The sequence below is a fragment of the Bos grunniens genome, chromosome 5 (genome assembly GCF_055505025.1).
Source record: "Bos grunniens cultivar Pamir isolate PY7600 chromosome 5, Bosgru_T2T1.0, whole genome shotgun sequence".
NCBI classification, from domain to species: domain Eukaryota; kingdom Metazoa; phylum Chordata; class Mammalia; order Artiodactyla; family Bovidae; genus Bos; species Bos grunniens.
This window is the reverse complement of record NC_141169.1, coordinates 100036002-100180180: the sequence shown is the minus strand read 5'-3', so window position 1 is coordinate 100180180 and position 144179 is coordinate 100036002. Positions and strand designations below refer to the sequence as shown.

At 37.4% G+C, this 144179-nt stretch overlaps 3 protein-coding genes across 5 annotated transcripts; 1 reads left to right on the top strand and 2 right to left on the bottom strand.

The window, feature by feature from the left end:
* Positions 1-31887: 31887 nt before the first annotated feature.
* LOC147372712 (NKG2-A/NKG2-B type II integral membrane protein-like) lies at positions 31888-39311 on the top strand. Of its 2 annotated transcripts, none has more exons than XM_086404123.1 (6): positions 31888-32107; positions 34560-34658; positions 35092-35145; positions 35673-35824; positions 38453-38553; positions 38866-39311. In XM_086404123.1, exons 2-6 carry the CDS (start codon positions 34622-34624, stop codon positions 38981-38983), a joined length of 462 nt encoding a protein of 153 aa, XP_086260249.1. In that variant the 5' UTR covers positions 31888-32107; positions 34560-34621; the 3' UTR covers positions 38984-39311. The 2 variants fall into 2 exon arrangements, with proteins under 2 accessions (XP_086260249.1, XP_086260247.1); XM_086404121.1 differs by lacking the exon at positions 31888-32107 and adding an exon at positions 33481-34166.
* An 11669-nt stretch (positions 39312-50980) lies between these two features.
* Positions 50981-72374, bottom strand: LOC147372711 (C-type lectin domain family 7 member A-like). The gene is made up of 7 exons (XM_086404108.1): positions 72151-72374; positions 69820-69919; positions 68840-68923; positions 64549-64656; positions 62709-62860; positions 60996-61102; positions 50981-51119 (listed from the first exon to the last, which is right to left on the bottom strand). The coding sequence occupies exons 2-7, from the start codon at positions 69908-69910 to the stop codon at positions 50999-51001; spliced, it is 663 nt and encodes a 220-aa protein (XP_086260234.1). The 5' UTR covers positions 69911-69919; positions 72151-72374; the 3' UTR covers positions 50981-50998.
* A 16089-nt stretch (positions 72375-88463) lies between these two features.
* Positions 88464-143891, bottom strand: LOC147372710 (C-type lectin domain family 7 member A-like). 2 transcript variants are annotated; one of them, XM_086404119.1, is made up of 9 exons: positions 143747-143891; positions 139822-139914; positions 111019-111111; positions 105976-106089; positions 98683-98778; positions 96872-97021; positions 95079-95218; positions 94119-94225; positions 88464-89177 (listed from the first exon to the last, which is right to left on the bottom strand). In XM_086404119.1, the coding sequence occupies exons 1-9, from the start codon at positions 143889-143891 to the stop codon at positions 89033-89035; spliced, it is 1083 nt and encodes a 360-aa protein (XP_086260245.1). In that variant the 3' UTR covers positions 88464-89032. The 2 variants fall into 2 exon arrangements, with proteins under 2 accessions (XP_086260245.1, XP_086260246.1); XM_086404120.1 differs by lacking the exons at positions 139822-139914; positions 143747-143891 and adding an exon at positions 112339-112573.
* Between the last annotated feature and the right edge of the window lie 288 nt (positions 143892-144179).

Genomic DNA, 144179 nt, shown 5'->3' with positions numbered 1-144179 from the left:
ATTTATTTCATAACTGAAATTATGTACCCTTTGAACATTTCTCCTCCTTCTCTGCTCCCCAGAACCTAGAACCTACTATTCTGCTCTCTGTTTCTATGAGTTCAGTTTTTTAGATTCCACAAATAAGTGACAGCATACAATACTTGTCTTTGTCTGACTTATTTCACTTAGTATAATGTCCTTAAAATTCATCTGTGTTGTTGCAAATGGCAGAATTTCCTTCTTTCTTGTGGCTGAATATTGCATTGAATGTATGTGCATGTGTGTGTGTGTATGTGTGTGTGTATCCCACAACTTTTTTATCCATTCATCTGTCAATGGACACCTAGGATGTTTCCATATCTTGGCTGTTGTGAATAATTCTGCAAAAATGCTATTTTCAGATTACTTATTGTTGGCATTTAGATCACAAGCTTTACCTTAAAAATCCAACTACCTTAGCATCCCTAAAGGCTTTTTCATGATGTAATTTGTGTCTTCCTTTATAGTCTTATCTCCCTAAAAAGCACAGGAATAAAACTCCTGAACATTAACTGACATCTTAAAATTTAATTTATGCCTTTTAATCTGCCCCATGTTATGTTTTCCTAGAGCTAATGATGTACTGATGTCCCTAAGAGCTCAGTTGGTAAAAAATCTGCCCACAATGCGGGAGACCCTGTTTTGATTCCTGGGTTGGGAAGGTCCCCTGGAGAAGGGATAGGCTACCCACTCCCATATTATTGGGCTTCCCTTGTGGCTCAGCTGGCAAAGAATCCGCCTGCAATGCAGGAGATCTGGGTTTGATCCCTGGGTTGAGAAGATCCCCTGGAGAAGGGAAAGGCTACCCACTCCTGTATTCTGGCCTGGAGAATTCCATGGACTGTATAGTCCATGGGATCGCAAATGGTTGGTCACAACTGAGCGACATTCAATTCACTTCACTTCACTTCACTTCAATAATGTACAGCAAAAGTTTTCCAGGGTGGATTACCAAGAGCCTCCATTGGACAATGGAACACAAGAAAATTCTGCGTCTAAAAACATGACTTTCAAAGAGAAACCACTTAATAGAGGTAGGTAGATATAAGACTGAGACCAACAAGTATCTTCTCTGCTTCTCTCAGTCAGTTGATAACCTGCTCAATTTGGATGTTATTTTAGACTCAGCCAACTGTGAAGTCCAACTTTCATTTTATTTAATTGGGCAGAGGGAAAAAAACTTATTCTTTCCCAGAGGTTAGATTCTTCTGTATATATGATATATTTTTTAATCATCATTTCTCAAAATAATATTTTTTCTACCAAAAAATTCTATATATATATAGCACATTATGTAATTATTATTATATGCTCTCATATGGGTATATAGATCAGGCACTAGGTTAATGTATCAATGCTGAGTTAAGATCAGGTCTGTACCTATAGATTTTATTCAGTCTAGAGAGTTCAAAGAAGTTGTCTTCCCCAGTGAAGTCCTCTCTTTAGAGGTTGTGAGGGAAGGCATCAATTTTCTAAGATTTATTTCCTATAGAATTTTAATAATACTATGCATATATTTGGAGGGATGTAAGTCATCTCCTTAAGGCCAGAAACTTCAGAAATGAAGTCCATCCATCTCATGAAATCAATGGTTTTACAAGGACTAGAAAGGATTCCTTAAAGCTAAGTTCCAGAGCATTCCTTTCAATACACACACTGAATGGTCTCTGGACATAAAACCTCTTGTTTTCAAGGAAAGGAATGTAAAAGTAAATAGTCATGTTGTGCACGGAAATGTTACTATTTTTCGGATGAATTGAAGAACTTTGAAGACAGTAAAAACATCTGCAAAGACATGGACTCCACACTTCTTAAGCTAGAAGATAAGGAAGAACTGGTAACGTATTTCTGTTTTCCATTTCACACTGTGTTAATTCGTCCATCTGTTATTGGCTAAATCTTTTTTTTTTGGCAGAACTTGCTCTTCCTTTCTACCTTGGGCTTTCTCTAGGTGCAGCGAGAGGGCTTCTCATTCAGGTTATTTCTCTTGCTGTGGAGCATTGGCTCTAAAGTGTGGTCTTAGTAGTAGTGGTGCACGGGTTCAGTTGTTCTGTGGCATGTGGAATCTTCCTGGACTGGGGAGCCAAGTTGTGCCCCCTGCATTGGCAGACAGACTCTTAACCACTTAACCAACATGGAAGTGTTTTTGGCTAAATTTTAATGCTTGATAACATTAAGTGTCCATAGTTTACAGTTGTAAATTGATTTAGATCCAGACAGTACTCATGTTAAAGTCAAAAATATAAGTAGAAATGAAATTAGAATTTTATTTAATTCATCTAATTAATCCACAAATAGAATTTTTCCAGTAGAGTAAATGTAAAGATGAACATGAACCAATTAGGAAAAAAAATGCTTAAAATATATCATTTTATTGGAGATAATGTATTTTCATACTGATAATTTCATGGAATGTAGCTTTCTCCTCTCTGAAAAGAAAATGTCATTTTACCTCCAACAAAATCAAGAAATACAACATTACCACTGAGTTTGAGGAGAAAAAAAAGAGCTCTATATGAATTTAAAATTGAAGATCAATTAATTCAAACTGACACTGAATTTTGCCTCATGCTACTTTCCAATAAAATTGAACTAAATATTTTATGATACTTATCATTATCTTTGATTTGAATAGAGAAATAATTTACTATTATTCTTTCAAGAAATTTATATACTTACATTCCAGGTTGAGGAGAATCTTTTAATATTATTCTCTCAAATATAAATAAACACTAGTTAATTACCCATATCCTTGGCTTTAACAACTCATAAATAGCTATAAAAATATGAACTTGAAAACTTTCAAGAAAAGAAAGCAAATCTGAACCCAAAAAGAAGACATTTGTAGAGTTTGAATTAACTTTTTAACTCCAAGGGGTTCCCTGGTGGTTCGGATGGTAAAGAATCTGCCTGCCGTACAGAAGATCTGGGTTTGATCCCTGGATCAAAAAGATCCCCTGAAGAAGGGAATGGCAACCTGCCCCAATATTCTTGACTGAGAATTCCATGGACAGAGGAATTAGTTTTAGAGTCATGAAGCCCTAACCCTTCATGCACGGTATCGTCGTCAAAAATAAGAGCATCTATGTGAACCATGAAATTGAATACCAAATTTTATGAATATATATGTAGTTCTTTTCTGGGTAGAGGAACTAAGTTTTTGCCATCTTCTCTATGGTAGAAGAAACAAGAAAATAAAAACTAAGGGTGAAAATTAAAGCAGAATAGGGAAACACAGAATTTATAGTAAGAACCCTTTATTTCACTCCCTTTCACACATTACTTTGCGTGTAATAAAACTGGTTATATTTTCTTTCCAACATATTTTAAGAGGATGACATTAGATAGTATATGTGCATCGTTGTTGTTCTTGTCATTTAGTTGCTCAGTCATGTCTGACCCTTTTGTGAACCCATGGACTGTAGCCTGCCAGTCTCCTCTATCCATGGGATTTCCCAGGCAAGAGTACTGGGATGGGTGGCCATTTCCTTCTCCAGGGAATCTTCTCGAACTAGGGATCAAACCCTCATCTCCTTCATTAGCAAGCAGGTTCTTTACCTTCTTTACCCCTGAGCCACCAAGGAAGCCCCAATGTATGTACATACATGTTGTAAAAATTAAGTTACAAGATGAACATCAGTTACATTTGTACTTGTCAAGTTATTTCCACATACCTGTATAAACATCTCATCTGTTAGAATAAGGACTACTTCTTCAAGATGCTCACTTCACAAAAAATAAGCACAGTAATTGTGAAACAAAAATTTAAATGACATTGGTAAATCCTCACATCTATAATACCTGGACCTCAAAATACAAACCAATTTTGCTCAGAATTTGTTCTTCAGCTACAAGAATCAGTTTTGAAAGTAATTAAGATACTTTAGTCTGAAGATTAAATAAGATAGGTACAGGACTTCCCTAGTGGTCCAACGGTTAAGACTTTGCCTTCCAACACACGAGGTATAGGTATGATCCCTGGTCAGGAAGCTAAGAGCCCACATGACTTTCGGCTAAAAACCCAAAGCATAAAACAAAAGCAATATTGCAACACAGTCAATAAAAGCTTTAAAAAGTGATCCACATTCAAAAAGTCTTAAAAAAAAAAGATAGGTAAGCTACGAGTGTGTTATTTTATGTCTCATTTACGCCACTATGATGCTGTAAAGAGCAATATTGCATAGGAACCTGGAATGTCAGGTCCATGAATCAAGGCAAATTGGAAGTGGTCAAACAAGAGATGGCAAGAGTGAATGTCGACATTCTAGGAATCAGCGAACTGAAATGGACTGGAATGGGTGAATTTTACCCAGATGACCATTATATCTGCTACTGAGGGCAGGAATCCCTCAGAAGAAATGGAGTAGCCATCATGGTCAACAAAAGAGTCTGAAATGCAGTACTTGGATGCAATCTCAAAAACGACAGAATGATCTCTGTTCATTTCCAAGGCAAACCATTCAATATCACAGTAATCCAAGTCTATGCCCCAACCAGTAATGCTGAAGAAGCTGAAGTTGAACACTTCTATGAAGACCTACAAGACCTTTTAGAACTAACACCCAAAAAAGATGTCCATTTCATTATAGGGGACTGGAATGCAAAAGTAGGAAGTCAAGAAACACCTGGAGTAACAGGCAAATTTGGCCTTGGAATACAGAATGAAGCAGGGCAAAGACTAATAGAGTTTTGCCAAGAGAACGCACTGGTCACAGCAAACACCCTCTTCCAACAACACAAGAGAAGACTCTATACATGGACATCACCAGATGGTCAACACCGAAATCAGATTGATTATATTCTTTGCAGCCAAAGATGGAGAAGCTCTATACAGTCAACAAAAACAAGACCAGGAGCTGACTGTGGCTCAGACCATGAACTCCTTATTGCCAAATTCAGACTGAAATTGAAGAAAGTAGGGAAAACCACTAGACCATTCAGGTATGACCTAAATCAAATCCCTTATGATTATACAGTGGAAGTGAGAAATAGATTTAAGGGCCTAGATCTGATAGATAGAGTGCCTGATGAACTATGGAATGAGGTTCGTGACATTGTACAGGAGACAGGGATCAAGACCATCCCCATGGAAAAGAAATGCAAAAAAACAAAATGGCTGTCTGGGGAGACCTTACAAATAGCTGTGAAAAGAAGAGAAGCAAAAAGCAAAGGAGAAAAGGAAAGATATAAGCATCTGAATGCAGAGTTCCAAAGAAAGCAAGAAAAGATAAGAAAGCCTTCCTCAGCGATCAAAGCAAAAAAAAATAGAGGAAAACAACAGAATGGGAAAGACTAGGGATCTCTTCAAGAAAATCAGAGATACCAAAGGAACATTTCATGCAAAGATGAGCTCGATAGAGGACAGAAATGGTATGGACCTAACAGAAGCAGAAGATATTAAGAAGAGGTGGCAAGAATACACAGAAGAACTGTACAAAAAAGATCTTCACAACCCAGATAATCACGATGGTGTGATCACTGACCTAGAGCAGACATCCTGGAATGTGAAGTCAAGTGGGCCTTAGAAAGCATCACTACGAACAAAGCTAGTGGAGGTGATGGACTTCCAGTTGAGCTATTCCAAATCCTGAAAGATGATGCTGTGAAAGTGCTGCACTCAATATGCCAGCAAATTTGGAAAACTCAGCAGTGGCCACAGGACTGGTAAAGGTCAGTTTTCATTCCAATCCCAAAGAAAGGCAATGCCAAAGAATTCTCAAACTACCGCACAACTGCACTCATCTCACACGCTAGTAAAGTAATGCTCAAAATTCTCCAAGCCAGGCTTCAGCAATATGTGAACCGTGAACTTCCTGATGTTCAAGCTGGTTTTAGAAAAGACAGAAGAACCAGAGATCTAATTGCCAACATCCTCTGGATCATGGAAAAAGCAAGAGAGTTCCAGAAAAACATCTATTTCTGCTTTATTGACTATGCCAAAGCCTTTGACTGTGTGGATCATAGTCAACTGTGGAAAATTCTGAAAGAGATGGGAATACCAGACCACCTGATCTGCCTCTTGAGAAATCTGTATGCAGGTCAGGAAGCAACAGTTAGAACTAGACATGAAACAACAGACTGGTTCCAAATAGGAAAAGGAGTACATCAAGGCTGTATATTGTCACCCTGCTTATTTAACTTCTATGCAGAGTACATCATGAGGAATGCTGGGCTGGAAGAAGCACAAGCCGGAATCAAGATTGCCGGGAGAAATATCAATAACCTCAGATATGCAGATGACACCTCCCTTATGGCAGAAAGTGAAGAGGAACTCAAAAGCCTCTTGATGAAAGTGAAATTGGAGAGTGAAAAAGTTGGCTTAAAGCTCAACATTCAGAAAATGAAGATCATTGAATGAAGACCATGGCATCTGGTCCCATCACTTCATGGGAAATAGATGGGGAAACAGTGGAAACAGTGTCAGACTTTATTTTTCTGGGCTCCAAAATCACTGCAGATGGTGACTGCAGCCATGAAATTAAAAGACGCTTACTCCTTGGAAGGAAAGTTATGACCAACCTAGATAGCATATTCAAAAGCAGAGACATTACTTTTCCAACAAAGGTTCATCTAGTCAAGGCTATGGTTTTTCCTGTGGTCATGTATGGATGTGAGAGTTGGACTGTGAAGAAGGCTGAGCACTGAAGAATTGATGCTTTTGAACTGTGGTGTTGGAGAAGACTCTTGAGAGTCCCTGGGACTGCAAAGAGACCCAACCAGCCCATTCTGAAGGAGATCAGCCCTGGGATTTCTTTGGAAGGAATGATGCTAAAGCTGAAACTCCAGTACTTTGGCCACCTCATGCGAAGAGTTGACTCATTGGAAAAGACTCTGATGCTGGGAGGGATTGGGGGCAAGAGGAGAAGGGTATGACAGAGGATGAGATGGCTGGATGGCATCACTGACTCGATGGACGTGAGTTTGGGTGAACTCCGGGAGTTGGTGATGGACAGGGAGGCCTGGCGTGCTGCGATTCATGGGGTCGCAAATAGTCGGACACAACTGAGCAACTGATCTGATCTGATCTGATTTAATAAATATAACTAAGATTCTGTTATCATTTGAACAGAATCAGGATGAAGTTGATCTTTATACATTTTGTTATTCAAAATAATAAAAATATTGAAAAATTATTATTTCATTTCAGAATTATAAAAAGACATTTTTCTCATAGAATATATCTTTTTTTATTCAAAGCCAACTTCATTCAAAGCCAACTATCCTATTTCTATTGGATTGGATTATCTCGTAAAGGAACCAGAAATCAATGAACATGGGAAGATAAATCAATGCTTTTCTCAAATTGTAAGTCTCTAGAATAGATAGTAATTAATAAGTTCCATATTCTAGCTTATGTTTCAAAAAATATATAGAAAAAGGCACACATTCAATATATAGACAAATATACATACATATATGGACATACACAGGTGGCTCAGTGGTAAAGAATCCACTGGTAATGCATGAGACACAGGTTTGAGCCTTGAGTCAGGAACATCTCCTGGAGAATGGCAACCCACTGCAACATTGTTGCCTGGGAAATCCCATGAACAGAGGAGGCTGGGAGGCTACAGTCCATGGGATTGTAAAGAATCGGACATGACTTAGTGACTGAGCACACACATGGGCATTGCATGTACTTACAGACACACACATACAAAGAATTTAAGTTCAGAAAATTGAGTATATATAGAAAGGGAGGATTTTCAACTTGATTGTTATAATCCTCATAAAGTACGCTTTAGGAAGGGATAGTTTCTTATAAGGAAAGAAAAAAAAAAAAAAAAAACCTTAACTTTAGACCAATATTTCTTATGTTTGCATTAGTGAATGTCTATTTTGCATTATTTATATGCTTTTATTTTAAGTGATTGGAATGAATCAAACGAAGGAAACTGTGCATATATTAAAGCAGCAAAGGTGTCTGCTTCTGGCTGTTCCAGATTCATGCACTTCATTTGTAAGAAGTAGATAGCTTGTCTTGCTACCTAGTGAAACATCAACCAAGGACACACACAACAACTTTTCCTTATAAAAACTCAGACCCTTGGAAGTCCAGTCTGTGTATCTCTCATTTCAGAATGCTTTTTTATGGGCTGCACCTATATTCTAGCTTGATGGAGATACATTGTGGACTCTCCACTTCTGCCTCTTTCAAATGTAGATCCCAGATCACACCAGTTTTGAGCACAGGTTGGTAGAATGAGAAACTATCTGTGCTTCTTAGGAACCTTAGGATGCAAAGTTCTGTGTAGTCAGTTTCTGCAACTCACATAGATTTAGTAAGTAATCTTGCAAACTCTTGTCACTGTCATGTACATTTTGGTAGAGTGAGAAAGTATCTATGCTTCTTAGGAACCTTAGGATGCAAAGTTCTGTGTAGTCAATTTCTGCAACTCACACAGATTTAGTAAGTAATCTTGCAAACTGTTGTCACTGTCATTTATATTTTACCTGGGATTTAATGCCAAGAATAAGTGAAGACATTATTCTGTGTCAATTGTATGTGCATTTGCTTGATTCCTTACATTTTAGCAGAAAGACAGGATGCTAACTGGAAAGAAAATAAATAGTATCTTGAATCAGATCTGTGTTTATGACCTACACCACAATTAACAGCTTGAGTGCTCTCTGGCAAGTCCAGACTTCTGGGCGTGTTTCCATATTGCAAAGTGACTGTACCATTTTGTATTCTATTATCAGTGTATGACAATTCCGTTTGCTTGTGTCCTGCCAACATTTAATACTGATGATCTTTAAAGCTATTTTTAATAAAGTTGTGGTGTAATAAAGTGTGTTTATATTTGTATATCTCTAATGAATAAATAATGTGCACCAACATTTCATATGATTTTATTAACCACAGATCGCCTATGGTAAAGTACTGATTAAAGTATCTTGCCTGTTTTTATTGGATTGCTCATTTTCTTATTATTGAACTTTGACAGCTCTTTCTTTATATATTTTGGATGTTAATATTTTATCAGACATGTGTTTTATAAATATATATAATACCAGTATACCTTGTATTCTCTTAACATTGCTTTTAGAAGTTTAGACGAGCAGAAGTTTGTAACTAGATCAAGTGCAATTAATGTTTTAAATTTACATTTTTATATTTAAGAAGTTTTTAATTAAGAAATCTTTAATTAATCTGAACTTGAAATTTTCTCTCCTATGTCTTCTTCTAGAAGCTCTAAGTTTATGCTGACTTTTATGTTCCATTTCAGGTTAATTTTTGTATATAGTGCAAAGTATGGATTTAATTCTTTTAAAAAAATTTTTGCAAAGAGAAGTCTAGATACTTTAGCACCACTTTTGTGAAAATTGTACTCTTCTGTTAACTTATCATGGCACTTTTGTCAAAAATCAATTGACCATTTATGCATGAATCTATTTCTAAACTTTCTACCCTGTTTCATTGATCTGAATATCTGCCTTCTTTCACCAATATCTTGGTTACTGTGAATTTATAGGAAGTCATGAAGCGATGTGAGTTCTCCTGCTTTTTTTTTTTCAAAATTTTTTTGACTTTTTTATGCAAAGAAAAAAGTTTACTTAGTGGCCAGTTTTTATTATAATTCCATTACCTGGTATGGTACATAAAATCTCAGCTATTTGAAAAAAAACATGGCTGATTCTAAGATAGGGGTAGGAAATATATAAAAAGAGCCTAGAGATTTTTGTAGTTCTAGAAAATGGAGAAGTACTTAAATGGTGGAGGTATGTCAACAGGATTGAGGAACTAGGTAAAGAAATTACCAATAGCCAAAGCTGGAACAATTTAAGCAGCAAAACCAAAATAAGAAATAGTATTGAATTATAACCCCCAAATTAAATATCCATGAGTACACAGTAGTTTAAAATAATTGAATACTTAAGTAAATGAGGGAGATGAAACAAATCTCCTGTGCAGAAAAATTCTAAATAAATAATGTAGATGCTATTGCCTAAAGGTGATGGGACTCCTTATTCCTTAAGTACTTACTGCACATAATGATTTCCTTCCAAAGAAATTATTATACAGTCAAATGGAAAGGGAAAATAAGAGTAACTTTAGAGTGGAAAATCTGACAAACACCACCTCAGTGAGCAAAGGTAACATCAACAGTGATAAGTCATGCTCACAGTTTGTTCTCTTGATGTGATGTAATAAAATTTGCACTCTGTGGTCCTCCCCCAAACTTACAACACCAATCCACACATGAGAAAAATGTCAGACATTTCCCAAAGAGGGATATTCTAAAATATATCTACCTGGTACTTTTCAAGACCATCAACATCATCAAAGAGAATACAGAAAGTCTGTAATAGCCAAGGGGAACCTAAGGAGACATGACATCGAAATGTCATATGGTAACCTGGATAGGATCCTGGAATACAAAAAGGACAAAGCTAAAAAAATTAAGGAAGGATAAACTATGGAATAAATTGAGGAATAAACTATGGATTTTAGTTACTAAAAATGTATAACTGTTGGTTTATTATAAAAAATGTGTAATACTAATATAAAATGCTTTAAAGAGGAAATGAGTACAGAGTATACAGAACTCTATACAATTTTCAAACTTTTTCCTGTAAGTGTATATCATTCTAAACAATAAAATGCATTTTGAAAAATTAAAATCAATGTGTAAATTTCTACAAAATAAAATCTTACTATGTTTCCAGTTTTTTAACTTTTTTTTAATTGGAGGAAAATTGCTTTACATTGTTGTGCTGATTTCCATCATACAACAATGTGAATCAGCCATAAGTATACATATATCCCCTCCCTCTAGAACCTTTCTCCCATGTTCTACGCTATCACACCCCTCTAGATTGTCACAGAGACCCAGGCAGTGTGTTTCTGATTTTGATTGACTTAAATTCATAGAGGAATTTAAAGAGATAAGAAATCATCATAACGTTTTGATTTCCAGTTTAGGAACATAGTTTATTTATCAATTTGTCTTTCTCAACTTTTCTCATTAGTATTTCATAATTTTCAGCATACAAATGGTGCACATGCTTTGGTACATTTATACTATCAACTTAACATTTTTGATACTATTGCAAATGGTACTTTTTGTTTATCACAAATTCTAATAATTTAATTTTAGTATATGGAAATATAACTGATTTTGATATGCTATTCTATCTGAAACCATGTTTAACTTAGTGGTTAGTTTTAGGAGGATTTTGGAAATACTTCGGAATTTTCTATGCAGACAATTATGTCATTTTGTAAATAAACAGTTTTGTTTTCTCTTTCGAAACTATGTGACTTTTTACAATAGAGAAATAAAGTCAATGGATGTAGAAAATAAATTTATGATTACCACCTAGACAGCAAATTAAAAAGCAGAGACATTACCTTGCTAAAAAATGTCTCTATAGTCAAAGCTATACTTTTTCAGTAGCCATATATGGATGTGAAATTAAAAGATGTTTACTTCTTGGAAGAAAAGTTATGACCAACCTAGACAGCATATTAAAAAGCAGAGACATTACTTTGCCAACAAAAGTCTGTCTAGTCAAGGCTATGGTTTTTACAGTAGTCATGTATGGATGTGAGAGTTGGACTATAAAGAAAGCTGAGCACCAAAGAATTGATGCTTTTGAACTTGGTGTTGGAGAAGGCTCTTGAGAGTCCCTTGGACTGCAAGGAGATCCAGCCAGTCCATCCTAAAGGAAATCAGTTTTGAATATTCACTGGAAGGACTGATGTTAAAACTAAAACTCCAATACTTTGGCCATCTGATGCAAAGGGCTGACTCATTTGAAAAGACCCTGATGCTGGGAAATATTGGAGGAGAGAGGAGAAGGGGACAACAGAGGATGAGATGGTTGGATGGCCTCACCGACTCAATGGGCATGAGTTTGAGTAAACTCCGGGAGTTAGTGATGGACAGGGAGGCCTGGTGTGCTGCAGTCCATGGGGTCGCAAAGAGCCAGACACGACTGAGCGACTGAACTGAACTGATATGGATGTGAGAGTTGGAATATAAAGAAGGCTGAGAATCGAAGAACTGATGCTTTTGAACTGCAATGTTGGAGAAGACTCTTGAGATTCCCTTGGACTGCAAGGGGATCAAACCAGTCACTCCTAAAGGAAATCAATCCTGAATATTCATTGGAAGAACTGATGCTGAAGCCGAAGCTCCAATACTTTGGTAACCTAATGCAAAGAACTGGCTCATTAGAAAAGACCCTGACGCTGGGAGAGATTGAAGACAGGAGGCAAAGGGATGACAGAGGATGAGATGGTTGGATGGCATCACTGACTTGATGGGTATGAGTTTGAGCAAGCTCCAGGAGAAGGTGAAGGACAGGGAGGCCTGGTGTTCTGCAGTCCACGGGGATGCAAAGAGTCAGACCTGACTGAGCAACTGAACAACAACAACAATGGAGGATAAGGGGGGAGCGATAAACTGGGATATTAGCATTGACATATACACATTGTGTATGTTAGTTGCTCATTTCGTGTCTGACTCTTTGTGACCCCATGGAATGTAGCCCGCCAGGCTTCTCTGTCCATAGGATTCTCCAGACAATAATACTGAGTGGATTGCCATTCCCTTCTCCTGAGAATCTTCCCAACCCAGGGATTGAACCCTGGTCTCCTGCATTGCAGGCAAGAAGAACTCTACTCAATACTCTGTAATGGCCTATAGAGGAAAATGAATCTAAAAACAGAGTAGATACAGGTTGCTCCTAAAACAAAACAAAACAAAACAAAACATGTCCTCCCAAATATATGTTCATGAAGTAAGAGCCTGTTTGCCTCTCAACATCTTTTCCTCACATAGTAGACTTTAAAGTACACAGTGAGTGAAGACTGTGGAGTCAAAGATACCCCTCTATTTTCCACATGTTTTACTATGAATGTATATTAATTTCTGATTTATGAAAATATTTTAAATGAATGAAAACAGAATTGATGTCAGTGAATCACATAGTCTCAATACACAAATATTTTTTAAAAGTTTTACATGAAGTTGTGGACAACTAATGCAAAATAAATTACTGAGGAAATTGAAAGCACTAGTAAAGCAAAAAAACAAACAAACAAACAAACATATTTTTCTTGAAAAATATTTTTACAACCTGTAAACATAGCCAGAACTTTGTTCCTCACAGGTTAGGATTGATTCATGGATTTTTAAAGTGTCTTAATATTTCAGTATTTAATTACTTTGTAATTTGAGAAATCTGGATTTGAACAATCATTATATAATGATATAATGGATAAATAAATACACTACCATGTAATTTTCAATAAATATTCTTTCTTATACAATGTCAAATTAATAGAGTAAATCTTTTAATACATAAAGTGTCTTCCATGCAAACTATATTTCATTTAGCTGTTTTCACCATCTAATATTTGTACTATATATACTAAAGGCTTCCCGGGTAGCTCAGAGGTTAAAGCATCTGCCTGCAATGCAGGAGACCTGGGTTTGATCCCTGGGTCAGGAACATCCCCTGGAGAAGGAATTGGCAACCCACTCCAGTATTCTTGCCTGGAGAATCCCACGGACGGAGGAGCCTGGTGGGCTACAGTCCACAGGGTTGCAAAGAATCGGACACATGAGTGACTTCACTTTCACTTTCATATATACTAAAAACAAGTTTATAAATACAAAACTGGGTTTATTTTAATAGAAAAAGAATTATACTACCAAACCACTTAAACTTTCAGATTGCATTGAATTTGAAGATGAGGGAATTTGAACATTATAGCTAACCAGGCAGCTAACAGCAATAGCTATGGAGAAATCACCCCCAACACACACAAAACTTAACATCAAAAAATGAATTAAATATTTCCCAAAACATCTGGAGACATAAAGATTATATTTGGCATAATGAAGATTTTTGACCCACTTTCATTTTGATTCATTCTTGTCTTCACCTGTAGAATAAAAGTTAACATTAGATATTAGTTAACATGAATCCCAAGGTAAATTATTTCCTGCAACAATCCCGAGGCCTCCCAAATTTTACGTAGCTTATCTATAGCAAGTTCTCCTGTATCCATCTTTGTTCAACAGTGTGACAGCAGAAGCATGGATTACATACCCACACTACCTGATAACACCTGGGTCTATGCCTTAAGATTGCACCAATTGGAGGACAAACTTGGTCAGAACACAGATAGGATGAGCTATCTCAGCTGGCCTTTCACCTCTGCTTTGAGACTAGGAGGTCCTTGTTTTTATGTACGACTGGCTTCAGAGACATGATCTCAGAAAAAGGTAGCCAATGATCAAATAGCATTCAATATTCCCACACAGAAATTTTCCACTGGTTTCAATATCTCATTTACTTCACACTCTGTCAGACAAGGATCATAGAGAACTAAAATGTCAAATTTTATCATCATTTCATAGCTCAAATTAAACATGAACTTTAGCAGCAATATAAACTTGAAAACTCAAGGCCTCTTTAGACTCTCATGAGGGTAGGAAATAATCAATAACTAAATCCAAAAACTCTAAGAATAAATTACTTGACATAATTTATAGATAAAAATAAAAACTATCAAACTATACAGAAATATGAACCTATATGTTTAAGAAGTATCCTATGGATATCCAACCTGATTGATACAATATAGTAAATGTATACAATATTGGATTGATTGATTTGAATAATGGTAGATTTCCATTTCTTTCTTGCGTTCTCTTTAAATTGTCTGAAGAAACAGACATTGGCTTTCAAAAAACTGACAGCTATAATTGAAAAGCTTAAAATTTTGAATGGGTTTAAAAGTTGCCCTTTAAAAGCATCAAAGTCAAAATGATCTGTTCCACTAGCCATAGCAACAATTAAAATAGCATTGTTTAAAAATCATTACATATGTAAATATAATGAGAATGTCTGCGCCCTATTTAACTCCAGAAGTAAGTGCTATTTAGGCAAAGGCACACCAAAAAAAAAGGATTGTATTTTGTTTTTTTTTTAATCTTTTTTCTCTTATGAAACACATAGATCTGTGCACCTGAAGGGCCACCCATGCTCTGATACTTTACCATTTTTTCTTAGAAATGCATAGTAGTAACAATTGAAATGACCTCTATATTAGTTACACCATTTGTAGTCTTTTCAAAAGCATTTTTCCAAGGTTTGGGATTCCTTCTATGAATAGAAGTGCAAAGTTGCTTTTCACCTTTTAAAATAATGGTAGCACATTTTTTAGATCCTCTAGTGTTTACGCCTATAGATCTGCCTTTAAATTATTATACATTTGCCCTAAGATCTAACTGTAAAATTTTAGGAACTAAGTTTCTTATATTAAAAAAAAAAAATGAGAAAAGCAATCCAAAAATTCTTCAGTCAATATGGCAATAGGGCTTTCTCCTAAAGGCAAAAGAGTAGCTTTGAGGCATGTCTATGAACTATAGGTATTATTAATAGGCCCACAGATATTAATCACTCTGCTTGGTTGTTCTACATCTCTGCCTACTATGTGAAATTTCCCAGTTCCAAATTGTGTTATTTAACAGAAACATATTAAATAGCATTTTCATATATAATAACCATATTATAATTTAATTATAAACATTATTGTACCATATGTTTAAGTAATATGGTGGCTCTGATCTTTTAAAAAGCTGTATAGTTTTATATTTTATCATTTTTAATATTAACAGATTAACTGATACACACTTATTTATAAACATTGTGGTAAATCTTCAGTGAAAAGCAATAATTAGAATTTTTATTTCTTACTTTATTTTTTAAAGTAAGTATCCACAGAGGCAATACAAACTAAAATTCAGCCCTAAGATGAAATACATAAAATAGAACAGAGAGGGGAATATTTCATGATGACATCAGTAAACAGAAAAAAAGTGGAATGACAGCAAGATTAAGCTAAACTAATATCAAATTTCTTGGCAAATAGATGGGGAAACAGTAGTTGACTTTATTTTTCTGGGCTCCAAAATCACTGCAGATGGTGATTGTAGCCATGAAATTAAAAAACGCTTATTCCTTGGAAGGAAAGTTATGACCAACCTAGACAGCATATTAAAAACCAGAGACATTACTTTGTCAACAAAGGTCCATCTAGTTAAGGCTATGGTTTTTCCAGTGGTCATCTATGGATGTGAGAGTTGGACTGTAAAGAAAGCTGAGCCGAAGAATTGATGCCTTTGAACTGTGGTGTTGGCGAAGACTCTTGAGAATCCCTTGGACTGCAAGGAGAGCAAACCAGTCCATCCTAAACGAGATTGGTCCTGGGTGTTCATTGGAAGGACTGATGCTGAAGCTGAAACTCCAAAACTTTGGCCACCTGATGCAAAGAGCTGACTCCTTGGAAAAGATCTTGATGCTGGGAAAGATTGAGGGCAGGAGGAGAAGGGGTCAACAGAGGATGACATGGTTGGATGGCATCACCAACTCAATGGACATGGGTTCAGGTGGACTCCGGGAGTTGGTGATGGACAGGGAAGCCTGGCGTGCTGCAGTTTATGGGGTCGCAAAGAGTCAGACACGGCTGGATGACTGAACTGAGTATCAAATTTATCATAAAGCAGGCAGAATACATACTATTATGGAATAATTTTCCAAAAGCCAAAGTCTCACTAAAACTATTCATTTTGTTTGAGGAAAGCTAAATCTCTCCTGTGTGTTCTTTGAATTTTTTTCTAATTGAAGTATGCTGCTACTGCTAAGTCACTTCAATCGTGTCCGACTCTGTGCGACCCCATAGACGGCAGCCCACTAGGCTCCTCTGTCCCTGGGATTCTCCAGGCAAGAATACTGGAGTGGGTTGCCATTTCCTTCTCCAATGCATGAAAGTGAAAAGTAAAAATGAAGTCTCTCAGTTGTCTCCAACTCTTAGCGACACCAAGGACTGCAGCCTACCAGGCTCCTCCGTCCATGGGATTTTCCAGTCAAGAGTACTGGAGTGGGGTGCCATTGCCTTCTCTGAATTGAAGTATAGTTAATTTATAATTTGTGTTAGATTCTGGTGTACAGAAAATGATTCAGATATATATATCACGATATATGATCCTTTATACATATTATTGCATTCAGTTTGCTAATATTTTGTGAGGACTTTTGCATTTATATTCATAAAGGATATTGACTGGTAATTTTCTTTTTTTGGTAGTATCTTTGTCTAATTTTGATATCAGGATAATGGTAGCCTCCTTGAATGTCTTTGAGAGTGTTCCCTTCTCTTTCAATCTTCAGTAGCTCAAGAAGGATTGATATAAGTTTTTCTTTGTATATTTGGTAAAATTCACCAGTGAAGCCATCCAGACCTGAACATTTGTTTACAGGCAGTTATTTGTTTAAAGTACAGATTCTGTTTCACTTCTAATGATCATTGTTCAAATTATCTCTTTCTTTTCTTCTCCTCACTTTTGGTAGGTTGTACTTTTCTAGAAAATTGTCCATTTCTTGTGTATTATCTAATTTGTTGACATAAGTGTTCATAGTATTTTCTTATTTTTTTTTTATTTCTTCAGTATATGTTATTATTTCACCTTTTTATTTTTTTTCTTTTGTTTATTTCGATTCTTTCTCTTTTATTCTTGGTGAGCCTGGCTAGAAGTATGTTAATTTTACTTACCTTTAAGAAAAATAGTTCTTTTCTTTATTGATATGTTCTACTGTTTTTGTATCTATTTTATTTCCTCTCTGATCTTTGTCATTTCCTTCCTCTTTGAGCTTTAGGTTTTGTTTGTTACTCTTTTTCTAATTCTTTTAGGTAGTAGGTTAGGTTATTTGAGATTTTCTTCTTTTTATTTTTTTATTGAAGGATAATTGCTTTACAGAATTTTGTTGGTTTATGTCAAACCTCAATATGAATCAGCCATAGGTATAAATATATCCTCTCCCTTTTGAACCTCCTTCCCATCTCCCTCCTCATCCCATCCCTCTAGGTTGATACAGAGCCCCTGTTTGAGTTTCCTGAGTCATACAGCAAATTCTAGTTGGCTATCTATTTTACATATGGTAATGTAAGTTTCCAAATTACTCTTTCCATACATCTCACCTCTCTTCCCCTCTCCCCATGTCCATAAGTTTATTCTCTAGATTTTCTTCTTTCCTGATGAATCCTGTATCACTATGAACTTCCCTTTCAGAACTGCTTCTGCTGTATCCCATCGATTTTGTAAGTGTCTTTTCATCATCATTTGACTCCAGATATTTTCTGAGAGCTTGTTTGAAGGTTCTAGCTGGGAAACGGAGCTACGCATATACCCTTGACTGAAGACTGGTCCTCCTCTATCAGATATGGTTGTCCTCTTTGACAGAGGATGCAGCTTCAGGAAGGATGCACATGGAATGTTGAGAGGGGAAAAGGACACCTGCCTAGCCAGCCAGATCAGCTTAATCAACCCCGGTGATCAGTGGGGTGACAGATGTCACAACCAGATCACCCTCATATCCTCCAGGTATTTTCAAACTTTCTTTCTCATGTCATTGTTTACCCGTTAGTTTTTAGTATCCATGTAATCTTTTTTTTTTTTTTTTACTTTTACTTTTTGTGGTTTATTTCTACTTATATACAGTTGTGGTCAGAAAAGATGTTTGAAATAATTTCTATCCATTACATTTCATGAGGCCTGTTTTTTGTCCTGGAATGCAATCTATCCTTGAGAATGTTTCACGTGCACTTAAAAAGAATGTATTCTGGGCTTTTCATATGTAACATCCTGTAGACTTCAATTAAGTTCAACTGTTCTATTGTGTCATTAAGAATCTCAGTTACCTTAATGATTTTATATCTGGGAAATCTGTCCAGTGATGTCAATGGGGTGTTAAAATCTCCTACTATTATTGTATTCCCTTTAATTTCTCCTTTTATATCTGTAGGTTATTTTATGTATTTAAGTGTTGTCATTTCCTATACCAGGGAATCTTCCAGACCCAGGAATCAAATATATGTCTTTTGTGTCTCTTTACCACGGTACAACCTAGAAGGCATTAATATATTGGGTTCATACATTTGCAAATGTAATACCTTCTTCTTGTATCTCTTTATCATTATACAGTGTCCTTCTTTATCTTTCATTATGAACTTTGTTTTAAAGTCTATTTTGTCTTATATGAGCATTGCTATATGTTCTTTCTTGTCATTTTCATTTGGATGCTCTATTTATCTCATGATTTAAGTCGTCTTTTCCTCCCCTTCCCATTATTTGGTTAGGTGATTATTTTTTTGTATTTGTTTTTATTATTTATTTATTTATTTATTTTAGTTGGAAGCTAATTACAATATTGTAGTGGTTTTTGCCATACATTGATATGAATCTGCCACGGGTTTACAGGTGTTCCCCTTCCTAAAACCCCCCTCCCACATCTCTCTCCTTCCCACCCCTCTGGGTCATCCCAGTGAAACAGCCCTGAGCACCCTGTCTCATGCATTGAACCTGGACTGGCTATCTGTTTCATATATGGTAATATACATGTTTCAGTGATATTCTTTCAGATCATCCCACCCTCACCTTTTCCCACAGAATCCAAAAGACTGTTCTATACATCTTTGTCTCTTTTGCTGTCTTGCATATAGGGTTATCGTTATCATCTTTCTAAATTCCATATATATGTGTTCGTATACTGTACTAGTGTTTTTCTTTCTGGCTTACTTCACTCTGTATAATAGGTTCCAGTTTCATCCATCTCATTAGAACTGATTCAAATGCATTCTTTTTAATGGCTGAGTAATATTCCTTTGTGGATATGTACCACAGCTTTCTTATCCATTCGTCTGCTGATAGACATCTAGGTTACTTCCATGGCCTGGCTATCATAAACAGTGCTTCAGTGGACATTGGGGTACATGTGTCTCTTTCAATTCTCATTTCCTCAGTGTGTATGCCCAACAGTGGGATTGCTAGGTCAAATGGCAGTTCTATTTCCAGTTTTTTAAGAAATCTCCACACTGTTCTCCATAATGGCTGAACTAGTTTGCATTCTCACCAACAGTGTAAGAGGGTTCCCTTTTCTCCACACCCTCTCCAGCATTTATTGCTTGTAGATTTTTGGATAACAGCCATTCTGACTGCTGTGAGATGGTACCTCATAGTGGTTTTGATTTGCATTTCTCTGATAATGAGTGATGTTGAGCATCTTTTCATGTGTTTGTTAGCCATCTGTATGTGTTCTTTGGAGAACTGTCTGTTTAGTTCTTTGGCCCATTTTTTGATTGGGTCATTTATTTTTCTGGAATTGAGCTTCAGGAGTTGCTTGTATATTTTTGAGATTAATTCTTTGTCAGTTGCTTCATTTGCTATTATTTTTCTCCCATTCTGAAGGCTGTCTTTTCACTTTGCTTATCGTTTCCTTCATTGAACAAAAGCTTTTGAGTTTAATTAGGTCCCATTTATTTATTTTTGCTTTTATTTCCATTACTGTGGGAGGTGGGTCATAGAGGATCCTGCTGTGATTTATGTCGGAGAGTGTTTTGTCTATGTTTTCCTCTAAGTGTTTTATAGTCTCTGGTCTTACGTTTAGATCTTTAATCAATTTTGAGTTTATTTTTGTGTATGGTGTTAGAAAGTGTTCTAGTTTCATTCTTTTACAAGTGGTTGACCAGTTTTCCCAGCACCACTTGTTAAAGAGATTGTCTTTTCTCCATTGTATATTCTTGCCTACTTTGTCAAAGATAAGGTGTCCATAGGTGCATGGATTTATCTCTGGGCTTTCTATTCTGTTCCATTGATCTATATTTCTGTCTTTGTGCCAGTACCATTTTGTCTTGATGACTGTAGCTTTGTAGTAGAGCCTGAAGTCAGGCAGGTTAATTCTTCCTGTTCCATTCTTCTTGCTCAAGATTGCTTTGGCTATTCGAGGTTTCTTGTATTTCCATACAAAATGTGAAATTATTTGTTCTAGTTCTGTGAAAAATAACCATTGGTGCTTGATAGGGATTGCATTGAATCTATAGATTGTTTTGGGTAGTATACTCATTTTCATTATATTGATTCTTCCAATCCACGAACATGGTATATATCTCCATCTATTTGTGTCCTCTTTTATTTCTTTAACCAATGTTTTATAGTTTTCTATATATAGGTCTTTTGTTTCTTTAGGTAGATATATGCCTAAGGATTCTTTTCATTGCAATGGTGAATGAAATTGTTTCCTTAATTTCTTTTTCTGTTTTCACATTGTTAGTGTATAGGAATGCAAGGGATTTCTGTGTGTTGATTTTATATCCTGCAACTTTACTATATTCATTGATTAGCTCTAGTAATTTTCTGGTGGAGTCTTTAGGGTTTTCTATGTAGAGGATCATGTCATGTGCAAACAGTGCAAACATGTCATGTGCAAAAGAGTTTTACTTCTTTTTTTCCAATCTGGATTTCTTTTATTTCTTTTTCTGCTCTGATTGCTGTGGCCAAAACTTCCAAAACTATGTTGAATAGTAGTGGTGAGAGTGGGCACCCTTGTCTTGTTCCTGACTTTAGGGGAAATGCTTTCAATTTTTCACCATTGAGGATAATGTTTGCTGTTTGTTTGTCATATACAGCTTTTATTATGTTGAGGTATGTTCCTTCTATTCCTGCTTTCTGAAGGGTTTTTACCATAAATGGATGTTGAATTTTGTCAAAGGCTTTTTATCTTTCAATTTGTTAATGTGGTGTATTACATTGATTGATTTGTGGATATTAAAGAATCCTTGCATTCCTGGGATAAAGCCCACTTAGTCATGATGTATGATCTTTTCAATATGTTGTTGGATTCTGTTTGCTAGAATTTTGTTAAGGATTTTTGCATCTATGTTCATCAGTGATATTGGCCTGTAGTTTTCTTTTTTTGTGGCATCTTTGTCTGGTTTTGGTATTAAGGTGATGGTGGCCTCATAGAATGAGTTTGGAAGTTTACCTTCTTCTGCAATTTTCTGGAAGAGTTTGAGTAAGATAGGTGTTAGCTCTTCTCTAAATTTTTGGTAGAATTCAGCTGTGAAGCCATCCAGTCCTGGGCTTTTGTTTGCTTGAAGACTTAAATAAAAACAATATATTAATAAAATACCTGTCCATGATTAAGGTTGAAATATTAAATAATGAATCATTATGTGATTCATGAATTCATCCTCCAATCATGTCTAGTAGTTTTTTACTAGGAATATTTGATATAACAAATGATGTAAAAAACAACTAGACACAATTGGAAGATGAATTCATGAATGACATAATGATTCTTTATTTAATATTTCAACCTTAGTCACGGACAGGTATTTTATTAATATATTGTTCTTTTTTTATTCTTTCAAGGGCATGTATGTTTCTCAGAGAAAATATGAAGATTAAATTTTTTACTTAACAATCATAAAACTGAATGTAAGAACTAGGGCAGAAAAATAGAAATGTCATTTTGAAAACGATGGTCTTTGTTCCAGGCACAATATGGTTGGAAATGTAGTACTTCTGCAGAATAATTAGTGACAAATATCCTTAAATACCTATTGAAAATGGGATTATGATTTTTAGAACTTTGTCTATGACAATAGAAATGAAATAACAATGGATGTGAAGGACAGGTGTGTTCACTGCCAAGATTTAGCAATCTAGTTTTAAAAGTAAAACTTGAGGTACTTTAAGTTTGCAATGTATGTGACTGAGATGGAAACAAGATAACTACTACGTCCGTCTCCTCAAATCTTATAGAATATGATAATAATTTCTCAGAGGCATTTAAAAATGGAAAATCTAAATAACACACTTAGAGTTCCATTTGTCCTTTTAATTGCAGCCCAAAGTCTCCTATTTTCTGGAGGTGTGTGATGAGCTTCAGTCAGTTCAGTCGGTATACTCAATTTCTGCAACTCAGACAGATCTAGTAAGTAATCTTGCAAACTGTTGTTACTGTCATGTACATTTTACCTGGGATTTAATGCTATTCTATATCAATTGTATATACATTTGCTTGATTCCTTACATTTTAGCAGAAAGACAGGATGCTAACTGGAAAGAAAATAAATAGTATCTTGAATCAGATCTATGTTTGTGACCTACACCACAACTAGCTTGAGTGCTCTCTGGCAAGTCCAAACTTCTGGGTGTGTTTCCATATTGCAAAGGGGCTGTACCATTTTGTATTCCATTAGCAGTGTATGACAATTCCATTTGCTTATGTCCTGCCAACATTTAATACTGATAATCTTTAAAATCATTTTAATAAAGGTGTGATATAATAAAGGTGTGTTTATTTTGTATATATCTAATGAATAAATGTGCACTATATTTTCATATGATTTTATTAACCACAGATCTCCTATGGTAAAGTACTGATTAAAATATCTAGCCTATTTTTATTGGTTTGCTCATTTTCTTATTATTGAACTTGGAGAGTTCTTTATATATTTTGGATGCTAATATTTTATCAGACATGTGATTTATAAATATTGCCTTGAAGTATACCTTGTAATCTCTTAACATTGTTTTTAGAAGTTTAGATGAGCAGAAGTTTGTAACTAGATGAAAGTCAAATTCGCTCAGTCGTGTCAGACTTTTTGTGACCCCATGGACTTGTCCATGGAATTCTCCAGGCCAGAATACTGGAGTGGGCAGCCTTTTCCTTCTCCAGGGAATATTCCCAACCCAGGGATCGAACCCAGGTCTCTTGCACTGCAGGCAGATTCCTTATCAGTTGATCCACAAGAGAAGCCCAAGAATACTGATGGGGGTAGCCTATCCCTTGTCCAGGGGATCTTCCTGACCCAGGAATCGAACCAGGGCCTCCCACATTGCAGGTGGATTCTTTACCAACTGAGCTATCAGGGAAGCCTTGTAACTAGATGAAATGAAATTAATAAGGTTTAAAGTTACATTTTTATATCTAAGAAGTTTTTAATTAAGAAATCTTTAATTAACCTGAACTTGAAATTTTTTCTCCTATGCCTTCTTCTAGAAGTTCTAAGTTTACATAGAATTCTATATTCCATTTCAAGTTAATATTTGTATATAGTGAAAAATATGGATTGAATTCTTTTTAATTTTTTTATTGGCGAAGAGATGTCTGGTTATTTCCGCACCACTTTTTAAAAAAATTTTACTCTCCTGTTGAATTATCATGACATTTTTGTCAAAAATCAATTGACCCCTTGTGCATGGATCTATTTCTAAAATCTTTACCTAGTTTCATTGATCTGAATATCTGCCTTCTTTCACCAATATCTTGATTATGTGAATTTATAGAAAGTCTTGAAGTGATGTGAGTTCTCCTACTTTGTCTTTTTCAAAATTGCTTTGACTTTTGTTTTGCAAAGAAAAAAAATTTTACTTACTTACTTACTTATTTTTACTTATAAAAATTACTTATTATAATTTCATTATCTGGTAAATAAAATCTTAGCTACTTGAGAAAAATGACTGATTCTCAGATCAGTTCACTTCAGTCACTCAGTCATGTCCAACTCTTTGTGACCTCATGGACAGCAGCATGCCAGGTTTCCCTGTCCATCACCAACTCCTTGAACCTACTCAAACCCATGTCCATCAAGATGGTGATGCCATCCAATCATCTCATCCTCTGTCATCCCCTTCTCCGCCTGCCCTCAATCTTTCCCAGCATCAGGGTCTTTTCCAATGAGTCAGTTCTTCACCTCAGGTGGCCAAAGTATTGGAGTTTTAGCTTCAGCATCAGGCCTTCCAATGAATATTCAGGACTGATTTCCCTCAGGATTGACAGGTTGGAATTCCTTGCAGTCCAAGGGACTCTCAAGAGTCTTCTCCAACACCACAGTTCAAAAGCATCAATTCTTCAGCACTCAGCTTTCTTTATAGTCCAACTCTCACATCCATACATGACTACTGGAAGATAGAGGTAGGAAATACATAAGAAGAGCCTGGAGATTTTTATAGTTCTAGAAAATGGAGAAGTACTTAAAACGGTAGGGGTATGCAACAAAATTGAGGAACTAGATAAAGGAATTACCAATGACTAAAGATGGAACAATTTTAAGCAGCAAAAATCAAAATAAGAAATAGTATTGAATTATAACCCCAATATAAAATGTCCATGAATCCATAGTAGTTTAAAATGATTAAATACTTAAGTGAATGAGGGAGACAAAACAAATCTCTTGTGCAAAAAAATTCTAAATAAATAATGTAGATGCTCTTGCCTTAAGGTGATGGGACTCCTTATTCCTTAAGTACTTACTGCACATAATGATTTCCTTCCAAAGAAATTATTATACAGTCAAATGGAAGGGGAAAATAACAGTGACTTTAGAGTGGAAAATCTGACAAACACCACCTCGGTGAGCAAAGGTAACATCAACAGTGATAAAAATGCTCACAGTTTGTTCTCTTGATGTGATGTGATGAAACTTGTACTCTGTGGTCCTCCCCCAAACTTATACCCCAGTTTACTCATGAGAAAAATGTCAGACAAATCCCAGTGAGGGGTATTTTAAAATATATCTACCTAGCACTCTTGCCTGGAAAATCCCATGGGTGGAGAAACCTGGTAGGCTGCAGTCCATGGGGTCACGAAGAGTCGGACACGACTGAGCGACTTCACTTTCACTTTTCACTTTCATGCATTGGAGAAGGAAATGGCAACCCACTCCAGTGTTCTTGCCTGGAGAATCCCAGGGACAGAGGAGCCTGGTGGGTTGCCATCTATGGGGTCACACAGAGTCAAACACAACTGAAGTGACTTAGCAGCAGCAGCAGCAGCAGTACTTTTCAAAACTATCAAGATCATCAAACACAAGTAAAGTCTGTAATAGCCAAGGGGAGCCTAAGGAGACATGACATTTGGTATGTCATGTGGTAACCTGGTGGGATCCTGGATTATAAAGAGGACATAGGAAAAAAATTTATGGAAGCATGAATAAACTATGGATTTAGTTACTAAAAGTATATTGATGTTAGTTTATTAATTATAACTAATGTGCAATACTAATATAAAATTCATTGAAAAGGAACTGAGTGCAGAGTATACAGAACAGTATACTATCGTGAAACTTTTTCTGTAAATATATATTGTTCTAAAAAATAAAATGCATTAAAAAATTAAAATCAGTGTGTAAATGTCTACAAAATAAAAGTTTAATATGTTTCTGATTTTTTAACTTCTTTTTAAAATAGAAGGAAAATTGTTTTACAATGTTTTATTGGTTTCTATCATACAACAATGTGAATCAGTCTTTAAGTGTACATATGTCCCCTCCCTTTTTAACCTTCCCCCCACCCCATCCTCCCCTCTAGGTTGTCACAGAGAACCTAGTTGTGTGCTTCTGATTTTGACTGACTTAAATTCATAGAGCAATTAAGGGAGAAAAGGAATCATCATAATGTTTAGATTTTCAGTTTAGGAACATAGTTTATTTATCAAGTTGTCCTTTTCAACTTTTCTCACTAGTGTTTTATAATTTTCAGCGTATAAATGGTGCACATGCTTTCAGCATATAAATGGTACATTTATACTATCAACTTAATGTTTTTGATACTATTGCAAATGGTACTTTTTGTTTATCTCAATTTTTAATACTTTAATTTTAGTATATGGAAATATAACTGATTTTGATATGCTGTTCTATCTGAAACCATGTTTAACTTACTGATTAGTTTTAGAGGATTTTGGAGATAGTTTGGAATTTTCTATGCAGACAATTATGTCATTTTGTAAATAAACATAGTTTCATTTTCTCTTTCCAATCTATATGACTTTTTACAATAGAGAAGTAGAGTCAACAGATGTAGCAAACAAATTTATGGTTATCACATAGAAGCAAATTAAAAAGCAGAGACATTGCCTTGCTGACAGAGATCCCTATATCAAAATTATGGTTTTTCCAGTAGTCATGTATGGATGTGGGAGTTGAACTATAAAGAAGGCTGAGCATCGAAGAATTGATGCTTTTGAACTGTGGTGTTGGAGAAGACTCTTGAGAGTCCCTTGGGCTGCAAGGAGATCCAACCAGTCCTTCCTAAGGAAATCAATCCTGGGTGTTCATTGGAAGGACTGATGTTGAAGCTGAAGCTCCAGTACTTTGGCCACCTGATGCCAAATGACTGCCTCATTTGAAAAGACCCTGATGCTGAGAAAGACTAAAGGCAGAAGAAGAAGGGGATGTCAGAGGCTGAGATGATTGGATGGCATTGCTGACTTGATGAGCATGAGTTTAAGCAAGCTCTAGGAGATGGTGAAGGACTAGGAGAACTGGTGTTCTGCAGTCCATGGGGTCTCAAAGAGTCAGACACAACTGAGCAACTGTACAACAATAACAGAGGATAAGAGGGAGGGATAAACTGGGGGATTAGCATTGACGTATACACTTTACTATATATAAAATAGATAATTAATAAGAATCTGCTGTATAGCACAGGGAACTCTACTCAATATTCTGTAATGGCCCATATGGGAAAAGAAACTAAAAACAGAGTAGATATAGGTATGTGTATAACTGAATCACTTTGCTGTACACCTGAAACTAACACACATTGTAAATCAACTGGAATCCAATTAAAAAAATTTTTTTAAGAAAAAAATATATGTATCTGTCTTTTTCCATATGTGTCTTTCTTAAATATTTGCTTTTGCTCCTAAAACAAAACCAAACAAAATATGTCCTCCCAAATATATGTTAATGAAGTAAGGGTCTGTTTACCTCACAATGCCTTTTCATAGCATAGTAGACTTCAAAGTGCACAGTCAGTGTTCAGTGAAGACTGTGGAGTCAATGACACCCATCTATCTTTCACGTGATATACTATGAATATATGTTAATTTCTGATTTATGAGAATATTCTAAATAAATGAATACAAAATTGATATCACTGAATCTCATAGTCTCAATACACAAATATTTTAAAAATTTTAGATGAATTTGCAGATGACTAATACCAAATATGGGATGACTATGGGCTTCCCTCATAGTTCAGTTGGTAAAGAATCTGCATGCAGTGCAGGAGACCCTGATTCAGTTCCTGGGTTGGGAAGATCCAATGGAGAAAGGATAGGCTACCCACTCCTGTATTCTTGTGCTTCCCTTGTGGCTCAGCTGGTAAAGAATCTGCCTGCAATGCAGGAGACCTGCGTTTGATCCCTGGGTTGGGAAGATCTCCTGCAAAAGGGAATTCTCCAGTGTTCTGGCCTGGAGAATTCCGTGGCCTGTATAGTCCATGGGATCCCAAAGAGTCGGACATGACTAAGCAACTTTCACTTTCACTCACTTCCACTTTCAATACAAAATAAATTACTGAGGAAATTGAAAGTACCAGTAAATAAAAGAATAAAAACCCATATTTTTCCTGAAAAATATTTTTATGACCTGTAAACATTGCAGAACTTTGTTTCTCATAGGTTAGTATTGATTCTTGGGTTAAAAGGTCTTAATATTTTACCATTTAGTTACTTTGTAATTTGAGAAATTTAGATTTGAACAATCATTAAATAATGATAAAATGGATAAATATACTACCATTTAATTTTCAATAAATATTCTCCCTCATAAAATGCCAAATTATAGAGTAAATCCTGTAATAGACAAAATAACTTCCAGACAAACTATTTTCATTTAGCTTTATTCACCATCGACTACTTGTATTATATGCACAAAAAAACAAATTTATGAATGCAAAGCTGGATTTATTTTGATAGATAATCATAGTACCAAACCACTTAAACTTTCATATTGCATTGAACTCGAAGATGAGGGAATTTGAACACTGGAAAATTTATTGCTAACCAGGCTGGTAATACCAATAGCTGTTGAGAAACCACCCACACACACACACAAAATTTAACATCAAAAACTGAATTAAATATTTCCCAAAACATCTGGAGACATAAAGATTATATTCTGCATAATATATTTTGACCAACTTTCATTTTGATTCTTTCTTGTCTTCATCTGTAGTTAACATTAATATTAGATAATTAACATGTACCCCAAGGTAAATTATTTCCTGCAACAATCCAGAGCCCTCCAAAATTTCTACACAGCTTACCTATAGCAAGTTCTCCTGTATCCCTCTTTGTTCAATGTGACAGCAGAATTACATACCCACACTACCTGATAACACCTGTATCTGTGCCTTGAGATTTCACCAGTTGGAGGATAAGCTTGATTAGAACACACTGGGACGAGCTCTCTCAGCTTGCCCTTCACCTCTGCTTTTAGAGTGGGAGGTCTGTGTTGATATTTATGACTGGCTTCAGAGACATGATGTCAGAAAAAGACAAGCAAATGCTCAGTCGTGTCTGACTCTTTGCGGCCCCATGGACTGTAGACTACAAGGTTCCTCTGTCCGTGGGATTCTCCAGGCAAGACTACTGGAGTGGGTTGCCGTTTCCTTCTCCAGGGGATCTTCCCAGCCCAGGGATCGAACCCGGGTCTCCAGCATTGCAAGCAGATGATTTTACCGTCTGAGCCACAAGGGAAGCTCAGAAAAAGATAGCCAATGATCAAATAACATTCAATATTCCCACTCAGAAAGTTTCTGCTGGTTTCAGTAGCTCATTTACTTCACACTGTGTCAGACAAGAATCATAGAGAACTAAAATGCCAAATTTTATCATCATCTCATAGATCAAACCAAACATGAACTTTAGCAGCCAACATAAACTTGAAAAATCAAAGCCTCTTTAGACTCATGAGGGTATGAAATAGTTAATTAAATCCAAAAACTCTAAAAATAGATTAGTTGATGATTTATAGATAAAAATAAAAAAATTTCAAACTGTACATAAATATCACCCTATATGTTTAAGCACATACTGAGAATAGCCAAACTGATTGATGCAATATAGTATATATATACAATATTGGGTTAACTGATTTGAATAATGGCAGATTTCTATGTCTTTTTTGTGTTCTCTTTAAATTTTCTGAAGAAACAGACATTGGCCTCCAATAAAAAATGGCAGCTATAATGGAAAAGCTTAAAATGTTGAATGGTTTTGAAAGTTTCCCATTAAAAGCATCAGAATCAAAATGATCTGTTCCACTAGATACCCTTGACTGAAGACCAGTCCTCCTCTATCAGGGGTGGTTGTCCTCTTCAACTGAGTGTGCAGCTTCAAGAAAGACACACATGGAATGATGAAGGAGGAAAGGGACACCCATATAGCCAGCCAGATCAGCTGAATCATCCCCAGAGATCAATGGGGTGACAGATGTCAAAACCAGATCACTCTCACATCCTCCAGGTATTTTCTGACTTTCTCTTTCACGTCATCGTTTACCCATTGATTCTTAGTATCATGTTTGTAGTATCCATGTAATTATCTTTTTTTCTTTTTTTCTTTCTGTGGTTGATTTCTAGTTACATACAGTTGTGGTCAGAAAAGATATTTGAAATAATTTCTATCCATTACATTTCTTGAGCCTGGTTGTTTGTCCTGGAATATCCTTGAGAATGTTTCACGTGCACTTAAAAAGAATGTGTGTTCTGGGGTTTTTGTATGCAAAAAGTCCTGCAGACATCAATTAAGTTCAACTGTTCTATTGTGTCATTAAGAATCTTGGTTACTTTATTGATTTTATATCTGGGAGATCTGTCCAGTGATGTCAATGGGGTGTTAAGATCTCCTACTATTATTGTATTCCCTTTAATTTCTCTTTTTATATCATTAGTGTTTGTTCTATGTATTTAGGTGTTGTCATTTCCTATACCAGGGGAAATGTCATTTCCTATTCCAGACCCAAGGATTGAATTCATGTCTCTTATGTCTCTTGCATTGATAGGCAGATTCTTTAGACCAGTACTACCTAGGAAGCCATTAATATATTGGGGTCATATATTAGCAAGTGTAATATCTTCTTCATGTATTGATCCCTTTATCATTATACAATGTTCTTCTTTATGTTTCATTATGAACTTTCCTTTAAAGACTATTTTGTCTTATATGAGCATTGTTACATGTCCTTTCTTGTCATTTTCATTTGAATTTTCTATTTATCTTGTGGTTTAAGTCTTCTCTTCATCTCCTTGCCATTGTTTGATTAGGTGATATTTTAAAAATTATATTTTCTTGAACTGTATAGTAGTGTTTGAATCTATGTTGTTACATCAAATATTCCTAGTAAAATCCAACTAGTCATGGTTGGAGGATGAATTCATGAATGACACAATGACTATTTATTTAATAATTCAACCTTTGTCATGGAGGTATATTTTATTAGTATAATGTTCTGATTTTGTTCTTTCAAGGGCATGTATTTTTGTCAGAGAAAGTCCAAAGATTAATTTTTTTATTTAATAAGAATAAAACCAAATATAAAAACTAGGGCAGAGGAAAGAAATGGTATTTTGAAAATGATTGTCTTTGTTCCAGATACAGTATTGTCAGAAATGTAGCAATTCTGCAGAATAATTAGTGACAAATATCCTTAAATACCTGTTGAAAATAGGATTATGATTTTTAGGACTTTTTCTATGACAATAGAAATGAAATAACAATGGATGTGAAGGAAAGGTGTATTCACTGCCAAGATGTAGCAATCTAGTTTTAAAAGTAAAACTTGAGGTATTCTAAATTTGTGGTGTATGTGACTAAAATGGAAACAAGATACCTGCATAGGTGATTAAACCTCCACTTCCTCAGATCTTATAGATCTTATAGAATATGATAACAATTTTTCAGAGGCATTTATAAATGCAAAATATAAATAACACACTTAGAGATCCATTTGTGCTTTTAAATGCAGCCCAAAGTCTCCTATTTTCTGGAGGTGTATGCTTTTAAATGCAGCCCAAAGTCTCCTATTTTCTGGAGGTGCTTTTAAATGCAGCCCAAAGTCTCCTATTTTCTGGAGGTGTATGCTTTTAAATGCAGCCCAAAGTCTCCTATTTTCTGGAGGTGCTTTTAAATGCAGCCCAAAGTCTCCTATTTTCTGGAGGTGTATTTGAGGTGTATCTCCTCAAATAGCCTAAGTGTGAGAATTTCCTGTTCAAACGTGAAGTGACACATTGATGTCAAATCAACTTTTTCCATTCTTGCTTCACTCTGAGCCTTCACAGGGCACTCTGTGAAAGTCACAGACATTGCTTATTCTTGTCCTGGATTTATGTTTTTAAATTTCTCCTTTTATTACCCAGCTATAGCAGGCCTCTTTTATGAGAGTATCCTGACCTCCCTACTAAAGGATGCACGACTTTCTGGCCAACAGAAGGTATGTGTCTCTCCTCTCCTGTCTCTCTATTAGACCATCTCACTTAGTGGGAACTAATGAATATGAAATGTGACACAACTGAAATACAGTTTATATATGGCAAAATCAAAGTAGAACATTGTTTTTTAAAAAAATAATTTTAACTAAAAAGCAATCATAAAATATCAAATATGATGGAGCATTTCTCCAAGTATTTAAATTGTTTTCTGTAGAATGTTAATCAAGTGCATACACACAGGCATGAATGGGTTTGTATATAATATTAAGTGAAACCCAAAGACCTCATGACAGGGAACAATTAGTTTGAGATTTTATGATCAGTAGAGGTAAGTTTTTTGTATAATAATATGTTAATATATTTTTGCTAAATTTTTTAAACATGTTCTTGGAAAGGAATTCATTGTATAGCAAAGGCCAAACATAAAACCTCATACATGTGTTAGATTGAATACAACAATCCAAAATTTTAATAAAAATCAGATTGAGGTAAGTTCCTAAAGGCTAATTTAAACTTAATTGTAAGCAATGGAAGTATTTTTTAAAAAATCAAACATAGCATAAATGACATGTTAAACTAATTGAAGACACTAACTGATATAAATCAGAAATAGTACCATAGAAATGATGACTAAAATAATAATTAAAACTGATAATTATTGAGAACTTATAAGTGCCAGGTTGAGTGCTCAGTGTTACATGTATTATATATTACATAACCTTATTTCCATTTTAGATTATAATATGATACTAGATACTAAATATTGGAGAAGGAAATGGCAACCCACTCCAGTAAAGTTCTTGCCTGGAGAATCCCAGGGACGGGGGAGCCTGGTGGGCTTCCGTCTATGGGGTCGCACAGAGTCGGACATGACTGAAGTGACTTAGCAGCAGCAGATACTAAATAACTTTTTGAAGATCACATTTTGTAAATTTAAAAGCTGTAATTCATTTCCAGATATTTCTGACTACTGCATCAACTGTCTGAATTATTGTTACGTTATTTGGATTTTTCATAAGTAATCACCATCAGTTATACAACTAAAATGACCTTTACTAACTTTAACATCTATAGGATCTTTCCGGAAGTTTGAACCAACGGTGTCTTCCATAAATGACCTATACCTGTTTTTCATTTTGTGGGTTCAAATAATAGCCAAAATCACTTATCAACAACTTTTGTAAAATAAGTATATTTTAGTCTTTTTCTGTTGTTTTATTTTTCATATTGTTTAGTTTATATATGATTAGTGTGTCATGTGACATTTTACAATATATGAAACATTTCCTCAGTTTTTAATGATTTCTCAGAACCCCTCAACCATTCAAAATAAAAACCATTTGGTACCCCTTTTCACTGATCAAAGTAAGTCACCAAATAGTGTAATACAGTGCAGGAGATTGCTGTATATGCCAACATTACTCTCTCCTCATCTTTAAAGAACTTAGTCTTTAAATCATTATTAAATTTCAAAATTATTATAAATATAGGTGAATCTCTCTTGTTAATAGAACATTTTAATTTTAATACAAGCACTATGATTATTTTAAAATATTTCTGTGGAATCTGACTTCAGTGAGGATATTATTAGCCATGAACTTCTTTATTGCTCCATAATTTATTGCTTTTCATTGTTTCAACCAATAATATATTCTCAAATACAGAATATCTTTTTTTTAAAAAGTATTCTTTCATGAAAGGCTTGTTTAAAGTACTGAGGAATTTAGAAGCAGGCTTTACGTTTGTTCAGCTGCAAAGTGAACGCTAAACTCTTCGCCCCACCCATCTTATTATACTAAGGTTCTTATCTCACCCACGCCACTTATTCCTCAGTTCACTTAGAGCATGGTCCTTGACCTCACTCAGCTGCAAAGATGAATAACCAAGGAGTAACCTATGTAGAACACAAGGCAGTCAAGAGCTCAAAGAGACAGAAAATGAAACCTAAGATTTCTAAAAGTTCCAGTTCAATAACTGAGCAGGAATTAACATATGCAGAACTAAATCTTCAAAATGCTCCTCAGAATCTTCATGAGAATGACAAGAACTACCACTCCAAAGGTGAAACACTTACCAGTCACACAATGAAACTGTTCTAGGATGTGCAGTTGGGGTGCAGAGATGTGGAGGAAGAGCAGGGGGAAAGCTCGCATATTTTTCATTTTGAGAAAGGGAGTTTAAAGTTGGTTATGGTATTCTAATGTGAAATTGGAAGACTATTTTTATTCTGGCATTGCTACAATTTTAAGTCTTTGATCAACAACTCATTCACCATTATATTCGCTGAAAATGAAACATATATTAGAGAAAGACTACAGTGGTAGAAATGGGAAGGGGTCCAAGTTTATATCCATAAATCCCTGTTCATATCAGTTCTCATGTATGTAAAATCTAACCAACTGTCCCCATCACTCTTTCACTCTTTTCTCACTGTTTCCTTTTCTCTCCCTGCAGGTTCACCATCACCTTCAGAGAAGTTCATTGCTGGGATCCTGGGAATCATCTGCCTCATCTTGATGTCCGCTGTGGTGACAATGATCGTTGTTACTCCCTGTAAGTACATTTTTTAAAAACTATAAGGGAACTTTTCACTTTAATGATGGTCAGTCCTTTAAACATTTTCACAATATTATAGAATGTGCCTATCATTAAAATACATGCAATTAGACTAAATGTAGAATGTTATTTGGAATTTGTGAAATACATACAACACAAGATAATTACAGAGAGTATGTATATGGATATTCTGATTTCATAACTCAAAAGTATGCTCTAGGAGATTGAAAGATCTTATTGAGAAACACAAATTAATTTTTGAGATTGGTAAGAGGTGGTAAAATCTGCTCCTTTAGGTTTCTAAAATATATTTTCCACCAAATCTTCATTACCCAATTAATTTTTCTTGGTAAAATCAGCTTTATTCCAGGCTACTCTAATCCTAAACAATTTAGAGCAATGTTAATTTTTACAATGATTAATTTTGTAGCTACTGTAATACGGGAGCAGAATAACTCCTCTCCGATAGCAAGACTCCAGAAAGGTACATAATGATTTTAAAGCTCTGATATAAATACAATTTGTATTTTGTCTCTATCTTAAGCTAGTGAAAATAAGAAAAGATTTAGGGATAGAAGATAAATAACAAAATCGGGCAACAAACAGGCATAAATAATGATTATGGGAGAGTGTTTTTCCCTATGCAACAATATGATCACCATATCCATTGTTGGCAATTGACTCCAATTTTTGCCTGCTATAATACGGTAAAAGACAAATAATTTTGCTACTCTAAAATAGAAGTTTCATTTCTTGATTTTTAGTACATGTAAAAAGGAGATATTTTTATATGTTTGCTTTATATAGAAACATAAATTAGGGTATGCGAGACTGACGCTGTGAATGTATGAGTGAGATTTGTTTTATATGTACCAGCCTTGAGGGTGCATAGCTATGTTTTATATATATATATATACACATACATGTTTATATCTATGCATACATGTAAGTTAATTTTTGTTTTTTAAAATTCAAATTGCCTTTGAATAGTAATTCATAATCTTTTTCCAGAATTTCATTGTGGTTGTTATCCAAAAGAGTGGTTTACATATTCCAACAATTGCTATTCTATTAGTCTGGAAAAAGAAACATTGAATGGGAGTTTGAGGTCCTGCACTACTAAGAATTCTACTCTGCTTTACATAGATAATGAAGAGGAAATGGTAAGATATTAAGTGTTTCCAACACTTTATTAAAGGCTTGATTCAGTCAATAATATTTGTTAGAATTCACATGTGTTTTTGTACATATTTGTAGTTTGCTTATTTTAAGATCTGTTAATAACTTTATTTTCATTTTAAAACCATTAATGCATGTTTGGTAATTTCCAGTTCTTCTGCTCCTTGTTAGCAGGTGTCCTGATGGATCACCTTGTAAGGCTCACCTGAGTTACCTACAGGATTCTATCAATACAGGAGGAATGGTTTACCTGTGCCACCTCCAACAGTTAGGTTAGGCATTTGGTGTTCGGAAGTAAGAGGCCTAGGTCACTTTCATCTGATGGTGGGGAAGATACAGTTCGGTTCAGTCACTCAGTCGTGTCCGACTCTTTGCGACCCCATGAACCTCAGCACGCCAAGCCTCCCTGTCCATCAGCAACTCCCAGAGTCCACCCAAACCCATGGCCATTGTGTCCGTGATGCCATCCAGCCATCTCATCCTCTGTCGTCCCCTATACAAGATGCCGTAATTATTGTTCCCGCACCTCCCACCTTGTTCTCTCCTCATGGAGAAGTGATTAGAGATTACAGAGGATTAGCGTGGCTGGATAGTCTCAAACCTCTTCACTTTTCTTTTCCCACCATGCAGGGCTCTCCTTTCTTGTGTCTTTGATTAGTTCCCGTGTCTACAGTTCAACTGAGCAGGGAGTAACAGAGAGAAATGATTCTCTGACCCCTTGTCTCGTCCACTGGATTCCACAGAAATAGATTACTTTGGGGTTTATCTAGTCAAAGGATGGTGTCAGACTAAGAAAAACAAATCTTTGGCTCTCATGTCACTTATTTTCTCGATTTCATTCCCTTAATTTTCTTCTAAAACTGAAATTCTGAGGAACATATAATAGTAGAGAAATGCAATTATATACTCACAGTATCCAGAAAAAAAGAACATCACAGAATCTTAAAACTTACTTAAAGCCATGTTATGTTAGTTTTGACATGAGTAAAAAATAGATTACATAAATCAGAATTTTCCTTACTGCACGTATTCAGTTACTCCACCTTCTTATCCCTCAGGCTTAATGTTACAATTCACAGCTGTCAATATCCCCACGTTGGTATACTAAGTGTCTTCTTTTGTGGGGTCTGTACAACTAATCCATGTCTTTGTAAATACTCCCTTTATTAAATGGTCCTCAAAAAAAAAAAAAAAAAGAATTTTCCTTATTAACATTAGAAAACAGTGAAACTGATAAGTATAAATGTTTGAATTAATTTGAATCAAAAGTACAGACATGGTTAATATTTATGGCAATATTAAAAATTCCAACTTGCAACTTTTATGATTTTAGTATTACATTTATAATTTAACATGCTCATTCTATTCAAAGAACTAAGTTCAGTTCAGTTCAGTCACTCAGTCATGTCCAACTCTGAAACCCCATGGACTGCAGCACGCCAGGCTTCCCTGTCCATCACCAACTCTCAGACCTTGCTCAAACTCACGTCCATTGAGTTTGTCTTCCAACCATCTCATCCTCTGTCATCCCCTTCTCTTGCCTTCAATCTTTCCCAGCATCAGGTCTTGTCCAATGAGTCAGTTCTTCACAGCAGGTGACCAAAGTACTGGAGTTTCTGCTTCAGCATCAGTACTTCCAATGAATACTCAGGACTGATTTCCTTTAGGATGGACTGGTTTGATCTCCTTGTAGTCCAAGGGACTCTCAAGAGTCTTCTCCAACACCACAGATCAAAAGCATCAGTTCTTCAGCGCTCAGCTTTCCTTATGGCTCAACTCTCACATCCATACATGACTACTGGAAAAATCATAGCTTTGACTTAGATGGACCTTTGTCAGCAATGTCTCTGCTTTTAATATGCTATCTAGGTTGGTCATAGCTTTTCTTCCAAGGAGCAAGTGTCTTTTTAATTTCAGGGCTGCAGTCATCATCTGCAGTGGTTTTGGAGCCCAAGAAAATAAAGTCTGTAACTGTTTCCATTGTTTCCCCATCTATTTACCATGAAGTGATAGGACCAGATGCCATGATCTTAGTTTTTCAAATGTTTAGTTTCAAGACAGCTTTTTCACTCTTCTGTTTCACTTTCATCAAGAGGCTATTCAGTTCCTCTTCGCTTTCTGCCATAAGGGGGGTGTCATCTGCATATATGAGGTTATTAAGATTTCTCCTGGCAATCTTGATTCCAGCTTGTGCTTCATCCAGCTTGCCATTTCATATGATGTACTCTGCATAAAGTTAAGTAAGCAGGGTGACAATATAAAGCCTTGATGTACTCCTTTCCCAATTTGGAACCAGTCCATTGTTCTATGTCTGATTCTGTCGCTTCTTGACCTGCATACAGATTTCTCAGGAGGCAGGTAAGGCAGGTAAGAAATACCAATTTCTCTGGTATTCCAATCTCTTTAAGAATTTTCCAGTTGTGATCCACAGTCCAAGGCTTTGGTGTAGTCAACTTTTATGTATTACAGTGTTAGATGTAAAATCTAACATACTCATTTTGTTCAAAGAACTAAAGATCCTATGAAAGAATGCATCCTTTGACTTGCATTTTAAAAATTAATAGAAATCTTTCATAATGATATTTAAGTGAAAATTATTTATTTTGGGCTAGAAATTTCTGATGTCCCTGCCAGTTATGTCATGGATTCCAGTCTTTCGAAGAGGTCGCAATCATCCATGGATGTGGCTAAATGGTTCAATTTGCAAACTAAAGTAAGTTTTTAAAATGAATGCTATATAGAGGAGGAAAAATACAAAAAAAATTAATAATATGAATATATTTGTTGTCATTGAATTATAGAAAGCTGAAGAAGATGTTGAAAGTTAATAAAATGTTCATATAAATGTTCAAAAATAGGCCACTCAGTAGCCCATTTTCCTAATAACAAACTCTTACTGAAATTTTATTAAAAACATCATTACCCATTTTCAAAATATCTTTTATTACAGTTACATAAAAATACTATTGTTTCATGAGTTGTCTTCATAGAATATAACAGAATTATGCATTTTTTTCCATGACAGGATAACAGACCATTCACCTGTTGAACATAACTGTGCTGTACTATCCTCGGGGGGCATTAAAGCAGAAGGCTGTCAGATTCCAAATGCATATAATTGCAAGCATAAGCTTGAGAATTAAAAAGTGAGTTTGGATGCTGTTGAGTAATTTTATCTTTTATGAAAAGGAAATAATGTTATGATCACATAAATTTTGAAATGAATTATGTTGTTTGTTCTAATAAGGTTTCAAAAACCTTTGAAAGAAAACATCAAAATTCTGTAAATTCCTTCAATAAAAGTTCAAAGTAAAAATAAAAATTCAAAAAAAATTCCTTCAATAAAAAATAAATTAATTTAAAAAACTGTTTAAATATAATATGCATACCAAAAAGTATAGATATCACTTTTGTGTCTGGCCTTTTTTCTCAACAATATGTTTATGACATTCAAACTTTCTAAAATGTCACTTGTTTTCTGAGTCTGTTTATTTGAGAACAAAGACCAAAAGTAGTTTAGCAATTACCAAGAGCTATGGGGAGATGAGAAAGGAAATGACTGCTACTTGATCAGTGATTAATATTTTCTAGATATTGATAGTGGTGATGGTTTTAAAATGTGAACATTTTTAAAATCACTGATTTATACAGTTTAAATGGATGGATTTTATGGTGTGTAAATTGTACCTCAATAAATCTGTTTTAAAAAAACTTTCTTGGGACTGCATTTAATATTTAAAATAATTTGTAAAGAGAGTCATTTTTACAGTATTGGCTGTTTCCGTCAATATTCTTTATCCTTCCATGAGTTAGGTTTTCTTTAAATTTTCCCCGTCAGATTTTGTGTTTCTCTATTTTGAGATGTTAAATATACATGGGTGTTTCATAGCCATGATTTTGTAAATGACACTCTTATTTTTCAAATTTTAGTAATTTTTGGTGCAGTAAAGAGTAGTATATTGAGGTTTACATGTTGGTCTTATAGTCAATAATTTCTCTGACTTTGTATTAATTCCATCATTTCAAATATTTATTCTTATGGATTTTATATGAGATATGTATATCTTTATATAACAGCTGTTCATATCTTTTTTCCATGTGCTATTATTTTTTTTCTTGACTTATTTTTATAGGCTACAATTTAATTTCCAAAGTTGAATAGAAGGTACAGTAAAGGTTCTGTATCTATCTCTTCTTAGTCAAGGAAGAGATTTCAATATATCATCGTTAAATATGAGATTTACCTTAAGGTTTTTTCATCATATATTTCTCATGTGAAACCATAATATTCTCATTTTTCAAACAAATTTTATGATCTAGTTGATGTTGATGTTACATTTGCATTATTTTCCATCAGTTGGAATGGTAAATGTTTTCTTTGTATAACGATTATGAAGTAAAATACCTTTATTTCTTCCATTAAACCAATATTAAATCAATCTTGCACTTCTAAAATAAAATCACAATGATCATCTGTGTTACCCAATTTCTTAAAAATTCAGTGCATATGCTATATGTAGATTAAGTTATTTTTCTTCATTTATGTTCACAAAGAACTTTAACTGAGTTTTCAGTTATGTTATATATACTTGACAGGTCAGGAAGTATTTCTCTTTTTCTTTTACCTGAAACTTTGTGAAAGAGTACTGCTACATTTTTAAGTGTTATTTTCCACTACCAATGCCATCTGAGCATCTAGAACTATTTTGTAGAAAGGTTTATATAATAAACTTAATGTTTTACAATATATGCTAGGTTTACTCAGGTTTTTTGTTTTTTTTTTGCTGTGCTTTATTTTGGTAATTTGTATTTTAGGATTTTTCTATTTTATATGGACACTAAAATGTATTCATAATATTGCTTTTTATCTGCTTAATATCTGTAAAAACTATACATTATACCTTTATTTATTATCAGTTCAGTTCAGTTGCTCAGTCGTGTCCGACTCTTTGCAACCCCATGAATCGCAGCACGCCAGGTCTCCCTGTCCATCACCATCTCCTGGAGTTCACTCAGACTCATGTCCATCGAGTCGGTGATGCTATCCAGCCATCTCATCCTCTATCGTCCCCTTTTCCTCCTACCCCCAATCCTCCCATCATTAGGGTCTTTTCCAATGAGTCAACTCTTCGCATGAGGTGGCCAAAGTATTGGAGTTTCAGCTTTAGCATCAGTCCTTCCAAAGAACACTCAGGGCTGATCTCCTTTAGAATGGACTGGTTGGATCTCCTTGCAGTCCAAGGGACTCTCAAGAGTCTTCTCCAACACCACAGTTCAAAAGCATCAATTCTTCTGTGCTCAGCTTTCTTCACAGTCCAACTCTTGCATCTATACATGAACACTGGAAAAACCATAGCCTTGACTAAATGGACCTTTGTTGGCAAAATAATGTCTCTGCTTTTCAATATGTTATCTAGGTTGGTCACAAATTTTCTTCCAAGGTGTAAGCGTCTTTTAATTTCATGGCTTCAGTCATCATCTGCAGTGATTTTGGAGCCCAAAAAGATAAAGTCTGACACTATTTTCACTGTTTCCCCATCTATTTCCCATGAAGTGATGGGACCGGATGCCATGATCTTCGTTTTCTGACTGTTGAGCTTTAAGCCAAATTTTTCACTCTCCTCTTTCACTTTCATCAAGAGGCTTTTTAGTTCCTCTTCACTTTCTGCCATAAGGGTGGTGTCATCTGCATATCTGAGCTTATTGATATTTCTCCCGGCAATCTTGATCCCAGCTTGTACTTCTTCCAGCCCAGCGTTTCCCATTATGTACTCTGCATATAAGTTAAATAAGCAGGGTAACAATATACAGCCTTGATGTACTCCTTTCCCTATTTGGAACCAGTCTGTTGTTCCATGTCCAGTTCTAACTGTTGCTTCCTGACCTGCAAACAGGTTTCTCAAGAGGCAGGTCAGGTGGTCTGGTATTCCCATCTCTTTCAGAATTTTCCACAGTTGACTATGATCCACACAGTCAAAGGCTTTGGCATAGTCAATAATGCAGAAATAGATGTTTTTCTGGCACTCTCTTGCTTTTTCCATGATCCAGCAGATGTTGGCAATTTGATCTCTGGTTCCTCTGCCTTTTCTAAAACCAGCTTGAACATCTGGAAGATCATGGTTCACGTATTGCTGAAGCCTGGCTTGGGGAATTTTGAGCATTACTTTACTAGCATGTGAGATGAGTGCAATTGTGCGGTAGTTTGAGCATTCTTTGGCATTGCCTTTCTTTGGGATTGGAATGAAAACTGACCTTTTCCAGCCCTGTGGCCACTGCTGAGTTTTCCAAATTTCCTGGCATATTGAGTGTGGCACTTTCACAGCATCATCTTCCAGGATTTGAAATAGCTCAACTGGAATTCCATCACCTCTGCTAGCTTTGTTCATAGTGATACTTTCTAAGGCCCACTTAACTTCACATTCCAGGATGTCTGGCTCTAAGTGAGCGATCACACCATCGTGATTATCTTGGTCATGAAGATCTTTTTTGTACAGTTCTTCTGTGTATTTCTGCCCCCTCTTCTTAATATCTTGTGCTTCTGTAAGGTCCATACCATTTCTGTCTTTTATTGAGCCCATCTTTGCATGAAATGTTCCCTCGGTATCTCTAATTTTCTTGAAGAGATCTCTAGTTTCCCAGTCTGTTGTTTTCCTTTATTTCTTTGTATTGATCTCTGAGGAAGGCTTTCTTATCTCTTGCTAGTCTTTGGAACTCTGCATTCAAATGCTTATATCTTTCCTTTTCTCCTTTGCTTTTCACTTCTCTTCTTTTCACAGCTGTTTGTAAGGCCTCCTTAGACAGCCATTTTTCTTTTTTGCATTTCTTTTCCATGGGGATGGTCTTGATCCCTGTCTCCTCTACAATGTCACGAACCTCAGTCCATAGTTCATCAGGCATTCTATCTATCAGATCTAGGCCCTTAAATCTATTTCTCACTTCCACTGTATAATCATAAGGGATTTGATTTAGGTCATACCTGAATGGTCTAGTGGTTTTCCCTACTTTCTTCAATTTCAGTCTGAATTTGGCAATAAGGAGTTCATGGTCTGAGCCACAGTCAGCTCCTGGTCTTGTTTTTGCTGACTGTATGGAGCTTCTCCATCTTTGGCTGCAAAGAATATAATCAATCTGATTTCAGTCTTGACCATCTGGTGATGTCCATGTGAGAGTCTTCTCTTGTGTTGTTGGAAGAGGATGTTTGCTATGACCAGTGCGTTCTCTTGGCAAAACTCTATTAGCCTTTGCCCTGCTTCATTCTGTATTCCAAGGCCAAATTTGCCTGTTACTCCAGGTGTTTCTTGACTTCCTACTTTTGCATTCCAGTCCACTATAATGAAAAGAACATCTTTTTTGGGTGTTAGTTCTAAAAGATCTTGTAGGTCTTCATAGAACCATTCAACTTCAGCTTCTTCAGCGTTACTGGTTGGGGCATAAACTTGGATTACTCTGATATTGAATGGTTTGCCTTGGAAACGAACAGAGACCATTCTGTTGTTTTTGAGATTGCATCCAAGTACTGCATTTTGGACTCTTTTGTTGACCATGATGGCTACTCCATTTCTTCTGAGGGATTCCTGCCCGCAATAGTAGATATAATGGTCATCTGAGTTAAATTCACCCATTCCAGTCCATTTTAGTTCGCTGACTCCTAGAATGTTGATGTTCACTCTTGCCAGCTCCTGTTTGACCACTTCCAATTTGCCTTGATTCATGGACCTAACATTCCAGGTTTCTATGCAATATTGCTCTTTACAGCATCGGACCTTGCTTCTATCACCAGTCCCATCCACAGCTGGGTATTATTTTTGCTTTGGCTCCATCCCTTCATTCTTTCTGGAATTGTTTCTGCACTGATCTCCAGTAGCATACTGGGCACCTACTGACCTGGGGAGTTCCTCTTTCAGTATCCTATCATTTTGCCTTTTCATACTGTTCATGGGGTTCTCAAGGCACAAATACTGAAGTGGTTTGCCATTCCCTTCTCCAGTGGACCACATTCTGTCAGACCTCTCCACCATGTCCCGCCTGTCTTGGGTGGCCCCACAGGGCATGGCTTAGTTTCATTGAGTTAGACAAGGCTGTGGTCCTAGTGTGATTAGATTGACTAGTTTTCTGTGAGTATGGTTTCAGAGTGTCTGCCCTCTGATGCCCTCTTGTAACACCTACCATCTTACTTGGGTTTCTCTTACCTTGGACGTGGGGTATCTCTTCACGCCTGTCCAGCAAAGCACAGCTGTTGCTCCTTACCTTGAACGAGGGGTATGTCCTCACCGCCACCCCTCCTGACCTTGAACGTGGAGTAGCTCCTCTCGGCCCTCCAGCCACTGCTCCTTGGACCTGGGGTAACTCCTCCCGGCCACCGCCCCTGGCCTCAGATGCGGGGTAGCTCCTCTCGGCTGCTGCCCCTGACCTCGGACGTGGGGTAGCTCCTTTTGGCTGCTGCCCCTCAGGCATGGGGTCCTTCCAGCTTCTACTCTGACCTTGGATGTGGGGTAGCTCCTCTTGGCCACGCTTATGCGCCATCGAAGCCGCCTTGTGCACTTGTGCGCTGTCACTGCCTTATTTTTATTATACATGTAAAAGATTTGATTCCTCCCAAAAAAGGGGGGTTTTTTTTGGCCTCACCTCATGGCCTGTGGGTCTTACTTCCCCAAACAGGTATTGAACTTGGGCCATCAGCAGTGAGAACATGGAGTCCTTACTACTGAAGTGAAGTGAAGTCGCTCAGTCATGTCCGACTCTCTGCGACCCCATGGACAGTAGCCTACCAGGCTCCGCCATCCAGTGGATTTTCTAGGTAAGAATACTGGAGTGGGCTGCCATTTCCTTGTCCAGGGGATCTTCCCAACCCAGGGATCCAACCCAGGTCTCCTGCATTGCAGACAGATGCTTTACCATCTGAGCCACCAGAGAATTCCCTTCCTTACCACTGAACCACCTGGAAATTCCCCCTTTTCAATTTTTTTCAGCAGTCTTTTATCAATTTTATTAAATATATTCAATAAGAATACATTTGGTCTTGTTGTTTCTCCATATTGCAATTTTGTCCTTTGTCTTGATTTTGCACTAATTATTGTTTTCTTCCTTCTACTTCATTTGGCTTTTATTTCACCTAATTTTAGCTTTTTCATTTTTAATTTCTTGTGGTGCAAGCTTGGATTTCTACTTTGTTTTGTTTTATTTTATTTGTAAAGTAAGCATGTAAGGCAGTTAAGCAGATATTTGGTTTTGTATTTATCTTGTAATTCTTATAAAATTTTTGAACATTCATTGTGGTCATTTCTATGGTCCACTTGTTATTCAGACATTTATGACCAAATTTGGGGCTTCCCTGGTAGCTCAGACGGTAAAGCGTCTGCCTACAATGCAGGAGACCTGGGTTCGACCCCTGGGTCGGGAAGATCCCCTGGAGAAGGATATGGCAACCCACTCCAGTATTCTTGCCTGGAAAATCCCATGGACTGGGGAACCTGGTAGGCTACAGTCCATGGGGTCACAAAGAGTCAGACACGACAGCGACTTCACTTTCACTTTCATGACCAAATTTAAAACCATCTAAGGATTTTCAAATTTTTGGTTATTGACTTCTACTTATGGAAAGAGTGTTCTATTTGGTTAGAGAATTTTCTGTGATGCTAGAAATGTTCAACATCTGTTCAGTGTGGTGTGAATAGGAACCAATATTAAAATATTCCTTATTTGTAACTAACTAAAAGTTAAATTTAAATACCCACCTTTCAGGGCTTCCTTGGTGGCTCAGACAGTAAAAAACCTACCTACAATGTGGGAGACCTGGGTTCGATCTCTGGACTGAGGAGATCCCGTAGAGGAGGGCATGGCAACTCACTCTAGTATTCTTCCCTGGAGAATCCCCATGGACAGAGGAGCCTGGCAAGCCACAGTCCATGGGGTCACAGAGAGTCAGACACGACTGAACAACTAAGCACAGCAGAGCACAGCACCCACCTTTCAAGTGCTCAGTTGTCAACCTGTCTAGAGGCTAATGCAGTGACACCATTACTATATGCTATATGAATATGCTTGGAATATGATTTATTGTGTATTTTTGAAGTTTTCTGTTTGCTCTTAGTTTTATTGATCTTTTATATTGTTTTTCTATCTCTATTTATTTTTCCTTCGATCTTTGTTATTTCCTCCTATCGATTAACTTTGGCCTTTGTTCTTCTTTTTGAGGTTCTGTGAAGTGGAAGATCAGGTTGTTCATTTGATCTCTTTGTTTCTTCTTAATATTGGTGTTTCTTGCTATCACTCCAAAAAATTTCAAAAGTTTATTAACAGACTCTAACGAGTTCAGCCATGTATATTGTCAAGATGCTGTCAACAACCCATTGCTCTCTCAGATCTGCATCCTTGAAAATGAAATGGCTCCTACTTTGGGAACAGTGTACAGATGTACATTCCAAGGACAGAGGAGCTTCCAATTGCATGGTCAACTAGTAGTTATGACCTCCTGAAGACCTCCCCCAACACTCCAACAGCAGATGTAGGGATAATGGTGGTATATCTGTACAGTGGAATGTTACTCAGCAATTAAAAAGAATGAACTCTTGATATACAATAGCATGAATGAATATCTAAATAATGATGCTGAGTGAAAGAAGTCAGAAAAAGTACATACTGTACACTTTCACATTTATACATTTCTAGAAAATGCAAACCAATCTAAAGTGACAGAAAGCATACCAGTGGTCATGTGGTGTTGAAGGTGGGCAAAGAGTGGCAAAGAGAGGGTTGTGAAGAGACACAAGCAAATTTTTTGGAGTAAAATAAATATTCATACCATACTCGTTCCAATAATTTCACAGGTATGAATATATGTCAAATGTCATATTCTACAGTTTGTGCCATGCTTAGCTGTTCAGTCATGTCTGACTCTTTGTGACCCTGGACTGTAGCCCACAGGCTCCTCTGTCCATGGGGATTCTCCAGGCAAGAATGTTGGAGTGGGTTTCCATGCCCTCTTTCAGGGGATCTTCCAAACCCAGAGATCAGACCCAGGTCTCCTGCATTGCAGGCCAATTCTTTACCATTTGAGCCACCAGGGAAGCTCATTCTAAAGTTTCAATATCCATAATGTATTGAATATCAAGTATTCCTCAAGAAAGCTAATTTTCAAAAAGTATGCCTTCTCAGAAGGAGTATGCCAGCTCCAGCTATTTGTAGTTTTGACATTGCTTGATTGATAGCAGTTCTCTTCTAATTTAACATATTTGGTGAATCTCTTTATGCATTGCCATGCTTCTCTTTTGTTCAGTGATCAATTCACCTCTCCCTGATTCAATATCAAATGGTCTAAATTATTATTTTCATATTATGTAGCTTAGCATTTATCATTCCAAATTCTCTTATTCTTTAACTTTGGAAATATCATGACTCTTGTTGGCTGCTTGTCCTACCATAGACATTTTAGAATTAAATGATTAAGTTCAAAGAAAAAATTGAGTTAAGATTTGTTTTAGTTTCTCTAAACTTCCAAAACACTTTAGGGAGAGGAAACATATTTAACATTATTACATCTTTCTATGCATTGTTAAGAGCTATGTCTCTAGTAATTTAGATTTTTTTTAATATTTATGAATTTTTTATATTTTTCTACATAGGATTTTCATTTTTTATTGTTAACTCCTAATATCTAATTTTTCTAATATAAATGGTATCTTTTATTAAACAAAACTTTATGAAAATAAAGCACTCATCAGTTCAGTTCAGTTCAGTTTAGTCCAGTCTCTCAGTCGTGTCCAACTCTTTGCGACCCCATGAATCGCAGCACGCCAGGCCTCCCTGCCCATCACCAACTCCCAGAGTTCACCCAGACTCACGTCCATCAAGTCAGTGATGCCATCCAGCCATCTCATCCTCTATCGTCCCCTTCTCCTCCTGCACCCAATCCCTCCCAGCATCAGAGTCTTTTCCAATGACTCAACTCTTCACATGAGGTGGCCAAAGTACAGGAGTTTCAGCTTTAGCATCATTCCCTCTAAAGAAATCCCAGGGCCGATCTCCTTCAGAATGGACTGGTTGGATCTCCTTGCAGTCCAAGGGACTCTCAAGAGTCTTCTCCAACACCACAGTTCAAAAACATCAATTCTTTGGCGCTCAGCCTTCTTCACAGTCCAACTCTCACATCCATACATGACCACAGGAAAAACCATAGCCTTGACTAGACGAACCTTTGCTGGCAAAGTAATGTCTCTGCTTTTCAATATGTTATCTAGGTTGGTCATAACTTTCCTTCCAAGGAGTAAGTGTCTTTTAATTTCATGGCTGCAGTCACCATCTGCAGTGATTTTGGAGCCCAAAAAAATAAAGTCTGACACTGTTTCCACTGTTTCCCCATCTATTTCTCATGAAGTGATGGGACCAGATGCCATGATCTTCGTTTTCTGTATGTTGAGCTTTAAGGCAACTTTTTCACTCTCCTCCTTCACTTTCATCAACAGGCTTTTGAGTTCCTCTTCACTCTCTGCCGTAAGGGTGGTGTCATCTGCATATCTGAGCTTATTGGTATTTCTCCCGGCAATCTTGATTCCAGCTTGTGCTTCTTCCAGCCCAGTATTTCTCATGATGTACTCTGCATAGAAGTTAAATAAGCAGGGTGACAATATACAGCCTTGACGTACTCCTTTTTCTATTTGGAACCAGTCTGTTGTTCCATGTCCAGTTCTAACTGTTGCTTCCTGACTTGCATACAGATTTCTCAAGAGGCAGGTCAGGTGGTCTGGTATTCCCATGTCTTTCAAAACTTTCCACAGTTTATTGTGATCCACACAGTCAAAGGCTTTGGCATAGTCAATAAAGCAGAAATCAATGTTTTTCTGGAACTCTCTTGTTTTTTCGATGATCCAGCTGATGTTGGCAATTTGATGTCCGGTTCCTCTGCCTTTTCTAAAGCACTCACAAAGAAATCCAAATAAATCATTGCTGCTGCTGCTGCTGCTGCTAAGTCACTTCAGTAGTATCCAACTCTGTGCTACCCCATAGACAGCAGCCCACCAGGCTCCCCCGTCCCTGGGATTCTCCAGGCAAGAACACTGGAGTGGGTTGCCATTTCCTTCTCTAATGAATGAAAGTGAAAAGTGAAATTGAAGTCTCTCAGTCATATCCAACTCTTAACAACCCCATGGACTGCAGCCTACCAGGCTCCTCCATCCATGGGATTTTCCAAGCAACAGTACTGGAGTGGGGTGACATTGCCATCTCCAAATAAATCATTATGTGTATATTATTAATTTTTACAATTGTTATGGGTTAAATTGTGTTACCAAAAAATATATTTGCTGAAATCTTAACTCCCATGCTTGTGAACATGACCATTTTTGGAAATGGTGTCATTGCAGGTGTATTCAAGGTAAAATAGGTCAAGGTGTCCTATTTGGAAATAGAATTTCTGTAGATGCCACTAAGGAAAGGCCTAATCAAATATGATGGGGCTATTTATAAAAAGAGGCGTATTTGTACAGTGACACAAAAGAAAAATGTTGTATGGTACCAAGGGCAAAGACTAGAGTGACACAGGGACAAACCAAGAGATGAAAAGAAATGTCAGAAGTTAGGAAGAAGTAATGAAGGATTTACCAGAGTCTCACAAAATTTGGTCCTGCCAACACTTGATTTATTTTGAACTGCTGACCTACAAAACTATATAGAAAAAAATTATGTTGTTTTAAGGCACCTAAGCTGTGACACTTTGTTATGCCACCCCCAAGAAATAAATACAACACCTCTGTAACTCAGCTTCAGATTATTAAACACAATATTACCATCAACTGAGAAATGCCCCTTGTACATTATCTCCAGGAATAATCCCTCATCATGGTAACTAATATTTATTATCAATTACTATTCCTTCTGGGAGCAAGTTCACACTGTATATTTCTTGTCCTAAATTTCTAATATCAGAGTTTTGATTTATCTCATTTCACTCTATATAAATAAGTGGAATTTTATAGGATAAACTATTATGTGTCTGTTTTCTTTTGCTCAGAATTGTTTGTGATATTAATTGACAAAGATGTGAACAAATAGTTTAATAAAAATAAATGCTATCAAGAGATGCTCAGGTAATACAGAATTGTAATTTATTTGACACAAAACAAAAGTATTTTTGGTAAATATTTTATTGGTAAAATCAAAAAGATTGCTAACACGCTTTTATAGCAAAGATGTCAGAAAGTATCACCCTTGAACATTGTTATTTGGATATAACAGGTGTATAATCTCTATGTAAACAATAAATATCAATTAAAATGTAGTATGTACATCTGTTGACACAGAAATTACATTCATGGATATATCCCGTATAGGTAAGATGTATAGAAAATAACACTTAATATATTAAGTTCTTTTTACTGTAAAGTTTTTCTATAATTACAAAACTCTGGGGAAAACCTAAATACTCATTGAAATAAACTGGTTTAATAAATTTTGGCACATCCATTTAGTGCAATGAAAAAGTGAAAGTGAAGTCACTCAGGCATGTCTGACTCTTTGCAACCCTGTGAACTGAGCCTACCAGGCTGCTCTGTCCATGGGATTTTCCAAGCAAGAGTACTGGAGTAGGTTGCTATTTCCTTCTCCAGGGATTTAGTGCAACACTTGCAATCTTTTACAAAAAATGAGACAGCTCTTTAAGTACTGACATGGAACAATCTGCAAGATACTTTTTACATTAAAATATAAAGAAACATAACCATTATCTATAGTTATCCAGGAAACTAGTTATGTATTTGCCTCTAACAAGGAAACTAGGTAAATAGGAAATGAGTAAAGAGACTTTGCTCATTATTTCATATCTCATAATTTGAGCAATCTGAATGCACTAATTATCTATTCAAATAAATTCAAGTAAATGATTAAGAAAATAAATATAAAATCATTATTCAGTTCAATGAATTTGTTTCATGTTCTGTGATTTACTGATTCCTGAAATTTAAAAAAATTAACAAATTTTGGATTTATCATTTTCTATATACAAAACTTATTCATCTTTTCTCACAGATGTTGAGATACCATAATCCTTTTTAAATCATACGTAGTTGAGTAATTTGTTTGTAATTTAAGTTAGTGAATAATTAAAGTTTGTTCCCTAATATCTATTAAAGGATGAATGTATTAAGACATTGATCACAGTAATTCCTTTAATTATTAAGGCAAGTTAACGTTTTTTCACAAATATAGTGAAACTGCTTAGCACAAACATCAGGAATAATATGTTTTGGCTTGAGGCTTCCACATTTTTCATTTGAATTCTGGAAATCCCTGCATCAGAAAAATATATTTATTTTAGAAAGTCATTCTTTAGCAAAATTTAATTATCACAAATTTAAAACATATAGATGTAATTATTTTGATGGAATGTTTATCTTGTAACAGATATTTACCTGTGGAATTATAAAGTATAATTATGTCTAAAACTAAGGAAAATATTGCCAGTGGTCAATTAGAGATAAGGAAGAAGTAGAAAGGATAGTATAGAATGGGATATATACATGAACTAGATATGTAGTTTGAAAAATTCTTTTGAGACTTCTGAAAATTTGGGAAGTGTTTAAATATAAAAAAATATATTATTTGGTTCATTGTAATTATTTTTTTAATTTTTTTGTTTTTTTAATTTAACTTCATTTTATTTTATTCTTTTTGAATATCTTCCTTTTCTTTTTTATTATTTTTTTAATTTTATTTTATTTAACTTTACAATATTGTATTTGTTTTGCCATATATCAAAATGAATCTGCCACAAGTATACATGTTCATTGTAATTAGAAATAAAAATAGATCTAGTTTCCTATGACTCAGGCTTCCTACTTTTGCATTCTAATCCCCAACGTTAAAAAGGACAGCTTTTTTTTTATTTTATTTTTTAACTTTACAATATTTTATTGGTTTTGCCATATATCGAAATGAATCCGCCACAGGTATACATGTGTTCCCTATCCTGAACCCTCCTCCCTCCTCCCTCCCCATATCATTCTCTGGGTCTAGGACATCTTTTTTTTTTTTTTTTTTTTTTGGTGTTACTTCTAGAAGATCTTGAAGGTCTTTACAGAACTGGACAACCTCAATTTCTTCAGCGGTTGGGGCAGTGGTTGGGGCACAGACATAGAATATTGTGCTTTTGAATGGTTTATCTTGGAAACAAATTGAGATCATTCTGTCATTTTTGAAGTTGCACCCAAGTTCTGCTTTCTGGACTCTTTTGTTGACTATGAGGGCTGCTATATTTCTTGGCCACAGTAGTAGATGTAATGGTCAGCCAAATAAATTCAGGACTTCCCTATAGCTCAGATAGTAAAGAATCTGCCTGCAATGCAGGAGAAATGGGATTGATCCCTGGGCCAGGAATCTCCCCTGGAGAAGGAAGTGGCAACCCACTCCAGTATTCTTACCTGGAGAATTCCATGGAGAGAGGAGCCTGGTGGGCTACAGTACATGGGGTCACAAAGAGTCAGACATGACTAAGCAATTAACATATAACAATTAAATTCACCCATACCTGCCCATTTTAGTTCACTGATTCCTACGATGTTGATATTCAATCTTGACATCTCCTGCTTAACCACGTCCAATTTACCTTGATTCATGGACCTAACATTCTAGATTCCTGTGCAATATTGTTCTATACAACATCAGACTTTACTTTCACCACCAGACACACATTGACAACTGAGCATCGTTTCTGCTTTGACCTAACTGCTGCATTCTTTCTGGAGCTATTAGTAATTTCTCTATGCTTTTCCACAGTAAAATATTGGACACTTTCTGACCTGGGGTTTCATCTTCTGGTGTCATATCTTTTTTGCCTTTTTTAAGGGTTCATGGGATACTCATGGCAACAATACTTGAATAACAGGTAAGTTTGGCCTTGGAGTGCAAAATGAAGCATAGCAAAGGCTAACAGTTTTGTCAAGAGAACATGCTAGACATAGCAGACACCATTTTCCAACAACCCAAGAGAAGACTCTACATATGGACATCACCAGATGGTCCATACTGAATTTAGATTGATTATATTCTCTGCAACTCAAGGAGGAGCTCTACACAGTCAGCAAAAACAAGACCTGGAGTTGACTGTGACTCAGTTTATGAACTCCTTATTGTAAAATTCAGGCTTAAATTGAGAAAGTAGGGGAAACCACTAGGCAATTCAGGTATGACCTAAATCAAATTTCTTATGATTATACAGTCAGATCAGATCAGTCGCTCAGTCGTGTCCAACTCTTTGCAACTCCATGAATCGCAGCACGCCAGGCATCCCTGTCATCACCAACTCCCGGAGTTCACTGAGACTCATGTCCATTGAGTCAGTGATGTCATCCAGCCATCTCATCCTCTTTTGTCCCCTTCTCCTCCTGCCCCCAATCCCTCCCAGCATCAGAGTCTTTTCCAATGAATCAGCTCTTCACTCTTGCCATCTCTTGTTTGACAAACTTTCAATTTGCCTTGATTCATGGACCTGACATTGCTTCTATCACCAGTCACATCCACAGCTAAAGGTGACAAATAAACTCAAGGCATTAGATCTGATATAGTGCCTGAAGAACTATGAATGAAAATCAATAACACTGTACAGGAGGTAGTGACCAAAACTATTCCCAAGAAAAAGAAATGCAACAAGGCAAAGTGGTTGTCTGAGGATGTTTTACAAACATCTGAAGAAACAATACAAGTGAAAGGCAAGAGTGAAATGGAAATATACCCAAATGAATGCAGAGCTCCAAAGAATAGCAAGTAGAGAAAAAAAAAGTCTTCTTAAATGAGCAATGCAAAGAAATGAGGAAAACAATAGAAAGGAAAAGACTAGAGATATCTTCAATAAAAGGTCAATTTTTATTCCAGTCCCAAAGAAGGAAATGCCAAAGAATGTTCAAACTACTGTCTACTGCCTGCTAAGTCACTTCAGTCATATTTGACCCTTTGGGAACCTATGGGCCACAGCCCACCAGGCTCCTCTGTTCATGGATTTCTCCAGGCAAGGATACTGGCCCTCCTCCAGGGTATCTTCCCTAACCAGGGATCAAATTTGTGTCTCTTATGTCTCCTGCTATGGCAGTCAAGTTCTTTACCACTAGTGCCATCTGAGAAGTCCTCAAACTACCATATTATTGCACTTATATCACATGCTGGTAAAGTTATATCCAAAATCCTTCAAGCAAGGTTTTAGCAGTATAAGAACCAAAAACTTCCAGATGTACAAGCTGGGTTTCAAAGAGGCTGAGGAACCAGAAATCAAATTGCCAACATGCGTTGGATAATGGAGAAAGCAAGGGAATTCCTAAAAAGCATCTAGTTCTGCTGCATTAACTACATTAAAGCCTTTGACTGTGTGGATCACAGCTTACCTTAGAAAATTCTTAAAAATATGGGAGTACCAGACCACTTTACCTGACTCTTGAGAAACCTGTGTGTGGGTCAAGAAGCAACAGCTAGAAGTGGACATGGAACAATGAACTGGTTCGGTATTGGGAAAGGAGTATGTCAAGGCTGTATATTGTCACCTTGCTTATTTAGCTTATACACAGAGTACATCATGTGAAATGCCAGGCTGGATGCATCATAAGATGGAATCAAGATTGCCAGGAGAAATATCAATAACCTCAGAAATGCATATGATACCACTCAAATGGCAGAAAGTAAAGAGGATCCAAGGAGCCTCTTGAGGGGGAAAGAACAGAGTGAAAAATCTGGCTTGAAACTCCTTCTTGAAAATACTAAGATCATGGCATCCGGTCCCATCACTTTATGGTAAATAGAAACAGAAAAGTGAAAACAGTGATAGACTTTATTTTCTTGGGCTCAAAATCACTGCAGATTGTGGCTGCAGCCATGTAATTAAAAGATGCTAGCTATGACAAGTAACAGAAGCAGAAGATATTAGGAAGAGGTGGCGAGAATACACAGAAGAACTATACAAAAAAAAGATCTTCATGACCCAGATAATCATGATGGTATGATCACTCACCTAGAGCCAGACATCCTGGAATACAAAGTAAAGTGGGCCTTAGGAAGCATCACTATGAAAAAAGCTAGTGGAGGTGATGGAATTCCAGTTTAGCTATTTCAAATCATTAAAGATGATTTTGTAAAACTGCTGCACTCAATATGTCAGCAAATTTGGAAAACTCAGCAGTGGCCACAGGACTGGAAAAGGTCAGTTTTCATTCCAATCCCAAAGAAAGGCAATGCCAACGAATGCGCAAACTACTGCACAATTGCACTCATCTCACATACTAGTAAAGTAATGCTCAAAATTCTCCAAGTAAGGTCTCAACAGTACCTGAACCATGAAATTCCAGATTGTCAAGCTGGATTTAGAAATGGTAGAGGAACCAGAGATCAAATTGCCAACATCCGTTGGATCATCGAAAAAAAGAAAGAGTTCCAGGAAAACATCTACTTCAGCTTTAGTAACTACACCAAAGCCTTTGACTGTGTGGATCACAATAAACTGTGGAAAATTCTGAAAGAGATGGGAATACCATACCACCTTACCTGCCTCCTGAGAAATCTCTATGCTGGTCAAGAAAAAAAAGAACTGGACATGGAACAATAGATGGGTTCCAAATCAGGAAAGGAGTATGTCAAGGCTGTATATTGTCACCCTGCTTATTTAACTTACATGCAGAGTACATCATTAAAAATGCTGGGCTGGAAGAAGCACAAGCTGGAATCAAGATTGCAGGGAGAAATATCAATAACCTCAGATATGCAGATGACACCCCTCTTATGGCAGGAAGTGAAGAACTAAAGAGCCTGTTGGTGAAAGTGAAGGAGGAGAGTGAAAAAGTTGGCTTAAAAGTCAACATTCAGAAAACTAAGATCATGGCGTCTGGTCCCATCACATCATGGCAAATAGATGGGGAAACAGTGGAAACAGTGACAGACTTTATTTTGGGGGGCTCCAAAATCACTGCAGATGGTGATTGCAACCATGAAATTAAAAGACACTTGCTCCTTGGAAGGAAAGTTATGACCAACCTAGACAGCATATTAAAAAGCAGAGACATTATTTTGGCAACAAAGGTCCATCTAGTCAAAGCTATGGTTTTACCAGCAGTCATGTATGGATATGAGAGTTGGACTATAAAGAAAGCTGAGCACCAAAGAATTGATGCTTTTGAACTGTGGTGTTGGAGAAGATTCTTAAGAGTCCCTTGCAAGGAGATCCAACCAGCCCATCCTAATGAAAATCAGTCCTAAATATTCATTGGAAGGACTGATGCTGAACCTGAAATTTCAATACTTTGGCCACCTGATGGGAAGAGCTGACTCATTTGAAAAGACCGTGATGCTGGGAAAGGTTGAAGGAGGCGGGAGAAGGGGTTGACAGAGGATGAGATGGTTGGATGTCATCACTGACTCAATGGACATGAGTGGGTAAACTTCGGGAGTTGCTGATGGACAGGGAGGCCTGGTGTGCTGCAGTGTATGGGATCGCAGAGTTGGACATGACTGAGAGACTGAATTGAACTGATGACAAGCAAAGCTATGACAAACCTAGACCGTATATTAAAAAACAGAGACTTTGTTTACAAAGGTCCATATAGTCACAGTTACTGGTTTTTCCAGTAGTCATGTTAGCATGTAAGAGTTGTTCCTTAAGGAAGACTGAGCTCTGAAGAATTGATGCTTTCAAATTGTAGTGCTAGAGAAGACTCTTGAGAGTCCTTGGACTCTAAGGCATCCAAACAAGTCAATCTTACAGGAAATTAACCCTGGATATTCATTGGAACCTGGAATGTCAGGTCCATGAATCAAGGCAAATTGGAAGTGGTCAAACAAGAAATGGCAAGAGTGAAAGTCGACATTCCAGGAATCAGCGAACTGAAATGGACTGGAATGGGTGAATTTAACTCAGATGACCATTATATCTACTACTGTGGGCAGGAATCCCTCAAAAGAAATGGAGTGGTCATCATGGTCAACAAAAGAGTCCAAAATGCAGTACTTGGATGCAATCTCAAAAACAACAGAATGATCTCTGTTCATTTCCAAGGCAAACCATTCAATATCACAGTAATCCAAGTCTATGCCCCAACCAGTAACGCTGAAGAAGCTGAAGTTGAATGGCTCTATGCAGACCTACAAGACCTTTTAGAACTAACACCCAAAAAAGATGTCCTTTTCATTATAGGGGACTGGAATGCAAAAGTAGGAAGTCAAGAAACACTTGGAGTAAGAGGCAAATTTGGCCTTGGAATATGGAATAAAGCAGGGCAAAGACTAATAGAGTTTTGCCAAGAAAATGCACTGGTCATAACAAACTCCCTCTTCCAACAACACAAGAGAAGACTCTACACATGGACATCACCAGATGGTCAACATTGAAATCAGATTGATTATATTCTTTGCAGCCAAAGATGGAGAATGACTGCTCTATACAGTCAGCAAAAACAAGACCAGGAGCTGACTGTTGCTCAGACCATGAATTCCTTATTGCCAAATTCAGACTGAAATTGAAGAAAGTAGGGAAAACCACTAGACCATTCAGGTATGACCTAAATCAAATCCCTTATGATTATACAGTGGAAGTGAGAAATAGATTTAAGGGCCTAGATCTGATAGATAGAGTGCCTGATGAACTATGGAATGAGGTTCGTGACATTGTACAGAAGACAGAGATCAAGACCATCCCTATGGAAAAGAAATGCAAAAAAGAAAAATGGCTGTCTGGGGAGGCCTTACAAATAGCTGTGAAGAGAAGAGAAGTGAAAAGCAAAGGAGAAAAGGAAAGATACAAACATCTGAAAGCAGAGTTCCAAAGAATAGCAAGAAGAGATAAGAAAGCCTTCTTCAGCGATCAATGCAAAGAAATAGAGGAAAACAACAGAATGGGAAAGACTAGGGATCTATTCAAGAAAATCAGAGATACCAAAGGAACATTTCATGCAAAGATGGGCTCGATAAAGGACAGAAATGGTATGGACCTAACAGAAGCAGAAGATATTAAGAAGAGGTGGCAAGAATACACAGAAGAACTGTACAAAAAAGATCTTCACAACCCAGATAATCACGATGGTGTGATCACTGACCTAGAGCCAGACATCCTGGAATGTGAAGTCAAGTGGGCCTTAGAAAGCATCACTACGAACAAAGCTAGTGGAGGTGATGGACTTCCAGTTGAGCTATTCCAAATCCTGAAAGATGATGCTGTGAAAGTGCTGCACTCAATATGCCAGCAAATCTGGAAACTCAGCAGTGGCCACAGGACTAGAAAAGGTCAGTTTTCATTCCAATCCTGAAGAAAGGCAATGCCAAAGAATGCTCAAACTACCGCACAATTGCACTCATCTCACATGCTAGTAAAGTAATGCTCAAAATTCTCCAAGCCAGGCTTCAGCAATATGTGAACCGTGAACTTCCTGATGTTCAAGCTGGTTTTAGAAAAGGCAGAGGAACCAGAGATCTAATTGCCTACATCTACTGGATCATGGAAAAAGCAAGAGAGTTCCAGAAAAACATCTATTTATGCTTTATTGACTATGCCAAAGCCTTTGACTGTGTGGATCACAATAAACTGTGGAAAATTCTGAAAGAGATGGGAATACCAGACCACCTGATCTGCCTCTTGAGAAATTTGTATGCAGGTCAGGAAGCAACAGTTAGAACTGGACATGGAACAACAGACTGGTTCCAAATAGGAAAAGGAGTTCGTCAAGGCTGTATATTATCACCCTGTTTACTTAACTTATATGCAGAGTACATCATGAGAAACGCTGGACTGGAAGAAACACAAGCTGGAATCAAGATTGCTGGGAGAAATATCAATAACCTCAGGTATGCAGATGACACCACTCTTATGGCAGAAAATGAAGAGGAACTCAAAAGCCTCTTGATGAAAGTGAAAGTGGAGAGTGAAAAATTTGGCTTAAAGCTCAACATTCAGAAAACGAAGATCATGGCAGTTGGTCCCATCACTTCATGGGAAATAGATGGGGAAACAGTGGAAACAGTGTCAGACTTTATTTTTCTGGGCTCCAAAATCACTGCAGATGGTGACTGCAGCCATGAAATTGAAAGACGCTTACTCCTTGGAAGGAAAGTTATGACCAACCTAGATAACATATTGAAAAGCAGAGACATTACTTTGCCAACAAAGGTTCGTCTAGTCAAGGCAATGGTTTTCCCTTGGTCGTGTATGGATGTGAGAGTTGGACTGTGAAGAAGGCTGAGCGCCGAAGAATTGATGCTTTTGAACTGTGATGCTGGAGAAGACTCTTGAGAGTCCCTTGGACTGCAAGGAGATCCAACCAGTCCATTCTGAAGGAGATCAGCCCTGGGATTTCTTTGGAAGGAATGATGCTGAAGCTGAAACTCCAGTACTTTGGCCACCTCATGCGAAGAGTTGACTCATTGGAAAAGACTCTGATGCTGGGAGGGATTGGGGGCAAGAGGAGAAGGGGACGACAGAGGATGAAATGGCTGGATGGTATCACTGACTCGATGGACGTGAGTCTGGGTGAACTCCGGGAGTTGGTGCCGGACAGGGATGCCTGGCGTGCTGCGATTCATGGGGTCGCAAAGAGTCGGACACGACTGAGTGACTGATCTGATCTGATTCATTGGAAGGACTGATGCTGAAGCTGAAGCACCAATACTTTGGCCACCTGCAGGCCAAACCCACCAACCTGCACACCCACAGCAATTGTAATTAAACCACAACAATAGGACACATGCAGCCCATACAGGAGATACCCCAGGGCACCTGGTTCCAGTGACCAGAGTGGATTGTGCCACTGGGCCCCATATAACATAGTCAGATTCATAGATTCTGCGGAAAAACTGGTGGTTGCAGAGAGAAGAGAAGTGAGAAGCTGGGAAAAATAGATGAAGGGGGTTAAAAGTTACAAACTTCTAATTATAAAATGAGTAAGTTACTGGGAATATAATATATAGTCAATAATATTGCAATAAATTTCTGTGGTGACAGAGGGTTACTAGTCTTTTCGGGGGGCAGGGGGACTCATCTTATTGTAATGATCAATTTATGTTGTAACTAAGCATCAGATCACTATGTCGTATACCTGAAGCTAATAATATAATATAGTATGTCATCTATTCTTCAGTGAAAAGAAAGAAAGAAAATGTGAGTTTACTTTTTTCCCCCACTGAGCCTAATGCCTTCCACATGAAACAAAGCATTAAAAATCTGTGAAACTGAGCAATGAGATTAAGGAACATGGATTTTGCATTTTAGGGCAAGGCTACAATATATAGAAGAAAATGTATTTTAATTTTGCTCCAACTGTCCATGAATCTCAGTTAAAGTATTAATATCAAGTAACAAAATTAGCAGTGAAAAGTCACCAGCCTTTCACATTTTGCTTATTGAAGTAGTCCTTCTTTTTAATGTACCCCATGAACCTACCCTCTTCATTGACTTAATCATATTTTTAACCACTTTTCTCAGTAATGTTTTTTTAATATAAATTTATTTATTTTAATTGGAGGTTAATTGCTTTACAATATTATATTGGTCAGTAATGTTTTTGAGTTCTATAATCTTAAACATTTGGATGTCCAAGGGCCCAGACCTTAGATTTCCTGATGTTCACTTCCAGCCTCATAGTATTAATACCATCTCTGCACTGAGGCATGAATAGACCTCTCATCTGAACTTGATAATAGTGTACCAAAATGTTCATGTGACATCCTGCAGGTAATTAAATGTTTAATATATTTATCCACCATATATCTAAAACTGAATTCCAGATATGCCCCATCAAAATTACTGGCAATTATTCTTATAGTTTCTAACAAAGAAGCTTGAACTCTCTTCTTTTTACCTCCATCACAGGAAGGTACTTATATAGCACCTTTATGACAAAATGTATTGGGCTGCATATCACATCATAGCATTTACAATCCTCTAATATGCTATATAAATTACTTGGTATTTTTTGGTTTGTTATCATTCATTCCTACTGCCAAAGAATGAGGGTAGATATAATGCTTTTTGGATGTGATTATCTGGGGCCTGAGATGTGCACTTGGTTGCTGGTCTGAGAAGTGAGATGACTGGAATTAAAGATGTTCCCTAAATTCCCAAGGACCATTTCCTGTTTTTGACCTGTAATTTATGAATCAGGTACTGAGAATGAAAGGGAGTGGGGAGACTATGAAATAAAATCTTACAGACTCTTAGAAACAGTTGTGCCATCCAGCCACTTCCAGGGATGACGATCCCCTTTTTTCTCTAACCCAATCCAATGATTGTATTTTATTTTTGATTGAATGAAGACCTGTGGGAAAATTAGAATTATTTTTCTAGCATTATTCACAATATCAATAATACAGTTTACTACAGGGAACTCTCATAAGATGCTGGACACATTTGTTTTCAAATACCCCTATGACAAATAGAGTAGGCACTAATTTCTCCATTGTGAAGAAAAGAAATGAAAGTGGAAAGGCCTCATGAATGAATCACTCTATTCCTCGTGTCTGGATGAAATATATAAAAGGACGAACATGATGGACTTTAAAAAAATTTTTTAAAGTCCATGTAAAATAGATTACATAGGTAAACATGACTGCTCTAAACCTAGTACTTCTCTTCATCATAAGATACTTTAAAGAATACAAAAAGACAAGTCTGAAATCTGCAGATTTTTGTAGTGATTTAGTTTGATGAACAAATAAAATATCCCTAAAAATCAATAAGAAAGCAAAGTTATTCAATAAGAAAAATAAGCAAAATTAAGAACAAGAACCTATATTTCAAATAAATAAAACAGAGGCACTATAAACATGGAGCTATAACATGCTCACTAGATATCAGGGAGATGCAAATCAAAAGTACAAAGATTCAATGAAGCTCTAAGTCCAGAAACTTCAATGGCAGGAATAAAACTGAAGAGAACAGAACTGGATATTACAAGAAAAAAAATGGATTAAAACAAACTCTCAGGGGTAAAATAAAACTCATATCACTTGGGAACTGATTACAACTGAGGTTCACATTGATCAAGGAACTTGTAATCTGTATCTGGATATTTGTATTTCTTTGGCTTCATATCCCACTACTTAGTAAAGACTGATTCATTCATACTATTATTATGATAATATAACTTTCATAAATAAGAAAACATAGGGCTGTAACCTGTACTTCATGAGACACTAATAGAAATAACATTTCCAGGACTAAATATTAAGAATTAAATTAAATGCCTGAATTGAATCAGTAGAAGGAAATCTACATAATCTGTTAGATAAGCTTTATATTCTCAAATCTTATAAGTGATGGCAAATGTAATCTAGATTTTCTCTTCCAGGAAAAAGAAGCTTCCTCTGTCACTCAGGATTATAAGTAAGGTAAAAATTCATTTTTGAAGAATCATTCCAGCTAGTTTCATTCACTTTTATTTTCATTCTATATTTCCTATGATCATGAAAATAAAAAACTCATCCTTCTCTACAAATGTGTTCCTTCCCAAACACTGATGGTGGAAGAATAGCACTCAATACAATGAGATGTCTCTTTTAAACTGTTTGTATCATTGAAGGCATTTTTTCATTTGCCCTGAATTAGCCCCTAGCGGCTGAATACTGAGCAATCTGATGTACACTAAAATGTGAAGAGGCAACACATATAATCGAAAGACTGAAAATCATCCCATGGCACCCACATCCACAGGAAAGCTATTTCTCTAGGTTTAACAAATAATTCTTCCAAGTCTTTGTTACACCTGTGTCCCCTGCCCTGCAGGTAAGTCTGCACCCGTATGGACCAGTGCTTCAAATCAAACTGATGAAATAACAGATAACATTGGAGGAAAAGCCTATACAATTATCCTAACTTAAGACATATGAACTTCTAAAGCACTTATTCTGATGCAGTAAACATACCTGCTCCTCTTGGTCATCAATCTTAATGAGACTAGCGCCCAAGTTTTGGCATGACTTCTTACTCTCCATCCAATTTTCCTCTGTTTTTGAAAAATAGTAACAGTCTTTTCCACAGCAGGACCAGCTTCCTTGACATGTACCATAGTCTTTAACTTGAAAATAAAAACCACCATCATCCACAACCTCAAGACCATTTAGAGACCTGCACTTTTCTGTATTTCACTGCTTACTTCAAACTGAATGAACTTTCCTGCATCCCCAGTTATGTTAGCAATAGTTCTCCTGCCAAAGTCTGTAGGTAAGAATACTGTTGAGCCAGAGACTGTCTCTGACAGACCCAAGGCCATTGTTAAGATTGATAAATCTTGACTTCTTGAATACAAATAGACTACAGAAAAATGGAGCAGTTCTCCCTGAAGGAAGAAATCCATCGGTGTAAGTATATAGAAATAGTATTAATTCCAGGCTTCTCTGTGGCTCAGATGATAAAGAATTTGCCCACAATGCAGGAAACCCAGGTTCAGTCCCTGGGTCAGGAAGACCCCTGGACAAAGGAATGGCTACCCAACCCAGTATTCTTGCTGGGAGAAACCCATGGACAGAGGAGTCTGGTGGAGCCCAGGAGTCACATAGACTCTGACAACGACTGAGAGACTGAGCATGACATAACCATTAATTCCAAGGAATCTATATAGGTAAAAATTCATCCACAAGCACAAAATAATCAAAACAATATAAAGGGCTAATAGGAGCTTCTTTGGAAAGTCTGTGTTCAATTAACTATAATTGATAAAATTGATTTGATAAGAAAGAATGAGCATAATTAAAGGTCCTAACAAAGTTGAGTGTAAAGTTTTACAGTACTGAAAAGGCCTTTGAATTATGGTGCTGGAGAAGACTCTTGAGAGTCCCTTGGGCAGCAAGGAGATCAAACCAGTCAATCCTAAAGGAAATCAACCCTGAATAATCATTGAAAGGACTGATGCTGAAGCTGAAGCTTCAATACTTTGGCCACCTGATGGAAAGAGATGACTCATTGGAAAAGACCCTGATGCTGGGAAAGATTGATGGCAAAATGAGAGGAGGGTGGCAAAGGATGATATGGTTAGATAGCAACACCAACTCAATGGACATGAATTTGAGCATGCTCCAGAAATGGTGAAAGACAGGGAAGCCTGGTGTGCTGCAGTACATAGGGTCACAAAGAGTAGGACAGGACTTAGCGAGTGAATAACATCACTGAAATGGTACAGTTCAGTTCAGTCACTCAGTCGTGTCCGACTTTTTGCGACCCCATGAATCGCAGCACGCCAGGCCTCCCTGTCCATCACCAACTCCTGGAGCTCACTCAAACTCATGTCTATTGAGTCGGTGATGCCATCTAGCCATCTCATCCTCTGTCGTCCCCTTTTCCTCCTGCCCCCAATCCCTCCCAGCATCAGAGTCTTTTCCAATGAGTCAACTCTTCGCATGAGGTGGCCAAAGTACTGGAGTTTTAGCTTCAGCATCATTCCTTCCAAAGAAATCCCAGGGCTGGTCTCCTTCAGAATGGACTGGTTGGATCTCCTTGCAGTCCAAAGGACTCTCAAAAGTCTTCTCCAACACCACAGGTCAAAAGCATCAATTCTTTGGCGCTCAGCTTTCTTCACAGTCCAACTCTCACATCCATACGTGACCATTGGAAAAAGCATAGCCTTGACTAGACGGACCTTTGTTGGCAAAATAATGTCTCTGCTTTTCAATATGCTATCTAGGTTGGTCATAACTTTTCTTCCAAGGAGTAGGGGATAATTCCATGAAAAAAATCTGTCAGCTAACAGACTCAATATTTAGTACTTACCTGTGCCAAGTGGTAAAACCGAGTGATCCTCAGCTCCTGGTACAGAAACATTCCTTTCTCTTGTGTCTTTCGTATCTTGTGTATTGCACTTAGAATTTGTCTGAGAATCTTCAATCCATATTGTAAAATTAAGATAATCAATGGTTTTAATAGATCATTTTATTACAATAATTTAATTCTGAATTACAAAATAAACAATATTGACTAAATGAAAGTATGATCAGAGAAAATGTAACATTAAAATATTTTAAAGTGTCAGAACATAAAATTTATTTTTATATATAGCTATAAATTATAATACTCACCTTAAGTATGTAAAACAGTAATCAACATTTATAAAACAGAGAATATAAACTGAAATAAAGGGCTTTTATGTCATATACTCTTCAAATAAAGATTTTGAAATTCGTGAAATCTAGTATTCACTATTTGATTTAGCATTTAATATTTTCATTTAAGGGTAACCTAAGGGATTTGGCTTTTTTTAGCACAAGTTTATAATGGATTCATTGAACACCTATGAGAAAAGAACTCAAAGGGCGACTTATAATATGAAAAAAGAGAGTTAAAAAACTCTGAGAGAAATAGCCATCTTTTCCAAAAATTCGTGCATAAAAAATGTAAAAGCAAGTGTAGGAACATTTTTCAAAACACTGGAGAATTTGTTACAAAATTGAGAATCGTTGTTTCAAACTGTGCTAACACTCATCACCATTCAGCCAAATGCAATGTCTACTTGTAAAAAAGCTCTAGAAACATTAATTGCACAGTCTCTTAATGTTCTTGGTTACAATAAATATCACTGTTGCTCTGATTCATTAATCCATTCCAATGTTTATATTTTGGACCTTAATTTAAAAGGCACACCAATACTTCTAGTTTCTAAATACTGCCATTTCTTGTGATTAGTAGACACCCACCTCCCTTTCCTTTTTGTCTGTCTAAGGCCACACAGGAAGCAACAGTTAGAACTGGACATGGAACAACAGACTGGTTCCAAATAGGAAAAGGAGTATGTCAAGGCTGTATATTGTCACCCTGCTTATTTAACTTATATGCAGAGTACATCATGAGAAACGCTGGGCTGGAGGAAGCAAAGCTGGAATCAAGATTGCCGAGAGAAATATCAATAACCTCAGATACGCAGATGACACCAGCCTTATGGCAGAAAGTGAAGAAGAACTAAAGAGCGTCTTGATGAAAGTGAAAGAGGAGAGTGAAAAAGTTGGCTTAAAGCTCAACATTTAGAAAACTAAGGTCATGGCATCCAGTCCCATCACTTCATGGCAGGTAGATGGGGAAACAGTGGAAACAGTATCAGACTTTATTTTTCTGGGTTCCAAAATCACTGCAGATGGTGATTGCAGCCATGAAATTAAAAGACACTCCTTGGAAGGAAAGTTATGACCAACCTAGACAGCATATTTAAAAGCAGAGACACTACTTTGTCAACAAAGGTCCATCTAGTCAGGCAATGGTTTTTCCAGTGGTCATGTATGGATGTGAGAGTTGGACTATAAAAAAGGTTGAGCACCGAAGAATTGATGCTTTTGAACTATGGTGTTGGAGAAGACTGTTGAGAGTCCCTTGCACTGCAAGGAGAACCAACTAGTCCATCCTAAAGGAGATCAGTCCTGGGTGTTCATTGGAAGGACTGATGTTGAAGCTGAAACTCCAGTACTTTGGCCACCTGATGTGAAGAGCTGACTCATTGGAAAAGACCCTGATGCTGGGAAAGATTGAGGGCAGGAGAAGGGGATGATGGAGGATAAGATGGTTGGATGGCATCGCCAACTCAATGGACATGGGTTTGGGTGGACTCCTGGAGTTGGTGATGGACAGGGAGGCCTGGTGAGCTGCGGTTCATGGGGTGGCAAAGAGTCGGACACGACTGAGCGACTGAACTGAATTGAAGGCCACACAGTAGAGAACTGATTTGGGCAAGACTTCCAACAATTTGAAGAATAGTCTTTAGGCACATCTTAAAATAGCCAACTCTGATAGACATGTATCACTCATCTCATCACATTGCCTGCCCACAAACTTCTGAAAGTCCAATGACAAAAAGGTCACAGAACTGTTCAGATACAGATTAGTGCTGATCGACATTTACAATTCTCATCATCATTATGCTCTTCAATACTACACAATGTGTTTATTGAGTCACATTCTTTTCCTAATTCAATAGCTATTCAGTCTTTTCCTAAATTATCTATGACCCCTCCTGACTCTCTCTCAAAAGATGGCTTCATCTGCTATCAATACTTCACATAGAAACAATAGCCATCAAGCCTAAGTTCCCCTTACCTTCTTGCTTCCCTTTTTATAAACACACAGGTATCCATCAATCTATTGCAGAAAAAATTTGTGCTTCCCACTGAAAAAGTCTGAAATTCTTACCCCTAGTCTGTGTCAACTAAAAAATATATATATTCACAACTTAAAAGTTGAGAGTTATGTTTTATTCAGTGGGAGTTTTTCGGACTTCAAACCCTGGGAAGGAAGCACTTCAAGTAACTCTGAAAGAACAATCTGAAGAGGTGAGGGTGGGAGGGAGAGATAGGTTATATAGGAGTTTGGCAATAAAAGGCAGGTAGTCTAAATTTCAAAAGATTATTGTTATCTAAACAATAAAAGAAACTAGATATTTCAAATTAAGATCCAGTGTTTTTCTTTGTACAGGAATATACAAGAGTCTGGGCTCACAGAAATCACTCCTTTGATATGCATCTCAGCTATCTGGGGCCAGTATGCTGTGTTTTCATATACTAAGTGTCCTTGGGGCTCATTGTATGGAGTGGCTTCAGTCTGATGGCTGCTAAATCACAGGTATTCTTTTGCTTCCCTCTGGGCTTACCAGCCTACCACCCCTGATGCCTACAATCACTGATGATTGTGACATCCTTTGTTTACTGACATGGCAGGCAACATTTCATTTCTCATCTGGATATAATCCCCTATCTGATCTTTCCAGTCTACCTTGACTGGACTTTCCAGAATCCAGATCTGCTCATGTAATATGAGTTATGTTTTTCCTTAATGTAAAATACTTCAATTGTTTCCTTTGATTTTAAGGCAAATTTAAAATTTCTTAACATGGTACAAGGGCTTCCCAGGTGGTTCAGTGGGTAAAGAATCCCCCTGCAATGCAGGAGATATAAGAGATGTGGGTTCGATTTCTGGGTCAGAAAGATCCCCTGGAGGGTGGTATGGCAACCCACTCAAGTATTCTTGCCTGGAGAATCCCATGGACAAAGGATCCTGGCAGGTTACAGTCAATAGGGTCACAGAGTCTGACATAACTAAAGCGATTTAGCATGCATGCACACAACATGGTACAAAAGATTTCCATGAAGTTACATACCTAGCCAAACTTCCTTCTAGCCACTTTTTTTTTTTTTTTGGTCCAAAACCTGAATGTTTCCAGCATGTACATCTGTCCCTTTTTCATATTATTCTTTACCTGAATGAGCCTTCTCTATCCTGAGCCTCCTAATTATTTCTTACCTTCCCTTTTTATCAATTATTAAATCCTACAGGAGAGCTTTCTTGACCTCAGCATGCTATACACCATTCATCTGATATCTTCATGCCATCATCCTTTATACTAATAATATTTTATTTTAAATACTGGTTCATTTTTTAAAAAATATTTTCCTTTAAACTGAGCTCATTGAAAAATGACTTTTCCTTTAATTTTTGTATCTTTGATGCCATACATAGTTCCTGATCCTAAGAGATCCTCAAAATTGTTTGTTGAATGAGTGAAACAAAGAATTAATAATCATGAGGAAAAGATATTGGAAACAAGCATTGTATAAGAATTTTTGAAAATTTATATGAACTATGTAAAATTTATAACATTTAATCATATAGAAAATAAATCATTTATTTTCCTTTGCAATTTAAACATTATTATCTTTAAGTATATAACAATATGCTTAATGTATATAATAATGAATGTAATATTCAAATAAATATTTTCCCAACTCTTTGGTCATATGGAAAACCTCATCCTACTTGAAAAATAATTTCCACTGTGTATGTAAACAGCATTATATAATCAGCAAGATTTTTGTGCTATTACACTTATCACACTATTCTGTGTGGCATAAACACTCAGTGACAGCAAAATAATAAAATCATCATCATCAATATTATTATCAACACCATCCATGATCATTAATGATTTCTATACAACTTTATATCAACAGAAGTTCATTAGTTATAGCATCTCATTTTTCATCCTGACTCTTTTCACTCATAAGAAATGTGTATATATGGTACTCACACATATATCCTAAGACTGTGATTGCCAGTAGGAGAAACAAGCATACAATTCCCAGGATTATTGCAATGATATGCCATGGAGATTCTGTACAAAATCAAAAAGCAATATATATATATATATATATATAAATAAATAAATATATTAAGCATCAAGAATTTAAAAAAAAACACAGAATTAGAACAAAATGGAAATTTGTTCTGGAGTTTAAAATTAATATCTATAATTACTGTGACCACAAATCTCATTACTATTATATTTTTATATCCCTCAGTATATAAGCACTGGAAAAAACTGTTCAGAGTCCCTAGGAATGCAAGGAGATCAAATCTACCAATCCTAAAGGAAATCAACCCTGAATATTCATTGGAAGGAATGATTCTGAAGCTGAAACTCCAATACTTTGGCCACCTGATGAGAAGAACTGACTCATTAGGAAAGACCCTGATGCTGGGAAAGATTGAAGGTGGGAGAAGGGGACAACAGAGGATGAGATGGTCACATGGCATCACCAACTCAGTGGACATGAGCAAACTCAAGGAGATAGTGAAGGACAGGGAAGCCTGGCATGCTGCAGCCCATGGAGTCACAAAGAATCAGACATGACTGAGTGACTGAAAAGCAACATATAAGGGTTTCCCTGGTGGCTCAGTGGTAAAGAATCTACCTGCAATGCAGGAGCTGCAGGAGATGCAGTTTCAATCCCTGGGTGGGAAAGATCGCCTGGAGGAGGGCATGGCAACCCACTTCAGAATTCTTGCTTGGAGAATCCCATGGACAGAGAAGCCCGGCAGGCAACAGTTCATAGTATCTCAACGAGTCAGACATGACTGAAGCAACTTAGCACGTATGCACACCTCAGTATATAAAGAACTAGGCATGTAATATCAAATATGTGTGGACACAATTATGATTTCTTTTTTTCTTACTTAACATCATAATATTTTCAGAAAACAAGAAAACAAATGAAAAAGAAACTTTACCTTTCCTTTTATGACTCTGAAATCTTTTGTCCTTCTTTTTCTTTGAATACAGGATTTTTGGCTCCATGTATATCACTTTCTCCTGGCTCATTTCTGAGGTCTGAAGGCAAAGAACACAGCAAGAATCCTTTGCAGCATTGAATAAGGCATTTTAATAGCATTGAAAAATAGCAACATTTATCATGAAATAATAGAAAGAGCTAAATGAATGATCAGCATGCTAATCTGAAATAAGTGATGCCAAATAACTATTGATCTCAAAATATCAGAAAAAAAATACTTTTAAAATTTCTCTTTGTGATTACTTACAACAGTCTCTACATGATTCATTAACAAGCCATTACAGTTCATGGGTATGTTATGTTAAGCTTTTACTGTTTTTAAAATAAACGAATTCATTGCAACAATTTGGGAAATGGTATATTTCATTCTCACATAAATATCTAGAATTAGAGCTTCTCTTGCAAATTTGTATTTGGTCACTTAGTGCCTGTATCATGCCCAAATGGCAACCATAGTCTGAAACTGAATAAAGTAATCCCTCTTTAGGACAGACACACACACTCAAATTTGACAATCTTCTCAGTTTGAGAAAAAGGCAGAAATTGTGGGATTCAAGAAAAGGCATTTTAGGAAGTAACATCAAATAACTGAGGCATAATTTGTAATTCTAACACCACAGTTCAAAAGCATCAATTCTTCAGCACTCAGCTTTCTTTATGGTCCAACTCTCACATCCATACACGACTATTGGAAAAACTGTAGCTTTGACTAGAAGGACCTTTTTCAGCAATGTCTCTGCTTTTTAATATGCTGTCTAGGAGCAAGCATCTTTTAATTTCAGGGCTGCAGTGATTTTGGAAAAGAAAGTCTGTCACTATTTCCATTGTTTCCCCATCTACTTGCCATGAAGTGATGGGACCAGAGGCCATGACCTTCATTTTTTGAATATTGAGTTTTAAACCAGCTTTTTCACTCTCCTTTTTCACCTTCATCAAGAGGCTCTTTAGTTCCTCTTTTCTTTCGGCCATAAGGATGCTGTCATCTGCATATCTGAGGTGACTGAGATTTCTCCCCAAAGTCTTGATTCCACTTGTGCTTCACCCAGCCCGGCATTTCGCATGGTGTATTCTGCATAGAAGTTAAATAAGTAGGGTAACAATATACAGCCTTGACCTACTCCTTTCCCAATTTGGAATCAGTCGATTGTTCCATATCCGGTTCTAACTGTTGCTTCTTGACCTGTGTACAGGTTTCTCAGGAGGCAGGTAAGGTGATCTGGTATTCCCATCTCTTTAATATTCTTCCACAGTTTGTTGTAAACAAAAGTATTTAGTTCAAATGAATAAATATATATAAGTACAAATTAAAGTATATATTTTATATGTAATATATATTTAGTTCAAATATGTGTGTTATATCAATGGCTTCTAAAATTACAAAAATATGATCCTTTGCCTATAATTAGTTTATATAAACACTTCCACAAAAAATACATAATGATGTCTCTTCCCTAGAAATATAAATAAATAATGACTATTTAAGAGGAAAAACATTTTTCAAAAAATAATAATCTTCAAAAAATTTTCAAAATAAATTTTGAAAATAATTTTTCAAAAAATAATGTTTTTGGTAACTCGATAGAAAGAACCAGATAACTGGTCTTCCTAAATAGATTTTATTCTTGTTTCTTAAAATATTAATATCATAGTATTTCACCTTTTAATTTCTTTATAATTTGAGGAAACTTGATTTGAACAATCATCAAATGATAATAAGATGTATGAATATACTACCAACCATTTTGCAATAAATATTCTTTCTACCACAGTGACAAATTACAAAGTAAATACTTTTTCAAGGACATATTTTCCTAGCTCACTGATTTTTATTTAGTTACTTTATAATTCAATAACTGTCTACCCAAATAACAAGAAAATACATTTGTTATATAAACCTGGGTATATTTTAATGGAAAAATAATCATATTATCCAAACACTTGAACTTTTTCCATTACATTTAACTTTAAGACAAGGGAGTTCAAGCTTTGCATAATTAGTTGCTAACCAGTTGGCTGCCACCCCTAGAGGTGAGAGGAAAAAAAAAAAACCCATAAATGTATATTACCTTAAAAAGAGTTAAATATTTCCCAAAACATTTGAGTATATTTAAAACTCATATTCGGCATATTAAATATTTTGACCCATAGGGTCAAACAGGGTTAACATTAGATATTAATTAACACGGACCCCAAAGTGAATTCTTTCTTGCAATGATACAAAATCCTTGTAACTTTCTACATGGTCTCCCACTAGCAAATTCTCCTTTACCTGCTTTATCCTTCTTTGTTCAACAGCGTGACCCACAGTGCCTGATGGTACCTGTGTTTATGCCTTGAGATTTCACCAACAGGAGGAAAAGCTTGGTCAGGAACACAGCTAGGATGAGCTCACTCTGCTGGCCTTTCACTTCTGCTTTGAGACTAGGAGGTCCTTGTTGAAATGTATGACTGGCCTTAGAGAGACAATGTCAGAGAAAAAGATAGCCAATGATCAAACGGCCTTCAATATTCCCACACAGAAAGTTTCCACTGGTGTCAGTATCTCATTTACTCCACACTCTGTCAGACAAGAGTCACAAAGAACTAAAGCCCCAAATTGTGAGGACATCTGTAGATCAGTTCAAATCTGAACTTTAGCAGTTACCATAAATCTGAATTAAAATGGTCATCTCAGGATCTCATGAGATTAGAAAATGGTTAACAACAAAATAAAAGGTTATATTAATAAAAACAAAAAGGAAATAATATCCATGTTCTACCTGACATGATTCATACATTTTTCCTTTTAAAGAATGAAGGTAAATCCCTAATATATATATATATATATGAGATAAAAACTGTAAAAATAAGTAAAATTTTTGTCAAAATGTACTTATGTCACATTTTGCTTATTTTATGTCACAAAATGTTTATGTCAAAATGTGCATAAGCAACTTATATCTTTAACAAACATTTTGATAACCACATTGCTTGACAGACTGCAGTAATAAAAATACATACATAACTGGGCTGGCTAATTTGAATAATAATAGATTTCTAGTTATTTCTTGTCTTCTCTTTAAATTATCTAAAGGAGCAGATTTTCTGTTTAAATAATAAATAGAAATCAAGAAAGAAACAAAGCAACAGGCTCAAAATGTTGAGTGGGGTTGAATGTAGTCCTTTTAAGGCATCAAAGTAAAAAATCATCTGTTCTAGTTATAGCCAAAATTGTCAGAGCATGTATTTATAAATTATGATTTGTTTAATTCAGTGAATAGTTCAATGCCCCATTTAACCCTAAAAGTGTGTGTTAGACAGGAACAAAAGTTTTGTTTTGTTTTTTTTATCAACCACATTGATCTGTGCATCAAAGGACCCGTATGTCCGATGCTTTAAAATTCTTCTTAGAAATGTATAGTAATAACCAAAACCCACTTCTATGTCAGCTATATGGTTTGAAGTCTTTTCAAAAGCACTTTTCCATGGTTTATGTTTCCTTCCCCCATTGCCTCCAAAGCAAAACTGTCTTATCTCCTTTAAATAATGGTAGCACATTTGAAAATTTCTACCTTTTGTCCTTGTAGGTTTGTCTTTGACTTATTTTTCTTTGCTAGGATCTAATGGGTTGCTTTCTGGGAGGAGGTTTCTGACATAAATAAAGACAACAAGGAAAGTGTTCTAGAAATTCTCCATGCATGTGGACTTTCTCATAAGGGCAAAGCTTAGTTTTTAGGCATATTTGTGTGCCATGAACTTCGAGGCTCATGGATGTAATTACTCTACTTGGCTGCAGTACATCTCAATTTGTACCTTCTATGTCAAATTCTCCAATCCTAAAATGTGTCATTGAACAGAAATGCATTTGATAACTATTTGTTTTGCGACTAAACAGCATTCTTATTGGTAAAGTATAATTAAGACAGAAAACTGGCTTTGAACATGTATTCTAGGGGTGAATACATATGATTTCTATGCTCTCAGTGTAGTGATATCATCCAGTGGTGTGGGTGGTAAGAGCTGACTGCAGTTCATACTTATGACTTTCTCTGTAGCAACAGTGAGTGAGGCAGCTAACTTTGGAAGCCTCATCCTCTTCAGCAGCATCGGGAATACCTTCCACACAAGTGTAGTCTGTTGGGAGGTTTAAGGAATCTACTAGGTGATATTTAATAACATTTTTATTGCAATATAATTCTTTACAATATTGTGTTAGTTTCTTCTGTACAATGAATCAAATCAGCTATATGTATACATATGTTGCCTCCTTCCTGGGCCTTCCTCCCACCCCACCCCACCCCCACCCAATCTTGATTATCACAGAGCACCGAGCTGAGCAACCTGTGCTTTATAGCAGGTTCCCACTAGCTGTCTGATATAATAGTGTATATATGTTGATTCTGATCTACCAATTCTCCTCACCCTCTCTTTCTCCCACTGTGTCAACACGCCCATTCTCTTTGTCTGTGTCTCTATTCCTGCCCTGGAAATAGGTTCATCTGTACACTTATATGTGAAATCTTAAAAAAAAAAAAAATGGTACAAATGAACTTACTTACAAAGCAGAAACAGACTCACAGACTTAGAGAAAGAATTTATGGTCACCTGAGGGAGAAAAAAAGAAGGTGATAGAGTGGGAGTTTAAGATTAACATGTACTCACTGTATTGTGTATAGCATAAAGGGGTAAATTAAAAGGTACAATCTGCTTGTAGGACAAATATTCAGTTAGCCTTAAAAATACATTCCAATATACTATGAAAATGAAAGTGAAAATCACTCAGTCATGTCTGACTCTTTGCAACACCATGGACTGTAACCTGCCGGAGTCCTCTATCCATGGAACTTTCCAGGCCAGGAAATGTGCTGCCATTCCCTCCTACAGGGGATCTTCCCAACCCAGGGATTGAACCCAGGTCTCCTGCATTGCAGGCAGATGCTTTAATGACTGAGCCACCAGGGAAGCCACTTCACATTAGTTCTAAGTTCTAAGTTCAGTCACTCAGTTGTGTCCGACTCCTTGTGACCCCATGAATCACAGCACACCAGGCCTCCCAGTCCATCACCAACTCCCAGAGTTCACTCAGACTCACGTCCATCGAGTCAGTGATGCCATCCAGCCATCTCATCCTCTGTTGTCCCCTTCTCCTACTGCCCCCAATCTCTCCCAGCATCAGAGTCTTTTCCAATGAGGCAATTCTTCGCATGAGGTGGCCAAAGTACTGGAGTTTTAGCTACAGCATCATTCCCTCCAAAGAAATCCCAGGGCTGATCTCCTTCAGAATGGACTGGGTGTATCTCCTTGCAGTCCAAGGGACTCTCAAGAGTCTTCTCCAACACCACAGTTCAAAAGTATCAATTCTTCGGCACTCAGCTTTCTTCACAGTCCAACTCTCACATCCATACATGACCACAGGAAAAACCATAGCCTTGACTAGACGGACCTTTGTTGGCAAAGTAATGTCTCTGCTTTTGAATATGCTATGTAGGTTGGTCGTAACTTTTCTTCTGAGGAGTAAGCATCTTTTAATTTCATGGCTGCAGTCACCATCTGCAGTGATTTTGGAGCCCAAAAAAATAAAGTCTGACACTGTTTCCACTGTTTCTCCATCTATTTCCTATGAAGTGATGGGACCAGATGCCATGATCTTCATTTTCTGAATGTTGAGCTTTAAGCCAACTTTTTCACTCTCCACTTTCACTTTCATCAAGAGGCTTTCTAGTTCCTCTTCACTTTCTGCCATAATGGTGGTATCATCTGCGTATCTGAGGTTATTGATATTTCTCCTGGCAATCTTGATTCCAGCTTGTGCTTCTTCCAGCCCAGCCTTTTTCATGATGTATTCTGCATAGAAGTTAAAGTAGCAGGGTGACAATATATATAACCTTGACATACTCCTTTTCCTATTTGGAACCAGTCTGCTGTTTCATGTCCAGTTCTAACTATTGCTTCCTGACCTGCATATAGGTTTCTCAAGAGGCAGGTCAGGTGCTCTGGTAGTCCCATCTCTTGAAGAATTTTCCACAGTTTATTGTGATCCACACAGTCAAAGGCTTTGGCATAGTCAATAAAGCAGAAATAGATGTTTTTCTGGAACTCTCTTCCTTTTTCAATGATACAGCAGATGTTGGCAATTTGATCTCTGGTTCCTCTGCCTTTTCGAAAACCAGCTTGAACATCTGGAAGTTCACAGTTCACGTATTGCTGAAGCCTGGCTTGGAGAATTTACATTAGGTACAGACAAATATTGTTTGATTCCACTTACACAAGGTATCTAGAATAGACAAATTCATACAGTCAGAAAGTGCTGATACACTAGTAGATGCCACAGCTGGAGGATAAGGGTTGGGGAGGGGGAATGGAAAGTTAGTATTTAATGGGGACAGTTTCACTTTAGGAAGGTGAAAATCTGGGAGATGAATGATGGAGAGTTGCATGACAATGTAAATATACTTAGTGCCACTGAACTGTACACTTAAATATGGTTAAAATAGTATGTTTTACAGTATCTGACTTCAATCACAATAAGAAAAAAAATGTAATGAGCACACTGCTCATTTGAAATATGTATATTTCAAATATATAAAGGACCAACTGTATAACATAACTTCATTTCAGTTAAGTTCAGTCACTCAGTCAAGTCCAACTCTTTGCAACCCCATGAAGTGCAGCATGCCAGGCCTCTCTGTCCATCACCAACTCCAGGAGTTTATCCAAACTTATGTCCATTGAGTCAGTGCTCCAACCATCTCATCCTCTGTCATCCTCTTCTCCTCCCGCCTTCAATCTTTCCCAGCATCAGGGTCTTTTCCAATGAGTCAGCTCTTCGCATCAGGTGGCCAAAGTATTGAAGTTTGAGCTTCAAACATCAGTCCTTCCAATGAACACCCAGGACTGATCTCCTTTAGGATGAACTGGTTGGATCTCTTTGCAGTCCAAGGGACTCTCAAGAGTCTTCTCCAACACCACAGTTCAAAAGTATCACTTCTTCTGCGCTCAGCTTTCTTTATAGTCCAACTCCCACATCCATACATGACTACTGGAAAAACTATAGCCTTGACTAGACAGACCCTTGTTGGCAAAGTAATGGTAAAAAAGCATATTAAATGCTTTTTAATATGCTATCTAGGTTGGTCATAACTTTGCTTCCAAGGAGTAAGCATCTTTTAGTTTCATGTCTGCAATCACCATCTGCAGTCATTTTGGAGCCAAATAAATAAATAAATAAAGTTAGCCATTCCACTGTTTCCCCATCTATTTGCCATGAAGTGATGGGACCGGATGCCATGATCTTAGTTTTCTGAGTGTTGAACTTTAAGCCAACTTTTTCTCTCTCCTCTTTCACTTTCACACTGCTCAATAGTCTGTAGAAACATAAATGGGAAATGAATTTGTAAGAGAATAGATATATGTGTGTGTATAGCTGAATCATTTGACTGCACACCTGAAACACAACATTGTAAATCAACTGTACTCCAATAAAAAATAATTTTTTTAAAAAGCAACCAGTTGGAAAATTGATGAAAAAAATTAGCATATATTTACAGTAATGTGTTGTCTCCACTGATTTTAAAAGTTGTACAGACTTTATGGTTATTATTGTCTAATACTAAGCCCCATGGACTGTAGCCCACCAGATTCCTCTGTCCATGGAATTTACCAAGCAAGAATACTGGAGTGGGTTGCCATTTCCTTCTCCAGGGGATCTGCCCAACCCAGGGATCAAATCCAGGTCTCCCACATTGCAGGTGTGCGGGGTACAGCCCCGGTTGGGTCCAGGGATTCTCTTGGGAGGATGGTGTTGGCGATTAAAAGATAAATAATAGATAAAAGGAGAAAGAGACAGGGAAAGAATTTTGCAGTTAAGAAAATAGAAGAGAGAAAAGAGGCTGATATTCCTTCATTTACACAGAAAGCCAATAAAGCCGCAGCACAGGACTTGCTCTGTTCACGTAGACCGCAGGCACCCTCTCGAATCGCGGAAGGTGCCCCACCTTAGGCACCTTCTCGAGTGGGTCTTAGAAGCCCAGGCAGGAAAGTGAACACAGAGGGCCCCCGCGCTCCAGGGGATCAGCCTGATAAGGAAAAGGAAAGAGAAAGAATGACACTGGGATACCAAGCCTGATGAGAAAGGCCCACACTTTATTTTCCAAAGTAGTTTTTGGGGTGGGGGGTGGGTAGAGTCATGCAAGGTCAGCAGTCCTTGATCCTTATTGAAGCCAGGCTTTCTTTCTGCAAACTTATCATATGCAAAAGCTTTAGGTGATTTACATCATCTTCTGGCCAGGAGGCCTGTTAACATTTTATGACCCTTTTCTTCAGAAAACTTATTTTTCTCTAAAGGTGATTATTCTAAAGCCAGGCGCTACCCTCCAAAAGCATTAGATAAAGTTGCATCCCTATAGGGCAAAAGTGTGGTGGGCTATAACAAGAAAAGAATTAACTCAAGGGTCCAAGGTTACAAGCATTAAAGCTACTACTTACATTTCTATACACCAACTATATTAATCAATACACTCCCAGGGACACAGTAGGTAAGGGATATGGAAACTTGGCAGCAAGCATTAGCTCAACAAAGAAATCCTCTTCTAGTTCTATTATAACAATTTTAACTCTGTGAGAAGCTCTGCACTGTTAGAATATATAAAGCTTCCCATGCCTCTCATGGTTGGGAGGCTGTGAATCTAAACAAACCTGTCAGGCAAGCTAGAAAGTCATCAGAGTGGTTTGAACTGAAACACTCCTATTATGCCCAGGAGAATTATTAACTAGAGCTCTAAGTTAATTTTCTTCAGAGAAAGGTGATCGGGGATAGCCCCCGTTAATGTCAGGGGAGTTGGTAAAAGTCATAAAATAGTAAAACAGACAGATTCTGGTTTGGGGGTAGACGCTCAGGCAGATCCGGGGGGCGCCCTTGAGCCCTGACTCGCCTTGCCCATCAGGGCTCTCCCGCATGACCTTGTCATGGGTGGGAACTCCCATGCTGGCTCCCAGCATCTCCCCCTTTTTTATTTCTTAAGACAGGAACACATGTAAACCTGTGGCGGATTCATTTTGATATTTGGCAAAACTAATACAATTATGTAAAATTTAAAAATAAAATAAAATTAAAAAAAAAAAAAAAAAGACAGCCAGATGCAATTCAGTCGCGAGCTTCTGAGTGCTCTGTCAAAGAATTCTGACAATACAAAGAAAAATAATTATGAAAAGCAGAATGAGAGCAGCTACAGCAGCATAGCTAAAAATAGTACAAAGCATGTTCTTTCCTGAAATAAAGTTAGAGAATATATGGAAGAAGTCATCTGCTACTCTCGCAGCAGTAAAATCTAATCGGGAATGTTCCATGGTCGTTATTTGATTATGAATTCTCCCTAAATCTAAACCAATGTTGGAGCTGTTCCAGACACCTGAAATATGGTTTTTAAGCTGGCTCCCGGCACAGGTGGATTCTTTATCATCTGAGCCACAAGGGAAGCCTCAACCAGTACATTTGTGTTTCTAAAAAATTGGGGTAAGTCATCAATGACAAGGAGGTCAAACCAGTCAATCCTAAAGGAAATCAACCCTGAATATTCATTGGAAGACTAATGCTGAAGCTGAAGCACCAATACTTTGGTCACCTGATGCGAAAAGCCAACTCATTAGAAAAGATCCTGATGATGGAAAAGATTAAGGGCAGGAGGAGAAGGGGGTGACAAAGGATGAGACGGATGGATGGCATCCCTGACTCAATGGACATGAGTTCAAGCAAAATCCAGGAGATAATAAAGAATAGCAAAGCCTGGCATACTGCAGCCCATGGGGTCACAGAGAGTCAGACATGACCTAGTGACTGAACAACAACCAAGGAAAAGCCATTATTAGCAGTATTCAATCCTGAGCCTTTTAAAATCAGGTTCTGGGTTTATGGCAATTAAAACATATATGATAGGTTTTAGAAAATCTTTCTAACTGTATAGACTTGAATATTTTTCAACAGTATCTACAGCAAGTAAAAATATAAAATATTATCAGACTATGAGTATATCACATCTTTGAGGATTTTTTGCTATCTTTTCAACTATTTTGAGTAAAGAATAGGGCCCTTATTAGTTGTTTGATTATAAACACATTTTCCCCCACTTTCCTGTCCCTAAAACAATCACATACCTTCACACCCAAAATATCAGTGTATTTTTAGTGTTTTTTATAATGTTTTCTGTACTTCCTTTTTTCGTCCAGTTTTATTTAGCCTTTCTTGTCCCACTAAACTATAAATCGTGTTTCACTGTTTTTACATCCACCAAGTCTAACCAGTATCAAAGAAAAAGGATAAACTATTGTCCTTGATTGAAAGGACAATAAATTCATAGAAACCAAGGTGCAACCTCAAGATGAAACAAATTAATAAGTAAACAATATGAGACATAAAGAGAGAAATATTCCTGATAAGGGAGGAAACAGGCAGAGTACATACAATTTTGAAATAAATTTCCAAAATAAGTTTGTAATTTTTATTTTTGTATTATGTGTTTCTAATAAGCAGTTTCCATCTATTTGGTTTTTTTTTTTTTTTTCATTTTAAAGCTGGTAAAAATTAGGTGAGTATAAAGAAATTGAGTCCAAAATTATTGGTTATATTAGAATGTAAGGAAAAGAGAAAAATGAGTTAACTAGCAAATAAACAGGAATGTATGTGACAAAAAATAAAAGAGATGAAGGGAGATAATTTGCTTTATTTCAGACCTTTAAAATGTCTACATATGTCATTTTTGTTTAATAACGTGTTGTTGGTCGTTATTGTTCGGTCATGTCCAGCTTTTTGCAATCCCATGAACTGTAACAGGCCAGACTTCTCCGTCCTTCACCATCTCCTAAAGTTTACTCAAACTCATGTCCATTGAGTTGGTGATGTCATCCAACCATCTCATCCTTTGTCGCCCCCTTCCCCTCTTGCCCTCAACCTTTCCCAGCATCAGGGTCTTTCCCAGTCAGCCGGCTCTTTGCATCAGGTGGCCAAAGGCACCCCCATGAACAGTATGAAAGGGCAAAGAGATAACTAATATATTGATACACCAAAATTTAAATTATTTGGGAGCATTTCTGCTTACAGTTTTGTCTTTAATAACAAAAGATTGAGGTCTTTATTTGCCTTCTCCAGTTAATGCTTCTGCTGGCAATTTTTCTGCTTTATCTATTAAAAAAATAAAATAAAATATTAATAATAAACATTGACAAGGATGTGGAAAAATTGGAATCCTTGTGCACTGTTGGAGGGAATATAAAACAGTGCTGTCACTTAAGCATCACATCAATAACGTGAACGCCTCTATGTGAGCCCTGAAGGAGACCCATATCTCCTGTAGAGCTGAAATCACTAAAAACTAAATTTAGAATTTCAACCTGCTTCTAGCTGAATTGCAATACAAATTGAATTGTCAACCTCAAAGGGTGCCTACCTTTAAAATGAGGGCATGAACAGGGCAAGAATGAAATTTTCTAAGTTGGAACAGAGGCATTAGGAAGACCCTGGTGAAGCTGGAGACACCTTTTGTTTCTTCTTGAAGAACCTCCTTTTTTTTTTTTTTTTTGAAGAACCTCCTTTAGGATTTCTCTTAATGCAAGTCAAGAAATGAAGAATTCCTTAATACAGTATACTAATGCATATATATGGAATTTAGAAAGATGGTAACAATAACCCTGTGTACAAGACAGCAAAAGAGACACTGATGTATAGAACAGTCTTATGGACTCTGTTGGAGAGGGAAAGGGTGGGAAGATTTGGAAGAAGGGCATTGAAACATGTATAATATCATGTAGGAAACGAGTTGCCAGTCCAGGTTCGATGCATGATACTGGATGCTTGGGGCTAGTGCACTGGGATGACCCAGAGGGATGGTACGGGGAGGGAGGAGGGAGGAGGGTTCAGGATGGGGAACACATGTATAACCTGTGGCAGATTCATTTTGATATTTGGCAAAACTAATACAATTATGTAAAGTTTAAAAATAAAATAAAATTTAAAAAAAAGATAAACACAAGGCATGTCAGTATATTAAAAAAAAAAAAAGAAATGAAGAATTCCTTCAGATTTTCTTTGTTCAGGAAAGTCTTTATCTCTCCCTCATTTCTGGAGGACAGCTTTGCCAGGTACAGTATCCTTGACAGTTTTTATTTCAACAGTTTGAATGTCATCCCAGTCTCTCATGTTATGTAAAATTTCTTTTGAGAAATCCACCTGTTGTCTTGTGGGAGTTTTCCTTCACGTGATGAGTTGCTTTTCTTTTGATTTCCTTCAAAATTCTTTCTTCATCTTCAACTTTTGGCAATTTATTTATAATGTGTCTTCTTGTTTTTGTTGTTGTTATTCAGTTGCTAAGTACTCTCTGACTCTTTTGAGATTCCACGGACTGTAGGCTGCCAAGCTTCTCTGTCCATGGGATTTCCCAGGCAAGAATATTGGAGTGGGTTGCCATTTCCTTCTCCAGGGGATCTTCCTGACCCTGGGGTCAAACTTGTGTCTCCTGCATTGCAAGCAATTCTTTACCACTGAGCCATCTAGGAATCAAAAGCCCCATAGGCTTTCTTTACTCCTTATACTTTATTTTTGCTTCTCTGACTGGATAATTTCAAATGACCTATCTTTCAGTTTACTGATTATTTTCTATTGGTTGTTTTTTCAAGTGAAGTTGAAGTTCTTTATTGATTTCTTCAGATTAGTCATTGTATTATTAAATTCTTCTTTTTAATGAGTTCAATTTATCTTTTGAAGTTCTTGTTTTTGTTTTTGTTTTTTTAATGCAATTTTCCTAATTTTGCCAGTTGTCCATCCATGTATTATAGGCCACAAAATTTCTTCAAGTGGATTATTTTTTAATTCTTTGTTAGATGGTTCATAGATCTTAATTTCTTTGGGGTCAGTTATTGGAGCTATACTAGTTTCCCTTATTGATGTCCTGTTTACCTGATTCTTTATCATCCATTATCCTTGGTATCTGCACACTTGAGTAAGCCATCTTCTCATCCAGACTTTATATGTTTCATTTGGAAGAGATCATCCTACATCAGTCAGCTCAGCTTGGGGTTCTGGATGGGTCAGCTGAGAGCATTCTTAGTCAGGCAAGGCTTGCCACTGGGGTTTCTATTTGGGCAAGGGCATTCCCTGAGCTCTGAGGTTGCATGATTCCAGTGGCTGAGAGCAGTTGAATAGGACTACTACCTTAATTTTTTGGCCGGGCAATTGTAAGATGGGCTCTGTGAATGCTCAGACACTCTGTTCAGACTTCCTAGTTGAGTGGGATTATGTGTTCTACTCAGCTGCTGGGCAGGTCTGTAAACTTGCTTGCCTCCCTGGGCAGGGCCTGAATTGAAGACCATAGCATTGCACCTCAATAACTGGGTACCTACATCTGGTAGAGCTGCCCACCAAACTCCTTAGCCAGATGGGGTCACTGACTCAGCTTTGCATGTGGGCAGAAGCACTGCCTAGGCTTTCTGCTTAAGTGTTATCATAAGATGGGCTATGAGATAAGCTATACTGGTTGCCAGATGTTCTGATTAGGCTTCTGGGTTGGATGGAGCTAGAGGCTATCTTCAGCCATAGACCATCTTTGAATCTGTTTCCAATCCAGTCAGAGGCACAGAAAAACAGTTTCTATGCTGGTACAGCTTCTTGGCTGGGGACCCAAATTGGGAAGGACTGTTGACTGGGCTCCCCTGACAGATGAAGCAAATGGGCAGAGCTGCTCAGCTCAGATGGGCTGTGCTCTATGCTCGGGCATTTACTTCAAACCAGGCTGTAGGGTGGGTTATGCGGACTCCTGGATGCTTTGGTCAGGCATTGTTGAGTGGGACTCAAAGCTACTCTTTGAAATACGTGCAGCCACAAACCCACTTTCCTGTTCAAGCAGGGTGACAAATCAGGCTCAATGAAAGGGTCAGCTGGTCAGCTGGAGACCCAAACAAACAAGGCGGAATTTTGCACTAATCATTCTGGTCAGACAGGGCCATTAGCTCAGCTCTACTGGCTGGATTGGTTCCTCAATCCCCACTGTAGGCAGACTAGCGCTTGAACTACACAACTTCCCAGATGCTATGGTTACATTTACTGGTTGGGTGGGCCTGGGGACTGTATTCAACAGTAGGGGGACTATGCAATCTGAGAGAGACAGCAGATTAGGCCTGCACATCTTGTTTGTTGTTGTTCACTCACTGAGTCATGTCCGATTCTTTGCAATCCCATGGACTGCAGCACGCCAGGCTTCCTTGTCCAACACCAACTCCTGGAGTTCACTCAAACTCATATCCAACCATCTCATCCTCTGTCATCCCCTTCTCCTCCTGCCCTCAACTTTCCCAGCATCAGGGTCTTTTCCAATGAGTCAGCTCTTTGCACAGGTGGCCAAAGTATTGGACATTCAGCTTCAGCATCAGTCCTTCCGATATTTTTGTTGTTTAGACGCCCAAATTAGGCAGAACTAAACAGGGAGTTGATAAGAAAGCCTTCCTCAGTGATCAATGCAAAGAAATAGGGGAAAACAACAGAATGGGAAAGACTAGAGATCTCTTCAAGAAAATCAGAGATACCAAGGGAACATTTCATGCAAAGATGGGCTCGATAAAGGACAGAAATGGTATGGACCTAACAGAAGCAGAAGATATTAAGAAGAGGTGGCAAGAATACACAGAAGAACTGTACAAAAAAGATCTTCACAACCCAGATAATCACGATGGTGTGATCACTGACCTAGAGCCAGACATCCTGGAATGTGAAGTCAAGTGGGCTTTAGAAAGCATCACTACAAACAAAGCTAGTGGAGGTGATGGAATTCCAGTTGAGCTATTTCAAATCCTGAAAGATGATGCTGTGAAAGTGCTGCATTCAATATGCCAGCAAATTGGGAAAACTCAGCAGTGGCTACAGGACTGTAAAAGGTCAGTGTTCATTCCAATCCCAAAGAAAGGCAATGCCAAAGAATGCTCAAACTACTGCACAATTGCACTCATCTCACATGCTAGTAAAGTAATACTCAAAATTCTTCAAGCCAGACTTTAGCAATACGTGAACCGTGAACTTCCTGATGTTCAAGCTGGTTTTAGAAAAGGCAGAGGAACCAGAGATCAAATTGCCAACATCCACTGGATCATCAAAAAAGCAAGAGAGTTCCAGAAAAACATCTATTTATGCTTTATTGACTATGCCAAAGCCTTTGACTGTGTGGATCACAATAAACTGTGAAAAATTCTGAAAGAGATGGGAATACCAGACCACCTGATCTGCCTCTTGAGAAATCTGTATGCAGGTCAGGAAGCAACAGTTAGAACTGGACATGGAACAACAGACTGGTTCCAAATAGGAAAAGGAGTTCGTCAAGGCTGTATATTATCACCCTGCTTATTTAACTTATATGCAGAGTACATCATGAGAAACGCTGGGCTGGAAGAAACACAAGCTGAAATCAAGATTGCCGGGAGAAATATCAATAACCTCAGATATGCAGATGACACCACCCTTATGGCAGAAAGAGAAGAGGAACTAGAAAGCCTCTTGATGAAAGTGAGAGTGGAGAGTGAAAAAGTTGGCTTAAAGCTCAACATTCAGAAAATGAAGATCGTGGCATCTGGTCCCATCACTTCGTGGGAAATAGATGGGGAAACAGTGGAAACAGTGTCAGACTTTATTTTTTTTTTGGGGGGGAGGGGGTGGGGTGGCTCCAAAATCAGTACAGATGGTAACTGCAGCCATGAAATTAAAAGACGCTTACTCCTTGGAAGGAAAGTTATGACCAATCTAGATAGCATATTGAAAAGCAGAGACATTACTTTACCAACAAAGGTCCGTCCAGTCAAGGCTATGGTTTTTCCTGTGGTCATGTATGGATGTGAGAGTTAGACTGTAAAGAAAGCTGAGCACCAAAGAATTGATGCTTTTGAACTGTAGTGTTGGAGAAGGCTCTTGAGAGTCCCTTGGACTGCAAGGAGATCCAACCAGTCCATTCTAAAGGAGATCAGTCCTGGGCGTTCATTGGAAGGAATGATGTTAAAGCTGGAGCTCCAATACTTTGGCCACCTGATGGGAAGAGCTGACTCATTGGAAAAGACCCTGATGCTGGGAAAGATTGAGGGCAGGAGGAGAAGGGGATGACAGAGGATGAGATGGCTAGATGGCATCACCGACTCAATAGAGATGAGTTTGAGTAAACTCCAGGCATTGGTGATTGACAGGGAGGCCTGATGTGCTGCGGTCCATGGGATCGCAAAGAGTCGGACATGACTGAGTGACTGAATTGAACTGAACTGGATACACTTATATGTGTGGCTGAGTCCCTTTGCTGTCCACCTGAAATTGTCACATTGTTAATTGGCTACACTTCACTATAAAATAAAAAGTTCAAAAATAAAGAAAAAATGTTTGAGTTCTATACACTAAATTTTCAGTTTGATATACTAGTTTTCCCAGAGACAAGTGCTTCAATAAATTTAATGTTCATTAAAATTCAAGTAACTGTTTACTTCAGTTCATAGAAACCTTCACCTATTCCAGAAATTAAAAGTTCCCTAAAATAATATAAAGATAAACATTATTTTAAATTTTAGAGAGAAAAGGCCTCCTTAAGTGAAGCGTGACTCCTAAGTGTGATAAAGAAAAACATTTCATTGTGTATATGTATCACAGCTTTCTTATCCATTCATCTGCTGATGGACATCTAGGTTGCTTCCATGTCCTGGCTATTATAAACAGTGCTGCGATGAACATTGGGGTACACATGTCTCTTTCGATTCTGGTTTCCTCAATGTGTATGCCCAGCAGTGGGATTGCTGGGTCATATGGAAGATCTGTTTTCAGCTTTTTAAGGAATCTCCACACTGTTCTCCATAGTGGCTGTACTAGTTTACATTCCCACCAACGGTGTAAGAGGGTTCCCTTTTCTCCACACCCTCTCCAGCATTTATTGCCTGTAGACTTTTGGATAGCAGCCATTCTGACTGGCGTGAAACGGTACCTCATTGTGGTTTTGATTTGCATTTCTCTGATAATGAGTGATGTTGAGCATCTTTCATGTGTTTGTTAGCCTTCTATGTGTCTTCTTTGGAGGGATGTCTGTTTAGTTCTTTGGCCCACTATTTCTGAGATAAATTCTCTGTCCTTTGCTTCATTTGCTATTATTTTCTCCCATTCTGAAGGCTGTCTTTCCACCTTGCTTATAGTTTCCTTTGTTGTGCAGAAGCTTTTAAGGTTAATTAGGTCCCATTTGTTTATTTTTGCTTTTATTTCCAATATTCTGGGAGGTGGGCCATAGAGGATCCTGCTGTGGTTTATGTCAGAGTGTTTTGCTTATGTTTTCCTCTAGGAGTTTAATAGTTTCTGGTCTTACGTTTAGATCTTTAATCCATTTTGAGTTTATTTTTGTGTATGGTGTTAGAAAGTGTTCTAGATGTCCATCAGCAGATGAATGGATAAGAAAGCTGTGGTACATATACACAATGGAATATTACTCAGCCGTTAAAAAGAATACATTTGAATCAGTTCTAATGAAGTGGATGAAACTACAGCCTATTATACAGAGTGAAGTAAGCCAGAAAAAAAAGCACCAATACAGTATACCAATGTGTATATATGGAATTTAGAAAGAAGGTAATGATAACACTGTATGTGAGACAGCAAAAGAGACACAGATGTACTGAACAGTCTTTTGGACTCTGGGAGAGGGTGAGGGCAGGATGATATGGGAGAATGGCATTGAAACATGTAAAATATCATATGTGAAACAAATCACCAGTCCAGGTTTGATGCATGATACAGGGTGCTCAGGGCTGGTGCACTGGGATGACCCAGAGGGATGGGATGGGGAGGGAGGTGGGAGGGGGGTTCAGGATGGGGAACACATGTACATTCATGGCAGATTCAAGTGAATGTATGGCAGAACCAATACAATATTGTAAAGTAAAATAAATTAATTAACTAAATTAATAAAAAAGAAAAAATAAAATAAAATAATAAAAAAGAAAAATATTGTCTTATATATTATACATAAGATAAAAATCATGAAAAACTAAGTTGAAAGGTAATGAAAATATACCAAGTGAAAATACAAAAAGACATAATCAGTACTTTCTATAATCAGTAATCTATAATTACTTTCTATAATCAGTAAAGAAAAGGAGGAAGACAAACAAATAGAAAATCAATGAATAAAGAAAATAAAATAGCCACGCATGGAATAATTGACAAATAAGTAACAGAACAGGTGCTCTGTCTCACAGATAATGTGGAAGTATTAGTTAAAACAATAAAAGAACATTTGTGCCTATTAAAAATTGATAATGTAATATATTAGTAAGGGTTTGAAGAAATGTATACATGTATTGTATATGTGGCTACTAATTAAAAGCTTTTGCAGAAAGTATCTATACTTAAGGATTTATAAGATGCATACTATTTGACATGGAAGTTTTTCTTCTCTATTTCTACTTTATAGAATATTCAAATACATTCACGGAGATGTATATGTAATAAAGTTTCATGCAACAGTATCTACAGCAAAACGTTAGCCAAACTGTCTGGAAAGATAGAATCCAAATGTTAACAGTGTAACTGGAAAGGCAAAAAATCAGGAGAAAGGATTATGGAATCAGTTTTTATTCAATGTGCTTCTATTTTTTTATATATAAATTTTTTATTTTTCAACTATGAATTCTTACATTAATTGTAAAAATCTTCAATTTTAAAAGTGATAAAGTGGAAGTGCAGAAATAACTCATCCTCTCTGAAAGTACAAATATACTTCTCAGAAAAATAAAAATGGATGTACATAGTCATATCATGTTTCATCTTGATTTCCTGAACATCAGTTAAAAAATAGCTCAGTGTATGGCCTATTTCTTCACAATATATATGAGGGATACCATATGTTGCAGGAAAATTCAGCCAAAATAGAGGGGAAAAGAATATTACTAATAGTTTCTGAGTTAAATCTTCATCTTTCCATCAAAATTAATTCCACTTGAAATCAAGTCAAAGAAGGTGCTTGTCAACCCCCCTCCCCATGCAAATGAATCTCCAACATTTAAAGCATCTATATCAAATTTACAAGTTATCTTACATATGCAATTAACAAACAGCCAGTGTCAGGAACACAACATTTACTTGCATCTTGCAGGTAACAGACGGATGCACCAGAATGTCGACTACTTCATTTATCTTCTGATAGTTTGAGATCAACACTAGCATAATTCTTCTCACAAATAAAGAAAAACTGCCTGGTGCACACTGTGGCAGCTACTTTGGTTGCTGTGACATATGCACAGTTGTTGTTTATTTTTGAATTCAACAGATTTCTGTTAAAGAGGGGAAAAATAAAAATTGAGTCTAATATTCAGACATAAATCATATTTCCAGTAGATATACTACTATAGACAAGAAGGGAGTTATATGTTTAGTTATCTCTCTATTTATTCACTTAACAAACATTTCTAAAATATTATCATATTACCAAGATTCTGGAATGTAGATACAGAGTAAATCTATTTCTGTCCTCAAGGAGTTTACACAAAGAGAGGGAAAGATGCATTTATTTGGCACAGAAGAGTGGCTTCTAACTCAGACAAGGGGGAAAGAGTTTGCCAAGAAACACAGTTTTGATGTGGGAAGATTTTAGCTGACTGAATCCCTGCATAGAATGTGATGCATACTTTATGAATGATTAAATCAATGCACGCACAAATAAATAACTGATATACTTATCTCATAAATTAGTGACCCCAAAAAAAACATAATTCAAAAAGATGCATGCACCCAATGTTCATTGCAGCATTATTTACAGTAGGCAGGATGTGGAAATAACCTAAATGTCCATCAACAGAGAAATGTATAAACAAGATACAGTACATATATTCCATAGAATATTACTCAGCTATAAAAAAGAATGAAATCAGGTCATTTGCAGAGACATGAATAGACCTAGAGACTGTCATACAGAATGAAGAAAGTCAGAAAGAAAAACAACACGTATATATATTGTACATGAAGGTGAAAGAGGAGAGTGAAAAAGTTGGCTTAAAACTCAACATTCAGAAAATGAAGATCATGGCATCTGGTCCCATCACTTCATGGGAAATAGATGGGGAAACAGTGGAAACCGTGTCAGACTTTATTTTGGGGGGCTCCAAAATCACTACAGATGATGACTGCAGCCATGAAATTCAAAGATGCTTACTCCTTGGAAGAAAAGTTATGACCAACCTAGATAGCATATTGAAAAGCAGAGACATTACTTTGCCAACAAAGGTTCATCTAGTCAAGGCTATGGTTTTTCCTGTGGTCATGCATGGATGTGAGAGTTGGACTGTGAAGAAAGCTAAGCACTGAAGAATTGATGCTTTTGAACTGTGGTGTTGGAGAAGACTCTTGAGAGTCCCTTGGACTGCAAGGAGATCCAACCAGTCCATTCTGAAGGAGATCAGCCCTGAGATTTCTTTGGAGGGAATGATGCTAAAGCTGAAACTCCAGTACTTTGGCCACCTCATGTGAAGAGTTGACTCATTGGAAAAGACTCTGATGCTGAAAGGGATTGGGTGCAGGAGGAGAAGGGGATAACAGAGGGTGAGATGGCTGGATGGCATCACTGACTGGATGGACGTGAGTTTGAGTGAACTCCGGGAATTGGTGATGGACAGAGAGGCCTGGCGTGCTGTGATTTATGGGGTCACAAAGAGTCGGACACAACTGAGCGACTGAACTGAACTGAACTGAACACACATATATGGAATCTGAAAAATTGGTAAAGATGATCTTATTTACAAAGTAGAAATAGAGACACAGACGTAGAGAACGAACATATGGACACCAAACGGGAAAGGGGGCTGGGTGGGATGAATGGGGAGGTTGGGACTGACATACACTATTCCTACTATGTATAAAATATGTAACTAATAAGAACCTTTTGTATAGCACAGGGAACCCTACTCAATGCTCTATGGTGACCTAAATGGAAAAGAAATCCAAAAAGGAGAGAATTTGTGTTTATGTGAGATTTATGTATATATGTTGCTGATTGACTTCTTTGTACATTAGAAACTAACAGCACATCGTAAAGCAACTATGGTGGTGGTGGTTTAGTCGATAAGTCATGTCCAACTCTTCCGACCCCATGAACTGTAGCCCACCAGGCTCCTGTGTCCATAGGATTTTCCAGGCAAGAATACTGGAGTGGGTTGCTATTTCCTTCTCCAGGGCATCTTCCTGACCTGGGGATCAAACCCTGGTCTCCTGCATTGCAGGCAGATTCCTTACTGACTGAGCTACCAAGCAACTAAAAATAAAATAAATTAATGATTAGGATTTAACCAGATGAAGAGTGGAACTACAGATAATCCAGATAAAGGATATAGTATGTGCAAATGTGCAGAAATATAAAAGAGTGCATCTCATGTGATTAACTGCAAATTTGGAACAAATCTTTATTACAGCAAATAAAAGGCACTCTAAATACTAGTGTAGTGTAAAAAGGACCAAATTCAGAAGTAGGTGACCTAGTTCTCAGCCCATCTCTGCCACTTGTAGTTGTTAAGACTTTTTTAGTTTATTTATTAATAGTATCTGTCGGGGCGGCATGTATATAATCTTAAAAATTATCATAGAAAATTACATCATGAAAAATGGGGAAAAACATAGCACACTGAGTCCAACCCAATTCATTTTCAGATTGTTTCTTAATGGTGTATTATTTGTAATATGAAATGGGCTTTGCTAGACAGTGACGAAATCTAGATAAACAGTGAAGATATTTGATTTAGACCATGGAACTAGTCATTGAGGGCTTCCCTGGTGGTTAAGCAATAAACAATCTGCCTGCCAATGCAGGAGACACTGGTTTGATATGTGGATTGGGTAGATCCCTTGGAGGGGGAAATGGCAAGTCACTCCAGTATTCTTGCCTGGGAAATCCCACAGACAGAGGAGCCTGGAGGGCTACAGTGTCAGCTATAGGATCTCAGAGTCACAACAACCTAGCTACTAAAACAACAACAACAGCAACTAGTCACTGAAACCCTACATTTCCAGCTACCCTCTATTTATGTCTATAAAATTCATTAATATCCATATTGATAATTTTTAAGTTGTTAAGCAACCATCCACCATAACCTGCCCATCTTGGATGGCTAGTGGAGGTGATGGAATTCCAGTTGAGCTATTTCAAATCCTAAAAGATGATGCTGTGAAAGTGCTGCACTCAATACGCCAGCAAATTTAGACAACTCAGCAGTGGCCACAAGACTGGAAAAGGTCAGTTTCCATTCCAATCCCAAAGAAAGGTAATGCCAAAAAATGCTCAAACTACCGCACAATTGCACTCATCTCACATGCTAGTAAAGTAATGCTCAAAATTCTCCAAGCCAGGCTTCAGCAATATGTGAACCATGAACTTCCAGATGGCCAAGCTGGTTTTAGAAAAGGCAGAGGAACCAGAGATCAAATTGCCAACATCCACTGGATCATCAAAAAAGCAAGAGAGTTCCAGAAAAACATCTATTTCTGCTTTATTGACTATGCCAAAGCCTTTGACTGTGTGGATCACAATAAACTGTGGAAAATTCTTCAAGAGATGGGAATACCAGACCACCTGACCTGCCTCTTGAGAAATCTGTATGCAGGTCAGGAAGCAACAGTTAGAACTGGACATGGAACAACAGACTGGTTCCAAATAGGAAAAGGAGTACATCAAGGCTGTATATTGTCACCCTGTTTATTTAACTTCTATGCAGAGTACATCATGAGAAACGCTGGGCTGGAAGAAGCACAAGCTGGAATCAAGATTGCTGGGAGAAATATCAATAACCTCAGATATGCAGGGAGAAGGCGACAGCACCCCACTCCAGTACTCTTGCCTAGAAAATCCCATGGACAGAGGAGCCTGGTAGGCTGCAGTCCATGGGGTCGCAAAGAGTCGGACATGACTGAGCGACTTCACTTTCACTTTTCACTTTCATGCATTGGAGAAGGAAATGGCAACCCACTCCAGTGTTCTTGCCTGGAGAATCCCAGGGATGGGTGGGTTACCGTCTATGGGGTCGCACAGAGTCAGACACGACTGAAGCAACTTAGCAGCAGTAGCAGCAGATATGCAGATGACACCACCCTTATGCCAGAAAGTCAAGGGGAACTAGAAAGCCTCTTGATGAAGGTGAAAGAGGAGAGTGAAAAAGTTGGCTTAAAGCTCAACATTCAGAAAACAAAGATCATGGCATCTGGTCCCATCACTTCATGGGAAATAGATGGGGAAACAGTGTCAGACTTTATTTTTTGAGGTTCCAAAATCACTGCAGATGGTGACTGCAGCCATGAAATTCAAAGATGCTTACTCCTTGGAAGAAAAGTTATGACTAACCTAGATAGCATATTGAAAAGCAGAGACATTACTTTGCCAACAAAGGTCCGTCTAGTCAAGGCTATGGTTTTTCCAATGGTCATGTATGGATGTGAGAGTTGGACTGTGAAGAAGGCTGAGTGCCGAAGAATTGATGCTTTTGAACTGTGGTGTTGGAGAAGACTCTTAAGAGTCCCTTGGTCTGCAAGGAGATCTAACCAGTCCATTCTAAAGGAGATCAGTCCTGGGTGTTCTTTGGAAGGAATGATGCTAAAGCTGAAACTCCAGTACTTTGGTCACCTCATGTGAAGAATTGACTCATTGGAAAAGACTCTGATGCTGGGAGGGATTGGGGGCACGAGAAAAAGGGGACAACAGAGGATGAGATGGCTGGATGGCATCACTGACTCGATGGACATGAGTCTGAGTGAACTCCAGGAGTTGGTGATGGACAGGGAGGCCTGGCGTGCTGCGATTCATGGGGTCACAAAGAGTCGGACAGGACTGAGTAACTGAACTGAACTGAAGCAACCATCGAGTATTATGTGTTGTGTGCTGTGGATTAACAAAAGGTCAGAGACAGAATATTTTAGATTGGATGTGAGATGGTAAAGAAAAGGAAATGCTAATTAGGAGCATAAAAGGGGAATGAATTTCAAAGCAGGAGACCAAGAATGACTTCAAAGAGAAAACAAATTTTAACTGAAAGTATTACTGGTTGAGGAAACTGCATGAATACAAGTATAGAAACATGGAAGTCAGCAGTGTTTTTTGTAATGCCAAGGATATTTTACAAAATTAAAATTAGAATTGCTCTTGAGGTCAGAAAATCTTGCTTAATGAAACTTATCTGTGCAATTCATTTCCATAGTTAACAAGTAAACTGAAGCTTTCAAGTGTTTTGGATACTTACAGTTTATATTGTATCAAAGAACCATCTTCCCACATCCAGGGGCTGACACTTCCTTTTCGAGATAATCCAATCCAATAAAAATAAGACACCAAAGACTGAACAAAGTTCTGTGAAGGAAGAACCCTATGTGTAATTTAATCCCTAGTCTTTTTTTTTTTAACAATAAAAAATGAAAATAATGTGAACGCACACTGCCATATTTAAAATGGATAACCAAGAAGGACCTAGAGCATGGAACTCCGCTCAATGTTATGTGGCAGCCTGAATGAGAGAGAAGTTTGGGGGAGAGTGGATACATGTATATATATGGCTGAGTCCCTTTGCTGTTCACCTGAAACTGCCACAACATTGTGTGTTAATTGGCTATATACCCCCATACAAAATAAAAAGAAAATAATGTGAAGACAAACAATTATGATTTTTACCAAAATCTTTTTTTTACATTTTCAATTAGGACTATTTATTACTGTCTAATCATTCCTTCTGCTTCCCTGGTGGAAGGAAACACAAGAGACACGGGTTTGATCCCTGGGTTGGGAAGATCCCCTGGAGAAGGGAAGGGCTACCCACTCCAATATGTGCCAAAAGTATCAACATATTAAAAGATCCATTATTATTAAAGGACTTCAAAACAGAGAAACATGAAAAAAGGGCAACTCCCATAATGGTTTCATGAGAGATGCCTTTTTGTTCAGAAACCTCAGTTTCCTTCCTAGAGCAGATGTAGAGCATCATTACCAGAGCTTAATGTTTTTCTGAGACAAAACTAAAATTGAGACACTGTAATTCCCACCAACAAGGGATTCTTTTTATTCACTACGAAGTTTTCTATTTGACTTGAAAAGACAAGTTATTGTCATTTAACAAACACATGAGTTTCAGATGTTCTTTAAAAATTTTTAGCAATTTTCTCCTTGCATATAAAAAATGGGAAAAATTTACAACTTCAGAACTCATTACCTGTTCATCTTCATCTTCTATCTTCAGCAGATGAGAGCCCTGGTTGGTGCAGAATTTCCGACTCTCTTCGAAGGTTTTATCTATGTCAGAAAAATAGTAGCATTTCTCTTCACAGCAAGACCATTTGTTCCTGTACTTTTCTTAAAAAAAAAAAAAAAAAAGTTTTTAAGTTAGTCTAATTCTCTTCCTGGAAAGTTTTGCTCCAGACATCCTTCCCAGCTCTACAGGACTTACTACTTTCCATGAGCTCTGAGGACATCACTGCTAACTCAAAATGCAAAATAACGTATCTGTCGTTCAGAGGGAAAGGGTACTTTTCTTTTTCTGCAAAGTTTTCTCCAAGATGCCATGGGCACCAGGACATGAATGTAAGAGTAGGAAATATTTAAGAGCACAAAAACTGTATTGCTTTTGATATTTAATTTTTGTATCAATACTAACAATGCTTTCCTCCAGGAACTCTCTAGCTTCATCAAAGTATGGTGACTATTAGTTTGGGTTTCCTTGGTGGGTCGATGGTAAAGAATTAGCATGCCAATGCGGAGACAAAAGAGACATGGGTTCGATCCCTGGGTCAAGAAGATTCCCCTGGATGAGGAAATGGCAACCCACTCCAGTATTCTTGCCTGGGAAATCCCATGGACAGAGGAACCTAGTGGGCTACACTCCATGAGGTTACAAACAGTTGGACACAAGTTAGCAACTAAACCACAACAACAGCAATTATTAGTTTAAAGAAAGAAAATAATCCATTTCTCCTTTCTCCTACCCATCAAATTTTACCATCTGAAAAATGTAAGAACAAAAAATAAAGTTACTAAAAAAGCATCTTTAAAGTATTTTCATAGAAGACAAAACCAAAGTAACTAAATTATATTCTAGCAAGAATATTTTAAGCAACTAGTTGCTAGTGGTAAGCAAAACACACAGAGAGTTAAAGTCCCACCAGAGTGCTAATCAAAACTAGTAGATGGATATAGATAAGAGTCTTATTGAATTGACTGTTGACCTGGAGAAACTTCAGGGAAGCTCTCTGAATTTTCAGGTTATCCATGACTTTGAGAGATAGGATGGGATTGCTTGCAAGGTAAATTTTACCCATATGACCAAGTCAGGAGTTGGGATATGTTTCAAGGGACTTGAGTTAGCAAAGTGATACACAGGACAGTTGTTGCTATTTGGTCCCTTAAGCCTTACCCGACTGTTTTTGCAACCCCATGCAACCCCAAGGAGCCTGCCAGGCTCCTCTGTCCATGGGATTTCCCAGGCAAGAATACTGGAATGGGTGACCATTTCCTTCTCCAGATCTTTCCAACCCAACAATCGAACCCACATCTCCTGCATTCGCAGGTGGATTCTTCACTACTGAGCCACCTGGGAAGTGACATAAGACAGTACCATTTCACAAGGGATCAGTGGAAAATATTGTCTTATAAAGAAGTAGGAAACTACTAAGCAATTATACTATATCTTATCCATACTAAATTGAATGCACTGAAATATTTCCTTTGCTGATTGATATGACTCTTAAAGAAACTCAAAAGTTATTTCATTTCTTATTTGCAAAGTCAGTTAACTGACAGACCAATAAACAGAAACTACTAAATTTTGATTATCTACAGTTCAAAGATGCAGGCAAACCATGTGGCAAGAAATTGTATCTTCTTGAATAAAAAATATCTCTACCATACTTCACTTTTGTAGATCATGAGTTTAATAATAAAATGGAGATTGCCTGGCAATAAGTCATTATACCAATTTTTAATTATGAGTGCTTGTATGTTACTACATACCTGAGTTTAACCAATCCTTTGAAAAGCATTTATTTTTCATAGGAGTCCTGGCTTTCTCATATTCCTGCGTGTCATTATCCAACATGTTCTGATCATATTCCTGCAGGTCACTATCCAACATGTTCTGATAATTAAAAGAATTTTGAAAATCTGAAAATCATCAGCAGAAGACAGTTAGTTAGTTAGACAGTTAGTTTAACAGGTAAAATATAAACTTTTTACACTAAACTTTTCATTTGCAAAATGAAGAAAATATATATATAATATTATAAATCAGAAAAAAAATTTAAATCTTCTCCCATAATTTCAATTTTGTTTCTCACATTCTAGAAACTGTATGAGAGAGTGAAATCTTCAAATGTCAACATAGTTCATTCTTTTTTTTTTTTTGTATTTCTCTTTTATTATTCTTATTTAATAAAGAACAGACATACAATTAGTTTGTTGAAAAGTTAGAACCCAGGCTTTCTGGCTTCAAATCTCTCTATTTTCCTTTTATTTTTAATTTAAATTTATTCATTTTAATTAGAGGCTAATTACTTTAAAATATTGTTTTGGTTTTGCCATACATCAACATGAATCCACCACGGGTGTACACGTGTTCCCAATCCTGAACCCGCCTCCCACCTCCCTCCCCATACCATCACTCTGGGTCATCCCACTGCACCAGCCCCAAGCTTCCTGTATCCTGCATCGAACCTGGACTGGCAATTCATTTCTTATATGATATTATACATGTTTCAATGCCATTTTCCCAAATCATCCCCCCCTTAACTCTCCTTTTAGGAAAAGACAAAATGTTTAGATAAAATTTAACATAAAGAATGAAGTTTCTCAACCCAATAAAAAAGTGGAAAAAAAAAACCTGAACAGACATTTCTCCAAAGAAGACATACAGATGGCTAACAAACACATGAAAAGATGTTCAACATCACTCATTATTAGAGAAATGCAAACCAAACCCACAATGGAATATCACCTCACACTGGTCAGAATGGCTGCCATCAAAACGTTTATGAACAATAAATGCTAGAGAAGATGTGGAGGAAAGGGAACCCTCTTGCATTGTTGGTGGGAATGTAAATTGATACAAACACTATGGAAGATGGTATGGAGATTCCTTTAAAAAAAAAAAAAAGGAATAAAACCACCATATGACCCAGCAATCCCACTTCTAAGCATATACGCTGAGGAAACCAAAATTGAAAAACGCACATGTATCCCATTGTTCATTGCAGCACTGTTTACAATAGCTAGAACATGGAAGAAAACTAGATGTCCATTGATAGATGAATGGATAAAGGAGTTATGGTACATATACACAATGGAATATTACTCAGCCATAAAAAGGAATGGAGTTGAGTCAGTCCTGAGGTGGCCGAACCTAGAACTTATTACACAGAGTGAAGTAAGTCAGAAAGAGAGAGATAAATATCATATTAACATATTGTAACACACCTATACAGAATCTAGAAAAATGGTACTGAAGAATTTACTTACAGAACAGCAATGGAGAAACAGACATAGAGAATAGACTTGTGGACATGGGGAGAGGGGAGTGGGGGGTGAGATGTGTGGAAAGAGTAACATGGAAACTTACATTACCATATGTAAAATAGATAGCCAATGGGAATTTGCTGTATTGGAGAGGGAGACAGGAGGGAGGTTCAAAAGGGAGGAGATATATGTATTATACCTATGGCTGATTCATGTTGAGGTTTGACAGAAAACAACAAAATTCTGTAAAGCAATTATCCTCCAATAAAAACATAAATAAAAAAAAAAGAATGAAGTTTCTGTAGAATACTTACACTTAGTAGCAAAAAATGCTGATATTCCCAAAAGGATGACACATATAATTCCTAGTATTACTGCTATAATACGTCCAGAAGATGCTGCTTGGAACACTGTCAAAAGAATGTGAAACTGAAGATAAAGTGCCACAAGGCTACAATCAAGGTAATATTCTCTGAGCTTTTGTCTCACAAAAGCATACAGGTTAAGAATGAATTAGCACTGTCACGAAGTAGCTATTGTAACCCATTCAGTTCACAGGAGTATCATTTCACTTATTAAGGAAAAAAAAAAAAACTTACCATCTATTAGAAGTATTTGCCTCTGTTTTTAAATCATTAGTGCTCCCAATTTAAACATTATTTGGTGATGCAAAGGAAATGAGGGGAAGGGATGTAATTTTTTCTTTTCTTTCCAAGTAACATTTACTTTTTTAAAATCACCAATCTGTTATTTCTTATCTTGCTTACAATATGCATGGTATTTCCCTTATTTGGAGCTGTGCATGTGCATTCAGTCATGTCTTTGTAACCCCATGAACTGTAGTCCTCCAAGCTCCTCTGTCCATGGGATATTCCAGACAAGAATACTGGAGTAGTTTGCCACTTCCTATTTCCTTGTAAATCTTATTACTTCTAAGATAGAAAAGAAAAACACCAATAACAAAAATATTGTTTTTAAAATTTAGATGACTACTGGAACCCTTCCTAGTTGATATTCAGAGGAGGGATATAGTAAGAGAGTGTCTCTGAGTAAATAAACATAGAGCTAAGAAATACTAATTACTATAGTCAATTAAGACCTAGTTAAGATTCAACTGAAAGACTAAGGGAAGAAATCACTTGCATTTCTATATACTAACAATGAAAAATCAGAAAGAGCAGTTAAAGAGTCAATCTCATTCACCATTTCAACAAAAAGAATTAAATATCTAGGAATAAACTTACCTAAGGAGATGAAAGAACTGTACACAGAAAATTATAAGGCACTGATGAAAGAAATCAAAGATGACATAAATACATGGAGAGATATTCCATATTTCTGGGTAGGAAGAATCAATATTGTGAAAATTACCATGCTACCAAATGCAATCTACAGATTCAATGCAATCCCTATCAAATTACCAATGGCACTTTTCACAGAACTAAAACAAAAAATTTCACAGTTCATATGGAAACACAAAAGACCCCAAATAGCCAAAGCAGTCTTGAGAAAGAAGAATGGAGCTGGAGGAATCAAGCTTCCTGACTTCAGGTTATACTACAAAGCTACAGTCATCAAGACAGTATGATAATGGCACAAACACAGAAATATAAACCAATGGAACAAGACGGAAAACTCAGAAATAAACCCATGCACCTATGGGTACCTTATTTTTGACAAAGGAGGAAAGAATATGCAATGGGGCAAAGACAGCCTTTTCAGTAAATGGTGCTGGGAAAACTGGACAGCTACAAGCAAAAGAATGAAATTAGAACACTTCCTAATACCCTACACAAAGATAAACTCAAAATGGATTAAAGACCTAAATGTAAGACCAGAAACTATAAAACTCTTAGAGGAAAACATAAGCAGAACACTTGATGACATAAATCAAAGCAAGATCCTCTATGATCCACCTCCTAGAGTAACAAAAATAAAAACAAAAGGAAACAAGAGGGATCTGATTAAACGTAAAAGCTTTTACACAGCAAAGGAAACTATAAGCAAGGTGAAAAGAAAACCCTCAGAATGGGAGAAAATAATAGAAAATGAAATAACTGACAAAGGATTAATTTCCAAAATATACAATTAGCTCATACAACTCAATACCAGAATAACAAACAACCCAATCAAAAAGTGGGAAAAAAACACCTAAACAGACATTTCTCCAAAGAAGACATACAGATGGCTAACAAACACATGAAAAGATGCTCAACATTGCTCATTATTAGAGAAATGCAAATCAAAACTACAATGAGATATCACCTCACACCGGTCAGAATGGCCCTCATCCAAAAGTCTACAAACAGTAAGTGCTGAAGAGGGTGTGGAGAAAAGGGAACACTCTTGCGCTGTTGATGGGAATGTAAATTGATAAAGCCACTATGGAAGACTGTATGGAAATTCATTAATAAACTAGGAATGAAACCACCATAAGACCCAGCAATCCCACTCCTAGGCATACACCCTGAGGAAACCAAAATTAAAAGAGACACATGTTCATTGCTGCACTATTTACAGTAGTTAGGACAAGGAAGCTCCCTAGATGACCATGGACAGATGAATGGACAAAGAAGTTGTGGTAAATATACACAATGGAATATTCAGTTCAACTCAGTTCAGTCACTCAGTCACGTCCAACTCTCTGCGACCCGATGAGCCACAGCACGCCAAGCCTCCTGTCCATCACCAACTCCCAGAGTCCACCTAAACCTATGTCCATTGAGTTGGTGATTCCATCCAACCATCTCATCCTCTGTCGTCCTCTTCTCCTCATGCCCTCAATCTTTTCCAGCATCAGGGTCTTTTCCAATGAGTTAGCTCTTCGCATCAGGTGGCCAAAGTATTGGAGTTTCAGCTTCAACATCAGTCCTTCCAATGAATACCCAGGACAGACCTCCTTTAAGATGAACTGGTTGGATCTCCTTACAGTCCAAGGGCCTCTCAAGAGTCTTCTCCAACACCACAGTTCAAAAACATCAATTCTTCTGCACTCAGCTTTCTTTAGAGTCCAACTCTCACATCCATACATGACCACTGGAAAAACCATAGCCTTGACTAGATGGACCTTTGTTGACAAAGTAATGTCTCTGCTTTTTAAATGTTGTCTAGTTTGGTCATAACTTTCCTTCCATGGAGTAAGCGTCTTTTAATTTTATGGCTGCAATCACCATCTGCAGTGATTTTGGAGCCCAGAAAAATAAAATCAGCCACTGTTTCCACTGCTTCCCCATCTATTTGCCATGAAGTGACAGGACCAGAGGCCATGATCTGAGTTTTCTGAATGTTGAACTTTAAGCCAACTTTTTCACTCTCCTCTGTAGCGTCACCTGAATATCTGAGGTTATTGATATTTCTCTCGGCAATCTTGTTTCCAGCTTGTGCTTCCTCCAGCTCAGCGTTTCTCATGATATACTCTGCATATAAGTTAAATAAGCAGAGTGACGATATACAGCCTTGACGTACTCCTTTTCCTATTTGGAACTAGTCTGTTGTTCCATGTCCAGTTCTAACTGTTGCTTCCTGACCTGCATATAGGTTTCTCAAGAGGCAGATCAGGTGGTCTGGTATTCCCATCTCTTTCAGAATTTTCCACAGTTTATTGTGATCCACACAGTCAAAAGCTTTGGCATAGTCAATAAAGCAGAAATAGATATTTTTCTGGAACTCTCTTGCTTTTTCAATGATCCAATGGATGTTGGCAATGATGGGTTACCCCAGGCCCAAGGCCAGGGGTGGTGGCCAAGAGGAGCTACCCCACACCGGAGGAAAGGAGCAGTGGCTGTGCTTTGCTGGAGCAGCCATGAAGAGAGACCCCACGTCCAAGGTAAGAGAAACCCAAGTAAGATGGCAGGCACTGAGATAGGGCATCAGAGGGCAGACAGACTGAAACCACAATCACAGACAACAGGCCAATATGATCACATGGACCACAGCCCTGTCTAACTCAATGAAAATAAGCCATGCCATGTGGGGCCACCCAAGATGGACAGGTCATGGTGGAGAGGTCTGACAGTTGTGGTCCACTGGAGAAGGGAATGGCAAACCACTTCAGTGTTCTTGCCTTGAGAACCCCATGAACAGTAGGAAAAGGCAAAAAAGATAGGGCACTGAAAGATGAACTCCCCAGGTTTGTAGTTGCCTAATATGCTGTTGGAGATCAGCAGAGAAATAACTCCAGAAAGAATGAAGGGATGGAACTGAAGCAAAACAACCCCCAGTTGTGGATGTGACTGGTGATAGAAGCAAGGTTCGATGCTGTAAAGAGCAATATTGCATAGGAACCTGGAATGTTAGCTCCATGAATCAAGGCAAATTGAAAGTGGTCAAACAGGAGATGACAAGAGTGAACATCGACATTCTAGGAATCAGTGAACTAAGATGGACGGGAATGGGTGAATTTAACTCAGATGACCATTATATCTTCCTATGACCATATATATTCCTACTGCATGCAGAAATCCCTCAGAAGAAATGGAGTAGCCATCAGAGTCAACGAAAGAGTCCGAAACGCTGTACTTGTATGCAATCTCCAAAACGACAGAATGATCTCTGTTTGTTTCCAAGGCAAACCATTCAATGTCACGGTAATCCAAGTCTATGCCTCGACCAGGGACTCTGAAGAAGCTGAAGTTGAACAGTTCTATGAAGACCTATAAGACCTTCTAGAACTAACACTCCCCCCGCAAAAAAGTGTCCTTTTAATTATAGGGGACTGGAATGCAAAAGTAGGAAGTCAAGAAACACCGGGAGTAACAGGCAAATTTGGCCTTGGAATACAGAATAAAGCAGGGCAAAGGCTAATAGAGTTCTGTGAAGAGAATACACTGGTCATAGCAATGGAATATTACTCAGCCATAAAAAGGAATGCATTTGAGACAGTTCTAAGGAGGTGGATGGGCCTAGAACCTATTATACATACTGAAGTGAGTCAGAAAGAGAAAGAAAAATACCATATTCTAACACATATATATGGAATCTAGAAAAATGGTACTGAAGAATTTATTTAAAGGGCAACAGTGGAGATACAGACATAGAGAATAGACTTATGCACACGGGGAGAGGGGGAGAGAGGGGAGGAGAAGGTGAGATGTATGGAAAGAATAACATGGAAACTTACACTACCATATGTAAAATAGATAGCCAATGGGAATTTGCTGTATGGCTCAGGAAACTCAAACAGGTGCTCTGTATCAACCTAGAGGGGTGGGATGGGGAGGGAAATGGGAGGGAGGTTCAAAAGGGAGGGAATATATGTATACCTATGGCTGATTCATGTTGAGGTTTGACAGAAAACAACAAAATTCTGTAAAGCAATTATCCTGCAATAAAAAATAAATTAATTTAAAAAAAAAGAGGCTAAGGGAAGGACTCCCTGGTGGTCCAGTGTTTAAGACTTTGCCTTCCAATGCAGGAGCTGCAGGTTTGATTCCTAGTCAGTGAACTAAGATCCCACATGCTTCACAGCCAAAAAAACAAAACATAAAACAGAAGAAATATTGTAACAAATTCAATAAAAGACTTTTTAAAAATGGTACACTTAAAAAAAAAAGTCTTAAGAAAAACAGGCTAAAGGAGAAATTCCAGACTATGGCAATGGAGAAGGAAAGAAATGGAAAGCACACTCTAGGTCCTAGAAAGCCCTCTGAAGAAAGAAGCAGGTAGGAAGTTGAAGGCACCCTGATCTTATGTCCTGCTTTCATTTTGCTCAGGCAAGTCACAGTCACATCCAGTCTGAACTATCACAGAAGTCCTCTGACTGGTCTCCCTTTAGCACAGTAACTCAAAGTAGACACATACTACTGAAAAATATTTTTAATTAGTTGAGTGAATCACTCAGGGACAAATTGAGAAATGGACTGTGTGGAAATTGTCCTGGTAGAAATTTATTCTTTTCCATACCTCAAGAAAAATGTGTAGTTTGGGGAAGAAAGTATTATTTGGAGTATTCTTTACATATAATTGCATATTTAATTAATAGTAACTCTCAAAAATTGAAAGGTTATCATGTGGTAACCTAGATAGCATATTAAAAAGCAGAGACATTACTTTGCCAACAAAGATCCGTCTAGTCAAGGCTATGGTTTTTCCAGTGGTCATGTATGGATATGAGAGTTGGACTGTGAAGAAAGCTGAATGCCAAAGAATTGATGCTTTTGAATTGTGGTGTTGGAGAAGACTCTTGAGAGTCCCTTGGACTGCAAGGAGATCCAACCAGTCCATTCTAAAGGAGATCAGTCCTGGGTGTTCATTGGAAGGACTGATGCTAAAGCTGAAACTCCAGTACTTTGGCCACCTCATGCGAAGAGTTGACTCATTGGAAAAGACTCTGATGTTGGGAGGGATTGGGGGCAGGAGGAGAAGGGGAGGACAGAGGATGAGATGGTTGGATGGCATCACTGACTCGATGGACGTGAGTTTGAGTAAACTCCAGTAGTTGATGATGGACAGGGAGGCCTGGTGTGCTGCGATTCATGGGGTTGCAAAGAGTCGGACACAACTGAGCGACTGAACTGAACTGAATGGTTTTTATAATCTCATTTAGTCCCAACAATCACTCTAAGACTGTTACCATTCTTACTTTACAGATGAGGAAACAGAGGTGTAGATACTGGTAATTAGGTAACTGGCCTACTGTTAGATCAGCTACAAATTGGCACTTGTTGGCATCTACCTCTATAAGGATTAAATTTGGTACAGCTGCAGCTGCTGACTTCCAACACTCCCTGAAAGGAGTTCAGGGTGGAGAGCAGAAATGAGGCACTCTGTGCTCTGGGGTGGCTGGGGGTGGGGAGGGAGATCTGGCAAAACAGGTCTTCAGATAGTCAGATATTTTTAGAAGCTGATTTTATAAGCCCAATTCTTCTGTCTCCTCCTATCTAGAAAAGCACTAAAATCCTTCATAGTGATGACTGTTCCTCATGACCAGCAAAATCTTTATAAGATTAGCAGAAACCTTCTGGGAAAATATGTGCCTGATTGCACATACTCTCCCTTCACAAAAATCATATATATACTGACCTTCCTCCTGTCTCTTTGGAGAAATTTCTCAGAGTTATCTGAGGTGCTCTCTCCTCGGCTACTGTCCTCATTTGCCTCAAATAAAACTTAACTTGAAACTCTCATATTGTGCATTTTTTAAGTTGACAGTTACATTGTTAATTATTGATGGAATATGTTAAAACCCAGTTCTGACTACAAAATGCATTGAGCTTTGCCCCCGACTTCTTATGATGATAACTTGAAGTGAGGTACTATTTTAAAGGAAAATAGGTATTTTTCTAAGAGAAATATTCTCAAGTTTAGTCTAGAATACTTATCTGTTGGATTCCTGGAAGTCAGAAAAACCCTGAGCTTTCTGCAAGAAATAAGCCATTCTCTCTTCCACAGTGCCCTCAAAATCTCCAATGAGGTGATCCAGATAATTACTTCTACACTGCGTAGTTTGAATAAATAGGATTAAAGAGCATTTTTCTCTAGTAGAAGACACATTAAAATTTAGCTGCAATAATAATTCTGGTGTTCTCTATGGTTTCCTAAAAGATCATTAAAAATTCTCAATGGTCTAACATTCAGAGCATGATGGAAATTTAAAATCTTGCACATACCTTTCTTTCTGTCATGTTCAGGAATTCTTTGTATTTGTTGAGTTGTTTGGATCTCAGGCTGAGAATGAAATTCTGCATTCCTGTGAGACCTTTTTAACCTGTTATTCTGTGTTGCTTCATAGAATAAAAATGTCCTCAGCATTAATTAGCATATTGAGACAATTGCAGGAATAATCATTATCCCAGAGGAAAAAATACAGAGACCAGGGTGAGATGTGTTGGTATAAGGAAGACACATTGTTCCCCAGACCATCAGGAGCACAGATTGACCCCCACAGCCCCACCCACTCTCAGGTTTGCTTACCCAGATTTTAGAATCTGGCAACATCTCTGGTCAAGATACAAAGAGACTCAGCATGCATTTTAGAGCATAAGTTCCAAAACCAAGATTTCCAGGTTTAACCCTGGTTCTATCACTTATTTATGTGACTTAGGTTAGGCAAGTTATTTAAATTCTTTCTGTCTTTTTTCTTTTTTTTTTTTTAAATGAAGATAATGACAGGCTCTAATTCATTGATTAGCTATGAGAACTTAATGGGTTAATACGTATAATGTGCTGAGGATCTTGCCTGTAGTAAGTTTCTATTAAATAGAGGAGGAATAAAGAGCTATAATGAGAATTCCAAGATGACTGTAACTATGTTTTGCCCAGAAAATATCTGAGACCTAGTCAAGAGGGATATCACTGTACTGCTCCAAAAATATATAATCAGCAGTTCCACATCTCAGTAAGCACTTAACCTTTACTTTTAAATAAAACACAACTAATTGTTTTTGTTTTGCTTTTAATTTTTTACTGTCCTCTTGTTTCATTCTCCAAAGTCCAGGGCATTTCTCCAATTGACCACATCCAGAAAGGAAATATTCTAGCGTTGTAATGTGTACTTAGTTAAGTTCTTTGAAATTTTTAAGTGTAAAAGGACCCCGAAACCATGACATTCGTTTAAAAATAACTTAAAATATTTATGTATTTAGTTACATCATTGAAGGACACTTTTAAATGACTATATTATGTGTATAGATCTCTAGTCACAATATCACTATACATACAGTGTAGAAGCTCTACACTAGTCCAAAGTTAATACTGCAGAAATTTGTATTGAGATCACATTTTAAGTAAAAAAAAAAAAAAAAAATCCACCCTCTAGATTGTATACAGAACTATTTTTAATCAAGCAAAGGGAAAAAATGTGCAAAAGAAAAATATGCCAAAGTAACAAAGGTTATTTACCTCAGATATTGGAATTAAGAGTAAGTTTTTTCTAAAATGGGCGTATATCTGTTTCCAAGTGGAAAAATACATGGTAAATTAAGATTAAAATATTTGCATTTAAAAATAAAGGGTATATGTTAATAAAGGGTATATGTAAATGAGTTCAATTTAAGAAACTAGGAGAAAAAAAGAAAATAAATGATAAGCAAAATTCATTAAATAGAAAGTTTAAAACAGGATCTACACATTCAAAACTGGTTCTTTTAAAAGATTAATGAAATTCCTGACTATATGGATAAAAAGAAAGAAGGTAGAAATTAATCATATAATGAATGGAAGGAAAAAAGACCAAAAATAGAAGAGAATTCAAAGATAATAAAAACCTTATTCATTTAAGCAAATATTTATGAGCACACAATGTGGCCCAGCTACTATTCCAAGCATCAGGAATAAAGCAGGTAAAAAAAAAAAGACAAAAATCCCTATTCTTATGGAACTAATATTACCAACGTGGGGGGAGGGGCAGTGTGACGGAAAGGTGGGTAATAATTAAATGTTCTTTAAAATTATAATTTGGTAGAAAATGGTAAGAAATAATTCAGGAAAGAAGGATACAGAGTGCTGAAGCATTACAATTTATTTGAAAATTTAGATGAAATGAGCAAATTCAATGAAATATTTAATTTACCAAAACTTATTCCTGAAGAAAAATTCTTTGTGTTTAACAGATACTAGGATACAACAGATGTTTACAGACTGCTGTATCTTCAGGTTGGTTGAGCTTGTGCCATGCTAGTTGTGAATATTTTGAATCTCATACCTGTCCATAACCATTAATGAAAATGAGTCTAAAATATTCTCACAAAGAAAGCAATAGCTTCATACTATTTTAAAAGCAAGTCCTAAAAGTTAGAAGAACAGATTATCCTAATATTACATAAACTCTTATAAACAATAAAAACACAAAAGTAGCATGGAGTCAGAGTGAAACACAATCCACCATTTATTTTGTGAAGCTAGAAAATCCTACATCTGAGATAAGAGAAAAAAGGATATCCCCCCTTTCCTTTCCCGTTAACACTCATAGTTTTCTTGATGTCACTTCCTAGTTATTTTTGTGTTTGTGTGTGCAATCTTTTTTTTCTTTAATTTTTTTTTTTTTTTTTTTGGCAGTGTTTGGTCTTCATTGCTGCATGGGTTTTTCTCTAGTTGCAGTGAGCAGGGGTGAACAGGATTCTCTAGTTGCAATGCACAGGGTTGTCGTTGCAGTGGCTTCTCTCGTGGAGCAGGGGCTCTAGGTACACGGGCTTCAGTAGTTGTGGCTCGTGGGCTTGAGAGCACAGGCTCAGTAGTTGTGATGCACAGGCTTAATTGCTATGTGGAATCTTCCACATCAAGGATCGAAACTGTGTCTCCTCCATTGGAAGGCAGATTCTTCAATGCTGAGCCATCAGGGAAGCCCTGTGTGTGCAATCTTCAAATTATTTGTATTTAGTATCTGTCCTTGGCCCCTTCTTTTCATCTGCATAATCTTTTTTAATTTTTATTTTATATTGGAATGTAGTTGATTAATAAAATTGTGTTAGTTTCAAATGTACAGCAAAGTGATTCAGCTATGCATATACATGTATCTATCCTTTCTCAAATTCTTTCCCCATTTAGGTTATTATAGAATATTGAGCAGTGTTCCCTGCACTATGCTGATGAATGATGTCATCTGCTGTCATGGTTTCATCTGTCACTTACATCCCTTTTGTTGTTTAGTTGTCAAGTCATGTCTAGCTCTTCACAACCCCACGGACTGCAGCACACTAAGTTCCCTGTCCCTCACCATCTCCCGGAGTTTGCTCAAGTTCACATCAATCGAATCAGTGATGCCATCCAACCATCTCATCCTCTGTTGCCCTCTTCTCATTTTGCCTTCAATCTTTCCCAGCATCAGGGTCTTTTCCAATGAGTCAATTCTTCACATTAGGTGGCCAGAGTATTGGAGTTTCAGCTTTGGCATCAGTCCTTCCAAAGAATATTCAGGACTGATTTCTTTAAGGATTGACTGGTTTGATCTCCTTGCTGTCCAAAGGATTCTCAAGAGTCTTCTTCAAACACCACAGTTTGAAACAATCAGTTCTTTGGCACTCAACCTTCTTTATGGTCCAATTCTCACATCCATACATGACTATTGGAAAGTCTATAGCCTTCACTGTATGAACCTTTGTCAGCAATGTCTTTACTTTTTAATACACTGTCTAGGCTTGTCATAGATTTCCTGCCAAGAAGCAATCATTTTCTAATTTCATGGCTGCAGTCACCATCTGTAGTGATTTTAGAGCCCAAGAAGAGGAAATCTTACATCAAATGTGTGTGTGTGTGTGTGTGTGTGTGACTCAGTCGTGTCAGACTCTTTCATGACTTCTAAATTTATATACTCAAATACTATCAGTTTTCTAATCTGCAGGCTCACCCATTCTTCACAAGTATTGAAAACATTTTGTCCAAAGCTATCCTCCTCACCTTGGGGCCCCTCCAGCTGCCTTTCATATCCTGTTGAATGGCACCATAATTGACCAAGTATCCCATGTCAAAAGCCTAGAAATCATCTTGATTTCTGTGTCTTTTTACTCCCTTCATCCTACAATTTAAGAAACCTGATGATTCTACCTCCTTAAGTCTCTCTGCTAAGTTCTTCCATTCCCATCCCTAGTGCCACAGCTGTATTCTGAACACTGATTTCTTTCCCAGATCCCTTGCAAGAGGTTGGCCTACCTGCCTTCAGTCTCCTCAGTCCATCTAAATCCTGCTGGTTACTGTTCCATCACCCCACACATGTCTATGCCTTATCTTCACCTGGAACGTTCCTCCACTTCCTTCTCCATCAGACTTACCCCAATCAAGGAGTCTTTTCTATTTAATCCACTTTTATTCTTAACCCAACTCAAAATGGTATCCTTCTTTGATCTCTCATCATCTCATTTATATTCTTATATAGCATTTGTTCAAAACTGTATAGTTGCCATTTCTCTTGCTGCAAAGTAAGATCCTTGAAGGCATAATTTCTCTCTTTCATCTATGCAGCATGAATACCTATCATAATGCTTAACACATGATTCCATGCAAAAAAAATTCATTGAATGAAGAAATTAATGATTATATTAATGAATGAAAATTCATTTGAAAAATATTTGTTGAGCATATATTATATACCAGACCCTATTCCAAGTATTGATGATATATTAGTAAAACTGGTCTTGTGGAGTCTTTTTTTGAAATGGGCATGTGATTAATTAAAATATGAATCAAATAAAAATGAGTCTGAGGAAGACAGGCTTCAAAATAGATATTGATTAATTCTGCTGCTGCTGCTGCCCCTAAGTCGCTTCAGTCGTGTCCGACTCTGTGAGACCCCATAGACAGCAGCCCACTAGGCTCCTCTGTCCCTGGGATTCTCCAGGCAAGAATACTGGAGTGGGTTGCCATTTCCTTCTCCAATGCATGAAAGTGAAAAGTGAAAGTGAAGTTGCTCAGTCGTGTCCGACTCCTAGCAACCTCATGGACTGCAGCCCACCAGGCTCCTCTGTCCATGGGATTTTCCAAGCAAGAGTACTGGAGTGGCGCGCCATTGCCTTCTCTGTTGATTAATTCTAACACTATCAATTTCACACTTAACTTTCCTCTCTTCATATCCTCCAGAATTAAATTTTGGAGGATAATAAGACTTTTCCATTTAAATAATAAGAATACACATACACACACACACACACCTGACAGTTTCTGTAAACAGAAACTCCAAAGTAAAGATCTTATGAAGTCTAAGTATATATGTAAATATTTACCTTCTTTTTGAGATATTTCAGGTCTCTCACCTGTCCGCCGATCAGGAGCAACAAGTGGGAGCGTCGTATAGTCAATCTTCTCGCCATTGTTTTCTGGGAAGTGGAACAAAATCCATTCTCATCATAATAATTGGATAAAATAACAGTTTGTATTATAACTGAAATGAAGGTTAATAACTATTTTTAAAGGTATCAATAATTCTAAAATGATATCTTAATTAAAGACTATAACAATTAATAACCATATAATGTCATGCTTTATGGACAAGAATTTACTAAGTACTTACTGCTATATGTGTACTAAAAATAAACATTTTTAATGTTTCTTTATAAATGTAACATTCTGCAACTTCAATTTACCAATTAAATAAAGGTGTTGAAAAAAGAAAGCTGGGCATATTGCTAAGAAATTAAGGCAATAATAGTATCTTCTGAGTTGTCATATTTTAAGTTAAATCTAGGCATCTATACTGTTTATTATCATTGTTTATAACCAAAAAGTTGATCACATTGAACTGACATTTTTATAAATCAAGTCAAATGTCCTGTCCAAAACATGTTGATCTGTATATATTTAGAGCTAAACAATAATAACAATGAAAAAGAATTTCTCAAAAAATAATTATTAAAACATTCTCCGTATGGAAATCTGATATCCAGCTCTCCGAATGTGTTCTAGTCTTTGCATCATCCATTTCATTAAATTTCTGGGAATTGACTATGTCATTTTTAGGCATAGTCAATGACTGTAATTTTTAGGTTAATGTAATAATAATAACAATAATAACAAACAACTCACTATGTCCCAGGTACTATTTCAGGTATTTATATGCATTCATTTATTCAATCCTCACAACAATTCTGTATAATGGAAACCGCAAAGTTATACATCCCCATATTATAGATGTGTAAACAGAGGCACAGAAAAATCTAACAAGCTTTACATACACATATGGAAAAAAAATTCAAGTAATAATTTTAAGTGCACAAGTTATAGTTATACATGACTGTAATAATATGTTTCTGGTAGAAAATTTAATGATAAGAATATGCAGACTTATTCCAAAAGTTTCCTAGGCACCATTTGTCTCTTGCTTGTGTTTGTGTATGTATCTGTGTACCTCGTAGACCAAATTTCATTAAACGACAAAAGAAAAAGAAAACTCAAATATCCTCCCATTATCATCAATGTATTGTTCAAGATGTATACTTTACAGAAAACTATATCTACTACAAAACATGCAATGAAGCTTAATTCCCAAGAGCATAGGCTAAATTATTAAATTGTACTTATGGCCAGTTATCCTGAGATCATCTCACCTCTGTGTGGTTTATGCCTCATGGTTTGGTATTCCAAGTTCTGGCAAGGAGTCTGTCTCATGAACCAAAAAGTTAGCAAAGTGACAATATGAGCAGAGTAAGAAGAGTCTAACTGCTCTGTGATGCGTCCCACACAGGAAGCCTCCCCTTAGAGTCACATTCATGCTTCTTCCTTCACACAAGAGTTAAAGGATGAGGATATTTAAAGTCTGCTCAACATCAGATAATAAGGTCCTGTGTTCAACTAGCACATTTGCATCTGAGACCCACTATTGCTGAGCTATGATAATAGATACATCAGAAGGTAGAAAATTTGACTTTTTTTTTTTTTCCAGAATTCTGGCCAATTTTATTTTAAGGTTTGGATGCATCTTTTAAGGGATCTCTAACTTAAAAGGTATAATTTGTACAGAAGATCTTAAAATTATTTGTGTTTTTCCACGAAAGCAGCACATTCATTAGTTAACTCATTTTATGTGCATTTTACTGATCACGTAATTTTATGCCAGGCTATGTTCTAAATGCTGAAGATAGAGCAGTCAACAAATATAGCAAGTAAATTACCTCTTGGCTCATGGGGTTTATAATATAGTGAGGTGGAGGACAGTAAACCAGTAAGTCAAGTGCATACTATACTAAATTGTGATTTTTAAAAACTAAGAAAAACATATTGGAAAAGAGGTGATAGTTTGGGGATAATAATGGAAGACCTCACTTGAGAAGGAAACACTTCAATAAAGTTCTAAAAGATACTACGGGAGATCATGAGTCTAAATATATAATAGGTTGTTAACTCCATGAGAATAGAAAGCATGTCTTATTATTCACAATATCAACAACTGAATAAATACATTTAGAGAAACTTCTGTGTGCTTACCATTTTGTTAATGAAATTATTTGATATTCATAAACAAATGATAAACTATGGAAAAGAGATAAAATATATATGAATTGGGCTTCCCTGATGGGTCAGGGGTTAAGAACCCACCTGCCAAGGCAGGAGACATGAGTCCGACACTTCGGTTGGGAAGATCCCCCTGGAGAAGGAAATAGCAACCCACCCCAGTATTCTTTCCTGGGAAATCCCATGGACAGAGGAGCCTGGCAGGCTACAGTCCATGGAGTCTCAAAGGAGTCAGAGAGTACTTAGCGACTGAACAACAAAGAGATAAATCAAAATTATGGAGAAAGAGCTAAAAATACATATGAATAGTTTAAGGCATTTCAAATATGTGAGTTAAGAAATAACTTATTTCTTAAGTTATTTTTTAGGCACCTTCCTACAACTGTAGCTATCCTCTCCTTTTATTCTCTAATTTTATACTCTAATGAATTCACTTGACTGAAGCCACCATTTGACTTAAGCCAATCCCTTGTCCTGTGTGCCCAGTTCTATCACTCTCACCTTCTGTCTTTCCAAATTATAGTGGGCTAAATGTTATGTATCTGTCACGTTTCAGATGAAAAAATTAAATGGCTTACTTAAGAAAGCTTTTGTTGATTCCTAAAAGACGCTGCTGTAAAGTGCTAAACTCAATATATCATCAAATTGGAAAAGTCAGTTTTCATTCCAATCCCAAAGAATGGCAATGCTGAAGAATGTTCAAATTACCGCACAATTGCATTCATTTCACATATAAGCAAAGTAATGCTCAAAATTCTCCAACCTAGGCTTCAACAGTATGTGAACAGAGAATTTCCAGATGTTCAAGCTGGATTTAGAAAAGTCAGAGAAACTAGAGATCAAATTGCTGACATCTGCTGAATCAGAGAAAGAGCAAGAGAATTCCAGGAAAACATCTACTTGCTTTATTGACTATGCTAAAGCTTTTGACTGTGTGGATCACAACAAACTGGAAAATTCTTAGAGATGGGAGTGTCAGACCACCTCACCTGCTTCTTGAAAAACCTATATGCAGGTCAAGAAGCAACAGTTAGAACAAGATATGGAACAAAAGACTGGTTCCAAATTGAGAGAGGAGTACATCAAGGCTGTATATTGTCACCCTGTTTATTTAACTTGTATTAGAGAACATCCTGCAAAATGTTGGGCTGGATGAAACACAAGCTGGAATTAAGACTGCTGGGAAAAATATCAATAACCTCAGACATGCAGATGACACCACCCTTATGGCAGGAAGAAAAGAGGAACTAAAGAACCTCTTAATGAAGGTGAAAGAGGAGAGTGAAAAAGTTGGCTTTAAAACTCAACATTTAAAAAACTAAGATCATGGCATCTGGTCCCATCACATCATGGCAAATAGATGGGGAAACAATGGAAATAGTGACAGACTATCTTCTTGGGCTCCAAAATCACTGTAGGTGGTGAGTGCAGCCATGAAATTAAGATGTTTGCTCCTTGAAAGAAAAGCTATGACCAACCTAGATAGCATATTAAAAAGCAGAGACATTACTTTGCTGACAAAGTCCATCTAGTCAAAGCTATGGTTTTACATCCATACAGTAGTCATGTATGGATGTAACAGCTGGACCATAAAGAAGTCTGAGCACTGAAGAATTGATGCTTTTGAACTGTGATGTTGGAGAAGATTCTTGAGAGTTCCTTGGACTGCAAGGAGATCAAACCAGTCAGTCCTAAAGGAAATCAACCCTGAATATTCATTGAAAGGACTGATGCTGAAGCGGAAGCTCTGATACTTTGGCCACCTGATGGGAAGAGCCAACTCATTTGAAAAGATCCTGATGCTGGGAAAGACTGAGGGCAAAAGGAGAACAGAGTGACAGAGGATGAGATGGTTGGATGGCATCACCAACGCAATGGACATGAGCTTGAGCAAGCTCCAGGAGATGGAGATGGACGGGGAGGCCCGACGGGCTACAGTTCACAGGGTTGCAAAGAATCAGACACGACTGAGCAACTGAACAACAACAAAGCTAGGTTATAATCTTTTTACATTTTCCCATTCCTCCAAATATTTCCCATAATAAAAATAGAATACAGGGGACTTCCTTGGTAGTCCAGTGGTTAAGACCTCACACTTGCAGTTCAGGGTGTGTGAGTTCAGTGCTTGGTTGGGGAACTAAGATCCCATATACTGCACACTGTGGCTAAAAATATTTTTTAAAAGTATGCATTAGAGTTCTTGCTAAATAGTCTCATTAGATTATATCACCAAAGAGGTGTGAGTCTTACCTGACTTTCTCATTAATATATTCTTGCAATTCAAAGGATAATGCACATTATAAACACTGAATACATGTGTGTGGCATTATCTAATAGACAAATAATCTTGGACTCTTTCTACCAAAATAGGGTCTCTTATCAACTTAGATTTTTATTTATTTGAGATCAAAGTTAAACCTAGGAATTTCATAAAGGTTTTAATATAAAGTTTCAAGCATCTCCCTAAATAAAATATCATATTCATTTAAAATTTACATGCAGTAATTGTAATCCTTTCAAGAGTATAATTTGATGAGTTTTAACACATATGTAGCTTGTACCCACATGCATAACAGAGATAGAGAACATTTCTATCTCCCAAAAAGTTGCCTCATGCCCCTTTGTAAACAATCCCCTCACATCAGCCTTGTCCCTGACAACTACTAATCTGATTCTGCAATATGAGTGAATTCATAATGATGTTTAGGTTTTTTATTATGACTTCTTTCTCTTTTCAAAGTGCTATTGAGATTTATGAATATTGTTGTATACATCAGTATTTCATTCCTTCTTATGGCTGAGAGTATTCCATTGTATAAACTGTTATTCATTCAACAGTTTTTCTATTGTCATTTCTTCACAAGGTGGGGAACATATGGGCTGTTTCTGGTGATAATGATAAAGTCATAACATTAATGTTATAGGGCTTTGTGTGGATGTCTGTTTTCATTTCTCCAGTGTGAATTTGTTGTTGTTTAGTCACTCAGTTGTGTCTGACCCACCAGGCTCCTCTGTCCATGGGATTTCCCAGGCAAGAATACTGGAGGAGGTTGCCATTTCCTTCTCCAGGGCATCTTCCCAACCAGGGGATCAAACCCACATCTCCTGCATAGGCAGGTAGATTCTTTACCACTGAGCCACCTGGGAAGCCCCTAGTGTGAATACCTAGGTATTCATTTCTGGGTCATATGGTAAGTGTATATTTAGCTTCATTAGAAATTCCTAATTGTTTTCTAAAGTGGCTGTACCATTTCACATCTGTATAAGGATTTTCAGATATCTCACACCTTCACCAGCACTTGGCATTGTTCATATTGTAAATTTTAGCCATTATGATAGGTGCATGTACCTTGTTGTGGCTTTAATTTGCATTTACTAACAATCAATCATTTTTTTAACCATCTTTTTGTCATCTGTATATCTTCTTTGGTGAAGTATCTATTCAAATCACTTAACCATTGTTAATTGAGATTCATATAAACATACCATCAGTTGCTTGTCAGATGAGCCTCTCCACTGGGCAGCTCACAACTCAAAGTGAGTGAGTGAGAGAGAGAGCACCCAAGATGGAAGCCTATTGCAGCACTACTTTCAATAGCCAGGACATAGGAAAAAAAAAACTAAATGTCCATCAACAGAGGAATGGATGCAGAGGACATGGTGTACGTATATATATAATGGAATATTACTCAGCCATAGAAAGGAATGACATGTATATTGTCACCCTGTTTATTTAACTTATACGCAGAGTACATCATGAGAAACGCTGGACTGGAAGAAACACAAGCTGGAATCAAGATTGCTGGGAGAAATATCAATAACCTCAGATATGCAGATGACACCACCCTTATGGCAGAAAGTGAAGAGGAACTCAAAAGCCTTTTGATGAAAGTGAAAGTGGAGAGTGAAAAAGTTGGCTTAAAGCTCAACATTCAGAAAATGAAGATCATGGCATCCGGTCCCACTACTTCATGGGAAATAGATGGGGAAACAGTGGAAACAGTGTCAGACTTTATTTTTCTGGGCTCCAAAATCACTACAGATGGTGACTACAGCCATGAAATTAAAAGACGCTTACTCCTTGGAAGGAAAGTTATGACCAACCTAGATAGCATATTCAAAAGCAGAGACATAACTTTGCCAACAAAGGTCCGTCTAGTCCAGGCTATGGTTTTTCCTGTGGTCATGTATGGATGTGAGAGTTGGACTGTGAAGAAGGCTGAGTGCCGAAGAATTGATGCTTTTGAACTGTGGTGTTGGAGAAGACTCTTGAGAGTCCCTTGGACTGCAAGGAGATCCAACCAGTCCATTCTGAAGGAGATCAGCCCTGGGATTTCTTTGGAAGGAATGATGCTAAAGCTGAAACTCCAGTACTTTGGCCACCTCATGCGAAGAGTTGACTCATTGGAAAAGACTCTGATGCTGGGAGGGATTGGGTGCAGGAGGAGAAGGGGATGACAGAGGATGAGATGGCTGGATGGCATCACTGACTCGATGGACGTGAGTCTCAGTGAACTCCAGGAGTTGGTGATGGACAGGGAGGCCTGGCGTTCTACGATTCATGGGGTTGCAAAGAGTTGGACACGACTGAGCGACTGATCTTATCTGAATGGACCTAGAGACTATCACACAGAGTGCAGTAAGTCAGAAAGAGAAAAACAAATACCATCTACTAAGGCATATATGTGGAATCTCGAAAATGGTACTGATAAATTTATTTGTAAAGCAGAAATAGAGACACAGAAGAAGAGAACAAACGTATGGATACTGAGGCAGAGAAAGGGGGAGGGAGAATGAATTGGGAGATTGGGATTGACATATATACACTATTGATATTATGTACAAAATAGAAAACTAATGAGAATCTAATGTTTAGCACAGAAAACTCTACTCAGTGCACTGTGGTGATTGTAAATGAAACCCAAAAAATAGAGAGGATATGTACACATATGGATGACTCATTTTGCTGTACAGAAAAAAATTGACACAGAAGTGTAAAGCAGCTATACTCCAATTAAAAAAGAAGCAAACACTTCTTAGCTGAGCAAGCAGAATAGAAAACAGGCTAAATTGTTTAACTGAAGATGAACTAGCTGACTTTTACCATTCAAGCTTTGTTCTTCAGGATCCCACCAGCATGTATTTACCATATCATGTGGCTGGAGATGTCTGAACTCTGTGATCAAACTGCTAGCCTGAGATATGGAGACTGGTGCTTCACCTAAGCAGCAGGCATACATGTTCTTCTCTCCTTAAAAGGAAAAAATAAATTTCTCTAAAGAGAAATGGACACATATTTAAAAATATATGGAAGTCTAACCAAAGAAGTGATATATTGTTATTTTTACCATGTTTCCTAGGTGAGGCTTCCCTGGTGGCTCAGACTGTAAAGAATCTGCATGGGAGACCCGGGTTTGATCCCTGGATTGGGAAGATCCCTTGAAGAAGGGCATGGCAACCCACTCCAGTATTCTTTCCTGGAGAATCCCATGGACAGAGGAGCCTAGTAGGCTACAGTCTATGGGGTCAGAAAAAGTCGGACATGACTGAGTGAATCTCTGTCTGAGTCCCAGGTGGCTCAATGCTAAAGAATCTGCCTACCAATGTAGGAAACAGCAGCAGCAACAGCAGACTTAGAAGAGAACCACAAATCAACACCTGTGTAGTTACAGAAGGGCAAAAATAGAAGACAGGAATCACGAAAGGCCACTTTAGAGGCTGCCTACCACGCTCATATAGAAATGCAATTATACATGGACTATATATCCTGTAAATTTCATACAATTACTGATTAGTTGTCATATCTCTTTTGTAGATTCTTTGAGTAAACTATGTACAATTAGAACCTCGGCGAATAAATTTGTCTTTCATTTTTTCTAGTCTATGCATTGTATTTCTTATTCTTGATCAACTACATGGTCTGGAGTCAATACAACATTTAAAAAAGGTATGGAGAGTGTATATCCTGGCTTTGTTTTCAATCTTAGGAGTAAAGCATTCAGTCTTTCACCTTCAATTATGATGTGAGATGCAGTTTTGTTTTGTTTTTGTTTTTTTTTCTTTAGGTGTGCTTGCTAGCAGGCTATCTTTTGTTCACAACTTTCTAAGACCTTTTATCAAGAATAAAAGTTGGATTTTCTCGTGTATTTTTCTGTGTATGGGCTTCCCTGGTGGCTCAGCAATAAAGAATCCACCTGCAATGCAGAAGTAAAGGGTTTGAGCCCCGGGTTGGGAAGATACCCTGAGAAGGAAATGGCAACCCACTCCTGTATTCTTACCTGGAGAAGCCCATGGAGCCTGGTATGCTACAGTCCATGGGATCCAAAAGAGTTGGACACAGCTTAGCAACTAAATAACAGCAACATGGTTATTCTTTTATACTGTGTTGAAATAGAGAATTACATTAATTGGTTTTCAAATGTTGAAACAAAATTGAATTCCTGGGACAAATCCCACTAGGTCATGATGTGTTAGTAATTTTTATATTGCTGAATTGGATGTGCTAATATTTTGTTAAGAAATTTTGATCTATCCAGGAAAGATATGGGTCTATAACTTTTTTTCTTAAATTTTTTTTTTTTGTGGTGAATGCTGGTGAATGTTCCATGCTCCATGTGCACATTAAAAAAATATGCTTTTTCTATTGTTGAGTAGAGGGCTCTATATACATCTGATATGCAGTTTGGTTGCAAAGTGCTCTTTCAGATTTTCTAAATCCTTACTGCGTTTTTGGTTTTTTTTTTTTGCCTAAATATCCTGAATAATTGCTGATAGCAGTATGTCAAAATGTCCAAATGAAATCGAGGATTTGTCTATTTCCCCTTTCAATTATATCAGTTTTTATTTTATGTATTTTCAAATTCTTTTATTGGGTATATATGCACTTTGAATTTTTAGGCATCTTATTATGCTGATTCCTTCAACATTATGTGATATGTGTCTTTATGAAATTTTCTTTCAGTGCTACAAAGAATGTCACTTTATCACCTTCCAGTCTGCATACTTTCAGATGGGAAATCTATGATTCTTACCGTCTCAAAGCTCTTGGATGATCTGTCAAATTTCACTCTTTTTTTATTCTTTGTGACTCACTTGGGATATTTCTGTTGATCTATCTTCAGTTTTACTAGGATCTTTTTCCTCTCTCTCTAATGTGTCCAGTTTTCTGACAAGCCCACGGAAGGAATGATTTATTTCTTTTTTTTTTTTTCCTATCTGATATTTCCATTTGACTCTTTTCTTATATAATCTTAATCTCTCAGATAAAATTTCCCCATATTCTCATGTATGTTTTCCTAAGTTTCCACTAGTATTTTGACAAGTTAAAAGTTATTCTCAAAAAGTTTTATGATGCTAATTCCAACGTCTTGAACATACCTGAGTTTATTTCAGCTGTGTGCTTCCCTTGCAGCTCAGTCAGTAAAGAACCTGCCTGCAGTGTAGGAGAACAGAGATGGATTCCTGGATTGGGAAGATCCCCTGGAGAAGAAATGGCAACCCACTCCAGTATTCTTGCCTGGAAAATCCCATGGACAGAGGAGCCTGGCAGACTACACGGTGTCACAAGAGTCAGACATGACTTCCCAACTAAACCACCAGCACACCATTTTAACTTTTGGCAATGGGTCATTGTCTCCCTTTTTTGCACATGTGTGTCAAATAATTTTTACTGAATGGCAAACATTGTATGTTTGGCTAGAAAAAAGTTACCTCTTCTTCTGTAAGACTAATAGTGTGGGACCTTGGGCTGGTTTATAGTTCATTGTTTCTGAGGTTGTCTTTGTTACATACAGACTTCAAATTTTCAGCAATATGGTGCTGCAACCTAATGCTTACTGTGCCGTCTTGGTAACTGAAGGTTTTTTCTGAGTGTTTTTTTTTTTTAGTTTTTTTTTTAATTTATTTATTTTAATTGGAGGCTAATTACAATATTGTAGTGGGTTTTGCCATACACTGACATGAATCAGCCATAAGTGTACATGTGTTCTGACTGTTTTTGATTCAAGTCTACAATTTCAGCAGATCTGAAGGGAGTCTCTTTCCAAACTCTTGCCCTCCCTCAGTGGTAAGCTTCTATAGCTTGTAACATCAAGTATGACAGTGTGGGAGACAGTAGAAATTCGAAGTTCTCTTGATCTAATCTCAGTCTCAGACAGATACTGTCTGCCTTAGCCTTAGGAGTGTGGCTTTCTCAGCATTCCTGCCTCTCCTCCTCAGTAGCCAAGCTCTTTCTTGTATGTGTCGGGGTCTTAGTCAGGAAAGAATTTCCCTCTCTTGGCCCCAGAGAGTTCCTTGCTTTTATCTCAGGATTAAAGATAATTTTATTCTAGTCTTTCCTTGGCAGTATCACCTTTTTGTCTAGGACCAGTGATGAAAGAGTTGCCTGCTCCACCTTGAGCAGTAGAATCTGCTGTTTGTGACGGTGCAAGGCTTGTGGTGGGAGCAATTGTGGTTTCCTTTCTTTTCAGTTCAGTTCAGTTCAGTCACTCAGTTGTGTCCGACTCTTTGCGACCCCATGAACCACAGCACGCCAGGCCTCCTGTCCATCACCAACTACTGGAGACCACCCAAACCCATGTCCATTGAGTCGATGACGCCATCCAACCATCTCATCCTCTGTCCTCCCCTTCTCCTCCTGCCCTCAATCTTTCCCAGCATCAGGGTCTTTTCCAATGAGTCAGCTCTTTGCATCAGGTGGCCAAAGTATTGGAGTTTCAGCTTCAACATCAGTCCTTCCAATGAACACCCAGGACTGATCTCCTTTAGGATGGACTGGTTGGATCTCCTCGCAGTCCAAGGGACTCTCAAGAGTCTTCTCCAACATCACAGTTCAAAAGCATCAATTCTTCGGTGCTCAGCTTTCTTTATAGTCCAACTTTCACAGCCATACATGACCACTGGAAAAAACATAGCCTTGACTAAACGGACCTTTGTTGGCAAAGTAATGTCTGCTTTTTAATATGCTGTCTAGGTTGGTCATAACTTTCTTTCCAAGGAGTAAGTGTCTTTTAATTTCATGGCTGCAGTCACCATCTGCAGTGATTTTGGAGCCCAGAAAAATAAAGTCAGCCACTGTTTCCCCATCTATTTGCCATGAAGTGATGGGACCAGATGCCATGATCTTCGTTTTCTGAATGTTGAACTTTAAGTCAACTTTTTCAGTCTTCTCTTTCACTTTCATCAAGAGGCTCTTTAGTTCTTCTTCACTTTCTGCCATAAGGGTGGTGTCATCTGCATATCTGAGGTTATTGATATTTCTCCCGGCAATCTTGATTCCAGTTTGTGCTTCCTCCAGCCCAGCGTTTCTCATGATGTACTCTGCATAGAAGTTAAATAAATAGGGTGACAATATACAGCCTTGATGTACTCCTTTTCCTATTTGGAACCAGTCTGTTGTTCCAAGTCAATTTCTAACTGTTGCTTCCTGACCTGCATACAGATTTCTCAGGAAGCAGGTCAGGTGGTCTGGTATCCCTATCTCTTTAAGAATTTTCCACAATTTATTGTGATCCACACAGTCAAAGGCTTTCCTTTGATCAGCTACAAAGAGACTTTGCTTTTAGCCATCTCCTAGCATCACTTTATTTTCTGAGACCAGGAGGGAAACAGGGAGGCTTATCTTACTTCTTCTAAAATGGAGGAAATTTTTTGCTTCTATTCTTTCCCCAATAGCCATTCCTGGGAGTAGGAGAGTTTCCTGGCCCTCCCTCAGTGTCTCAAAGTTTTTGCTTCATGTGAGAAAAAGATCTGGGAAATGATGTTTCATGCCTCTCCATCACTAAGGGGCTCGCCTGCGTCTCCTACTCTGCCCCAGTCTGTCTCATGAGCTCCCACTGGAGGTCTGTTGAAAAGACCTGGTGAGAGAGTGGACTCCCTTTATGTTTAGGGCTCTTGGGATTCTAAACTGTCAAGATAGCCCACACTCATCCTTCTAGAGTTTGTTAAAGGCTAAGACTCCATGCTTTCTATTCAGGGAGCCTGGGTCAGAGAACTAGATCCCACATGACTTGACCTAGAGTTTGCATGCCACAACAAAGACCCTGTGCAGCCAAATTTAAAAAAAAAAAAAAAGGGTTTGTTAAAATATCTGCTACTTTTATCTTATCCACTTTCATGGCAGCCACTGTTTCTCCCCTGCCTCAGATAAAGCTCTTTGTGAGTTCTATCTTTCCTCAGGGTGGAGTTGTGGGGTGAAGGGGAGCTTGTCCCTCTTTGGCACCGTTTACTTTGTGACTTTGTCACTCCGACACGCTCAAATAAAGTTAAAATTTTGTAAATGATCTAGATTTTCCTTGTCAGAGGAAATGACTTTTTGATGTGGCCTTCTATGTTCTAAGCAGAAGAGTATGTAAGATGATTTTTTTAAGTCAACTGGCTCAGTATCTTTAAAAATGTATTTCTGAATTAGCATTATTGGATTGCTCTGCTAAGATAAAAAAACACTTTGTGAAAATAATTGCATTTTTGGATGGCTTGTCAATGATGGCATTCTAGTAAGTGAATTGTAGGCTGTACATATATCCTTTATATAGAGATATTTATAAAACAATAAAAAAATTCAGTGGCAACTTTGCTGAGTCACTGTGGCTCCCTTAACAAAAATTTGAATCAAATTGAGGAAATCATGCATAGAATATTAATGTGAAATAATTGATGGTGATCTTAAAATGACATAAATAAATAATGGATACCACACAAATCTGGAAATTATGATTATGGAACTCAATATTAATTTCCTTTATCTATTGACAATCAGCCATGTGGAATGTACCTACAGTCATATGTTTATAGTTGTGTATTCATAATGATTATTTCTAATATTTTGTATTTTTAAAGTTTTATTCTTTGTATTTATCTGAAATGTTAAGTTTTTTATAAAGAATCTATGTTTTTTTTAAATTGTCAGTTTAATTAAACAGGAAAATAAATAACAGCTAGAAGGGAGTTTAAAATAATCCTTAGGTGATTATGGATAGTGAATTTTTTCTTCTTTGTAATTTTATGCACTGTATTAATTTCTAATAATTTTAATTATAATCCAGATGTTTTAACTATATACTGTCATGCATTTAAGAATGTTGAACAAACTTTTTTAAGAAATTCAAGTGTTATGTTTGTGATCAAGTAGACTCTTGAAAGAGTACATAAAATAACTGCTGAATGTTGTTAAGAAACTCCAGAAATATGTTCAATAAAATGTAGAATTCTAAAACAAAAAAAATGTATTTTAATTCTCAGTGATTACAAAATAAAACTGCATTTGTACCATGAATCATCAATTCTCTATCATCTTTGATTATAGAGTAAAAGAAAAACCTATGACATATATAGGGCTTCCCTGGTGGCTCAGACAGTTAAGAATCTGCCTCCAATACAGGAGACCTGGGTTCAATCCCCAGGTGAGGAAGATGCTCTGGCGAAGGGACTGGCAAGCCATTCCAGTATTCTTGCCTGGAGAATTCCATGGAAAGAGAAGCCTGGTGGGCTATAGTTCATGGGGTCACAAGAGTTGGACATGACTGAGCCACTAAAATTAACATAACATGCATATGTTAAACACACTTGACACATATATTAAAATTGTATACATTTAAATATTTAATTTGCAATATACACATTTAATATATGGTTAAATACACACCTTTCTAACTTAAATAGAAAATAGTACAAGAGAGGGGAACTAATCTCTTTTAAAATGGTGGTTAGTACTGATGATAAATGGAAATTATAATGGAGTAATCACAGTTCAGGCATAAAAAATAGACTCAGCAGCCATTGACGATGTGGTTTCAGACACGACTCTGCACTTCTGAGAACTTGTATTTTCTCCAAACTGAATCAAGCCCAAGGCCACTCTCAGGCCACATCCACCAGCTGCAGCATTAAAGTCTCAAGGTTCCCCTGGTAACTATGCCACCATTTCAGGCCCCAACCATTCCTTGCTTAGCAAGCACCCTTACTCCTTGCCAGCTCCAATTATAATTCTTGACAAACAGCTTATGTAACTAACTGTGGCCTTGGAGTTTTGCTTTTATAGGCTTCCTGCATTTGGTAGTCCATCAGAACACGATTCAAGTACCTCTTGAATCTGTGTCTCCCAGACTGCAGTTCTAACAAACCCCAAACAAATGCCTCTTTTATTTCAATCAGGTCTCCATTTCTAAAATGTTGGTGAACAGTGTTAATTAAAGGCACTAAGAACTCAATGAATGTCTGTTGCATAAAAAAAGAATATATGAATGAATTAATATATATATGAGGGAACATATAAATATAGAAACAGAGTTATAGGACTATTATTTGGGTTGTTTTCTAGTCCTCCAAGTTTTCCCTCCCTTTCACTCACCCTGAAAAGCACTCTTTCTTGCCTAGCCTGGAACAAAGCTGACACTACTTTGCAAAGTCCCCTAGGAGGCTGAAGTGGAGGTACTTGTTGAGCTTGGTATTTTCCCCTAAGTACTGTGGAAGGGAAAAGCAGGAAAGCAGAGCACAAAATGAAATGGGAATGGAACTAATAAGAGACCCTTTCAACATAATGGAACAGAAAGTAAGAAATGACCCAATTGTCCAAGATCATCCATTTCCTACCACCTATCTAATTTCTCTGGGCAACTTACAGTTCTGAGCACTTTTAAGCTCTCCTCAAGAGAAGGTGGGAAACTTGGATACCTTGTGTGGGGTTGGAATCACAAAAGGATAATTCTGACACCTGACCAAGATGGAAGTGAACTGAATTTCTTGTTTACAAGTTTCCTGGTGGCTCAGACAGTAAAGAATCTGCCTGCTAATGCAGAAAATCTGGGTTCAATCCCTGGATTGGGAAGATCCCCTGGAGAAGAGAATGGCTACTTACTCCAATATTCTTGTCTGGAGAATTCCATGGACAAAGGAGCCTGGCCAGCTGCAGTCCATGGGTCGCAAAGAGTCAGACACAACTGAGCAACTAACAATAGTTCTAACAATAATTCCCATGTGAACAAGAGAAGAAGGAAAATTCTACTACAGAATAAAAGAATGACCCTTAATAAGAGAAAAGACATAGAAACTTTCATTCTGAGAGCAGACTCTATCAGGGAAATAACAATCAGAAAACATAGCTTTGAAATGGAAATGCTAGTTGGAACTTTGTCTGAAGAAATATATAGCAATTTCTCTTGTCTAAGAATGCAATTCCAAGAAAGGAATTCTCAGACTGATGCACTCAGAGGGCATTGGTTAACACAATTAATGGGTTGCAAATGAGTAGGACAGGACTTAGCAACTAAGCAACAATGAAAGCATAATTAATACTTCCACTGTGAAATAATTAAAAATAAATAAGAGCAGAGGTCCTTAAGCATGGTCCCTGGGACCAGAAGCATTGTATCACCTGAGAACTGTTAAAAATGCAAATTCCATAGCCACACCCCAGAATCACTGAATCAGAAACTCTTGAGATGGAGCTCAACATTCTGTATTTTCACATATTCTCCAGATGATTCTGATGCAAGCTAAAGTTTGAAATCCACTGATACTAACATTGGAAGCAAATGAGTCACAGCTATTAACAGTCCCTCCCTTTAAGCTCATGTTTAGGAGAAAAAGAAAAAAGAAAAACCAAAAGGTTGAATAACCCAGAGGTTAATCATAGTTCAGAAGTAAGGATGTACCTAAAGGTAAAAGTCTTTCTTAACCTAGATACAAAATGGGAGGGAATATGTTGAATCATTTATGCCACTTCCCATTATGTTTTTAAAGAATAACAACCAGGCTGAACTGCAACTCTATGCTTTTGCCTTCATCTCAAGTTTTGATACTTGAAAAAGGTAAATTCCAGGTCCAGACTAATAGAGCATTATTGCTCACTTGATAGCAATACACCAAGATTAAGCATGATGTTAGAGAGATTCAGTTCAGCCTAAATAGAGATGAAGCCCTGAACTCACTGTTAGGCGATACATCCTAGTGACTTCTCCTCTTAGTGAATTTACATTTGCAATTTTCCATGCTCACCTACTTTCCTACCAGCACCTCACCCTTCTTAGCCCACTTTCTTTGGTTATGAATTAGTTAAAGCTCAGGGAATATCATCGTTGGACATTGCTTTATCAAAGTGTATTTGAACCAATAGTAAAATTGGTATGATAATTAAATGATAATGATATTTAAATGATAATTAAATAACACATAAGTGAGGTTTTGTTTTTGTTTTTTTGCATTCCAGTCCCCTATGATGAAAAGGACATCTTTTTGGGGTGTTAGTTCTAAAAGGTCTTGTCGGTCTTCATAGAACTGTTCAGCTTCAGCTTCTTCAGTGTTACTGGTTGGGGCATAGACTTGGATTACTGTGATACTGAATGGTTTGCCTTGGAAACGAACAGAGATCATTCTGTCGTTTTTGAGATTGCATTCAAGTACTGCATTTCGGACTCTTTTGTTGGTCATGATGGCTACTCCATTTCTTCTAAGGGATTCCTGCCCACAGTAGTAGATATAATGGTCATCAGAGTTAAATTCACCCATCAAGTTATGACCAACCTAGATAGCATATTGAAAAGCAGAGTCATTACTTTGCCAACAAAGGTCCATCTAGTCAAAGCTATGGTTTTTCCAGTGGTCATGTATGGATGTGAGAGCTGGACTGTGAAGAAAGCTGAGCGTCAAAGAATTGATGCTTTTGAACTGTGGCTTTGGAGAAGACTCTTGAGAGTCCCTTGGACTGCAAGGAGATCCAACCAGTCCATTCTGAAGGAGATCAGCCCTGGGATTTCTTTGGAAGGAATGATGCTAAAGCTGAAACTCCAGTACTTTGGCCACCTCATGCGAAGAGTTGACTCATTGGAAAAGTCTCTGATGCTGGGAGGGATTGGGTGCAGGAGGAGAAGGGGATGACAGAGGATGAGATGGCTGGATGGCATCACTGACTCGATGGACGTGAATCTGAGTGAACTCCGGGAGTTGGTGATGGACAAGGAGGCCTGGCGTGCTGCGATTCATGGGGTCGCAAAGAGTCAGACACGACTGAGCGATTGAACTGAACTGAACTGAAGTGAGTTTTAGATCACCTGCTGTTTGTCTGTCTCAATCTGACCCTCCACCATCATGAGGACAATTAAAAGTACATTCTAAAAGACATAGCAAAATGCTCTACGAAAATGAAATATAAAAATAGACCGAGACTTCCTGAGAGGTTGTCAACATATCTAGCTCAGCAGAGGAAGAAAAGTAGCTGGAGGTACCTCACTATCTGAGCTAAAACCACACAGGAAGTCTCAAACTCAAGGAGCTCACGGTACTGCAAGGCTCAGGGTAATGTACATTTCACTGTGCAAGGTAGGGTGACCCTGACAAGTACTTCCTCTCTTTCCTTACTTTCATGCAAGGTCTAGAAACAATGAAAAAAAGATAAAACTTAAATATTACTGATTTGAGATCTACCTTTAAATCCCTGGCTCACTTTAAATTTGCTCTCTTGAGAATGGATTCCAGTATAGTAACAGTAAGAAACATACACACGAGAATCTGATATTATATTAAAGCGTCTGATGATTGCAAATGGAGTGTTTGATCCCAGAAGTTTGTTGTTTTATGTGTACGTGCTCAGTCCTGTCCGACCCTTTTGACCCTATGGACTGTAGACCACTAGGCTTCTCTCTCCATGGAATTCTCCAGGCAAGAATACTGATGTATAGATCAGTCTTATGGACTCTGTGGGAGAGGGAGAGGGTGGGGAGATTTGGGAGAATGGCATTGCAACATGTATAATATCATGTATGAAACGAGTCACCAGTCCAGGTTCAATGCATGATACTGGATCCTTGGGGCTGGTGCACTGGGACGACCCAGAGAGAGGGTATGGGGAGGGAAGAGGGAGGAGGGTTCAGGATGGGGAACACAGGTATACCTGTGGCGGATTCATTTCGATATTTGGCAAAACTAATACAATATTGTAAAGTTTAAAAATAAAATAAAATTTAAAAAAAATAAATAAAAGACAAAGAAAATTAAAAAAAAAAAAAAAAAGAATACTGCAGTGGGTAGCCATTTCCTTCTCCAGGGGATCTTCCCAACCCAGGGATCCAAACTGTGTCTCCTGCATTGGCAGGTGAATTCTTTAACACTAAGCCACCTGGGAAGCCCCTGTTGTGCTTTTAGAGTAGTTTTCTTTCTTTGCTCAGAGATGAGTGTGAGCCAATTCTTTTTTCTGTCACCTAGTGTCTATTGTTTACTAAGTGAAGCAAAGTAGCATTTAGAAAACTCATGTGTCAAGCATAGTCTGGGGGAGTTGGGGGGTATTTTTGTTATTGTAGCTGTTCCACTTAAGCCACTTCATCTGTTCCTCAACAAACTTGATAACAGATTGTTTTCATCATTTTATTGATGAAGACACTCAGATGTAGGAGCATTAAGTGACTCACAAAAGGGCACACAAATCCATATATGTGACTTTATGTAGAATATTTGTATTTACTTTTAAAGAGCTCCCTTGTGGCTCAGATGGTAAAAGAATCTGCCTGAAATGCAGAGGACCCAGGTTCCATCCCTGAGTTGGGAAGATCCCCTAGAGAAGAAAATGGCAAACCACTTCAGTATTCCTGTCTGAGAAATCCCATGGACAGAGGAGCCTGGTGGGCTACAGTCCATGGGATCACAAAGAGTCAGTCATGACTAAGTGACCTACACTTTCACTTCACTTTTGCTTTTACAGATAAAGAATAATGTGTACATTAACGTAATGAGAATTATTATGTACACATTCTCATCCCACTTTTCTGTTAAGTGAAATTCCAAAAACCAAAACAAAAATATTGGACTTTCCACAGAATCATTTTGCTTTTTACATTCAAGAGCTATCATGCACAAAATTTAATTGTGAGAGACAGGAACAAACTGGGCAGACTAGATTTTTGCCTCCAGATGACCAGTATGAGCTCACAATATCAGGAAATGAGTAAAGAGAGGAAGTGGCTAGTTCAGGGGTCTAAAAGTAGGCAGGCAGGACGTTTCTGAGAACCATGTGGGGTGAGGAGAGAACCACCAAGCTCCAGAACCGTTTGAAGCCTAAATTAGTGCCAGCTAAAAACTGTCGTTCACCATCTGGTTCTGACAAGGATGAAGTCACTGGCCCCTGCACTCCTGACCTTGAACAAACTCTGAAAGGAGTCCAAGGTGGAGATCAGGAATGAGCCCTCTGTGCTCCGAGAAAAACTGGCAGAACAGGCCTTCACATAGTTAGATATTTTTAGGAGAAGAGTTTATGAGCCCAGTTTTTTGCATCTTCTGATATCTAGAGAAGCACTAAAATTATTAAAAGAGAGATTGCTCCTCATGACTAGCAGCAACCTTCTTGTGACTAGTAGCAAACCTCTGCCAAAATGTGTGCTTAACTACACAAACCCCCCTTTACTAATATATAAATATGTATATATATATATGTGTGTGTGTATATATATATATATATATATGTATGTATGTATATACTGATCTTACTCCGTACTTCTTTGGAGCAGTTTCTCAGAACTATCTGACATTCTGTCTCCTGGGCTGTAGTGCTCATTTGGCCCAAATAAAACTCAACTCACAACACTCACGTTGTGCATTTTTTTCCATTGGACATAAGGAAATTTGTGCTTTGTTGAGAGCATTTCCATTCACTATTCTGCCTTCAAAACAATTGTCTAATATCTCCCTCATCAGTACTGCATCTTAAATGTTTAGCAAGTGAAAGGCCATGGATCAGACCTTCTGTTATTCTTAGGGAGAAAGATCCACCTCCCACCCTCACCCCCACCCCCTCCCACCACTCCAATCTCCCTAACACACCCTCAGGCCCACAGTCCAGAAATACCTTAGTGGCCTGTGGGGCTCAGAACTTCACACCCCAGTTCTAGTCCATACTCATTCAGTCACATCCCTCTAGAGAGAAGAAAAGCAACCCAAAATACAGGGCTTTTTTTAAAAGGGCAATGCCTCTCCAAAAAGAGCTGCCCGCATGTTTTCCTTCTTCACACATACACTCTGCTGTGCTAAACCAGAGAAGAGAGAAAACCTTTTGAAAATCTGTTACTAAAACTCATCTCAGCCTCACAATCAAAATGCTGGTAACCTCAGACGAGTAAGTTTTTCATAGCAGTTGTTTTATATCATCCTCCACCTTAATCACAGCAGCAACAATCCATTTCTCACAGGTAGATAATATCTTTGCCAACAGAATGGTACTCATAACCACTGGATAGATAATGTAAATATTATTTACTTGTGTGTCATGGCTGTTCTTGGAAATTCTTAATGAAAAATATGTGTAAAGTTCAGTAAATCACAGTCACAAATCAAATATTGGAGACCAAAATGGAGAACTGAAGGAATTTCCTGGTCCAGGGTTTAGGCCTCTGCAACTTTCACTGAGAGGGTCTGGGTTCAATCCATCTCTGGTCTGAGAACTAGGATCCTACAAGCCCCATGCAATGTGGAAAAAAAAACCTGGGAGAGTTGAGACTAACGAATGAGAAAAAGAAAATGTATCAGACCATTAATAGTCTTATTCATTGCACCTGTCACATTACTTTATATAGTATCTGTTTATATGTCTCTCTCTCCAAGTTGACTATATGTTCAGTAAAGGCAAAACCTGTGTCTTATTTTCTTTTGTATAACCATCACCCAGTGTGAAAAACACTAGATAATCATTAGATAAATGAATATTTTTATTGTTTAACATAGCAGATGACAGAATTTTTAATTATGATTAGCACAAATTTTTTATTCCCTTTTCTTTGTTCTCACACTTGATTTCTGCTTATTAAAAAATACGATGCTATTTCCAGCTACTCATTACTGAAAATTGGAACAAGGAAAATATGAAGAAAAATACCTTAAAATCTCGTTATAAAATTATATGCTATAAACATATAAAATATGTTTCCTTTCCATATTTTCTGTGTATATTTTGTGCTAGCAGGAGCTACACATTATTTTATGATTTTTCAACTAGCATTATATCAGGAGCATTTCTTACATTTTGAATACTTCATAAATATAATTTTTAAATTTTTGTATTTTTCAATTGTAGGGTAATATCATATATATTTAACCTTTCTCCTATTGTTGGATATAAGATTTTCCTAGTATTTGGCAAGTCAAATAATACTGAGATAAAAAAATCAAATTGTGTAGTATCTTGTTCATATGTATTATTTTTTGAAGACAGATCTCTAAAGTGGAATCATTAGTTCAAAAAGTGATAGCATTTTTAATACTACAGATATATTTTGCCAAATCTATTTGCAATACTAGCCTACTAACATTTCAAGTAGCAGCTTATGAGAATGTATTTATTTCTTTATTCTTATGAGTAAGACATTTTCAAATTGAAGGAGCTTAATTTCAGAACTTGATTTGTACGACGATGCCATCTGCTGGCCATAGTACAAAATTACAAAAGCAGAAGTGGAGGAGCCCCTTTGGAAACGGCAAAAGTATTGTGACTATTATCGGTCTTACAGGTTTTCAGAAAGTGCTCTTGCTATTTGGGTTTCTAATTATCCTCAGCAACCATATAAAATAAAGCTTACAATCTTTCAAATGATACTTATTAATGCATCTTGTTCGACCTGAATTTCTGGAGAACTTCACATGGTGACAAGTCTATCGTCTGCTGAAGACAGATATGAGTCACAAAGCATGAGCTCAAGGTCATAGTTTAACAGGGATACACAAAAGCAAACTGATCACTGCAAACATGACCAAAGGCTTTTGCAAATGAAAAATAAAATTTACTAATATTTGTGATTTGAATCATCCTTATTTTATAAAATGCACAAATGCATATCTCATAGTACAGGCAACCTCTATAGTGGCCCCCAATTACAATTCCCCACCCCTTAGTATCCATACCATTTTGGAATCCTCTTCCCAAGAGAGCCAGTGCATTTCCATCTCTCTCTCTTTCTTTCTCCAGTCTCTCCCCCACCCCCATAGGAAGCAAACTGCTGTGATGTGAATGGTGGTGGTGGTTTAGTCGCTCAGTGGTGTCCTACTCTTGCAATCTCGTGGACTGTAGCCTGCCAGGCTCCTCTGTCCATGGAATTCTCCAGGCAAGAATGGAGTGGGTTGCCATTTCCTTCTCCAAGGGATCTTTCCGAACCAAGAATCAAACCCGGGTCTCCTGCACTGTAGGCAGACTCTTTACCAACTGAGCTATGAGAGAAGCCCCTGTGATGTGAATAGCCCTATGAAAAGGCCGACATGGCAAAGAATTTGGGTCTCCAGTCAGTAGCCAATGATGACCTGAGACCAGCCAACACCCATGTGAGTGAGCTTGGAGGTGGGAGCTCCCTAGTCAAGTCTTGACCTGAGACCCCACCCCTGACCCGCACCTTGAAGGCAGCTTGCTAAGAAACTGAGTCAATCACCCAGCTAATCTGTGACTCACTGTTCACTAATAAAGATAATTTGAAACCTACTGAAACATTTCAACATTAATTTCTACTTAAGTACTCAAATTAAGTCCTGTAAAATTTTTAAATTTCAGTTAAAGTATCTAACTCTTTGAAACACCTCAAGAAGCAAATACAAGTAAAATTATTACAAAACCTATTGCTATTCTTGTACTTAAATCTATTTTAAAATAAAGCAGTAGCTTTTAAACTTCATTTCGTGTGTTATTCCTATAATTTTTATACTTCTCTAAGGTTATAATCGTACTTAAACTGTCCAATAGTTGTTACATTATTAGATCCTTGAATACTTTTCTAGTTTTCAGTAATCTCTATGGACCAAAAAAGCAAAATACTTCAGGAAATAGTTTGTCAAACAACTGATTTTTAGATTGTTTGCTTTTGCATCATGACTGAACTCAAGCTGCAGACCATTAAGTTGGCTCTTGTTTTCAACTTAATTTATTACAAAAAATGGAACATTTGGAATTCTCACCTTTCATATAGATTTTGTATTTCTTAGCCTAATAATCTCCATTACAAATGATACATGTTTTAAGTCTCATTTTAGCTAACATTTAATTATGCATTATGCTATCCTTTTTATATATTGCTATTATCTGTTAGCACTATTAAAAATTGTGTATGCGTTCTTGTACCATTTAAATTTTCGGGCCATTTGGAAAGTCTAAGCCTAGGAAAAGAGGAATCAAACTCTTGAAGTTAGTCCCTTTTTAAAACGTGTGGTTAAATCATCGTTTTAAAGCACGAAATTGAACTCTCTTTTCCTCTTTCTGCTTTCTTATTGTGTATGATCATCCTCCTTTGGATTCTGCTTTTTCTGGGCTTACATAATTTCCAATATTTTCCCATCTTTACTTACACAGTTAAAACAAATACCTCTCTATACTTCACAAACATATATTAATATAAGCTTATACAAAATCATTTAGCTATATTAACACATTTAATGAAATTATTAACTTCTTTTTTTTATGTTCAAATTTCTTTTTTTTTATTTTTTTTAATTTTATTTTATTTCTAAACTTTACAATATTGTATTAGTTTTGCCAAATATCGAAATGAATCCGCCACAGGTATACCCACATTCCCCATCCTGAACCCTCCTCCCTCCTCCCTCCCCTACCCTCCCTCTGGGTCGTCCCAGTGCACCAGCCCCAAGCATCCAGTACCGTGCATCGAACCTGGACTGGCGACTCGTTTCATACATGATATTATACATGTTTCAATGCTATTCTCCCAAATCTCCCCACCCTCTCCCTCTCCCACAGAGTCCATTAGACTGTTCTATACATCAGTGTCTCTTTTGCAGTCTCGTACACAGGGTTATTGTTACCATCTTTCTAAATTCCATATATATGCGTTAGTATACTGTATTGGTGTTTTTCTTTCTGGCTTACTTCACTCTGTATAATAGGTTCCAGTTTCATCCATCTCATTAGAACTGATTCAAATGTATTCTTTTTAATGGCTGAGTAATACTCCATTGTGTATATGTACCACAGCTTTCTTATCCATTCATCTGCTGATGGGCATCTAGGTTGCTTCCATGTCCTGGCTATTATAAACAGTGCTGCAATGAACATTGGGGTACACGTGTCTCTTTCCCTTCTGGTTTCCTCAGTGTGTATGCCCAGCAGTTTGAAATACATTTCTGAAATATAATCTGTTAGCATTCTCTTTTTTTTTTTTTATATCAGCCAGCGGCAGCCCCCTAGGCCAGTATTTCCCAGCTCTTGTGCCACAGCAGGTATCAGTCCATCAGGACGAAGCTGTTAGCATTCTCATTTCAGATTACAACTATCTATGCTGACAAGCTTTTCTTTTATATCATTATGAACACATGACCTTGTAAAACAATTTTATTGATTTATATATTTGTCTATTATAATATTACTAACATTAATGCTCAAAATGTCACAAACTGCCCCCAAATAGTTCCTTCAAACTGACCTCTATGTATATTATCTTTAAAAGAAGTTTTTTAAGACTTTATTCTTTTAGAGTAAAAGATTGGATCACAACAATCTTCTTACGCTAAAACTTTTTTAAAATTTAAAATTTATTTTTAATTGGAGGATAATTGCTTTTCAATGTTGTATTGTTTTGTGCTATACAAGGTGAATCAGCCATAAGTATATATATACGCCCTCCCTCTTAATCCTCCCTCCTGCTCCCCCCACGTCTAGGTCATCACAGCACCAAGCTGAGCTCTCTGCGTTATACAGCAGGCTCCCAGTAGTCATCTGTTTTACACATGATAGTGTAGATATGCCAGTCCTCCTCTCTCAGTTCATCCCACCTTCTTGTTGCCTGGCTGTGCATCACAGCAATCTTGAGGGGGAAGTTACAGAGATTTCTCAAGGAATCCCTATCCTGACACATGCATAGATAGCCTCCCCTATTATCAACATCTCCTACCAGAGTGGTACACTTGCTGTCACTTGTTATAATCAATTAACCTGCCTTGACTCAGTCCATAGTTTACCTAAGAGTTCACTTTTGGTGTTATATTAATACATTCTATGGGTTTGGACAAATGTAAAATAACATATATCCATCATAAAATCATAAAGCGTGTTTTCAGTGACCTAAAAATCTTATGTGTTCTGTCTGTTCATCTCTCCACTCCACATCCCTGATCTTTTTACCATCATCATACTTTTGCCTTTTCCAGAATATTGATGAACTTTGTCTTAAATGCTTCCTTATTCACAGATGACAATTAGATATATCCCTTCTCCAAACTTAATTTTTCCCTCTTCAAGCCATGAAATCAGCTAAATCCCAAAGAGCCCGGGTTCTTTCTCTTCTCCATTAAAAGTTTCTAATACTTCCTTTTGAACTTAGGATGAGCATTCAAGCTTACCTCATTATTTGGTCACTTTCTCATTTTCATTTTCTGTCATTTTCCCCACTACTTGTAGTCTCCTTCCACACTGACCTCCTCTGAGGTTTCAAATGCTCTGCAATAGGTATTTGATCATAATTTCCATTCCTGAGGATGTATTTTAGTCTAGAGGGAGAAGGCTTTGTGATAAACAGCAACAAAGACACAGTATCTCCTTGGTATCACTGGCACACAGCACAGCACCCAGAATGTGGCCAAGCTGCAGTAAGCAGCTGTGATTAAATGAAAGTAAGGGGATTGGAACAATAAACCTGATGAAAGCAATCAACGTATAAGTTAAAGGTATTATTGCAACAGTGTTCAAACAAAACTAATATTATATATCTAGGTCAAAGCAAGATTACAGAAGCATAAAATTATTGGAGAAAACTGCAGCACAATGGGGCATGCTGCCCGATAAAGACATTTAAAAAAAAAGATAAGTTTAAGAAAATCTTCCCGGACGGAACTATTCTGGCAGTCCAGTGGTGGGACTCTGGACTTCCACTACAGGGGGCATAGGTTCAGTCCCTGTTTGGGGAACTAAGATTCCACAGGCTGCAATGCTGCCAATAAATAAATAAATATCCATTCTTAAAAAAAGGAAAAGAAAAAAACCTTCATGGAAGCCTACCAGGCATGTGCTTCTGTCTCTGCCTCAAGTTGCTTGATGGGTATGTCTGCCCTTAATTTTTTTTTTAATTGGGTAACTGATCTTTTTATTGTTAACGTGTAAGAGTTCATTATTATGAATCCACATCACTTCAGATATATGACTTACAAACATTTCCTCCTGTTCTGTAGGATGTCTTTTCACTTTTTCAAAAGAAAATTTTTTGGCCATGTGGGATCTTAGTTCCCCAAGCAGGGATCAAACTTATGTCCCGTATATTGGCAGTGCACAGTCTTAACCACTGGACTGCCAGGGAAATCTCCCTTGATTCTTATATACGTAAATATATGTCAACCCATAATGACTTCCTACAACATCTATGAATAAATGGCTAAAATGCAGAAAGTTAACATTTAACAAAGCATTACAGTAGAATGATAGAATTCACGTTTGTCCTAAGTCCTAAGCCCCCTTTCCTAATGTTATGACAAATTACAGGATATTTCTTTTTTTTTATATTTTTGCAACTGCTATAACTACAAGAGCAAAATAATTTAAAATTACAGATTTTTTTTTTTTTTACTTTACAATATTGTATTGGTTTTGCCATACATCAACATGAACCTGCCACGGGTGTACACGTGTTCCCAATCCTGAATCCCCCTCTCCTCTCCCTCCCCATACCATCCCTCTGGGTCATCCCAGTGCACCAGCCCCAAGCATCCTGCATCCTGCATTGAACCTGGACTGGCAATTCATTTCTTATATGGTATTACACGTTTCAATGCCATTCTCCCAAATCATGCCCCCCCACCCCTCCACCGACAGAGTCCAAAAGACTATTCTATACATCTGCCATATGACCCAGCAATCCCATGCTGGACATACACACCGAGGAAACCAGAATTGAAAAAGACACTTGTACCCCAGTGTTCATCGCAGCACTGTTTATAATAGCCAGGACATGGAAGCAACCTAGATGTCCATCAGCAGATGAATGGATAAGAAAGCTGTGGTACATATACACAATGGAGTATTACTCAGCCATTAAAAAGAATATATTTGAATCAGTTCTAATGAGGTGGATGAAACTGGAGCCTATTATACAGAGTGAAGTAAGCCAGAAAGAAAAACACCAATACAGTATGCTGCTGCTGCTGCTGTTGCTGCTAAGTCACTTCAGTCGTGTCTGACTCTGTGTGACCCCATAGACGGCAGCCCATCAGGCTCCCCCATCCCTGGGACTCTCCAGGCAAGAACACTGGAGTGGGTTGCCATTTCCTTCTCCAATGCATGAAAGTGAAAAGTGAAAGTGAAGTCGCTCAGTCGTGTCCGACTCTTAGCGACCCCATGGACTGCAGCCTACCAGGCTCCTCCGTCCATGGGATTCTCCAGGCAAGAGTACTGGAGTGGGGTGCCATTGCCTTTTCTGCCAATACAGTATACTAACGAATATATATGCAATTTAGAAAGATGGTAAAGATAACCCTGTATGCAAAAAATTACAGATTTTTAAATAAGGAGTTTGAAGAAGCTATTTGAAGACATAAGGACCAAGATATTTTCTTTCAGTCCTTCCACTGGTCTGGCCACCTGTGGAAAACAGCCCAGCACAGAGTAGTCACTTGGATTATTGAGAAGGACAGTCAGAAGAGAACCATTAAAAAGTGATGATAAGGAGACTTCCCTGGTGGTCCAGAATCTGCCTACCAGTGCAGTGGACATTCCTGGTCCAGGAACTAAGATCCCACATGCCGTGGGGCAACTAAGCCCATGGAGAGCTACAACCGCTGAATGAAGTCTGTGTGCAGCAAATGAAGCCTGCAAGCCTAGAGCCACACTCTGCAACAAGAGAAACCACCATGATGAGAAGTCCTCACAAGGCAACCAGCAAGTAGCCTCCACTTGCTGCAACTAGAGAAAGGCTTTGTGCAGCAACAAAGACCCAGTGCAGCCAAAAATTAGTTAGTTATTTTTTTAAAAATAAAATTTAAAATGGTGATAAAGACCCAATCATTACAGTATAAGGCCTATGCTGTTGCTACTGCTAAGTCGCTTCAGTCTCGTCCAACTCTGTGTGACCCCATAGACAGCAGCCCACCAGGCTCTGCCGCCCCTGGGATTCTCCAGGCACACATTGCTAATTCCCTAGCATTAACATTTATCATCTTTAAAAACAAAAAAACTCTTAAACAGCAAATATACCTTGACTCTACATCTATTACTAATAAAACAAGATGATCTGCCATGCTTTCTGCACTGTAATTGATTCATGGACCCACAGGAAGAAATAATACCCTGTTGCACTGAAATCCTGGACTCAGCATAAGAAGTCATCGAGCTTTTATGATAATCACTTCTTTTCCATGAAAGGCTTCTAAGTAGTGTTTGTGCATGCCAGATTCAAGAAGAAATATTCTGATTCAGAATAAAGCAAAAATATTCTAGGAGCAGTTACAATTTGTGGTTGACTACTACCCTGGGGAAAAAAATGAGTTTCATTTCCAAGCAGGTGTTCAAACACAGTTTAAACACTTGACGGGTAAGTTATAGGGAGACATTTACAAATTTAGTGGATTTTTAAATATATAAGATCATGTTCAAACCTGTGATGTATGATTCTGTAAATATAGATGCTTACCACCCTCATATTTCCTGTCAGCAGTTCTGGACGGCATTTTCTTCCTTTTGCCAAGAGATTTCACATCAGTATAAACATGCTTCTCTGTCATGTCTGAAAGGTAGAGAAACGTGGAGATGAGATGTGGTTGAAAGTGAACTTTCTCATACATTCAAGAAAAAAATTATTGCAATTCACACTTCTCATACAACATATGAGAAATTGTTCTTTATAAAAATTATATTTGAGGGGATCTTCCTCCTCTTTTATGAGAATTCCTTTGAATGCCTAAAATAAGTAAAGTGTGTGTTGGAATTTCACACCATTGGTGGTCTTTTGCAGGCTTGAGGGAGGCTGCTGTGCCCATGATGAATGGAGAATTGGGGTGGGGGGGGGGGGCAAATGTGTAAGGTGTTCAGACCAAAATATACATATACATCATTTTGAAGAGACTTTCCTACTGTGTTCAGAAACAGATTAAAGCAATAGGTCATAATACATAAAAGCAGAGCTGCCAGAAGAAAGGCTGAGAAGTTGCAGCTTTGGCTGCATGAGATCCTTTTATTTTTAAACCACAAATCACAAGGGTTTCCTGTTTTGTTTTGTCTTGGTTTGTTTTCATTCTAAGCTATCTTTTTCTGTAGCACAGCACATCCTCTGTATACTGTAATGCTCGATTATAATAATACATTTTATAGATATAGTGATAATAAATCCAGAGCTATTCTGATTTCCCCATCTGGTTTTTTCTAAGTCCATCCTCACTTGTCAAACATCCTGCTTATATTTTTAATTCAGTATGAGTTCCTTCTTCTGTGTAATGAGGAACCCATTGAAACTGACAACAACCACAAGTAGGTGGCTCTTAGACATGTATCTGGACAAATACGATAAAATATCCAGAGATCAAGACAGGTCAACAACATCATCAATGCCACTGGCTCTCTAAAGCTTTTGAAGCTGCTCTTGAGTGTGTTGACAACCTCATGGCTATAATAGAGTTGTCACAGCTCCAGGTAACTTATTCAGTATTCAAGACAAAAAAGAGTAGAGGGAATGAAAGCCATTCCAGAAAGCTAGACAACTTTGTTTTAAGTCTTAGTAGCCAAAGGTGGGCTACATAGCCATTCTAGCTACAAGGGGAGCTGGGAAAGTAACTTGTGTGAAGAAAAAGAGAAAAGGTGATTCAGAAGAGCTCGTGGACTGGTCAATAGTCTTTGGCCCCCTAGGCTAGGGCTAACACAAGATTTAATGGACATCAACACATTTTTGAAGTCTAACTATTTATACCCTCAAATTAATGTAAAGGTAATGTCCAGGTGGTTCAGTGGTAAGGAATCCACCTGCACGCAAGAGACACAAGTTCGATCACTGGGTCAAGAAGATTCCTGGAGAAGGAAATGGTAAACCACTCCAGTGTTCTCGCCTGGGAAATCCCATGGACAGAGGAACCTGGAGGGTGACAGTCCATGGGGTTGCAAAAAGTCGAACATGACTTAGTGACTACACAACAACAACAGTGATTCCAAAAAGGCATTTTAATTTTCAGAAAAAGAGCTAAGAGCTATACATATCACAATATAGAATGAATTTAGAAGATCTTTTACTACATTTCTTGTCTCTGCTAGTTTACCTACTGCAATTATCAGTATAAAAAATTAGCTTAAGGGACTTCCCTGGAAATCCAGTGGTTAAGACTTTACCTTCCAAAGCAGAGGGCGCAAGTTTGACCCCTGGTCAGGAATCTAAGATCCCATGTGCCTTTTGGCCAAAAAACCAAAACAAAAAAACAGAAACAATATTATAACAAATTCAATAAAAGCCTTTTTAAAATATAAACTTAAAAGCAGAGAACTCTGAATAATTTTTGCCTTTAGGAAAAACAAAAGTTTGAATTAGAAAGATTTCACCTGAAGGATATGTCTGGGTTAATGTACTAAGGGATTCCATAGATTGTAACAACTTTATATTGGAAAGAAAAGATGGGTGAGTCCCAGAAAGGACTGGTAATCAAAAAAAGAAGAGAAAAACAGTTTGGGACTGAACAGAAATCTTAGGGTATTTTTCGATCTCTGTATAATATTCAGTCTCATTGATTCTTTAAAAACTGCTCTTAGGGACTTCCCTGGTGGTCTAGTGGTTACAAATTTGCTTGCCAATGCAGGAGACACAGGTTCAATCCCTGTTCCGGAAAGATTACATGTGCTGCGGGACAACTAAGCCCTGTGCCCTAGCTGTGAAGCCTGTGTGCTCTAGAGCCTGTGCTCTGCAACAAGATAAGCCATGGCACTGAGAAGCCTGTGCAAGGCAACTAGAGAAAAGCCCGCTGACAGCACTGAAGACCCAGCACAGGTAAAAAAGTAAAAAACAGACTGCTCTTTGTTTGCCAACTCTGGCTAAATCTGATGCTGATAGCCCCTATTCACAGCTTCTCCATCAATGCCCAACATCCTATCTTCCAGCAGCACTAAGAGTCTGTGGAAATAATGTATCCGGGCTATAATCACTTTGAATGCATTGCCATGCTCCTTCTCCTCCACCTGGCAAAATACATAGTCTTCCTTCAAACTTGACTGAATGCATTTCTTTGAAAAGTCTTCCCTGTGCCTGAGCAGAGTTAACTCCATCCTTCCTGTGAGTTCTCAGATATCCTTAATTATGATCCAATTACTTCTGTTTTCACATTGCACTTTAATTATTTACAGCTATTTCTGTCCCCTGAAATTTGAATTTCAAGGCAAAGGGTCTGTGACTTAATTACCTTTAAATTTTCAGCACCAAGTATAATGTGTGCCTTGCACACAGTAAGTGTTAAGTAAGCATCGGTAAACAGAGGGATAAAGGAACAAATGAATAATCTAAGGCAGGAGGCAATTATAAACTAGGAAAACCAAAAAGAAAGAGCAATTAATTATTTGTAAAGGTGTTTATGACACAATAATTTGATCTCCTTAAATGACTTTGTTTCTAAACTTAAATACAAAGTGTTTACCTTCAAAAAATTTTCAACTTATAAGGAAAAAAGATTTCACATAGTCATTTATTTGTATACTACTAGAAACAAACAGAGAAGGCAATGGCACCCCACTCTAGTACTCTCGCCTGGAAAATCCCATGGACGGAGGAGCCTGGTAGGCTGCAGTCCATGCTAAAGGTCGGACAGGACTGAGCGACTTCACTTTCACTTTTCACTTTCATGCATTGGAGAAGGAAATGGCAACCCACTCCAGTGTTCTTGCCTGGAGAATCCCAGGGACGGGGGGAGCCTGGTCGGCTGCCCTCTATGGGGTCGCACAGAGTTGGACACGACTGAAGTGACTTAGCAGCAGCAGGAGCAGCAGCAGAAGCAGCAGCAGAAAACAAAATATTCCCTATCTAGATTATTATAGTTTATAACTAAGAGTAAAAGCTAACTAAAATGATGATACAAAACATTCACAAAAAAATTATTCTTAAAAAAAATGAAAGGTAAACGTACCTTTTCTATGCCTTTTCTTAGTCTTTACAATTCACTTTATTCAGTTTCTTAACAAGGAAATTTGGATGGTTCAGCATTATTTCATTACCAGAATAAAAATTCTTCATTCAATGACCTCCTTTTGATTCAATATAGTTCTACTTGAAAATGTTATAATTCAGGGGGGTTCGCTCTCCTTTCCTAAAGTCTCATTACTCTGAGTCGTGTTCAACTCTGCAACCCCATGGAGTGTAGCCCACCAGGCTCCTCTGTCTATGGAATTCTCCAGGCTAGAATACTGGAGTGGGTAGCCATTCCCTTCTCCAGGAGATCTTCCGGACCCAGGGATCCAACACATGTCTCCTGCATTGCAGGCAGATTCTTTACCATCTCAGACTTTCACATATCAAGCCCAAACAGATAGGATTAAGGATGTTAAAAATCTCTCCAGAATCAGTAGCTGATGACACACAGTAGCTTTGATCTTACCTGTAAGTTCCACAGTTTGTTCAGAAATAGAGTTGGGAGGGTTCACTTTCCCTTCTAAAGGCTGAACGGGAGGAAAAGATCTGATGTCCAGAACAACTGAAAATATTCTCAGCAGTAGAATAGGAAATCTTGACATTTGAGACATTCTGAAAGTTTCTGTTCTTGTCAGAACTCTTACATATGTCCACATTATTTAAAGTACCCTTGCCTCTCCATGGTGTGATCACTTACCTAGAACCAGATTCCTGGAATGTGTCAAGTGGGCCTTAGGAAGCATCATTATGAACAAAGCTAGTGGAGGTGATGGAATTCCAGTTGAGCTATTTCAAATACTGAAAGATGATGCTGTGAAAGTATTGCACTCAATATGCCAGCAAATCTGGAAAACTCAGTAGTGGCCATAGGACTGGAAAAGGTCAGTTTTCATTCCAAT

What these genes read in the sequence shown, in the direction of transcription:
- LOC147372711 (XM_086404108.1), bottom strand. Translation starts at nt 69,910, where the DNA reads ATGAGCCAGGAGAAAGTGATATACATGGAGCCAAAAATCCTGTATTCA. An exon ending in CACAGTCTTAGGATATATGT is followed by an intron (nt 64,657 to 68,839) that starts GTGAGTACCATA and finishes TATGGATTGAAG; the next exon opens with ATTCTCAGACAAATTCTAAG. An exon ending in TTGATGACCAAGAGGAGCAG is followed by an intron (nt 61,103 to 62,708) that starts GTATGTTTACTG and finishes ATTTTCCCACAG; the next exon opens with GTCTTCATTCAATCAAAAAT.
- LOC147372712 (XM_086404121.1), top strand. Translation starts at nt 33,980, where the DNA reads ATGAATAACCAAGGAGTAACCTATGTAGAACACAAGGCAGTCAAGAGC. An exon ending in TAGATAATGAAGAGGAAATG is followed by an intron (nt 35,825 to 38,452) that starts GTAAGATATTAA and finishes ATTTTGGGCTAG; the next exon opens with AAATTTCTGATGTCCCTGCC. An exon ending in GGTTCAATTTGCAAACTAAA is followed by an intron (nt 38,554 to 38,865) that starts GTAAGTTTTTAA and finishes TTTCCATGACAG; the next exon opens with GATAACAGACCATTCACCTG.
- LOC147372710 (XM_086404119.1), bottom strand. Translation starts at nt 143,891, where the DNA reads ATGTCTCAAATGTCAAGATTTCCTATTCTACTGCTGAGAATATTTTCA. An exon ending in ACAAACTGTGGAACTTACAG is followed by an intron (nt 139,915 to 143,746) that starts GTAAGATCAAAG and finishes TCTACCTTTCAG; the next exon opens with ACATGACAGAGAAGCATGTT. An exon ending in TGAAATATCTCAAAAAGAAG is followed by an intron (nt 106,090 to 111,018) that starts GTAAATATTTAC and finishes TATTCTATGAAG; the next exon opens with CAACACAGAATAACAGGTTA.